This window comes from Cupressus sempervirens, chromosome 6 (assembly GCF_028749045.1).
Source record: "Cupressus sempervirens isolate cs-2001-9-10 chromosome 6, ASM2874904v1, whole genome shotgun sequence".
NCBI lineage: Eukaryota > Viridiplantae > Streptophyta > Pinopsida > Cupressales > Cupressaceae > Cupressus > Cupressus sempervirens.
This window is the reverse complement of record NC_143123.1, coordinates 509,791,108-509,935,286: the sequence shown is the minus strand read 5'-3', so window position 1 is coordinate 509,935,286 and position 144,179 is coordinate 509,791,108. Positions and strand designations below refer to the sequence as shown.

Genomic DNA, 144,179 nt, shown 5'->3' with positions numbered 1-144,179 from the left:
TTGCTTTAATATTAACTTAGCATCTCCTTTTTCTTTGAGTAGTTTTATATTCCTCCTCTTTACTTCTTCTATTCATAGCAACATATTCTCATGCTCAACCGTATTCTTTGTGTTTTCAAAAGCTAGTTTGAAAGAGGAAGGAAAAATTTGCCCTCAAGGAGAGATTAATACTCTACTAGCTCCTAACTTGCATGAACAACAATTTCCATCGAAATCAAAGACCCAAGGTGTATTAGTATCTTCTGGCTCGATCCATATTTCTTCAATTTCAGGCATAATCAAATAATTAGAAAAATTAGTTTCTTGATAGAAAATATGAGATATAGGGTCATCTGACGGGAAAAATATATATTTGGACTTGGCTTCAGGAAAAAGGGTTACTTTTTCCTTTCCTATGGGTATAATTGCTTGTGTCCAATCTATTTTGACCTCTCCCCCCAAATCCTAATAAAAAGTTCTACTAAGGAGCATGCCATAACTAGTGGGGGTGTCTGCTACCAGGATGGTGAGTTTTATTCTCTTCTTAGAGAAAGCTACTAAAGATATTTGAGAATCCTTAATTTGACCTACTAGATGTACCTATTTGGAACCCATTGGATGACACTTGCCAAATATTTTGGTTAGGGGTAGGTTAAGAGCCTTAGCTACTGCTGCTAACATTATATTGTCTGATGTCCCTGAATCTATGATAAAATTGCTTAGTTTGAAGCCATGTAGGAAAAGGGATACATAGAAAGGGTCAAGATTTTCTCTATAAGATATCTCTAGAGTCACTTTCTCAAGTTGAATTAAAACTATATGAGGATCTGGCTTTTTGGTTCTTTTTTCTTCACTAGAAGAAACTCTATTCGCTTGTTTGGTGGAAACATCTGATGAAGGCTGATGAACATAGTTAACTAATTTTTTGATTTAATTAGAGTTCATCCTCAAATATTTAGTAGGAGAAATTTGAATTTTAGATGTTTTATAAAACTCAACAATAACAAAAAGTGAGTTAGGATAAGACCTTTTTAGAATATGAGTTGAAGAAGATTGAGCTTGTGGTGTTTTATTCCTACCTTCTGCTCTGGCTTTGAAGTCTTGTGCTTGATTAGGTGGTGTAGTGCTTTGTATGGAGGATCAAATTTTTCTCCCCACTATGCTCTATTCAACACTAAACATGAAGGTTCTACTAAAGTTAAAAGAATGTCATTGCCTCTGTTTGAGTCAGACTCATACTCAAGGTAGTAATTTCTGAAGTTTCTAGGTCCTTTAGAAGAATCTTACTCTATTATTATGTTTACTATAGCTTCCTTTTCTGCTTCTTTTTGTTCATGCCTCACATTCTCAAGACACGTGGACCCTTCATGATCACTAGTAAGATTAAAAACATAAATGTTTCCCTTGCGCAGGGAAGGCTCAATTTGAAGTCTCTGTTGACTAGGAGGAAGGTTATATTGTTTCCCTTAATTAGGAGCATTTTGATTAGAATATTTTTGTGGGATGTCTTGGTAAGGGAAAGAAACTTTTGGGAGTCACTTCTTTATAACTATTAGGTCATTTTCCAAATTCTAGATTAGTGAATCATATGGGGAATAAGACATTGAGGCTTGAGAGTTTGGGACTTGCACATCTTTCTTCCATTTATCGAATATGATAAGATCATCTTTTAACTCTATAGAGAGCATTTGGGATGCTCCAAGTGTTGTAGTGTTTGCCCTTTTCAATTGAAAATCAATTGTCTAGAGGCATGGAATTCAAGAAGAAGCCCTTCTGGTTCTCATCATTAGGCCTGCTAGCATTAGGTATTTGATGTAAAGCTTTATTAAATCTAGCCACAAATTCATACATGGGCACACGTATCTCTTTTTTCATTAGGCTCAATTGCATAAGCAAGGAATTAGTATCATTGACTAACTTAAACTTGGATTAAAAGGTAGTCTTCATGGTATCCCAAGATGTGATGGATGCATTACGTAAGTGGTGAAACCAATTGGCTGTTAAGTCTTTTAAGGTTTGGATGAATAATCTTATGGTAACATCCTCTGTTGCTACTACCAACACACCATAGTCAACATTGGAAGCATTTAGGTGCTCTTTGGGTGACTTCTTTCCATCCCCATTAAATCTAGGGAGAACTTGTCAAGCTACTTTAGGAAATCTTCCCATATTACCCACTAGATGTAGAGGACCTACAATGACACCCCAAGGCTAATTTTGAGCTACTCTTGGTAACTTGATATTAAGAGGGAGGATATTAATAGTAGAAGAGATTAAGGCTCCAAGAATGATTAAGGATTGGAAAGAGGGTGATTGGCTGTCACCTTTAGGAGGGGAAGCTGGCCTACTAGTGGTTGTAGTTTTCTTTCTTCTCAAAGAGAGGTTAGGCTTGAAGTCAATTTTTGCTAGGTCTTCAAAATCTTCATCCACTAGACCTGAGAATCTATCCATCTGAGTACATCGCTTTTCTGCTAGCGTAGAAGGAAAGCACTACAACTTGATCAAATCAATTATTTACAAGGGAAACCCTTTCTACAACTACTTCTTCTTGAGCTTCTAGGATCCCTCTAATCCTCTTGATAGTTGTACTTGGAGATATTGTTGATTGTTGACTTGATTAGCCCAAGCACAAGCATTAAGATTAGAAATAATATCTTCTTGTGCATCTAGAAAGCCTAGATTTGGTTGCAGAACATGCAATTGATTGTAGTTGGGAAGAATCATTTTCCAAAATCATAGAATTCATTAAGTAATTTAGGGAATGAGAATATGCCTTTTCACTCCCTAGTAGAGTCACCAAACAAAGTTGGTTAACCAAATTTTACTTGATTTTAAATCATAAAGATAGACATTTTTAAAAAACTAACTGATTGAATTCCCACAAAGGCACAAGGAATTCTCTGCTTATTATTGCTTTGAAATACTGTTAGGTGCAACTACCATTTTGAAAAGATATTGGTTAATTCCACTTTTGAGGGAAAACCTTCCCAATGAGCATTTTTCTAGAAAATACTAAAAAAAAATTTAAATAATCAATTCATAAAAATGAAGAGAATGTGCAAGCTAAAAAACCATTCAAATTTAACAATAATAATCATCCACATGATTAATCATTGAAGATGAAATAAACTTAAGATTTATCCTTCTTCCCTCAAACTCTTACAATCTCAGAACAAGATTTCAAACTACAATAAGATGATATAGAGCTTTCACAAATGATCCATCTCCACAAGAGCATAAATCACTACAAAATAGACATTAGTATCTCTTCAAAAAAGACTTTAATATATAAAACTGCACAATTTTATATTACTTATCACAACAAAAAAGAATCCATTTAAAGTTCAAAGCACGTATACTTAATAAAAAATAATTCTAGTGTTGTATCTACCGAGAGTTGACCCTTTCTAGAAGTTAGTTATTACATATATTTTCTCCTCAGGGTTGGATAACTGAATTCAAAATTACTCTACTTGGAGTAGATAGTTATTTGGTTAACTAAAAATGCTAACTGATTAAATTAATCTAAAATAGAGAAATTAAAAGTTAGCTAACATCCAAGTAGAAGATTCTAGGTGTCACGAGGTTTTTTCCATGCCAGAGGAATTTTTTTGTGGCTTTCTAGCTTTCATATGCAACAACAAAGGATGAGATAACTGATTGGTGAGGTAAGCTGAAATAAAAAATCTTCTATTTCCAAACTTCCTTCTCATTCTTTAGCTCCATGATCTTTGTTTCATGCATCTCTAGGTTTTTTTGGTTGATTATCAACATGCCTTTAACATGTGCAATGTTGATTAAATCTTGTCTTACATGCATTTTTTCTCTTGTATTCCCACAAATTTCTTCTATATCTATCTGATGATATCTTTTATGGGTGTGATAGAGTCTCTTTCTTCTTCCACACATTGTTTATGAAACCAGTTCAGGTCTCCAAGGATTATGTCATCTATAACCTCAAGCCTTGACAATATTTCTTTGATTTTGGTTATCCCTTGTGTAATTGCTTCATTTATCTATTCAATACTTTCCTAGATTACATAGAAATTTTTATCATCTAGACCAACTACAGGGAACTCAGAGAGAAACTTCTATAGATCATACTCTTGTACTTCATCAATCCACAATACTTCCCTCACCCAATTACCTTTTTCTTTCTCATATCCTTCAATGTTTGATTCAACCTTCTTGAAAACAATAGAGGTCTCCTTTAAGGTATCACTCAAAAGGTTTACCTATTTTATTGTTTCATTATGCACAATTTGGACCCATTCCTCAAACATCTTGGCAGAAACCTTGCACTTTTTAAAGTTATCTAGAAATTTTTGATTGGATGGAGATTTAATGCCAATGATGGCAAACATCTCATTGATTGGCTTTGGTTCTAGGTGTAGGGTGACATTGATATACAAGGCCATCTTTCTCATAGCTTCTTTCATGTCTTGTTTGTCTTTGGCATCTTTCCACACCTAGTCAAAAATATTTTTGTTAGATGCCTTAAATATTTTCATATCCACTATTTTGCTACCTTTTCCCATATCTACTTTTGATATCTAATAATCTTGAGGTGTCAGCTCTTCTTGAAGCTTATCTTGAGGAGGTTTGGCAATTTCTACCAACCATTGCCCTATGTTTTTGTCAAAGTCAATTTGAGACTTTGTTTTTTCCTTCTTTTCTTTAGAAGAATTTCCAAGACATTTACTTACTAAGTCATTCATTAGCATGGAGATTGGTACCATACTTTTCTTCCTTTGTATAGAAGGTTCTAACCATTTATGTGTCACAGGTTCCCTTCCAAGTGTGGTAGTGGTACCAATTAGGGCTAGAGTATCCATTAGTACTTCATCCTTCAACCATTTTCTATTGGTCTCCTATTGTGTAAAACATATTAGGACTAACTATTTTCTTTGTTACCATCTCAACTTCTAGAGAATCCAACTCTATTGTGATTCTACTCCTTGCTCTACTTTGTGCGGCCTTTTTGCTCTTAATATTTGAGTGAGTAGTCCTCTTAGTGTTTACTGCCTGAAGTTGAACCTAAGGAATAGATGCTTCAACTTCAACTTACTTTTGACCTACAATAAAATAATCAATGATATAGTTAGAGGCAACAATTAGCTCTTTGGAAGGTTTCTTTTTCTAACTTTTGAGTTCTTTTTGGGGTTTTTTTGAATAGACACTTGATTCATCTTTACTTTCAACTAATTTTTTGTCCTCTTCAATACATCTATCATCTAAGAATATAAATCATCTTCCTATCTCTTGTTCCAATCTAATTTAGGGATAGGGAGACACTCAATTTGTTCAATATATAGGTGATCAACCACATCCTTATTATCATCTTCTTCTACCCCATTTGTGTCATGATTAATTTACAATGCTTGTGCTTAGCCTATGATCATTCTTGACCATAATTTTTTTATTACTTCAAACTCATTGGAGCAATTGGCCCAATAATCTTCTAAGTGAGGAACATTCTTGAGAGAGGATGCATGTTTGAGGTTTTCTTTGGCAAAAACCATGCAATCAAAGTTTTGTCTAGCAAAGTAGGGCTTAAGACACAGATTGAACATCGCTAACTTTGTCAAATAGCCTATTTGATATTGGTAAATTTGTAGTAGTCAATCTATATAGGAAAGAGGAAATTACAAGTCTTCTTAATATTATTGAATAAATCCATAACATTGATGAGCTACCTACATATTTCTGGCAAGATGACATTATCTAGGCAATAGTGAGGTAGCTTAAACTGTTCACTAGTAAAGCTCTTGATTCTGAGATAAGTGAATCTAGGAAATTGGATATAATAACAACCATAAATCTTAATATGCTAAATAGATTCTTCAGAGAGCCTACAACTCTTTTGAACTTAGAGTTGAAAACCTAGTTTCCCTAAAAATACTTCATTAATTCTCTAAAATTCTTTATAAGTTTCCCTAGCTTGTAGGTTTCTATAGTTCTTGTAAATAGTCATGTCATCTATCCAAGGCTCATGTGGGAGACCTTCCCATTGTTTAGACATATCTAGGATGTAAACCAAAAAGGAGGACATGAAGAATGGATTGAAGATATTCAAGCCCAAAGGCCTCTATGTAGCCCTTCAACTATCAAGTCTGTCTACTCAATGAATTTCTCTCTTTCAAATTTTTTTTGAATGAATGAATACATCCAATCATTCCAATGAAAGGAATGCTCATTCCTTTTTACTGTATTGAGCAGGAAAACTATGTTTGTGATCTCCTTGATAAAATATTCAATGGTCAGTGGTTTGGGTAATCTTGAGCCTCCTAGTGCTGGTCTTAAAAGCCAAGTTTGTGCCACAATAGAGCCATATTCCTTCTTGTTTTCTCCATACAAGCCCCTAACCTCTTCAAATGTCCATGGTTCATAAGGATCTTTATAGGGTATCCTTAAGGACAAGCTAACTGTAACCTATCAATTCTGGCCTAAAGTTCACTTGTGACTTTCTTGATACATCTAGTCTGGGGGTCATAATGGTTCACACATTTAATAATCAATTTAGGGCATCCTATGGTGGTTGGGAATGTTGTAGCTTCTACCAAACCACTATTGGTGAGTTTTTAGTATATGGGTCCACCTTGTGCTTTCTTAAAGTGTCCTTTATTTCAAATAAGGGGCTCAATAAGAAGGGTTTCTCAGGCTTAGGAAGCTTAGGCCAAAAAAGAGTCATGGTTTCTTTAGCAGAGGATTGCAAAAATAAATGCTGAAAAGAAACCTAACAAAAACTAGGAGAAAGAAAGAAAATATACATAGAAGGATGATTTATGCACTCACCAATTTTGTCAAAGCCAAGCAATCCAATTTTGTTCTTACCAGCTTGATGTTTTGGGCTTTGACAAGGTAAGATAAGCAATTAAACTAGAAAAGGGGAGAATTTAAGGAGTGAGATTTTGGGAAATCATTGACAAATATAGAGTGTGTGAAATCATTAATATCAACTTGTGTATTCACTTGACAAGACTTCTCAACCATTTTTAGTTAATTATCCCTATCAAATTAGCATGAAATTTTACTTGTAATAATGCTAGTCGATCATGACTTTTAGTTTACCAAAAATAAATTGTACTTTGAAACATGGCACTTAGCTATCACATTTATTACCTTTTACATCTCTGGCTCCTGACAAGAATGTGAGCCACCTTTTTAGAAAAATGTGTTTATTTACATAGAAAATCCATGCGAGAAGAAAAAAGGAAAATCATTAGAAAAAGGGGAATTGAAGTTGAAGTTGAAGTGACACTTTCTTGTTTCAACTTCAACTTCCTCTTTGCACAAGAAATGTTGGACTAATAGGTAAACTGAAAGAAGGACTTTATGCATTCACAAATAATATTGACTTGAACTTGAAGTTGAAGTAAAGGGGAGAAAGGTTCAAGTTCAACTTTGACTTGGTAAAATTTGGATATCAGTAGAAACACTAGTGAGACAAATATGAGGGTAACACCTATTAAGGCTTATAATTGATCACTTCTGATGATCTTCCCTATTAGGAGCAATAAGGACTATTAGGTCCATCTTGTGAAAGGATTTACAACATAAAATGAAGTATGCACTTTGTTAGGAGATTTTGCAAAAAACTGTTAAGTCCATCTTTTTAGAGGGTTTGATTGATGCACCTATATGGATGAATCAATGGTTGATCTCTGATCTGCAACTTAGTTTGCTGAATGAGATTCTTGTGAAATGTAATGATCACCTTGTTATGATAGATAAGTTACTTCTTTTCCCTATATTGCTTGTAGCCTTCCTCTAATTTGCATTCATGCTTCTTCTTTCTTATTCATTCACATTTTGATATGATAAGATGTATTACATATATACCAATCTAATTAATTACCTTATGTAGTCAGCTACAATACCAAATTCAATAATCTTCACTAAGTTAGCTACTACTATAACTTAGGCTTTGAAGACACTTTGAGTGATATTCTAAAACTCAAAAACACTTGTCAACTTGACAAATTGTAGCACTCGGTTGACACTAGTGATAGTTCACATTGATCACTCCAGAATAGTAGCAACTTGGTTAACACATGGTGACTTGGTGAACACTGAAGAACTCAGTAGATACTAAAATACTTGGTTGACACTACACGGCTTGATGAACACTACCTTCATTCACTTCTATTAACATTGCTAGCTTAGTAGACACTGAAAAGCTTGGTTAACACTAGAGAGCTCAGCTAACACTATTTCCTTCATGACTTGTACTAATGAGCTCGATAGACTTTGATAAGCTTAGTTTATAATGTAAACTTCCTAAGATGCTCAGTAGCAATTGTGAAGCATGACTTACACTACATTTTATCTCAGATGCTCAGTAGACACTATGGAGCATGGGGGACTCTTTTTTCTACATATAGAACTCAATAGAAATGTAAACAACTAACTACATGTTTAGTCATTAATTAACAAATGATTTGACCTTAATGTCAATGTAAACAGCTAACTACATGTTTAGTCACTAATTAATAAATTATTTGACCTTAATGTCAATAAACTAACACCGATGATGTTTATTTTGTTGATAGATTAAAGCATAACTTGTTGATTGTTGGATAGTTGGTGGACAAGGGATACCAGTTGCAATTCACTGAGAAGACTTGTATTATCAAAGATAGAGATGGTAAGTTGATTGGAATAGGTATAAGATCTAGAGGTAATGTATTTCAGTTAAATCCTTTTGAAATGACATGTTTGGTGGCTAAAGTGGACAACAATTGGTTGTGGCATAAAAGATTTTGTCACATAAATTTTGATAATATTGTGATAGTAGCACATTTTCTGTTAGAGACTTTCCTAAGATAACAAAGCCTTCTAATGTTATTTTCAAAGAATGTATTTTGGAAAAATATAAGAAAGTATCATTTCCTAGAAAGAAGTTTACAACCATAGAAAAGCTAGAGATCATTCACATAGATTTGAGTAGTCTCTCAAGAACAAGAGGATTCTATGATGAAAGGTATTTTACGATTTTTCTTAATGATTTCACTAGAATGATGTGGTTAGCATTTCTTAAAAAGAAGTAAGAAGCTTTTGAGAAGTTTAAGATATTTAAGAATAGAGTTGAAAATGAATCCTGTGTTAAGATAAAGTGTTTGAGATCGAATAGAGGAGGAGAGTTAACCTCTAGAGAGTTTATCATGTTTTCTGAAGAGAATGGAATCTAGAGAGAACTACCCTCACCTAGAACATCTAACTAGAATATAATTGTTTAAAGTAGAAATAGATTAGTAGAAGAGGCAACAATATCAATGTTGTTTTAGAATGATGTTTCTAAGACATTTTGGAGAGAAGAAGTCAATACAATAGTGTATACTTTGAACAAAGTATAGATCAGTAAAGGTATGAACAAGATACCTTATGAATTATGGTTTGGTCATTCACAGCCATCAGTTAGGTATTTTAGAATATTTGGAAGCAAATGGTATATTAAGAGGGATGACAACATTGCTAAGTTTGATCCAAGAAGTGATGAAGGAATTTTTCTTGGCTATTCATTAAAAAGCAAGGCATATAGATTTTTAAATAGTAGAAACAAGACAATAGTTGAATGTGCAAATGAAAATATTGATGAAAAGTTTAGAACTAAGGAAAATATGTTTGATTACAATTTAGATGAAGAAGAAGATAATTCTAGAATTGTTAATAAAAATTTTGAGATATTCTTTGAGACTAAAAATGTATTTGCAGAATGATGTTGAGCAAAAAGGAGAACAGAGTTCTGTGGCAAGAAATGAGGTAAGAGTTGAGATGACAACTCCTAACTCTATCACAAACATGACAAAGAATCACCCTCCTGAGAAAATAATTGGAAGCAAAGACAAAGGTGTGATGACAAGAAACAAAGTTAATTAGGAATAATGTCTAATTTCTTAAGTGGAACCTAAGAGTGTAGATGAGGCATGTAAATATGATAATTGGATTCAAGAAATGAAGGACTAATTAGATTAGATTGTGAAGAATGATAAATGGGAATTAGTTCCTAGAGTTAAGGACAATAATGTTATTGGAACTAAATGGGTATTCAGAAACAAGATGAATGAAAAAGGTGAAGTTTTTGAGGAAAAAATCTAGACTTGTATTCAAAGGATATTTGCAACAAGAAGGAATAGACTATGAGGAGACATTTTCTCTTGTAGCTTGAATGGAAGTAGTAAGAATGTTCTTAGCTTATGCAACTAACAAAAAATTCAAGGTATATCAGATGGATGTTAAATCAACCTTCTTGAATGGAGAACTTGAAGTAGAAGTCTACATTGAGTAGCTTGAAGGATTCCCTCTAATAGAAGAAAATGGTATGGTATGTAGACTAAAGAAAGCTCTATATGGTTTGAAGCAAGCACCTAGAGCCTAGTATGCAAGGTTCGATAAGCATTTGTTAAAACTTGGATTTGCTAAAGGTATGACATATAGTAACTTGCATTTGAAATAAATTGAGAATTATTTGTTGATAATAGTAATATTTGTTGATGACATCATATTTGGAGGTAATGATGAAGCAAGTGATAAGTTTGTTGAAGAAATGAAGAAATAGTTTGAAATGAGCATGATAGGATAAATGACTTTTTTCATAGGATTAAAGATTATATAGAATAGTGATGGCATTTTCATTTCACAAGCTAAGTACCTAAAAGATTTGTTAAAAAGGTTTGGATTGGAAAGTTGTAAACCTATTGGTACACCTATGATAACTCGTGACAAGCTATCTAGTAAGGATGAGACACCTATAGTTGAGAAAAACAAGTACATATCCATGATTGGGGGTTTGTAATATCTGACTCACACCAGACTAGATATAGAAAATGTAGTTGGGATTGTAGCTAGATTTCAAGATGATCATAAGGAGTATCACTATGAAGTAGTAAAGAGGATACTAAGATATTTGAAAGAAGCATTAGATTATGGGATATGGTATGATAGATCAAGTGATTTCATTCTATTTGATTATACTTATGTGAATTGGGCTGGCAATATGGATGATAGAAAGAGCACCAATGGTGAAGCATTCTTTCTTGGAGAAAGATCGGTTTCTTGGCTAAGCAAGAAATAAGATTGTATTTCTTAGAGTAAAACTAAGGTAGAGTATGTAGCAACAACAAATAATTGTAATCAAGTTATGTAGATGAAGTATATGTTGAAGGATATCAGGATTGAGTTTACAAAACCTATTATCATTTACTGTGATAAAACAAGTATAGTGAGTATGTCTAAGAATCCTATATTTCATTCTAAGACAAAGCTATCATATGTTGAGACAAAAAGTAATAGAAAAGGAGATCAAATTGGAGCTGGTTGAAGATTTAGAGTAGTAATTTGACATATTGAGGCCTTTGAAATTGATGTCAATGGGGGAGAATATGTATGAAAAACATTTCCTAAGTAATGGGGGAGAAGAACTCCTAAGTTAAATGGGATAGATATCTCTTTAGTGAGATTTAGAAATATTCATGTAAGGAAAGTAGGAATATCTCTAGGAGATATGCACCTAATGTATTGTGAGTTTTTTAGTGTATATGATTATTGTTGATCTTGAAGAAGAAGAAGAACAAAGAAATGTTCCAAAGTTTTTCAGATTTGATTGATGAAGAGGATCTAAGAAGATGAGAATAGTAGAAACAACAAAGTACAATTTGATATTCTTGAAACTTAGATTTTTTTCATCTATGTTTCCATTAATGCCAAAGTGGGAGATTGTTAGCATGAATGCTGATGATACTACTTTGGGGGAATATCCTAAGCATTGGAGAGTATTGACATGTTGCATTCATGACTGTGTTTTTCATTAATTTCAACATAATAGTAAGTTTGTGAAGATTTCCAAAGTAACAATAAGAGATCTATGTTGTATGGACAATGTTTTGATTGTCTGGTGATGTGTGGTCATGGACATGTTCTACACTATGTCCTTATAATGTGTATTAGTATGAAAAACCTAAATCAAAGATGTACGAAAGATATATTTGATTTACAAAGAGTAGTGTAGAAATAGAGTATCTATTAAGTGGTTTCTGATGTTTGTTCGCTATCTTTCACTTGAGATGTAATGAAGAGATGCACAATTAGATGATAATAGAGGACAGTCTGATGGTGATGTTAGCAAGTGCACAATCCCTAGTATCACATGTGTTAACTTTTGTATAGACTATAAGTTGACAGTGCTATTGTAATTAAGAATTAATTAATTATCTTATTATAATTAATTAGGAAAGTCTCAAGGCTGACTCAAGGAATTATTTTGAAGGTACGGTATAAAATAAAGATTTTTCCTTTTTTGTAGTGTGTGTGATCATTGTATGGATTGTAAAGTGAAAAAAGAAGTAGAGAGCTTGGTAAATGTGTGTAAGTAATCCAAGGGATTATTGGATGTAAGTTCTATGATATGGTTACAAGATCCGAAGGAGTAGAAGTCCAGTTGATAGGAAAAAGGAAGAGGAAGGAAGTATATTTCAATTCTATTATTCTACAAAGAATAATATAAAGATCGTTTATATAGTTGGTTCATTGGTCTTGCCTTGAAGCTGTTTGGATAGTGGGTCTTCTATCTTTCACAACTCCTAATAGGGTTGGCACAATTCCTAACAGGGACTCATATGTACTGAATGTATTCATAGACTCCTAATAGGGTCCATATTTTAATAACGAATATTTATATTAGTACATCATCTTGTGGGTACCATTCCCACTCGAGTTTTCCCTCTAATCAAGGGTTTCCCTAGTTAACATATCTAGTGTTATTATGTATGAGTATCTTGTTGAGGTTTTTGATTATATTACTTATATGGTTAAGTTTATTGAAGTTGATGAATGTGATAATAGTTGGATAACTGATTGAACACCCCCCCCAGTTATATTGGTGGACTATATGTTCTAACAGAGTGGGTATCAAAAATTGCTCCTATTTCAAAATTAGACAAGTCTATCAGAGTGTGCACCAATTTTGAGATCTAAACAAAGCTTGTCCTAAAGATGATTTTCCTCTACCAAACATTGATACTATTGTAGATCTTATAGTTGGACATGAAATGTTATCTTTAATGGATGAATTTTCTAGTTATAACCAAATCAAAATTGTACTAGAAGATCAAGAGAAAATACCTTCACATATATTTGGACTAATTATTGATGGAATGTCACACCTTTTCATCTAAAAAATGCAGGTGCTACATACTAGAGGGATATGACTATAATTTTTCATGATATGATGCATACCATAATGGAAAAATATGTTGATGATATCTTAGGCACATCAAAAAATAGGAAAGATCATTTACAGGTTTTGGACAAGATATTCACCAGACTAAAAAATATAATGTTAGATGAAATCCCAAGAAACACACTTTCGGCATTACATCTATAAAACTATTGTGATACATAGTTTCTGCAAAAGGAATAGAAGTGGACTTTGATAAAGTTAAGGCAATCATGGAAATGCCACCATTGAAAAGCATAAGTCAATTGAGATCATTACAAGGCAAATTGTAATCCATCAAAAGGTTCGTATCACAATTGACTAATAGAAGTCATCCTTTCATGCACTTGTTACATAAGAATGTTCTATTTCATTGGGATGCCATGTGTGAAGAAGTTGTTGACAAGATCAAAAAATACTTGACAAATTCACCAACCTTGATGTCACCGATTCATGGAAATCTTCTTTTTCTATAGATATCAGTGACTAAAAACTCTTTAGAAGCATTATTAGCCCAACAAGAAAATGAGGGAAAAGAAAAAGATATTTATTATATCAATCACACTCTATTGGACAATGAGCTTAATTATTCATCAATTTAAAGAGCATGCATGGTAGTAGTCTTTGCTTCACAAAAATTGTTACACTACATGTTGTCTCACAAAGTCAAGCTAACTGCAAAGATAGATCCTCTAAAGTATTTTCTTAGCAAATCAATATTAACAAGAAGAGTATAAAAGTGGGTTATGGTACTAAGTGAATTTTACATTGAGTATATGGATCACAAAGCCATAAAGGGACAAGTTATAGTAGATCAATTAGTAGATGTTCCACTATCAGATGAACATCTAATACATGTTGAGCTTCCAGATATTGAAATCATGCAAATATCAACACATCCTAGAAATTATATTTTGATGGTTCATTTACCCAAAATGGTTTGGGAGCCAAAGTATTCTTTGCTACACAAAAGAAGGATGCATAATACCTAAGTCTTACAAATTGTTAGTCTATTGTATGAATAATATAGCTGAATATGAAGCATTACTCATATGACTAAGAATGGTAGTACAATGAGAAATAACAAAAATTAATGTTTAGGGAGACTCACAAATCATAAATCAAGTTAATGATGAATACCAAACCAAATATGATAAGTTATTACCATATAAGTGTATGGAGTATGAATTCAAACAATATTTCATACTGATCACATTTGAATATATTCCCCAAAGAGACAACAAAGTTGTAGGTGCCATGACAATGGTTGCTTCTTTTTTCAATATGGAAAACACACAAGATCAGTTTGAGTTCTTAGTGAATCCATTATCTTATCCTTCTTATGATGATCTTGACTCTTTAATCATATGTTATATGGTGACTTAAGACTCCCTAATTTACGGAATAATCTATGCCTATTTAAAAAGATAATATCTTACCACCTGATTTATCTTGAAACCAAAAGAGAAACTTTGTTTTCCAAAAATCTCATTACACATTAATTGTTTATACCTTGTATCAATGAGGTCTTGAAGGAACTCTCTTACATTGTCTTGAACATGATGAGTTTTAAACTACTTTATAAGAAGTACAGAAGGGTATATGTGGGTCACACTCAAGTGGGCTTTCTTTAGCTAAGAAACTTATGCATATGAGTTATTATTGGCCTACTATGGAGTTAGATTCCTTTATAAATTCCAATAAATGAAAAAAATTCCAAATACATGAGAATCTAATTCATGCACCAGCTCAGGAGTTTCATCCTTTTACAATAATATGTCCATTCAGCCATTGGATACTCGATCTTGTTAGGGAAATTCGTCCATCTTCTTTCAATGGCTATAGACTCATCATTACATCAGTATAATATGTTACCAAAGGGCTGAATCCATTCCACTCATAACCACCACCGAAAAAAACTCTCCATGTTCATCCTTAACTATATCATCTATCGATATGGTATTCCAACATCAATAATCACATATCATAGTAAATAATTCCAAAATAAGGATATCAAATAACTAAATGAAAAATTTCACATCACCCATCATTATTACTCCACATATTTCCCACAAGGAAATGGTCAAGCTGGGGAATCTAATAAAACTATTTTAAAGATCCTTAAAAAGATTGTTAATGGCATTGGTCATGACTGACATGTTCAACTTAGTCCAATATTATGGGCTTATTGTACATCCATTTTCATACCTACTAGAGCCACTCTATATTTCCTTGTCTTGAGAAATAGAGGCATAATTCCCCTCAAGGTTAAGTTACCATCTCTCAGAGTGACATTAAGGGATCTTAATCTAGATGAAGACTACATATAATCACATTTTCAAGAGTTGGAATTACTAGATGAAAAGAGATTGAAAGCATTTGACCATTTGAAAGCTTATCAATAGAGAATGCCCCATCAGTTCAATAACCAAGTAAAAACTAGAGAATTTCAAGTGAGTGACCTAGTCCAAAGAGAAAATCAAAAGAATCAAGATGACAAAGAAAAGAAAGGAAAAGTTGAAGCAAATTGGCTAGGTCCTTTTGTAATCATGGTTGTATTTGGATTTGAGGCATATCAATTATCAACTTCTAAAGGTGAGTTGTTGGATGAACCTATCAAAAAAATACACCTTGAGAAATTCTATGTCTAAAATCCTAGTGCAAGGGATGAAAAATACAAAAAAATTGAAAATTTTCAAAAAAAAAAGAGCACCCAAAGAAAATGGTGCAAACTTGGGAAGAAGCGTCATTTGTGGAAATCTAGCTCTTCTATCTATTAGGATTCTTCTAATTTCTCCATTGCATAGTCTATATCCATCGTCCCATTCATCCACCCATCATATTTTCCATGTATATATCCACAATAGAGTTCCATCATAGCATGGTCTGGGTTTGATCTTCATCCATCTGTCCTTTTGTGTCTTTCTCCACCAATAAGTCAGTCCAATACCTTACTAGGTACATGTCCTCAACCTAGTTATGGAAGTAGATCTTTGGAAAACCATCTCCACAAGAGGATGAAAAAACCAAAAAAACAAAAAAGGATTATGTTTTAACAATCTTCAAACAAAAAACAACAAACAAGTGGTGCTAACTAGTGGATTCATATTGTTGACTCATAACTCATAATGCTCAATCAAATTGTTACCTACACCAAAATTTTAACTTATCCAAAAATCTAAACTATTGCATCAAACCATAACATGATTGTTGGTAAGATATTTATGCATCTAGTGATAGTTTTGATTGATTATTAGAGTACATCCATTCATCAATTTGATTTCATTGTTATAATGCTCTTATCTTATTCCAAGATGTCTCACTAGAAGTTAATCCCTCCCATTTGCCATTGTGACTAGAATAGCTAGGATGGAATAATATTTTTGTTTGTTTTTTATTTGTGGGATTTTTCCTATTGCACTCATTGAACTTTTATTTTGGGGTATCTGTGCCTAACAACCTTCATGCATCTAATGAGCATTCTAGGCTGAAAACTTTTTTTTGTCACACTACTGGTTCAATCATGAAAATTCACACATATCTTTACCTCAAATACTAGTCCATATGATGAATTGGAAAACATTTCTTTTCTGTTGTTCATGCAAAAACAACTCAGGTCATCTAGGTTCAACATATACTAAGATGCTTGTCAAGTTTTTAATATTAAAATCCATGTAAGGAATGCTTTGGTCATCTTGGTTTAATTATACTATGATTCTTGTGTTCTCTTACAACAATAAAGAGCCCAATGATGATAAAAATTCATGTTACCTTTAGGATCAAGATGTTACAAATAAATGGAGATAGGGAACTTTAGTGTTGTATTTTACCTACCCATATTCATTTTCCATGTTAATCCACATTCATTTCATATTGAGTGTGTGAAGTTCCTTTTATAGATTATGAGTAATTTATTCTAGGTCTTCTATTTTCTTTCATTATGTCTTTTAGGGTGAGACTTTGTCATTATCCAAATTGAAGCTACTAGAACATTAATTAAAACATGTTCATTTTATATAGATTTTCATCATTAGTGAGTTCTTCCACTTTTTACATTCATGTGTTTATCCATTTATCATTTTAGGATAACTCATTTTCATTCATTATTACTCATTTTACATTACTATTTTTCATTTTAGGCATCCATACATGGTAAAACAAAATGCATTCATAAACCACACTGCATCTATCATTAACCATTTAGAAACATTATATAACATAAATCCTATATACCACATTTCCATTTCATCAAAATAAAGTATCCAGAACATAAGAAGATCAAAATGCATCAAATCATAGGAGAACCATAAACTATGTATATAGCTACAAATAAAATCATGTCATATGATATCTGTATCAAAATTTCATTAGTATCCATTATAAATAAGCATCATAGGGAATCCAAAAAGTCCCAAAAATAATAAGTGTCCAATCTCCATAGTCCTATGTCTAGGCATGATCAAAAAATCAAATATAGTGTCCAATAGTTGATGATACACCATGATCATAACATACATGAATTGAAATGCATAGTCCATAAAAATACAAAATGTCTTTCCAAAGTATATAAAAACAATCTAACTGGCATTGCCACCAAACTTTGTATGTCAATCCCATTGTCCAAAAATAGGTCATGTACCCTCTGCTCCACCACCCTGTCTATCCGTCTCTATCTTTCCACTAGTCTCTAGCCTAGGAGGTTTCAATGCTACATCACCACTCTCCCTATGTGCCCAACCTAATTTCTAACCATAATATGAGATCTCTCCAAAGCTCCCCATCTGTTGATCCTCAAGGATAACCCTCTTGTAAGCCTTCCTCTAGTAAAAAATCACTCTGCCTGCTTATAGCATCAACCTCATGCTCTTGGTATTCAAACCTAGTGCCTGAGATCTCTCCATCCACTCCATAAAATCCTCTGATGTTCTTAATCTCTCTAAAGCCCTATCCCAATCTCTGAGTGTGACTACTAGATGACCCTCTGAAAACTCTATCCATTTCTCTAGTTGGGGAACCCTAACTACCCTGCTCTCCACCTCCATAAAATCCTCCACAAATCTCTCTAGCTCCTACTCCTGCTCACCACCACCCTACATATAAAAATCATCCTCCCCCATCTCTACACCCTGAGGTAGACCATACACAAAATCTTCCTATCTTGGTCTCTCTTCTTCTTTCCCTTGTCCTATTGCCCTCAACATTAGTATAAGAACATTTCTCAATGTTTTTGATTAAGGAACAAATCTCAAACCTATAGCGATACCACCCTTAGGCCGCACTCCCTTCTACTCTCTACCATCACCACCATTACCATTGCAATCATCACACCCCTCACCTCTACCTCTGCCACTTCTCCTACCTCATCTCATCCTCTATATTCTCTTGTCAAGCCCAATTTCTGGAGGTGGCTCATTAGGTGTCCATATCTACATGAATGGATAACTCTATAAATATCTCTCATACTATGCTATGCATCTAGGATCCACTATATCCCTCTATAACCTCCATGCTTGGAAAGGCATATGTCAAAACTTTTGTAGTGCAATCTCATATAACACCATTAGACCCCAATCTCTATGCTCTTTATGTGTGCATGCAAACTCTACAACACCCTGAGGCAACCCATGTAATTTCCTAAACTGTCTCATCACTTAACCCACTAACTGCCTCTCTAATATGTGTGATATCCTTCTTATCAACAATATGGTATCAAAGTAGTAGCCAAAGTCTCTCTCATCTTCCTATTCCTCAAAGTCCAAATAGGGTCTCCATATAACTAAATCCAATATATCTAACACATATCTCCAATAGTCCAATCGCCCTAACTTAGGTTGGGATAGAATAATTGAGTATAGATGGAAATAGGTTTTTCCAACACCCCTAAATCTCATGTGCACTGGTCATGATATAGCTATGTGCTCTAATGCCTACACATGCAATAGAGTCACACCTACTGATAATGATGAACCACTATGATACACCACCTAATGTAAATCATGATATAAGTGTGTTAACAAACACACTCCCCAAGAAAAATGAGTCTCATTCTCCATCATCCTCTATAGAGTTCATCCCCATCCCATGGGGAATCCCCTTGGTCTCCTATCCAAACATATGTACCCTGATATCATCCTTGCTAATACTATTAGCAATGGATCATATGCCTCAACCATGAAATCCAGCCAATTGATCTCATTGTCATCTAAGTCCTCATCCCTAAACACATCTTGACACTTCTCTAATCCATCATGCTAATCACATACTAAACCAACTCACCACTAATTAGAAGTCTTAGTATCTTTTAGACATCCTCTAGTGTCACACTCATCTCCCCCATTGAAAGATGGAAGGAACTTGTCTCCGAGTTTGATATCTTTGCTAGTGTTTCCAATAGACCAAGGTTGGCCTTGATCAAGGGCCAATACATAGCATGATGCAGTCCATATACGACAATCAAAATATGATTACTCTCAGTCAATAGTGATCTCAAAGACTATGTATCTAGGAATCTCTCCCTCAACATTAGTATATTTGATAAGTCCTCCTAAAAACATCAAACAAAACACACAATCAAATATCCTAAATAGTTATCATCTAGAATTTTGATCTATCTATTTTATCTTACAATTGAATTAATCACATATTCATCACATGTTTAATGATAAATCTATCATTTATTTAAGCCTAATGGGGTTTCTAGCTAATGTTTCTACAATGACACCTACATTTATCTTCTTAGTTATCCTCATCAAATAAACTCATCATCACTCTACCTTATCAAACATCTAATTGCATCACTTCCTATCATTATTTCCTCAAATGAACAAAAGAATAGTTCTATATCATAAATGTGCATGAACCTAACATGTTTGTGTAATTTAAACAATTGTGAAAATATAGGAAACCAAAGTAGGTTAGCTCCTAAAAAATGTGCACAATACCTAAACATCCCTAACTATATGTGCCTAAACATGCTAAAAATGCACAACATTAAAAAATATTAACTACTATTTCTCCAATATGTAAATATATCTGATAAATGGATGCAATTATCAAATATTGTGTAAACACATAGTATACTTATACATTTGTGCCCCGCAAATGTGCATTTATCCACACAAATCAAAAATTTTGAAATTTTCCTAAGCTAGCCTACCAACCTATCAAAAATATACCAAAACCTATCAACTATAAAATATTTTCATGCTACAACTATCAATTGGCTGAGAGGGGTCGATCGCTCACTGACTATCCATAGCCAGTTGGCCAATGGAACCTCTGGGCTCGCTCAATACAATGCTCTACTATCTAGAACAACATCATCACTATCCTAAGCTCTCCTCCAATCTCCTAATGCCATGTGTGCAAAGATGACTCATTCACCTTATTTTTTTCCTATGTATATCTGTGGGACCCTTTTCTTGGAAGTACTACCATACAAGAACACTTTTACTTATTTTCTATAACCTATAATATTTCTTCTCATTACTTATTGAAATATTTCTCGACTTGAAAAAAAAAATATCAATCTTCCAAGAGGAAAGGGGCAACAGGGTCAAATGCCAGTTATCTTTGAAACAATGTGTTGTCTGCACATTATTCCAAAGAGGGGCAAAATGTATACACTTAAAATTCTTCAAGTCAATTAATTAAATATTTTAATATTTAATTAATATTTTTCCTCTATTAACTTGAATAAATTATTTAATTTATTAAGTTAATTCATTTTCTATAAATTAATTAAATATTTTTATATTTAACTAATATTATTCCTCTATTAGTATTAATAATTTATTTAATTTATTAAACTAATTGACCTAATTTAGTTGCACTATCCTAAGTCTTCTAATAATTGTATTAAGTTATGTATTTAAAGTGCTTAATTATCCACTCACTCAAATGATAGAGTCTTCATGTAAACCTAGTTAGTCCATGTCATGTGCCACCTTATACTTGTACCAATAATTAATTTTAGTTAATTATAAAAAAATCCTATTTACCTCACCCATGTGTCCTATTTTATGGGGCAAGGAGATGATATGTGGCCTTGATTAACTCAACCTCTAAGACACATGTCTCTAGGTGACTAATTCCTCTTCCACTTTCTCTATTAACTTGGAGTTAGTCAATGGGACACTTGTCCATGGAGTCCTCCCTAAAGCTAAAGTTCTCTCAAGAGTGTTGGACATCTTCATGGGAAACAAGATACTGAGGGGGGGGGGGTGTGAATCTGGATCTATAATACTTTTTCTGATAAACTAATTCACACCTAATCCATCTGATATCTTAGATCTTATACCATATAAACATAAACATGTAGTGCTAAAATGAAATCTATCTAAGAATAAAATCCATGAAAATAATCAACACATAGCACAATGATTTTGGTTACCCAAAAACACTTCAATATGAAGGTAAAATTGGGGTGTGGATGAAACCCATAAATCTTCACTATTACAACAACAAAGTTAACCTATTAGGGTTACAATTTGATCATATCTGATGATCTACCCTGTAAGGGGTCTTCTCTATCAAAAGTATTTAAGACTATTAGGTCTTACCCTATTAAATTATTTTACACTTATAATTAAGTAAGGATTTTATTAGGAGATTTGAAATAGGTCTATTAGAACCACTTTGTTAAGAGATTTTCCTTGACTCAATCTATAAAATTTGATTTAGTACTTGACCCTTTGGTTTTCTTAGAAAGATTTTTATAGATCTCCTCTTTTCAAAATATCTATCTAATATGTTTGTTTTGTCCTTCACTTCTTTGGTTGCATTGTCTGAACTCCTTTTAGACTTAGCTTTCCTTTACTCTATACTTATTTGATTTGCTCCTTTACTTTGCTTCCATTCACATACATGCTTCTCATTCTATTTTACTTACACACTTCTCATTCTCTTTCACTTACACGCTTCTCATTCTCTTTCACTTAAATGCTTCTTATTCTCTTTCACTTACACACTGATCCTAGGGTAGGAACCCTTCTTAAATAGGTAATCCTTAAAAGTTCTAGATTAGGATAACCAATCCATATTTCATCTTTTTTCTATTTTCCATTATGATTTTTTGATTGGTTAATCTACTTGCCTAGGGATTAATACCATCTAATAAAATGCATAATTTTTTACTTAATTATTTCTTCAATCTATGAATGTTGTATAGAGGTTGACTAGAATGATTTACATAAGTGTTTGTGCAATTACAAACTCAAATGTCAATACTGGTTTACTCGGCACTTGAATATTTTGATGCTTGGTCATAACTAACATTCATGTTGTGACTCAACTTATACATTTTCTATACACTCAACAATAACTAACTTTCTACTTCCTTGGTCTCAACTAAATTACTTGCCTTATACACTTTCTTGGTCTCAACTGGGGTGCTCAACAACCTTTGACTTGGTTAGCATGTGTTAACAAATGAGCATATCCTATGTAGCTTGGTCTTCTCTAAATGGCTCGGTCATAGTGATGACCATCCAATGCTACCTTGGAATAAGTGTTAGACACTAATAGGTAACTTAGGCTTAGAGATCAACAATCCCCCCTTTGACATTAGTGGCAAAAATATTTTGTCATGACATGGTTTTTCATGCAAAAATAATACTCCCCTTGAGACTGTAACTCAGTTTATAAACATTTCATCTTTTCTATATGTACATTTCTAAAATCTCTCTAAAAATCTCTAATTTCTATCATCTTCCTATTTTTCCCTCTTTTATCTCGAGATATTTGATAATATGTTTTCCCCTTTTTTTTGTCACTTATGGCTTGGAGTTATCTTGTACTTATCAAAAAATGTTTGATGGGTAGCCTGAATTTCTTCAAGTCCTTTATTCCATATGTCTCTTGTGGATTCCATGACTTTAATATGAATCTCTATCTTGGTAGCTAGATCAATTAAGCTTGCAAAATTTGAAAGATGTGTGTCTTCTTCAATAGACTCTGAGCTATAAATAACTCGTTTTGAATAATATCCATATGTGGTAATAACATGAATTGAATAGAAATCAATTTGGTCCTAATACGACTATCTCTAGCTAGTAACTTAGCTAGCCTCTGTTGACCAAATGTCAATTTATTGTATGAAGGTGAGCTTGAACTTGCATCCTTGCCCAATGAATGTGAGCATGCCTTCATATCTACTTGAATTATTTCTATTGATCATTGTTTCTCAAATGTTAAGAACTCAACATCAAAAAGCTTCATATATAAAGATTAATTAGTCTACAAAATTTATTCAATCTGTTTTACTAAATTAGAAAGCCCTACTTGTCTATGTACAAATTCCCTAGAAATTTTTTCCAAAAATTTGTGCTTGAACTTTCTCCCAGACCATTGCATTAATTTATCACTAGTCTCAATATCATCCATTTGAAATTTGTCAACTATGTGCACCAATTGATCCAAAATTGGATGTTGACTATTAACATCTATTAACATCAGTGATTCCAAATGTATCAACAAAAATATCTTCAATATTATGTAATACCTACTTCTCTTTGTGCTCTCTTCTCAGTTGTTCTTTCTTTTCCTTATAGCTCAACAAAGTCTGTAACTTTTACATTTTCTCCAATGTCAAATCATTTAAGTCATACACAAGTAAAGTGATTACCTCATGTAGACTTATTTACTCCTTTTTCATCTCATATGATTGTACCACTAACTAAGATTGAGGGGTTGTATCACTAGATAGTAATAAATGTAATTGTTTACCCTTTTCAATCAATCTAGATACCGGTGTATGTTCATGTTGAGTAGACATAACCTGATGTTCAGGTGTAACAATTAGTATCTTAGCTAACTTGGCACTCAATAGTTGTATGAGAGATTGTGTAACCTCTTATTCTTTGGAGGTTTAAACCTCCTCTTTCATTTCTTTATTGATCTCATTTTGGTTTTGACAAATGAGTGACAACGCACTTAAATCATAATCTAGTAGAATCATAGTGTGACACTAGCACAATGAGCAAGCCGAGCATAAGTTGTTAGATAATGCATATTGAGCAATATACTTAGTGTCAAGCACTTGTATGTTCCAAGTATATGGTATGTGTTGAGTCACTCAAGTGCCGAGCAAGTTGATATATGCATCAACATTTTTAGGTGCTAAGTGAACAATTTTTGACATAGTTAATTGTAATGGTACAAAATTCTATGTAAACCATTTTTTGGTTGATAGAATAATTATTTTATGATTCTAGAAGATAAGTACAAATGTATGTTGATAATCCTTATGTAATACATGAAACCAATTGGATTAAGGGATGTTTTGAGTGGCAATATGGACCAACCACATCTGTTGATTCCTACCTAACCCTAGTTCACCTAAGTCTTCTTAAGGAGGGAAAACCCTAAAGATTTTTCATGCATGTATGCAAGGAGAAGGATGAATGATAAGTATAGAGAGAGTATTCATGGTGACTATGGAGGTTATGATAGTGATATAAATTGTAGAATCAGTTAGAGAGAATAGAGGAAAGAAAAGAGAGGATAGAGGAGACATCTGATCAGAAGGATCAAGGATTCATCAAGAAAGAGAAGATTTGATATCTATCATTAGAGTGCTAATCAAAGGATCATGGTTCTAAATTATTCTAACAGGTGATACAGAGAAAATTTGCTAACAAAGTAGCCTTAATAGGTTTTGAGTTCTAACAGACTTTTGTAAATCTCTTAACCAAGTGCTTACTTTATTGTGAGTTAAAGTCCTCTAACAAGGTACACTTCTAGGAGGGTATTAAAATCATTTAATAGGGTAAGACCTAATAGCCTTTGTAAGCCTTTAACATGGTAGACCTTTCATAGGATAGATTATAGATTATGATCAAATAATTGTAACCTTAATTGGGTACAATTTACAAATACAGTAGTGAAGATTTGTGGGTGTCATCCCCACCCTAGTTTTACCTTCTCATTGGAGGGTTTCTACGTAACTGAATATCTTGTGTCATATGTTATTTACTTCATATTATGTATGACATGCATGGATAGATATTTTAGTTTACACATTTGATTATAAGATGGATGTGTGATGAATATGTTTTGGTAAAAGTCTTGAAGTACTGATTCACCCCCCCTCTCAGAATTTAGTTTCCCATTGTTATTTCCAACAATTCATATCAAAGAATTGGTTATCTTAAAGGAAATTTTGATATCTTTGGAAGTAAGATCTTGAAGATGGAAGTCTACAAATTGGGAAAGGTTATTGATAACTAGAAGATTGAAATACAACTTATCCTACATCAGTTGAATGAAGTAAGAGATGAGTTGAAGAACTCATTTAAGAGAAGGAAAGATATTACTATTTAACAAGATGACATACAATACAAAGAGGTTGACACTACTAGACTATTTATAGAATGAAACTCTAGAGAATTTGATGAAGCCATTGCAGATCTGATGGAAAAGAATGGTGCCCTAACTAAAGAAGTCATAAATCTTAAAAGAGAGCAATAAGCACAATCAATACTATTGTGTGAGACAATTAAATTGAGAAAGAAAGATGAAGAAGACAAAGTCATGATTGAGGAGGAAAATAGTGTACTAGCTAATAGACTAGAAGAGAAGACATCAGACGTACAAAATCTTTCCAACATACAATTGGATACAATGAATCAATTGATGATTGTAAACCATGAATTGAATAGGAAATATATTGAGATTACAACCTTGGAGAAACAAAATGCCCTACTGTAGAATGAATTGAATACTATGAGAGAGAGAAGCTTAACAAACCAAGTGAAGCCATAAAGTATTTTGAGAAATTGATGGAATCACCAAGACCTAACAATGATACTATTGGATTGGAATATAGATCTATTGAAGAAGGACAATTATCTAGAAGTGGAGAAAAAAGGAGTAATAAATGTAAGAACATCAAACCCACTTGTCATAATTATGTTAAATTAGGTCATACAACTAACGTCTACAGGAGAAAAAACTATTAATCAAAGCCCTAAGAAGAAATTGCTATAGCTACAAAAAGCAAAGACATCAAGTACATGAATGTAGGACCAAGACCATGAACACACAAAGATTTGAAAGCTTTTGTTACAACTATTAGAAATATGGACACAAGGCATATGAACATAAATCCAATCCTAAGTGGTCATCCAACCAAAAAGCCAAGGGAAACCACAATGGATAGTCATATGATTGGAATTACAACACAAGGTATAGTTGTCACTATTGTCAAGAGTATGGTCATGTTCCTAAGAATTACATTAGACCACATTTCAGATGCAACTACAATAGATGGTTAAGTGTGACTACATGCTTTAGTTTTTTGAAGACTGGTCATATCAGCAAAAACTGTCCAACTAGGTCACCTATGTTGAGAAATGAATTCAAGAAGCGTAAAGAAAAGGATAATGTTGAAAAGGTAAAGTTGTAGATGAGAAAGACATGGAATAAAAACATAAAATTGCAACACATCAAAATACGATGAGGTCACTTCATCCAATGGATTAGGTGATCACATCACCCCCAACTAGGCAATTAAGAGGTACGTGTGGGACTAATATTTCAAAGTTATATTATAAATTAGTTCCAAGAATCTAAGATCTAAAACGATCATATATGCATAAATTAAGATGCAATGTATTGGTTAGTACCTTGAAGAAATCTATAGTTTTGTTGTTTTCCATGTTGTTACTATTGGACTAACTGCCAGTGTTCTTGTTCAGGATTTGTGACATGACTTAACTACCTCCTATGTTCTATAAGTCTAATGGTTGTATTGAGCATTAACAGGTTGACTATTTGGTGCAACGACAACTCTATCTTGTAACAAGTGGTATCAGAGGTTGTTCATAAGTTTGAATCTCCTCGAGTAACGCTAGGGGGTTTTTTTGGACTAATCACCAATGTTCCCCTTTGAGATTTGTGACAAGGATTAACCACCTCCTATGTTCTACAAGTCTAGTGGTTGTATCAAGCATCAATAGGTCAATAATTTGGTGCAACGAAAACTCTAGCTTGTAACACTTACTGAGCATGGGAAGTTTTACAGCTACTACTGATCGTGAATGGAATTTTAGTTGTTTCCAAGTGATGGAGTTGTGTTAGTATTGTCCAAGCTTGTTATGATTTTTGAGAATAGTGGAAATTATGTGTAAGCCAAGTGAATTGAAAGTCTTATGATAGCTGAGCTTACAATTGTGTAAGCATTAAGCATTGATTACCAAATATCAAGGGTTATATAGTCAATTTTCACTTCATTTGTATTTATCAGAGATCAAAGAGAGCACAAAGAGCATAGAGGCAAATTTAGAAAGAAGATTCAAGTGTTTGTGAACTAGATTCAGCTACTACTTATTATTATACATCAAATTCAAAAGGTATTTCACAAGTGCCAAGTTACGCTATTTGAATTTTTACAAACCCTAGTTATTTGAAATGGCATCTAACTCTTCTGTAAGTGTTAAGAAGGAAGGAAAAGAAGTTTTCAATGTTCAATTAATAAGTAATGATGTTAGACAACCACGCTTCTAAGCTATTCCTGAGATAACATAAAAAGGAGACTCGTCTAATGCATTATCAATGATACCACCAAAAGTTTTAATGATATAAGATATCATATGTTGTTATACTGGAAAGATTGGAGAAGTTGGAGACATTAAGATAAGAGATACATAAATAAATTGTGATAATGGAGTTTTGAGGGATGAGTATAAAATCATTGAATAGAAAGGGTTAAATTATGCCCTATATTTTCCTCAAGTTTTAAAGACAGAATGGATATGCATCATCCTGAGTCGCAAACATGACAATTACATTTGGTTGGAGAATGGACCTATTAAGATCACTAAAAGTATTATCAACTAAGTATTAGGGTATCCTACCCTTGATAGACCTAAGACCATGCAAAGTGATGCAAAGGAGCTAATTGAGAAGAATACAGGTGCAATTTGGAACAAAAGAGGGATGTCTATCGACACAATTTCAAATCCCTTAACTGCCTTTGTAGTGAGAGTGATTGCTCACAAATTCTTTCAATCTAGTAGACTAAACAATGTATCTTTTATGGTAGTGGATTTGGGATATAATATAATGAAGAAATATCACACCTATGACCTTGCTAAGTTACAACTTCAACAACTATAAGAAAACTTGTGAGCCATAAGGAAAATAAAGAGTGCATTATGCAAGTTTTGTTCTCTACTTTTTTTCATATTCTTCTATGTGTAAAATAGTTTTCCTACATTTGGGAAAGTAGTGTGGAACAAAAGAGTTTTGTTATACTTCAGATTGTAGAGCTTATAGAGAAGCTTGGAGATAATTTTTAAATAGTGATGACAAGCGATTTTGAGGATTTCAAGAAATCCATGAAAGAGAGACTAAGAATATGTGTGTCACTAGTGGAATACTACTAAAATGATTTTTTATTTCTAGTTGATGCAGATTTCACATATGTGCAAGTAGCCATACCTAAGGTCAGATGGCTAAAGCCCTTACCATATGAAGTTAATGTAGATGAGGCATCTACAACTATCATAGCTCTACCGATAAAGGAAATTGATAAAGTGCCACCTCATTTGGAAATTATGAGGAAGCTAAGTCAAGAATTACAATAGGCTTGAATAAAAATACTATTCTTAGGAAGAAGAAAAAATTAGTGAAGAAGTTCAAGGAGAGATTTGGCAAAGGGGGAAGAGAAGAAGAAAAAGAAGAAGAAGAAGAAGAAGAAGGTGATGATGAAGAAGAGGAAGAACAAGGCCAAGCCCCATTGGCACTCAAATAAGGACAAGGAGAAGATGAGGAAGAAAATGTAGAAGGTGTTGAGGAAGAAGAAACCAAGGAAGCACCTCAACCAACTGAGAAGAAGAAGAGAAAGGCAAAGGATCCTGAAGTGGAGAAACCCAAGAAGCTTGTGAAAATTTCACAAAAAAAGCCACAAATAGCTACTACTAGGTCTAGCACAAGGAAAGCCACCAAGAAAGTTAAGGAAGCTAAGAAACCAAAGAGAAAAATGACATTGGACACAACAGAGCCAAGTGTGCCTACTAAGAAGGCATATAAATGATTTAAGAAGAAGTTAGTTCCACAAGTTGAGTCAGATGAGGAGAAAACAAAGTAAAATGACATGAGCCAATTCAGAGTGGTAAGCCACAATCCCTCCTCTAACTTAGACACCTTGTGTGACAATATTAAGCAAAATGCAGATTTGTCTGGATTCACACCTATTGAATTTGATAAGCTAGGAAAGGTTGATATGAATAAGGTAGAAGGATCCATATATGAGATGATGGCCACATTTAAGAGAACACCTATTGAGATTTCCAACTCACTACCTAAGAGTCTATATGAATGAGTTGAGTAGAAATGGAAATTTAGTTTACAAATTGAAAGACAAATTAGGGAAACTAAACTAGCCCAAGTCATGCCTAAATTGCCTAAACAAATGATTGATGAGGCTATGGAATTGCACAAAGGAAAATTTACTACCAAATATAGAGCATTCAATATTTTGAAGAACATAGAGGATTTCGTAACCAAAATACTTTGAAAATCATTATATAAGTTGCCCACTCCTACAATAAAAGAGAAAGATGAGCAAGATATGAAAAACCCTAAGCAAGATGAACAATAGATAGCAAAGATTGTTCAAGAGGTATTAGTTAAGGATGGTAATGTGGGAGGTATTGAGGAAATAATAGAAGAAGAGGCCACAACTAAAGATGAGCACCATGATGAACATAATGTAGAAGTGCTAAGCAATAGGCCCCCACATATAGACCAGCCATGTCAACATGACTCAACAATAATCAAGGATGTTCTTGATAACTCTACTAAGAACATCAATCCTTTGATTGATAATGATTTAAAGGATTCCACCATGGCTACACAATTATATACTAATCCTATACTAGTAAGAATAGATGAAATTGAAAAGGTAGAAGTGCAATAGTAGGGGAGAAACAAATTGATACATCTAGTGTGCCCGCTCCATCTACAAAGGGAAAAGTTATAGAAGAAAATAGTGCAAGCATTGAATAGAAAAGTGTTGCTATTGTAACACAAGTTGCATTGTTAGTGCCACTCATTTCAATTAAGAAAGCCTTAGTTAGAGTTGAGAAGGATGGAACTAAAGTCAAACTAGGTCAGGAAGCAAGTCCTACACCTACATCATGAACAAAAGGTGAAGAATAGAAAGAGGAGAGTCAAGTTGACAAGCTTGAAGAGTTGGAGGTGACTACTGCCCAAGTGGAACAAGTTTCCATATAGGCTTTGGTTACCCTACCTATTTCTATTACTCCTCCTAGTAGTCAAGCTCTTTAGAGGCTGAGCACTCATGCCACACCATTGCAAATATAAAGGCCAAGTGTAGAAACATCCAAAAGATCAAATGAAATATCTTATGGAGATGTAAGTCTAGATGAGGTGATTGAATGTCATGTCCCCTAATTATGGTAATATAGTTGAATGAAATAAAATAATTTAATTATTTTAAATAAATAAATATATTAAATTATTAGAGTAAATGGCTACAAATAAACATATTATAATGATGAATAAATATAATTATAAAAATGTATTTAATAATATAATATATTATTAAAGAATAAATAATATATTATTAAAATAATATATGTTATAATATAATATATCTTATGATGTTAATTAATATAACTAAAATAAACATATAATTAATATGATTATATCATTATTAATATAATATAATATTATTATTATTATTATGAAAGGTCTTGACTCAAATACACATATTTATTTAGAATATCAAACAATGAAAAGGATATCATATTGAATATTATCAAAATTATAAAAATTACAAGATAAATAAATAATGTCATGAACCAGGATATTATAGTGGTAATAGAGCTGGTCTTCCTGCCAACCTATGATTATTTGAATTGATGTATATTTTAATAGCACTAACAACAATATTCTAAAATTGGTTGAACATGTTTTAGCCTCTTGGATGAATGTTAAGAGATTGGAATATGATTAGGCTCCTTGAATAGTGAATAAATGCAAACATATGTCTTGTACATCTACAATGCTCTATGCTCTACAAGACATGATCTACCATGACCTCTCAGAATGCTTTAAAAAGATAAACAATTGACATACTTCACTTCTAATATTGATAGTAAGGTGACAAAATCGACCTTTGTGGTATCATTATCTACTATATTACAGAAGTAAATGATTGAATAAGAAGAGAAATCACATTTTAAAAGGGAGAGTGCCTATCAAATGGTGATAATACATAGAAATATCGCTGGCAAAGAAAGGATAGTCTCAAAAAAATTTAGGGCACAAAATATAAAAGCATAGTGTTCAAATATAAGGAAAACCCAAAATTATAGATGATATAAAACATAAGGACAAGCCAAAATTATAGAGGATGCAACAAATATACAATAAAGTGATGAAAAGATTTGAAAGGAGACCCATATCCTTATTTAAAAAATATTGGACAAGTATGCGATTAACAGTCAAACTAATATATTAGTCTATCATTATTGCTGACACTTGTTTCATTAATAGAAAGTATAATATGGATGATAGTCATCACTCGGATCAAACAAATAACCATCGATTAAGATTAATAGACAACATGAATATAATATAACAAACAATACTAAATAAGAGGGCAACCTTCCTTGCTCAACCTGATAATGAACAAAATGGGGTTGATGTGGAAATAAGGGAGCAACAAACAAAGAGCAAAGCAAGAAAACATTAATAAAAATAGAGTCATTAATAACCATCACCAAAGTGCATATTAAACTATCCTTTAATATCACTTACGTGGAAGTAGACTGTTACAAATTATTAAAAACTATAATGCAAGGTAAGGGAAAATAATTTTAAAAATAAAATCAGAAGAATAAATGTAGGCAATTCAAATAAAGAGTGGCCACATCAAAGATTACACCTTTATCCAAATGACACAAGAATTATAAGAAAGTAATAAAGTGTTGTCCAAAATCTTTTTTTTTTTAAAATATATTAAAAGGAAGACTATGATTATTGCGTGGAGAAAAACTTTAATATAGATCCTATATACATGGAAAAAATAAAGACTAAGTTGAGGAAAGTTTAAAATAAAAAGAGAAGACCTTGAAAATGGATGGGGAAGGTCAAATAAAGCAACAAAAGTAACAAGGCTAGCATATTAAAAGGTATAGCTAAAATATGTTAATATTGGAAATAAACTTATTTAAAACCTAAAATATATTAATATTGGAAATAAACTTATCTAAACTTGAATTATATATATATAATTTTAAAACATAAAGGAATCAAAATAAAGAGAGGAAGATAAGGTAGAAAAACTAAAAAGAATTAAGGGGATACATGTTAAAGTATGTCAATCATCAATTTTAAGAATATTGAACAAAGGAACTTTAAAATAAAATAAATAGACTATTAAAAAATTATTTTATGGGGAGGTGGTATATGAAGAAAAATGAACTAAACAATATATAGAGGATAAGGATTTATGTCAATCAATTTTTGTTCAATATTTGGTGATAATTTTTTCCAAATAAGTCTTTATAATTGCATTATCAAAATTTAAGTCAGAAAGGGACATTACAAGGAAAGTAAATGTGATATAGGATAAAATACAATGAAATATAGAGTGTAAATGGTAATGATAAGAGGTAGTAATATAATGAAATTATTTCTTTAATGATTAATTATCAAAAGAAAATTATTCAAAACAAATTGGAAATGCATGTTAATGAGGAAAGGACTAGGTAGGTAAGAGTGTAGGGCTGATCCCTAAGGCAAGAGAGGGATATATTCCACTCTTGGGTTTAGGCTTATCAAGCTACGGGACTCCACTACAATACCTGAGTACTCTAGTAAGGCAATCATTAACAAGCAATTATTCTAAAATGATCCCAAGATTATGTTAATCAGTAAGAAACTAGGTGGGTAAGAGGGTAGGGCTAATTCCTAGGGCAAGAGGGGTATATACCGACTCTTGGGTTTAGGTTTATCAAGCTATGGAAGCCCTCCATGATGTTTCAAGGACTATGGTATGGTATAGCATATAGGCATGGTGAGGGATGAAAGGTATCCATTTGAAAGGTGAGGACCAAGGTCTTGTCAAGCCTTTAACGTGATTTCCTTGTCCAATCCCTGGGTGACCTAGCCTATACATACAATGTAATCGATAGGATATGAATATATACATATATTAAGAATTATTTTGATTAAATAATGCAATGATTGACTCCTTGAAAAAATAGGACAATATTATAAGCCCTTACAAGTAGGGACATTACAATGGAGCTATTTTTCCTAATTAAAACTATTAGCTTCTTTGAAAGTATATTCATGTATAATAACTTGTATTCTTTTGGTGCAAGATTTTGGATAAAAGTACAATGAAAAATCATATTTTTCTTAGAATAATCTTATTAGATTATAAGATGATATTCTCAATATGTGTATACATCATGTATGCTTCATGTCTTCATACATTAATGTTTCTTCTTCGTCTATGCTTGGTGTCTACAAGTATCCATATAGTTACTTCATGCATTATGGCATTAACTGCATGCATATCTTATGTATTCTTTCATCCTAGTGTATAACTTGTATATTGACTTCACAAGAAAGGTTTAGTGTAACTGGTCATTGCTTGAGGACAAGCAATTTGAGGAAGGGTAGACTGTCATGTTCCCTAATTATGGTAATATAGGTGAATGAAATAAAAAATTAATTAATTATTTTAAATAAATAAATATATTAAATTATTAGAGTAAATGGCTATACATAAAAATATTATAATGATGGATAAATATAATTATAAAAATATATTTAATGATATAATATATTATTAAAGAATAAAATAATATATTATTAAAATATATGTTATAATATAATTATTAATATAATATATCTTATGATATTAATTAATATAACTAAAATAAACATATTATTAATATAATTATATTATAATTAATATAATAATAGTATTATTATTATGAAGGGTTGTGACTCTTTCAAATACACATATTTATTTAGAATATCAAATAATGAAAAAGATATCATATTGAATATTATCAAACTTATAAAAATTATAAGATAAATAAATAATGTCATGAACTAGAATATTACATTGAACTATCCAAGTTTGATCTTAACACAATCACCATTGAGAAAATGAGCATTCTATAGGAAGTTCTACAAAGGAAGAAACAATAAGAATTGCTAAGAAGGGAGCATAAGAAAAAGCAAGTTTTTCATGATATTAAAGACATATTTCTTGATGCTTTTAACCTCCCAGCCCCTAATGAAGACAAGCCAATGATTGAGCAACTGGTAAATGTTGTTGACAAGATAAGTGATGAAGACCTAGACTCAAACGCCAAACTCTTAGAATGGTTTGAAAGAATATTTCACACTAAAGTACTTGATAAGATATCTAGTGCTATTGCACTATGATAGGTTGATCTAGAAACCAAAATGGAGAGTGTGAAGAAGGCATTAGAAAACATATTCTCTCTTTACACCAAATTATTCGATGTGAATCTTTTCACACAAGAAGTTTAGAGGGCTATTGAACAAATGAAAGGAGATTTACAAACAATGGGTAATACTCTTAAGTTATCTCTTGTTCAAAGCCAAACTCATTTTTAGAGGTTACTATCTACTCAAGGTTAGCTAGCTGAGTTACATTCACAAGATGCAAACATAAGATCTACCTTGATCATTATCCAATCCATGTTGACCCCACACATGGAGGTTTTGCATAAGGAACTAATCCATGCTGAGACTTTGATGAAGAAATATTCTCATATTTCTACTCACAATGGCTTAGTGGACCTTGTTTCCCAACTAGATGTCCAGTACCGATCTCTAGAGGTAGCATTCAACACTAAAGATCATAATGGAGATCCATAAAACATTCTTGGATAAACACACTATTTCTGTACCACCCTAGACATAAGCGTCAAAAAAGGGGGATAGTATGGATAGTAATGTAAAGGGGATAGAAAGGAAATACACGTGCAATAGTTTTGTTAGAAATAGGGGACAATAATAGAACAACAAATTTACTTGGCAGGAGTATAAAGGAGTATAAAATTTAGATGCAGAAAGGAATACTTACTAAGGGGGAGTAATGTAATAATGGAGAACTAAGGTATGACTGATAAGTCTTCCATTTTGCAAAATTTTAAAATTTTTTATGGGAATTGAGTGATATATATAGATTTTCTGAGTTATGCTCATATTGAGGATGTATATGCATGATCAAGTATTTTTTCCACTCATGTCAAAGGGGGAGATTGTTGATCTCATTTTGGTTTTGACAAATGAGTGAACACACTTAAATCATAATCTAGTAGAATCATAGTGTGAGACAAGTGCAAACAACAAGCCAAGCATAAGTTGTTAGATAATGTGTGTCGAGCAATATACACAGTTAGTGCCGAGCACTAGTATGTGTCAAGCAGATGGTATCTGTCAAGTCACTCAAGTACCGAGAAAGTCAATATATGCATCAAATTTTTTAGGTGTCAAGTCAAAAAAAATTTAGATAGTTGTTTGTAATGGCACAAACTTCTATGTAAACCATTTTTGGGCCAACTTAACAATTTTTTTATGATTCTAGTAGATAAGTACAAATGTATATTAAGAATCCCTATGCAGTACATGAAGCCAATCACATAAAGGGATGTTTTAAGTGGTAATATGGATCAACCACAACCGTTGATTCCTATCTAACCCTAGTCCACTTAAGTCTTCTTAAAGAGGGAAAACCCTAAAGAATTTACATGTATGTATGTGAGGAGAAGGATAAATGCCAAGTTTAGAGAGAGCATTCATGGTGACTATGGAGGTTATGATAGTGATATAAATCTTAGAATTAGTTAGAGAGAACAAAGGAAAGTAGAGAGAGGACAAAGGAGACATATTTGATTAGAAGGATCAAGGATTCATCAGGAAAGAGAAGGTTTGATATCTAGCATCAGAGTACTAACCAAAGGATCATGGTGTTGAATCATTCTATTAGGTGATACAGACAAAAGATCGTAACATAATATCCTAAATAGGTTTTGAGTTATAGTAGACTCTTGTAAATCTCTTAACTAAGTGCTTACTTTATTGTAAGTTAAAGTCCTCTAACAAGGCACACTTTTAGGAGGGTGTTAAAATTCTTTAACAGGGTTAGACCTAATAGTCTTTGTAAGCCTTTTACAAGGTAGACCTTTCATAGGGTAGATCATGGATTATGATCAAAAAATTGTAACCTTAATTGGATACACATTACAAATGAAGTAGTGAAGATTTTTGGGTGTCATCCCCACCCTAGTTTTTCCTTCTCATTGGAGGGCTTCTAGGTAACCAAATATCTTGTGTCATGTGTTATTTATTTTATTTTATGTATGACATGCATGGATAGATAATTTAGTTTACATATTTGATTATGAGATAGATGTGTGGTGAATATATTTTGGTAAAAATTTTGAAGTATTGATTCACCTCCCCTCTCAAATTTTAGTTTCCCATTGTTATTTCCAACATTCTTTTTCCATCTCTTCTTCAACCTTCTCAACTTAATGTCTTATTGGGATACAAGTAAATTGTGGAAACAAAATTATAGCCTTTCCTTGTTTCTTGGAACTTGTATCAATAGTAACTAATGTAAAAAAAAATTTATCAATTTTGGCACTTTCAATCCTTAGACAATCCTTGATTTGTAGTAGTACTAGATTGGTTCTTGGTAGAGATGTGTTAGATTCAACATCTTTCAAGTCTTCTTCAATCAATATATTCTAATGTTGTAGAGATGAATCAAAAATGTCCTCAATTGTGACAACTTCTTGTTGTTCAAACCCTTCTACCAATTTCCTAATTTCCTCTGTAAGTTTTGCAACTTTTCCTGCATCGTCATCTTCTTTAACTTCTTCACCTCTTCACCTCTTTCCTATTCTTCCTCATCTTCTTTATTAGTCAATTAAATAAGCAACTCAAATGCTCCATTCTATATATTTATGCTCTCTTTCTTAACTTCATGAGCTTTATTCATCAAAATTTTATAAGCCCTCTCCTTAGGCATAAATTTATTCACAAAACATTTCAAGACTATAGTCATAGGTGTCTTCCTTAAATCTAGCATTTTTTGTGCTAATATGGTCTCCCTGATCTGTCTGTCAATGGATAATGCCCACTTCCACTTAGCATCAACTTTAATATACAAATTTTCTGGAATGCCTTGTCCTAACTTTGTGTAGATTTGAATTGTATCATCATATATATTAAAGATTTTTCAAGATTTTCTTGATCTTCTTTACTTAAAGAATTGAAATATATGTCTTTGAATCTTGACAAACTTGCTAATTTAGTAATCTCTTGATATACCTTGTCTATCATCATAGGAGGTAGTCTTGGCACAATTTAAAATTTGATAAGGTCCTTAGACTCTATTTCTTCATCATTTTGTTCCTCTTGTGGTACAACTAGTTTCCTCTTTGGCTCTTAGGTAGATTCTACTTTGGTGAATTGGTTTCTTTCCTCTTTGTTGGACTTTCTTTTGGTTTAGCAACTGAGGACTGAGTTATCTTAGATCTTGTTAGTATTCTACTTTTTGGTTCTTGGTGTGTGACAACCTTCTACACACCTTTCTTGAGATCTTTAACCTTTGGATGAACAATTATTATTTTCTTGTGCTTTTTTTCCTTGGACTCGACAACAACTAGCTCTTTTCCTTTTGATTCTTTGACTTGAACTGTATGTTAAATTTTTTTCCCTTCATCATCTTTTGCCTCAAGATCTTTGATTGCCTTTTTTCTTTTCATATCTTTCTTGGGTTCACTTATCTCTATATTCATCTAATACTTTATTGCATCATATGTGCTGAATGGATTGACATTTACATCATCATCCTTTGACAAAAGTGCACTTAATGTTATTGTGACTTTATCAACATTTACCTCATAAGGCATTGACCTTAACCATGAAACTCTAGGTAGTACAACCTAAGCATAAACAAAATTTGTGTCTACCATGAAACATATATCATCAAAATAGTTATCTACAATGGATTTAGGAATCCTCATGCAATTTCTCATTTTATTCTTGAATTTCTCAAAATAGTTATCCATAATTGCCTCAAAATTTTCTCCTAGATGACTTATCAAATCATTTATTTTCTCCATAATTGGCCTACTTCTATCCCATGCTAAGGGTAGGAAATAAATTTTTTACATAGAAAAATATAAAAACTAATAGAGAGCCAAACTTACACAATTTATTCTTCACTTTCCTTATGGCTCCAATATTTTTTGTCAATTGCTATAGTTGCAACTCAGCAAGATCATAACTATGATCCTCTTTAACATTTTTTTAGCCTGGGTCCACTACAATGCATGGCACACTATTCAGTCAACTTGATTGATAATGCTTATGTGCAATCGCTTGTACCACAAATTCAACAATAGGGTCTTCAATCCCATCAATTGGCATGCCTTGACCATTCCATCTAGCTTTTGTCACTTTCTCTACTTTATTTCTTGTTGCAAATCTTATTGAATTTGGTCTATCTAGAGTAGGTTATCCTATTACTCTACATATGATATCCTTGTTGATCTTAATTGGCCCGCCTTCTAACCATACCTTCATGTTATGAATACAACTCAATATAATCTTTATCCATTCCACTTTGAAAAATTACCAAAAACCTAGGGCATGAGTAAGCCCTTTCTCAGCAACAACCTTATACTCATCCTTTAATACTCCATTATCACACATCTTCTCATAAACTACTCTTATCTCAAAATCTTTGACTTCTCTAATTTTGTACATATAACAAGTTTGTACATCTTGAATTGAACCTTTGGTAGAATTGACAACAGAGTGCCTATTTTGTGTTTTGTTGCTTCAAAATCTAAATGATTCCTAAAATTAGATTGGGAACACTGATAATTCCTCATAATTTCTGTGTTTCACCCCTTCAACATTTTTCTTGCAATTTTAAATGATGTCATTTAAAACTAGGGTTTTTTAACAAAATTCCTTTGACAACCTCAAAAAATAACTAGCTTGAAAATAAAGTGCCACACACTGATTTGCTTGCTTTGTTGCTGAATTTTCCTTTATCACCTCTGAATCACTTATGCACTTGAATTTAGTTGGTAAAGTAGAAATGAATGCCCAAATTTGATATATACCTTCAATTCTTCTAATTATGTCTGCAAGAAATACATTTGTACTCTAGTAAGTGCACAACAACTATCTTAGCATTTCATGCCTCTTTTAAAATACTCAATCACTATCACCTTGCTTGGTTAATACTGATTTTCTCGACCAATACATTACCTTGGTCAACTTAAGATATCAATCTATATTGTAATGTTTAGTGAATATAGACTAAATTACTGATGCTTGACACTTGATAGTAAAACATATTTCATTGTCCAATACTTCTTTTAGCTTTATCCTAATCTATCTTGATTCATGCTGATATGGACTTTTAACCATTCTACTTGTTAGGATCTTATGTATAAAACCCCTTTCGTACCTTCTTTTTCTCAGTTAGATGAGGTGCGATCACCTGATCCATTGGATATGGTGATCTCAACTTATCTTTCTCCACTGCTTCTAGCTTTCATTATACTTTCCATTTTCCTTTATTGTTTCCATTATTTGGTACTGGTGCTTGGGTTCTATAGTTCTTACTAACATGTCCAACTTTGAGAAAATTGAAACAAACTAAGTTTCTAATTGACAATTTCTTATAGTTATCTTTTAAATGTGTCTTTATGCAATCATCTAGAATGTGCCCATACTCTCCACACTAATGAAAATTATACCATGTATTGTAATCCTAATTGTTAGAGTTACCTTGTGTAGGTGCATGTGTTTTCTTTTCAAATGTCTAGTTAAATTTTGCCTTGGATCTGCATTCATGAGCTTTATGTCCATATTTCTGACAATTATAACAATGCCCTTCAAATCTAGGTGTAGTGGGTGCATCACTTTTTTTTTATTTGCACTCATGTAATTATTAATCTCAAATTAGTTTTTACATATGAGTGATATTATACTTAAGTTATTTACTTAGTTCAGGCCAAACAAGTAATACATGCCAAGCATAAGTTGTTAGATAGTATATGCCGAGCGAGAGATATTTAGTATGTGTTGAGTAACTAGTAAGTGCCAAGTCACTCAAGTGCTGAGCAGATTGTAAGTGCCAAGTCATTTAGGGGCTGAGTTACAACATTGAAGTTGTCGTTGATGCTAAGCATTAAGAACTTCAAGTACTGAGTAATACAATTTTGACATAATTTTTTTTAATGGCACAAACTACTATGTAAACTATTTTGGAGTGACTTGAGGATTGTTTTACAATCTTAGATGATAAGGATGAATTTTTATTGAGAATCCCTATTTAATATATGTAGCCAATCAGAAAAAGGGAAGGATTAAGCGACAATATGGGTGAATCACAATCATTGATTTATACCTAATCCTAAGTCACCTAGATCTTCTTAAGGAGGACAAAACCCTAATATTTTATGTGTGGAAGGAGAAAAGAGAGAAGTTTGCATGCACAAATAGAGCATTCATGGTGACTAAGGTATTATGAATTGAAATACATTGTAGAATCAATTAGAGGAGAACAAAAGAAAGGAATTAGAAGATAACAGAGATACATCTGATCAATGAGGATCAAGTACACATAAGGAAAGAGGTGATCTATTATCTAGCAGCTGAGTGCTAACCAAAGGATTATTATTGAGACATTCTAATAGGTGAATCAGTTAAATCTCTTGACTAAGTAGTCTTAGCAAGTTGTTGTAAATCCTTTAACAAGGTGCTTGCTTCATTGTAAGTTAAAGTCCTTTTACCAAGAACACTTTTAACAGGGTGTTGAAATCCTTTAACATGGTAAGATCTAAAAATCTTGTAAGTCCTTAATAGGGAAAACCTTTCACAAGGTATATCATGTTTCATGATCAAACATTGTAACCTTCATTGGATACACTTTATTACTACAGTAGTAAAGATTTTTGGGTGTCACCCCCACCCCAGTTTTACCTTCTACTTGGAGGGCTTCTGGGTAACCAAATATCTTGTGTCATACATGTGTTGAATGTTATTTACTTTCAAGTTATGGATGTATGTGCTTAATTTGGTATTTCAAGTTACATGCATAGATTGTGAGATGGATGTGTGGTGAACAAGTTTAAGGTTGAAGTTTTAAAGTACTAATTCACCCCCCCTCTTAGAGTTTAATTTTCCCATTGTATTTCCAACAATTGGTATTAGAGTTGGGTTCTCTAGAAAGTAAAGCCTTGTAGCTTTGAGGAAAGATCTTGGAAATGGAAGCCTACAAGTTGGGAAAGACTATTGAGAACTAGGAGATTGAAATACAACTTGCCCTGCATCAGCTAAATGAAGCAAGAGATGAGTTAAAGTGATTATTGAAGAGAAGAAAAGAGATAGATATTAAATAAAATGACACACATTACCAAGAAATTGACACTACTGGATTATTTGAAAATGGTAACACAAGTGAATTTGATGCGGCAGTTGTAGATCTGATGGAAAAGAATGGAGTCCTAATTGAAGAGGTCAGAAATCTCAAGATAAAACAAAAATTCCAATCAATATTGCTATGCAAAGTGACTAAGAAGAAAAAGAAAGTTGAAGAAGATAAAGTCATGATTGAAGATGACAAAAGGATACTAACCAATAAACTGGAGGAGAAAACACTAGAGGTGAATAGGATTGCTCACATGCAATTGGAAACATTGAAGCAAATAATGATTGCAAATCATGAATTAAATGGAAAAGATATTGAGATCACAACACTGAAGTTGCAGAATGAACAACTAAGAAATGACTAAAAAGAGAAAAAGAGTTTGTTGATAGTTTCAACAAACCTAGTGAAGTCATTCAATATTTTGAGCAACTAATGAGATCTCCTAGATCCAAGAGTGATACTACTAGATTAGGTTACACTAGTACTGAAGAAGGAGAATCATCTTAAAGTGGTGAAAAAAGGAATGCCAATGGTAAGAACTCCAAACCTATTTTTTATAATTGTGGTAAGATAGGTCATACTACCAATGTTTATAGGAGCAAGACTGCTAATCAAAATCCTAAGTATAAGGTTTTTAGTGATTTTAAACTAAAAGTAATAAAATACCTAATACTAGGATGGTGAAGGTGAAAATAACCTTAGGATTACCTATTTCCTATGCTCAGTTAAATGGTCTTCAAATTTGAACCCAACTTCAACAAAATCATAAAGATTTTCTACTCTTTTGGCTCTGCAAAACCAAGGTGGATGCACCTGAGGAATAAAATGATTCAAACTTAATATTATCTTCACAATTCATTCATTCAATGAAATTATATTACACTATTCATCCCCTACAGTAGATTGGTCATAATTATTATTAGATCTACAAGTAATTCTAGGTAACAATAGCTAACAAAAAACATAGAGATTAAATGCAACCAAGAATTGACCAGCTTTTATACTCTTGATACATTCAAAGTAAAATTAATTTTGATTTTAAGATTTTGCTTGATGCTTGTCCATGATTTCTTCATATGCAAACTGACTAATTGATCAGTGCCTCATCCATTGAGATTCAAAGTCTATCCAACTATTGCAACCTAATTGATTGCATTACAATGAATATTATCAACAATCTTCTCCAAAAATCATTCTTATGCATATCCTTCTATATAGAATTGATAGCCAAGGTGTCATCTTGAATCCCCAAAAGTTCATTAGTTTCCTTCTTTCACATGCATGAACAATTGCGAAGAATGTGAAAGAAAATGGATGTTAACCTAAGCAGAATTGAATTGTTGGATTATCATTTTCTTAGAAGGAATTGCCTTCACAGTCATGGAGGCTAAGGCTGGGACCACTTTCCTCAATCCCCTAGCTACAAACATAGAAAAAATTCTCAATACACACAAATAAGAGACTGAAAATTAGAACTCGAATCAAATTTTGTTATGGCTAGTTTATCAGCCCCCTTTTCATTTTACTCTTCCCTGACATAACCTTATTCAAGAACTGATACATCTGTTTGAATGCAATGCTTTGAAGGTAGTTTCTACCTGATTCTAGGCTGGGAAAGGGTTTGCATCTTGGTCAAACTCAAGATAGATAGGCAATTTTAAGCATTTCAATGAGCGAATCCCTAGCCAAGTGTCCATATTCACAATCCAAACATTTAAACTGTGCATCCTCATAATCAAGGTTTTGTTCCCACAATATGTTCTCCAGTTGACCATTCATCATGGTAGGGAGTGGGTTGTTGAAACCCAGTTCAACTCAGATCCAAATCTCAAAGCAGTCAGCATATTAGTTTCCTGATTTCCACCAGTTCTAGAGGGCCTATAAGCAAATGAGAGGGGAATTCCCTTAGTGGGTTAACCGTACACCTCAGACACAAGGATTTCATACATAATTAGCCAGACAAAAACCTTGTTCAAGGGCCTTGACTCTATCAACTATTTTTTTGTGACGACACAAGAGTTAAGTTATTTGTTGGCGATAATATCTAGACCTTCCTCTACTGGTCATATTTTTCTTGTCCATTTCCCCAGAAATTATCCCATCCACCAAAATTTGAATATAATGCACACTTTTGCATATATTGGTTTTTCTTGAATGAGTCTTCTATTCATGCCTCACTATCTTACACATCATAGAGCTACACTATATTCTTCAGCCTATCACCACCATATACGTTCTTCTCTCACAAATTTAAAGCCCACTCTAAGGAACAAACACAAAACTTGAATAAGATTATTGACATATCCCAATGCTCAGTCCAAAAGAAAATCTTTAAATAGGACATACTATAAATTAGTATCTTGACTTCATTGTAGAGCTTTTTCTCCTGTGGTCATAGTCTTGTGGTATGAGGAATCTTTAAATCGACGGATTAAAAGGAAGCATATGCCCCATACTGTGTGTGTGAATCTGAGACCAATTATTGACAAGGATCAAACAGTGGGGCTATCAGTAATTGTTTTATCCTTAGCAACTGAACTCTGGATGGAAGAAGTTGCCAACAATTTTGCTTATGGTCATTATACTGTGACACTTATTGCTTTAATCATAGTACCTTGAACCCTAAACCCTATCGCAACCTCTTCTACTGCATCCTGAGGACCTAAGGATGGATACTTGGATAAAATTCCCAAGGTCTTGTACCATATACCTTGCCTCCCCACTAGAATCAAAATATTCTTGTACAATGCCATCTCCATTCAAATCAAACACAAACACATAATCCACTAAAATTTTACCTATTACAATGGTCCCCTACAGAATGTCGTGGTAAAGAAAACCTATTATCATATATGCCACAAAAAATTTACATGTTACAATGGTCCCTACATAATGTCGTGGTAAAGAAAACCTATTATCATATATGCCACTAAAATTCTACCTGTTACAATGGTTCCTACAGAATGTTGTGGTAAAGAAAGCCTATTATCATATATGCCACTAAACTTTTACCTATTACAATGGTTCCTACACAATGTCGAGTCCTCTCTTCTTAAACCCCCCTTGAAAATCTATGCCCTCATGTGAGCGAAATGCTGGAAGTGAAGGAGTTGAAGTGCCCTTGGATTGATGCAGGTAGAACCATATCAAATCTCCGGAATACCATTAACTCGCACTTCTCACAAATACTCTAGAACCACCAAATGAAATGTGATATATTTTTGCCCCCCTTTTTTTTCTTTTTTTTTTGTGCTATGGTGTGCATCGCAATTGCGACCAACACAGGCATGTTATAAAAAAAAAAATTAATTGCTTTATAAATCGACCAACCAACCCATTTAAAATACTTAGTCGAAATTTTTGGTTGAAATTTAGGGTAAAATGCACTAGTGCCTGTTGTTGGTCATTCTTCATGACACCTTTGGTTATGTAGATTGTAAAAGATGACAGAATAAACATGGTCAACACATGGCTTTCAAATGCCACACCACTCTACACCAGTATTGGGAAAGGAGAATTGTTCTACTATATCTAACCTTAGATCCAATTGCCCCAGCACACTTGATTACAATGCATCTTCACCTTATTTGGAAAGTCTTAAGTTGTGGGGCGTCTCCTTGAAACTACTACCAGCTTGGAATCCCTTTTAAAAAATTCATACATTGGAAGTGGTTGGTGTTCGTGCACAAGACACCGCTCTTTATAATATGCTTCTTACATGTTTGATGCTGAAGAACCTAGCTCTACTTGGTTGTGATGGTGCTAAGGTAGTTGACATTGATTTGAAGCCTTTAGAACAGTGCAAGCTTGATTTTTATGGCATAGGAGATTGCTTTCTCAACATAACTACTCCTAAACTTCAAGTTTTTGAGGTTCAAGGGGCTTCTTGGATACAATTAAGGGGGAATCATTGCTTACGACAATTGTCAATAGCGAATAATGCTAATCAAAGTGGGGAAATGTGATTGACTATTTTGATCTATTTTATCAAATTCCTACATAGAGTGTGCCATGGAAATCATCAAAGTTCACAGGGAAGTCAAGAGTGAGTTATCAGTATACAGTTAAGGCATAAAAGAATTATGTACGGATATGACCATATAAAGTGAGATGTTAAAATTGAGAACAAAAGATCATGCTAAATTTGATTCTTCTTTAGACTTCCAAGATCAAAAGGAGAAGATCTGATGGCTGCCATCAAGTACAACCATTCAACGTTCTTTTCAAAATGTTTATCTCTAGAATCACTCTGGTTAATTTTTAGTGAGGTTAATTAACCTCTCCAAAATTACGTATTTTGGAGGTAGTTAATAACCACGAAGGGGTAGTTCTTAACCTCTATGTTTATATAAGGAGTCATTTTTGACTTTGTAAAGGACTGTTTGGACTTTAGAAAAAGGAAACACTATGCTAAAATTTTGATCAGAAGATGATATTTGGAAAATGTGTACAAATTTTATCTTTGTAATCAAAAATTCCTCACGTTCTTGGTGCAAGAAAATAAAGGAACGTGCAATTTGAGTTCTCTTCTTCCGAATCTAAATTGTTAGAAATGTTGATTCTTTTTGCAGTGAGCATTCTCACAGTATTGTGCAAATGTTTATGAATTCTTTGATCAGCATAGTGCTAATAATAGTTCTCAAGCATAGATCTTGATTCTTGTTATTAGCGATTTTAAGTTAGTCCAGGAAAGATTTGAAGTCGTGTGGTGCATTCGTCATCAATGGCTTTCTATTTATCTTTTAAAGTTTGACTTCATTTTTATTTGAAAAATTCAAAATTATATCATACGAGGGAGTTGCCCCTCTAAATGTAGAGGATGGTTGCATATCAAGGGCCTATCCAACTGTTGCGAACAATTTGCCACATACACTCTGTTAGACCATTTTTACAGTGACAAATCTATTTACCAACAAATATTAAATTAATAGTTAAGTGAAAGTTTGAAGTGTTAGTTATCTTAATTATAATTTGAATTTATTACTTGTTATATAAGAACGTACATAACATTTTTCTTTTAATCTCACTAAAAAATAAAGTGAATGATAAATTACTTTTTCTTTTTTTTTTAAATAAAAGTTAAACTTAACGAATGCTACTTACAAAATATATTTGACAAAATTACAGGGTAAAAGTATGATGGAACATAGATTCCCATTTTGGCTTAGTCAAAGTTATATGACCACTAAAAATAAACTATTTTGCTTGTAAAAGAGCCTATTAGTACTCTCGACAAAAGAAAATACTATTGTATATTTATTATTTATACATTTTCACAATAATTTCTCTAACTTCAAACTTTACCTCAGAATGTGAAGTAACTTTAAATACCAATATTTAACTTTTACACTAACCATATTTCTAATTATGCATTTATTTAATAGTAAAAAAATATTATTGACATATGCAATATAATGAATATTTTTATAATGATAAATTATATAGTACGATAAAATAATTTTCTTGATTTTCTAATTAATTTATGTTCAATTATTTTAAATCATCTCAATTTAAATAATATAAAAATATAATTGTACATAATTATATGCCTATCTAATTATATTAATAATATATAATTTTATACAATGTGTTAATATTATTAAATAATAAATATAAATATTGATATTTTTAAAATGCAATTACCATATAATTTAAAAATATAGTCCAAAATATTAAGCATCACTAATCTTAACAAATTACAACTAATATATAATAAAAAAAATAGTGATGTCTAAATTATTTGAATAAGAAAAATAAAATAATTTAGTTCACAAAATATAATATAATAGAATGTTCAAAGATTAAATCTTTTATATTAATTTAAAATATATATTTCAATTCTACAAATAACTATTATGTTTACTCTAATCTAATCATTTTTTTTTAAATCACTTTTTAATATCAAATATCTCATAGACTATCATTAATTTTTTAAAATTTGTCACCATTTTAATTAAATATCCCTAATAAATATTTTTAACCTCTTCTCCTTTTTATTCTCCTTCCCCTTCTCTTTCTTCTCCTTGATTTTGCTTCCCATTTCCTTCCTCCTCATCCTCATTTTTTATCTCATCTTTCTTTCTATTAATTTTTTTTCTCCATATATTCTTTTTTCAACTACTACTTATCACGAAAGATCAAATTTATATACTTGGCTGGTTTTAAAAATTACAAATATAATAATTTTCTTTAAATGATGGATGGGGAGTATCATCCAAAATTACTATTATTAAACCCATGCAAAATATTAATTGCTATTTTAAATAAATCAGTAATTTAATGCAAATATTAAATTTCAAACTTAATTACTATTTTTGATAAATTAAGTATTTCAAAGTTGAGTGTCCAATTTTATAAGATTTGTTGTTAAGGTTAGGATTTGATTAAAATTAAAGTTTTATTTAAGTTGTAATTAGAGATCGTTGATTAAATTTAGCCAATAGACTATTATAAGTGGGAAGTTCCTTATATGTCTACAGGTTATACCAAGTTGATAACAAATTTCTAAATTTTCCCTTAAAAATTAATATTTCCAAATCAAATATTTCCAAATCACTGTGGCATTGCATATGATTTTTTTAGATATCCTTTTTGTTTAGAATGGATTTAGCTATATGGGTTTTCTCCTGGTTCGTTCTTTATTTTAAAAACCATCGTTATAATTTTTTGGTAAATGTATCTTCCATACATAACTCACTGGATATTCATTGAATAGTCTAGCTAGTATTAGATCCAAATACAGGCTATAACGCATTACAGATTCATTTAATACATCCATTGAGCCAAATAATCTCCTTGGGGAAAAGCCGCTTGGCTGAAAACATCAAAAGCATCCGGATCTTCAAACATACCGAATTGCTCCTAGACTACCATATCCTCCTCAAAATGCCAATGATCAATGAAACCCTTATTAAGCTCTGTATTTTCCGTCAAATCCAGGGGACGTCCGAAGACCTAAATCCTCCTTAAAAGAAGAAAGGGCTTCCTTCTCCAGATTAGCCATGGAAACACTTCCGTGAAGAATCTTGTGAAGCTTCATCTTTACGGCCTTGTTTCTTCAGAAGATCAGACGACATCATTAAATAGCACAAACAGATTCACAATAGAAATCTCGAGCACTTCATAAATTTATGATCTAAATACAGAAATTTCAAATACTTCAAATCATTTATAAAAGATTGCACATATTATTAATACTATCGATACATAAATTTGAAATATAGGCAAGCAAAACCGTAAAAGACAGGATTTTAGGGTACAGGCTAATCTTCTAAAAAAAAAAAAAAAGTACCAAGGACAAAAGAAAGTCAAAAAAAAATTCTTCAGATTCATGAAAACATAGTGATTTTTTTCCAAATTTTTTATTATTTTCGACTACAAACTATGCAGATTATGAAGATCAAACGCTGAAATTTTTTATTTTTTTAGTACAAAAGAGCAATTAAAGATCTGTTCTAAAGTGGACCGTAGTTGTCATTATCTAAAATATGAAAGTCCTTATAGTCCTATGGATGTGGCTATCAAAATGCACCGTTGACCAAATTTTAATAAATTGAAAACACGGTGAATTTTTTTGAAATTTTCATCATTTGATCTTCATGATCTGCATATTTTGTGATTGTAAACAACACAAACATTAAAAAAAATTCAGCGTGTTTTCGTGCCTAGTCCTACCGCTTAGAAAAAGAGACATTTTCCCTACCACAGTATAGTATTTTCGCACCCATTTTTCAGCTCAATTATTATGTTAGGGTGACTTACAATGGAAACCACAAATCTTCCCATCTTGTATATATATATCCAGTTTTAGTTGTCATTGTAAGTCAATTAGCATTATATATATGAAGGTAATTGATAAATAACTATTCATATGGTAACTTTTTTTTCGGTTGGGGAAAATGAAAGAATAATTATGTGAATATATTTCTCACCAAAATATTGGAAATTCTTTGAATTTTGTGATGGGAATATTAGGCCCATGCTCACTAGGGTGAGAGTAAAAGATAAATGTTATAAAATAATATATTTAATTCGTAGAATCTAATGTTTGATTAATAACCCTAAACCCTAAATAAAAATGTATCCTTTTATTTATATCTTTTCACTTCTTTTGACATTATAATTGCTGCAAACTTTTATTTTATTTAGGGATTGATTTACATATATTTTTTTTATAAACATCCTTTCTACCTTTAATCATTGTAGTGCTTATAAATGTTTCCATTTAAGCATAATGTATCCATCATTTCAAACCTTATAATCATGGCTATTATTGTTAACTAGATAGTTGTGGCTAATGATTGTAAATATTGATTTTGATGGATGGTTTGCTGGGCATAGATGTTCTTGTAATGAAAAAAATTGAAATCAATTTTATTTTAGTATTTTAATTCTTACAGTATAAATTTACCAACTTTAAGTATTGTATATCAAAGCTATGTGTCCTTAAATTTGTGAAGGATTCTAGAATAGATAATATTAAAATTGATACCTTGAATTATACAAACAAGTTTAGGCATAGAGTGTTATTCTTTATTAAAATACGCATAACAATTGCGCCTCTATTACTATCTTCATGCAATATAAACAAGTTATAATCTTGAAAGAAGAAATATCCAAAAAACTAAAATTTTATTCAATATGTCACAATATGTAATACATATTACTTTTTATGCTTCGAAAAAAGATATGAAATAGTGGAATAAATAGGTCTTTGGGGCTATGAAATTACACCATGTAACATTACTCATAGATCTGTGGAAAAATCTATCCATCACACTCAGATATCAAATACCTTTGGGAGCAATTCACGATAGTTATTATATTGACAACCATATTTCGCTAACAATGTAATACTCAAACTCAATTTGACTTTTGTCAAATGTTGCTAAACATGCACAAAGAATCAACTAAACAAGATTGGGCATTACTAATGCAGCACACGAACAAAACACTATGTGCTTCTAAACAAAATGCATTTGACTAATCAGTGCACCTTTACAAACAATCTAGAGAGCCACCAAATGGAAAATTTATCATTTTACTCATTCTTCCCATTGCACTTAAGATTGCAGTGAAAACACACATACAACCAACCATTAATAGTGATGTTGATCAACTTCCAAAATAAAGCTTTCTTTGTAGAGGCCAACGAACAATGTTAACAAAAATGTAAATGGATATCTTGGGGAGGTGGTAGATATTATGTACACACCTAGCTGTAAACCCCTATAACTACCTGTATTTGTGTTTGTTTGATTTGATAACTACAATAGCCTAGCTTGGAACCAAGATAACCCAATAAGTTTACTTATAACACCTATATCCTTGGGTAATCATACACAAATACCACTAGTCATGTTATGGGCACTCACCATACATAAATCTCAAGGATTGATGCTTTTGAAAACAACAATTGGTATTGGTAAAATAGAACGACGAGCTTTGACTTATATAGCTATATCAAGAATTAAATCAATAGAAAACCTTCGTATAGAACCACCATTTTCCTTTGATCGATATTTATGAATGAAAAATAATCCATATACAATTATCAACGGAAAAGAAGAGTCTCAATATCAAAAACTCACTAGAGTATGGAAAGGTACAAAATCTCACTTATTTGGCTACATTTATTTTTTCTAGCTAATAGACCATTTTAAAAAATTATTTGGCACGCTTTGGTACCATTTTTTATTGTATACCATATGCCTCAATATATGTATCTCTGTGTGTTTCATTTATCACTTTTTTATTAGCTACGTTTATGCAATTCCATATCCTCTTTCCCTATTACAGGTATGGTGAGAAGACATCCCTTATAACGATGCAAATCATGTTTTTTTGAAAAAGAGTTATATCAGCAATGTTTAATTAGGACAATATCAAATCAATGGTCATTTCATCCAAACCGTTGCTACTTGAAATTAGTTATTGACCACTTTTTTGGTTTTGTGGAAAAAATCACATCTTTTTTGCAACTGTGTGCTATTGAAATTCATCTCTTCTTGTTCCAAAAAAAGATTATCCATCACCTTGTACTACATACATTCTACTAAACTTACGAACGAAAATGTATTTGTTTGCCTCTATTATTTTGCTTCAAAAATAGTTTACTTGTGAGCAAAACACATGCCAATTTAATTATCTTTGTTTTTTTGTTTTTTGTTTCTACATTTCTTTTTGCTTTATAATAAATGCATATGAATTTAACTATTTCATTTTCTTAATGTTTATTTTATTTTTTTCTTGTACACATCCTTTAATATGATATTAAATGTTTGACAAAAAATATGTGGCCAACCTTCTCACCTCAACTTGCACCTTTTATCACTATCGACATATCCCTTGCTCCTTCAAGTGCAAGCACTAGTCTAAGATAATTTTAGTATTTGGGCATCTTGTTTTTAAATTTAAATTAAATACTTATAATTTAAATATAAATAACTAATTTTTAGGTTTTTAAACCATTTCTATAAATTAAAAAGTTATACTAACATGGAGATTAAGTTTTTTTAATTTGATAATTAAAATATTATATAAGGTAAGTCGAGTTTTTGATTCTCTCGACTTTATTAAAAAACATTGCCAATAGAGGAGAGGAATCAATATTTGAACACCTTAACTTTGCGCTTATCAAAACTTTACGTAAAAATTTCAAATCGCTCTCAATTTTTGTACAACTTACTTGGCAAGTCTTCTACTTATAATTAAAGTTTCGAGTCCACCTCACCCATTATGATCCCACATCAGCATACTTTTTGTCAAATTGTCCAAAACAGCCCCAAAAAAAAGTGAGACCAATGGTCGTGCATAAAGGGTACACATAGTTGAACAGCTTATGTGGCATCACATCATTGCTTAATTTTTATAACTAAGGGTACATTTTATTCAATTTTAGGTAGTTAGCATTGCACTAACAACTTTAAAGTCACAAGTATTGGTACGATGTTGTCAAAAAAATTGGACATTAGGTCAAATAAGTGAGTATCAAGTGAACAACTCCTATCACAACTATTGGAACATGTTCAAGTTTCAGGTCCTCTCCCCTATGTTTCATATTTCAGCGTAAATTTTCGATAACAATTTATTTACTTAGATTCCAAATTATATTAGAATATATGTGATTTTGAATTAGATTTATCTTGAATTTATTTAATTAATTTTTTCCATTATATAAAATGTGTTAATCAATTCAAAATACAACATTGCTATGTCTTTTGTTGCAAGCGAGGGCTCGTTGGTAGACAGCTGGGGTTAGCGCCATCTGTAGTTAATGTCCTCTTAACTGGAACTGTGGAGAAGATAATTGGCCTGGTGTTCATATTTTCTCTGGTTTTGCCCACAGCGTGAGCTCTATATTTTTTAGATGAAAATTTGAGGGTTTCCTACGGTTCATGCGCTACCGTTTTCTGTGTTTTCGTAATTGGGGTTTTTTTATATTAAAAAAAATAATTTAAATAACAAAATGCCTACGTATGTCTGTTGCCTCTTATATGTCTGCAATGGTGTTCCATTTCTATTCTATGCCAAGCTCTGGTAAGCCGTCTGCTCTACTATGCCAATCTCTGTCACATTAATCGCCTTTTTTAACACTGGTTTGCCAGATTGATTGCCATTTTCTAACACCAATTCGCCGCGGTCTTCTAACATTGGTCACTGTTTTCCTAGCCGCCTGAAAGTTAAAGCCCAATCAAAACACCATGTCTCGCGCTTTTGGGTGGACATCTGCAGTTGCTGCAACAAAGGTTTGCATTCGAATTCAGGAAAAGTTGTCTAATTTTATTTACAAATTCCTATTGCTTGATCGTCTGCCTTAAAACCGCCTTGTCGTCTGGATATGCATTCTTCCAATGTCATACTGCCATTTCAATCCTAGCTGCCAGCCTACCGCTGCCTCCCTGCAACAGATTGTACCCCTTGCCAACAGTCCACCAAGAAGACATCAACATAGCCCGCGGAAATCTCCCCTAAAATAGCCTATCGGCCAATTAACAGAATTCTAAAAACATTATCTGGAATTTTTATCTTGCGAAACTCTTGCACCCTTCAGGCTAGAGTAATCATTTACAAATTATTTCTTCTGTATCATATTTGATTTAATAAAAGCTATTCTTCTTTCCCGAAGTCCAGTTTCCAGATCAATATATCTTATATACAAAAAAATGAAAATAAAACAGACATGCAGCAACTTAAAAATAATTGGCAATCCCAGACTACCGTTTTTAGCCATTGTACGTATTAAGGCTTTTAAATCTACAGAAGAAGGGATGCTCTCTCTATTTTAAGTGATGTTGAAAAACAATTGCTGAAAGCCCAATTCAGACGCCTATCTACCTAGAGGCTATGACCAAATGTGCAGGTACCCATTCTTATCGGCAGAAACCAGTGGCTTTCCAGCATTATTCCATGTGCATGCCAGAACAGAAGTATTGTGCCCTTTAAGTGTACTCATAATAGCAGCTGAAGGCCTGGACCAAACATATACAGTGCCATCAGTTGAACCCGCTGCCACATAATTGTCATCAGCACTGATGCACGAACGGCTCCAATTAGTAGCCACTCTGTGACCCTGTGCTCTGAAAGTAGCACAAACTTCCAATGACCGAACATCAAAAAGATTGTGCAAGTTGTCTCGGCCACTTGTGAGAACAAACTGACCATTGCGTGACAATGTAACTGATGTTATTCCAGAAACATGAGCGGCAACTTCATTGACTAGCTTTCCAGTCCGTGTATCCCAGAAACGAAGATGACCATCCACATGTCCTGAATATATATGTTGCCCATCTGCAGTTAGGGACACAGAATTGCAGTTGCTGTGGCAAATGATGGTATTTGCCACGTACCCTTTGTGAAGGTCCCAAACCTTTATTGTCCGATCATAAGCAGCACTCACAGCTTTCCTATTTGATAATTTGCTGACGTCTGTAGCACAAACCTTATCCAAATGACCCGTTAAAGTATGAGCAATACGACCAGACTGCGCATCCCATAGATACAATTTGTGATCACTGCTAGCTCCAAGGATAAATTTATTATCACCAGAGACACCAAGATCCAAAACAGCACCAAGGCAACCATGTAATGTACTTATCAAAGAACCTGAATTTATATCCCAAAGTTTAACTAGCATATCTTGGCCACCAGTGATTAGCCGATCACTATTGTTTTCAAAAAGCAAAGAATGGCAGCCACCTTCATGGGCATGGACAGTATGTCTTGTAGAAGACGGTATACTTGTCTCTACATAATCATCAAGTCCCAACTCGCTTTGCCGCACAATTCCATCCACTTGCTGCCGTGCTGATTCTTCTATGCTGCTAGCTTTAAAACGATTCTTCATATCTTCATACATCGCATTGGCCTGGAAACAACATAACTAATCAAAATTCTAAACAAAAACAACAATATTGGTGAATAAGTTCCAACAACAATAACTTCATCTTCTTAGTTTTTAGAGAATACTAGTTTCTTTGACAGTGTCTGATTCAAAAAAAGCTTGGTAACAGTTCTCATTCAATCTTACAAACTCGAATCTACCATGGAAAGTATTTCATAATAATGCATATAAACATTAATTTCAATTGAGCCCTGCAAACAGTGCAAGCATGATTTTTTAAATAGACAAGTGCAATTATGTGCATTCTGGGTGGACATTTTGTCCACAAGAAATCCAAAGACTACTTACCCATTGCAGGAATTATAACGTACCAACTTCACTTATTCTTGTTACTAACACTAATAAATACTAATGTCTGGGGGAGTATCTCTCAAGCTTGAGAGAGATCGGAAAGATATTGAAATCAATGATTTTGATTTAGCACTACGCACCAAATTCTATTTTAATAAATACCTCTCATGTTCTTGTAATCTATGTGGTGAATGGTTACAAATACAACAATTGTGACAAGTCAGTCCAACCAAAATATCAGCTCTATCAGATGATAAATCGAAGCCTTGATTTAGCAGCATGCACCAGATTCTATTTGACATGTGCCTTCAAAATACCAGTTCTATCAGATGACAGATCGAAACGTTGAATTAACAGCATGCACCAAATTTGATTTAAAATATGCCTTCCTATTCTTGTAATCTGTATGATGCAAAATTTAAATAGTTGTCGCAAGTCAATCCAAGCAAAATATCACTACAATAAGATCCAACTAGTGGCTACACTTAACTAAATCACAAATATGCAACCAAATCAGGCACCGGCATGCTCCATGTTAAATAAGATGCTTATAAATCTAATTACAATACTGTCACATTCTTGACCATCACATAGACTGAAGTATATTTACATAGTATACATGTAACAAGTACACAATTTTGAAAAAAATATATATATATCAATATTGAACATAGATTCTTCCCAAATGTGTATGTTTCAAGCGTACAGGCCCCAGACCAAGACAGAAATTTGGCAATAGTTGCTTGTTTTTATTGAAAAACTTTTTTCCTGTATCATATAAGAAGCAAAAGTTTAACATTATCTTCCTCTGACAGACACTGTAGACATACCAGACTGAAGACTCAGAAAGATTAAAAGCAAATGCAAACCATTTAACAACTAGGCAAAAACAAATTCCTCTCTCTTTCTTCATACTCTAGGGTTTCATGCACCTGATAGTCTATGAACTTGAGCAAACCTAACACCAAAGCAAAATATGACTTAAAAAAGGGTACTAAGCAACGCACAATAGTACAATATGAATGGTAAACAACAAACATAAAAAAGAATACAAGGAGATGGCTAACAGAAAATTGAGAGGGCATAGCCAGTCTATAAAGTACATTGTTCTTCTTATGGCTTTGGTTTGATCTTTATATATTTAATTTATAAAATTAAACCCTCACCTCATTAAGACGCTCTGATTCTTGCATCTTCTGTAACATCCACCTTTCAATCAGCATATGATTTTCTGCCTCTGCACTACTTAGTCTAGATGTCAGGTCAGCCACTTGCTTACGGAGTTCACGATTTTCAGTTGCAATGAGATCAAAAGCACTAGATTTTTCATCCAAACATCCTTGTAAATCCTCAACCTTCTTCCTGCAACCATATCATGTTAAAGAACTTCAAACTAGATGCAGGTTGTCTTGCAGAAAACTTTTGCTAGACAAAATAATGATAAGAATTACTGAAAAAGAAAAAAAGACGAAAAACTTGCATGATTAGGACCTAGCTGAAAGAAGTTGGCTTCGATGCTCATTGATCAGATTATTGTTTTCTTGATTTTGTGCCTTCAAATTTCGGCACTCGGAGACTTCCTCCACAAGTTGTTCCGAAAGCTTTGCTTGTGCTTTGTAGCATTCTCGTAGCTCAAGCTCTAGTTTCTCTGACTTTTCTTTCCACACCTCTCCCTACATTTTTTTTAACGAGTGTCTGAAATCAATGTTTTTGCATATATTTTCTTGAATAATATCTATACACATTTTACATAGAACCTAACAAAACAATCCTACTTTGCATAGAATGTTAAAAGCGTTAAGTCAAATTCCATATCGTAGCTATGTGCCTTGTCGTATCTGTGAATAAGAAAACATTCACTGGGAAGTAGAAACCAACAGGTGTTAAAATTTAATACAGAAAATTGACATCAACAACTTCAAAAATCTATTCCATGAATTAATTCACAGAAATCTTCGAAAAATATGTTCTTTAATGTTATCGATTCTAAAAACTAAAATGTCTGAATGCCCGTGTAGTTTTTAGTTAAGGAACTATTTTATGCTCCTACACAACAGCTATTTATTATTGTATCTGTTTGTGGGTGTTTAGAAAATAGATCTTAGACTTGTCACTATTGATAGATTGACCCGCTCTTTCATACATGCCTTTGCCTCTCTAATCTGATCTGCTCCAAGAAGAGCAACGTTATCAATAAATTGAAGATGAACCCAATTGTCCACATTTAGGGAAGCCTGAAAATCCTTGATGTTGCACTCTGCTCTCATTCTTGGGAATGCCTTACCCTATTCGGCCATTAATAAATTATAATAAACTAATGGGGAGGAAGAACCCAGTTCAAATTTCATGAACTATTAAAGAAGCTAACTTGACTCCAATAACTAATATGGACAAAAGAACACTCATTGCCAAGTTCATTACCCATTCAAAGTACATCATGGAGAAGAACCAAAAGCAAGCAGAGTATTCATTGAAGAAATGCCAATTGATTCATTCATAAGCCTTCACAATATCAACTTTCAGATATTAACCGCTTAATTTGCCGTTTTTTATTGAATGTAGAGTACGACATGAAATTATTATTCTTTCCAAGATCTGTTAAACTTTAATGAGGCTTCCGTGCTTCAAGAAACTATTTCCGGTGGGATTTTCTTCGGCCCCCTGCAGTGGCAATATATAGATTTTATAAATTATGTTAAACAGATATTGGTTTGAAATTGGGAAGGGTATTGACACTTGTTTTTGCCAAATCTGTTTCTATGGGATTAGAGTCAAGAATGTTTATCATCTTTTAGCTACGTGCCTTGTCATATCTGTGAATAAGAAAACACACTGGGAAGTAGAAACCAACAGGTGTTAACACTAAATACAGAAAATTGACATCAACAACTTCAAAAATCTATTCCATGAATTAATTCACAGAATTCTTCTAAACATATGTTCTTTAATGGTATTGATTGCAAAAACTAAAACTTCTGAATGCCCGTGTAGTTTTTAGTTAAGGAACTATTTTGAGCTCCTAAACAACAGCTATTTATTATTGTATCTGTTTGTGGGTGTTTAGAAAATAGATCTTAGACTTGTCACTATTGATAGATTGACCCGCTCTTTCATACATGCCTTTGCCTCTCTAATATCATCTGCTCCAAGAAGAGCAACACTGTCAATAAATTGAAGATGAATCCAATTATACACATTTCGGGAAGCCTGAAAATCCTTGATGTTGCACTCTGCTCTCATTCTTGGGAATGTCTTACCCAATTCGGCCATAATAAATTATAATAAACTAATGGGGAGGAAGAACCTAGTTCAAATTTCATAAACTATTAAAGAAGCCAACTTGACAACAAAACTAATATGGACAAAAGAACACTCATCGCCAAGTTCATTACCATTCAAAGTACATCATCGAGAGGAACCAAAAGCAAGCAGAGTATCCTTCGAAGAAATGCCAATCAATTCATTCATAAGCCTTCGCAATATCAACTTTCAGATATATACCTCTTAGTTTGCCAGTTTTTAGAATATAGAGTACAACATGAAATTATTATTCTTTCCAAGATCTGTTAAACTTTAATGAGGCTTCCTTGCTTCAAGAAACTATTTCCGGTGGGATTTTCTTCGGTTCCTCTGCAGTGGCATATGTATATTTTATAAATTATGTTAAACAGATATTGGTTTGAAATTGAGAAGGCTATTGATACTTGTTTTTGCCAAATTTGTTTTAATGGTATTAGAGTCAAGAATGTTTAGCATCTTCCATGACCTTGTGGATTCAGTAGAACATGCAGTGATATCATCTCCCATCAAATCCAAGAAAGTTCTAAACTAGGTGGCTGGAAACTTGTCCAGGTCAGGTGCTTTGGCTGCATGATTTCTTCATTAATGAAAGACATAATCATTTACACCTTTTGCATTTTGTGGTGTCAAATATCCGATTCATGTCACGGGGGAAATCTTTGTCATTGTTCTTCAGCACATCTGCTAAGTAGGCCTTCACTGCTTCTTTGATCTGTATTGACTGTGTTAGAGGGATGTTGTTTCTTTCTATTAATTTGGTGATATTAATCACCTGTCACCTGCCTACAGTGGATTGATGGATAGTTTTGCTTTTCTGTATCTGTCTCATCCATTTTTCTCTAGATTTCTGATGCCATAAGATTTCTTCTTTGGTATAGAACTGCTCTAGCTTGGTCAGCAAGTCTGTTTCTTCTAAACATATATTCAATCATTCCTAGATACTGGTTATCTTTATTCAATTGTTCCAGCTCTTCTTCCAAAATTACGAAGATATTTCCTTGGTTCCACGAGGACACGACCCCTTAGAAAAAACAGACATCTCCGAGACAGCAACATCCCCGATACACAGAGATGCCAAGTGAGTACCGCCCCCCCCATCCCTCCACCGTCAGCACACAACCATCCATGTCTCTGAAATGTTTCCTCTATTGAGGGATGTTTTCAGACATCTATTTGCCATGAAACGACAGAAGTGTACACTAGCGTGTCCCCGAGACGCCCAGATATCTCTCGACACTCCAGGAAATGCAGCTAAGTTTCCCACAGCATCAATGACAAATTGTGAGTTTTTTTTTTTTTTTTAAAGAATGTCACTTCTACTTCTCCAACCCAAACCCTATCTTGACCCCAACCCCCAAAGTCTCTCCAAAAAGCTATACAATAAACATTTTTTCTCATTCTCAATCATCACTTTACACAAAATCAATTGCTGCGATCTAAAAATTAAAAGTGAAGACTGAAGAGGATGTGTGACAGAGAGAATGATTTGGAAGGAGACTTAAGAGAAGGAGCAGACGAAAAGGAGATTCTTCATTCTTGCAAGAGGAAGAAGGCAGTAAGATTAAAGGTAGGTATTCTGATTCAAAATGCAGCTGTTATGATTCATGAATCATGAAATTCATTTAAATGTATAAATAAATGAATGATTGAAATCCTGAGAGTGAATTTTGAAACAATGAAAAAGTAAAACCCAGCAATAATGCACTCAAATTCATTCAAAAACCTGAAATATAGGTCTAAAATATTGAAATCATTGCATTGTAATAAAGATAAGTACTTGCATCTGCTACTTTGCCACATAGGAGTAGGGGGGATCAGATTTCTATAGTTTCTACTTCTACTTTGCAGCGTATAAGGCCACTGAATCCATTCAATTCATGGGCAGAAAAGCCTACGAGGAAACGTAAGATGACTAGTTCATCTTCACAAGCAGGGATGAGGCAGAGGATGCAATTGGTAAATTCTTCTTTGTCAATGGCATTCAATTCCATGTGGCTCACTCTCCTCATTATAAGGAAGCTGTGTCAAAGATAATAAGGGAGTGACCAACCATATATGCCACCAGGGGAACTAAATTGACGAAAACAATCTTGGATCAGAACTATTCTAAGATCAATATTTTTATGGGGAAGATGAAGAGAACTTTGGTCAGAAGTGGATGCAGCATTGTCATGAATGGATAGACAGACATTACACACATCCACTCTTCAATATTATTGTTACACAAAATGCGCTTATTTCCTTAGGGCTATTGATTAATCAAGGCATCCCAAGGATGCTCATTTTCAGTTCCAGGTCCTAAAAGATGCTATAGAGTTTGGGCTCCAAAATGGGGTGCAAGCAGCGACAGATGCAACCCATGCGTACAAAGTTGCAAGGAAATTGACTGAGGCAGCTTATAGACATATTTGGTGAACTCCTTGTGTGCATGCCACAAATAATGCACTCAAAGACATGTAAAACCAGCCAGATCAAAACAATTGTAAGTGATGCTAGAGATGTGCAAGTGATCATCTGCAACCATAACACTTAGCATGCACTCTTCAGGTTCCCCTCCTAAAAGATTTTCTAAAAACCTATGCAGACTCGGCATGCATCATACTTTACTTTCATGGAGAGGATGCTTGAGTTGCAATAGGCATTGCAACTAGTGGTTACGACAGCGAAATGGAATTGGTGGCATTTTCACATAGAAAATGGGGATCCCCTAGTTTTGAAATCCCTTCCAAGGCTTCTAGTCCAAAGCCACGGTCATTTTGGATCCTCCCTTGGGTTTGGGTCAAACCTCAGTCATTTTGAATCAAAATTGCAAAAAGAAATGTTCATCTCTGAATGAGTGCACACATGTGCACCTTTAAGAGGTGTGCATGTGTGCACCCTCCAGAGTCTATATAAGACTGGGCCCCCTCTCCTTTACTCATTCTGCTCTCCGCCCTCCTCTAACATTGCACCTTCGCAAATCTACACTCCCCGAAGCTCTGCAACTCTGGATTAAGTATAAAACAAAGAAAACTATAAAACTTTAAAAACTTAACCTAAAAAGACCAAGGAGCTCCCAAGCAAAAACTCAACAAAAAATGATAGAGGTTGCCCTCCATTGCAGCACACATTTCACATGTGCGCACCTGGCTAAGGTGTGCATGTGCACAGGTGCGCAACTACACAAAATAGCCATTTCAGGGCTATTAAAGTGCACTAGCGCACTTGTAAGGGTGCGCTAGGTGCGCTAAGTTGCACTGTGGGGAGAGAATCTGCATTTTGACTTGTTTTGACTAGTTTTTTGCTTTATTTTGATGATACTCGGAGTCCTTTAGTCTCATTTTTGCCTTCTCATAACATAAGATTAATGTTTACTTTGTTTATGCAAATTCAATGGCATCCTCATCATCTTTCATAGCGGAGAAAATGGTACCAAAACCTATTGCATTCAAATATCAAGGAGCCCCAAAGAAGTCACAATTCCTGGAATGGCATGCCGAAATCCGAGACACAAAACTAGGCCACATCGACTAAAACACCTTCCTTACAATCTACAACAAGCCCAAGGAAAGGTTTGCTATGGTATCTGCATTGATTCGCTCTGGGTTAGTCAACATAGCATCACACCCCACATCAGTTCAATCTTCAGAACTGATAATAACGCTAGCAGAGCACTGTGACCGGAGAAAAGGTTGTAAAGAGCATCACAAGAGAGATAGTCTTGGATCTCCGACCCTAAAACATTGAGAATGTGTTTCACCTTCCAAGGGCGGATCAATACCTCTAGATTTTATATGATGCAGCAGAAAAGATGGTATAAAGATAATGAGAAAGAGGCTAAAGAGCTAGTTCAGTCCTCATTCCTAATCGACAGGACACCTTTGGGCCACAAGGTAGGCAAGGTGGATAAGACTCGAGGCTACATGAAAGACGACATCAATTACTCAACTGTACTCCTAAGCAGAGTCATGTTTCTTCATGTAGCAGATCACCTTCAAACGTAGATGGTTCATTTCATTGAAACCATAAGGACCGCGAAGATGCCCATTGATTGGGCCATCATCCTAAGTGATAACATAGATGAGCATTTAGTTACCGTCAAAGCAGACCCTTGCTTCTACATGACATCATATATGGTGTACTTGCTAGCAGCCTAAACCACAGACTATCCAAGCCTATATAGAAAGGGAAGCATGCAGGATCCGAATGCTTGGCCCTATGTTGTATACCCACAACTGGTGAAAAAGAAGCTCCCACTACAGAGTGTGGAATATAGAGTGGTCAATGATGGGTTCATCTTTGCCATCATCCAATTTATTGAAGGTGATTACACAAAGAGAATGTCAGTAGAGGTAGCAGCCAAAATCACAGAAATTGGCGCTATTATATTCGATTCAAAACCTTCACGTATCTTTGGGTAGTTGGTACTTTGCTATGCCCTAAAAAGCTTCTGAGATAGCCTTCAGACAAGCTCATACTCTTGGAGATAGCCTACAAACTCACTTTTGCTTATGACAGAGTGAGGAAACAACATAAGAAGACATGGGTCTGGCCCATTACAATTGGCGCATTCAATGTGAAGCAGAAACAAGACATTGCCACCTTTGACTCTGAATGGGACCAGTATCCCTTGGAAGAATACAACTCCCCTCACCTGTTCTTTGATAACATTGGGATGGTCCAACATCTGGCAGGGAAACAATTTGTACATATTGATGCCCTAGAAGATCATTGGATGAACGCAATAGATGACTATTGTAGGATGAGTCTATACCTAGCGGAAAATGCACCAAAGATGAAGATTCCTCATAAGGCCGTGGAAAAGCATCTACCAAAAGTTATGGATCCTTTATATAATAGAGACAAAATCTATGATAGGCCTATCATGAATATTGAGATAGGGAGAGATAAAAACAATGGCATAAATCATCGAGCCAGACATGTGGTCAAGCTGACAAGGGAATGGATCTGGAAGCCATTTCAGATGAATCCAGTTCCTCAAGTACCTCTACAAGCCATAGCTAGGCCTAACAAAGGTAAAGGTGCAAAGGTCACCATGCCAAACTACCCCGCTCAATCCCCAGTTAGGCCAATACCGATACATCAATACAAGCGGGAGGTTGAGTACTCCAAGGTTGATAAGGGCAAGAAAAGGAAGAGGGCACCCCCTAGGGAAAAGAAACAAGTAACTGAGGCCCAAATAGTACCAACTCAACAGGAGCAAGCTGAACCTCAAGCTAAGCCTCAAGCTGAGCCAACACAAGAACCTCCAGAGCAGGCACAGCGAGAATAGCCAGAGGAGAAACAAGCAGAGGAACAAAGGGTCCCACCACTAAGAACTTCAAAGGAAGAAGCCTCCCCCTCAGCTCCAAAGAGAGCAAGGACCGAAACAACAGTGGTGGGCACATGGAGGAGAAGATTGAAGAAAAAGAATACTCCATCCCCAAAAGTTCCAAAGAACATCCTAGAAACCAAGGATGAAGAAGGGGAACAAAAAGAGTTTGTCCCCTTAAGCTAGAGAACCCGCTTGGCTAAAGCCGCAAAGGAAGAGAGGAGAAGAAGTTGTACACAAACACCTTCATCCACTCTAAGAGAGCCTATCCAGGTATCAACTTCAGAAGATGAATGCCAGAAGTGGATATTAGAGTTGGAGAGTGAAGGAACTGATGTCTTTGACCTCTCAAACTTTGACTTTATGCCAATAGGTACTAAGATGGTGGGAGAAAAGATTAGAGACTCCCACGAGTGAGCCATTAGGATAGGATTGGAATCATTTACCTCCTCTACCTCAAGGACCTCTGGGCATTCCGCCACCACCATGACAGGATATGACTTTTCTGGACAAAGGGTCAATGACTCTGTTTCCTCCACTCATTCAGACAAAAACAAAAGAACAAGGAACAGAGGAGAGTGAATACCAACAACTTCATGCTGATGAAGTATTTGAAGATGGACAAGTACAGGAGACTCAACAAACTCCCCCAGATATAGAGGCTAGGTCCTTAGCCCAATAGAGTACAGAGACTCCTTTTGAAGATCTTTCTCAACATGAGAAGACTCCAAAAGGAAGTGATAAAAGAAAGGAGCCTGTTGTACAACCAACCTTTTTAGCTAAGTATATGTCACGCATGGCACCACACCAGCATTGCTGAAGAAGCAGGTTATGTTTCGACAGATGAAGCAATTGGAGCTGACAATAGAGGAAGGAATGAAGGAATTGATTAAAGTGGTGAAGAGACCTGAGCCACCTAAGGGTGATGCAAGAACACTGGCCTTCATAATGAAGAATCAAGACCGGGACCTGCTCGCACATATTGCCATTCCTCCTCATGTCGACACCGAAGAATTGACTCCAAAAGATTACCAAATCAAGGAGGTCATGTTGGGGAAGCCCACAGTGGACACAGCCAAAATGATGATGACCACAGGCATGAAGGAGGTGTTTTGACACATGGATTAGGATGAATCAGAACTGATAACACTGCGTAAGCAAAATGAGCTATACTCAAAGGCTGCTTGAATGAAGTAGTGGGCGCTATTGACCTGGAGAATCTAGTCTTCGCTCTTGGAGTGGCACTAGGAAGAAAAGGAGTAGGAACACAGTTGGACCCATTTTTGGAGGCATGTCAGCAATGGCGTGACAGTTTTGAAGGGAAAGGAGTGCAAATAATATAGGGAAATTTGACCCTATTGCACAACATCCAATCAAATGTCGACATGTTGGTTTCCATAGTGAGCCAAGATTTTGGGCTGATGGATGAAGTATGCACCTGGGCCAATGATTTAAAGGCATTAAGATCAATAATGGTCAAAGATACAAGATGTTAATAAAAGTATATGTTGTAGACGAGCTTGATAAGCTCGATGATTGGATCGAAAAGATATTGGCAGGAAATAAGGTAATGGAGGGATTGCATGAGGAGATCCGAAGGATTAAAGACAAGGCTCGTGAGCAATTTTTGGAAGCGGAGAGGTACTAAAACGCTGCTTGCCTTGATATTTTTGAAGATAAATCTAAAACCAAGCTTTTTGCGGTGCAATCAATAGTCCAACAATTCAGAGGGACATTTGAAGAAAGCTTCGTCAAAAGATGACATCAAAAAAGCATTCAAAACTGAAGAAGCACTATTGGAACTAGACACCAAGCTTGAAGATTTTGCAGATACAAGGATAGAAGTTAATAATTACCGACAAGTAGTGAAGAATAAGTATGAGGCTTTAGATTTACCAGAAGCTAGCCAAGTATCAAAGATGATTGAGAAATTCAAGAATAAACATATAGACACCGTTGTGGTCTAAAGGGGAAGAAAACCTAGATGATGGAAATTCAGTTTTAACACTTAGAAGATTTTTAGATTTTTTGAACTTGTTACCAAGGTGCGTAGTGAGCTTACCGACAGTTTTGAAGAAAAAGCAGTGTGCCGACAGTTAACTGCCACTTGCTAATTTAGAGCATTCCATGAATCGGAAACGCATTTTGATGGCAGTTTGACTCCCACAAACGCTTAGAGAAGGTCAAGCTTCCATTTTTAGAGCTTCTCGATCATTTTACAACTTCCTTCTTCTTATATTCTTATGCTTTCATTCTTTTATGTCATGTAAAGGCCCATGCACCCATTAATAGATATGAACAAGGGTGGAGACCTACTTAACACTATTTAGAGAGTCAGTTTGTATATAATTAGATTTGTTTTATTAGTTTTAAACATGAGTTTGCATTTTAAGAGCGCTCACGCCTAACACAAAAGGAGGAGATGATTTCATATAAATACATGGATGTAATATGTACTCTAGGTTGTTATTTTGATGCAATAATATTTGCTTCTGGTACCCTGATTCTAAGTGTAGTAAATTTTGACGGAGTGTGTTATTTTTGTGAATGCATGTTCATGAATAATAATAAAGACAGTGGTTTTATTGTGTTGTTATGATTGTGCGACCTTTTAGTTCTGGTGTGTGCCTTGTGTTAACGAATTCTGTTGTGATGAATTGAACAAAGGATCATCTTTGTTCTTGCATAGTGTCTTGTCTCGCATGAGCACACTTTCTGTGGCCTTGCGATTTGATGAAACGTGAAACATCTTCCGGTTTATACTGAGTTCCCATCAATGATTGCATTAGTGGAGTTGAGGAAGGGCTACACCTAATTTCATTGGTTTCCTACCCTATCTTTTTGATAATTTAATTCGCAGATGTGTTGTTACCTTGGTTTATATCTGTAGTGCCTGCCCCTAGATCGCATTTCTGTTATCATTGTCAAATTCTTTTAGGTTGATTTTATGCATTGATTAGTTTAGAGATATTGGATTTACAATATTATGATATTATTTCATGTTTTGGATTACATATATACTTGTTGATTTCATTTCACATGACGTTAATGATGTCTTAATGATTCCTAATTAGTAAATGTGGTTTCTTTCATAAAAATGTTAACATGATGTCTTTAATGATGATTATGTTGTATTGATAGAGATGCATTATTATATGTACGCATTTGATGTTAGACTTCTGATTTTTACGATACTTACCTCATACTTGCATGTGTATGGTGTGCATGTTTATTTTATCTTTCTGTCTGACGTGTTTGATGTGGTTAAGGGAGGGAGTCGTAGTCACCTGCTAGTCGGGATCTACACAATGAACCACTCCCTGCCATTGTCTGTTTAGTTTAGATATATTATATACATGTACATGCTCGTCTTTTATGCAAGTTGCAGGTACCGGGCATCGACTTCCCTGAATTGCCAGGATGAGCGTGCCCTATTACATATACTCAAATGGTGAGAATGGGAAGATAATGATCAAGTCCAATCCTAGCCATAGCCTATAATACTTGTCCTGCAAGGAGGACTCGTAACAGACTATCTACCCTTTTTAAACCCGTGAGTATTTTGTGCGTATGTTGTTTTGTGAGTCTTCGATGAATTTCTATTAATTAAGTCTAATTAAAAGATTAAATTAATGATTTAATTTAATGAAGATTATTATGACATTTTAATATTTAATTTTATTTAATTAATTGAGAAATTAATTAAATATAAAGAATTGAATTGGAAGATAAAAGCTATAAGATTAAATTTAGAACGTGATAATATTTATTTAATTTAATAATAATATATTTAGAGTTCATTTTTAAATAAATGCTAAATATTATTGTTATTTAAGTTAATAAATATTTATCAAATTAAACGTTCAAAAATAAATTAAGAAATAAAAAGATATTAAATTATGAATATGTTTTAAGTTCGCATGAATGAGTTTTAAATATAAGAAATTAATTAAAAGATAAAATATGTGCACTTGATTAAGATATTTTAATAAAGTGCGCATGAGATTAAAGTTATAAATTTATTAAAGTAAAGTCAAGTGGAAAGTTAAATAAAGTAATTTAATGATTCACTTAACATGCATGAAAGGAATAATAAAATAATATTTTAATTAAAAAGGAAATTAATTGTGCATGAAAGAATTAATTAAATAAAATAATTATAATTTTAGAGTTGTGGAGATAGAAACCCTAAAAGGTAATGAGATTCTATATTAGAGGGTTTCGGGTCATTATTACACACACAGGTTTTGGGGAGCAACTCGGAGGGTTTGGAAAAGAAAGGAATTTTTCGTGGCTTGAAGGATTTTGCTTAAGAATTTTCATCCAGCTGTCAGAGTTTAGCATCAATACGAGGTAGGATTTGAAATCCCGTGAATGCATTTCAATTGGAAAATATCTGTTTGCTCCGTGTTTGTTTGGGTGGTTGAAATTTTGTTTGTCATCTTGATTGTTTTTCCAAATCTAATTGATTGGAATTAGTCTCTCATCATATTTATATTTACAGAACAAAATCATAGAGAAAATTAATTTAAATCACGTAAGATTTGAAAGAAAAGAAAATTCTAATATAGAAAAATTCGATCATTGCCCATATTCGTCCTTTCAAGTTAAGATGACAATTGTTCATTTAATATAAAAATAAATAAATAAATAAATTTAAATAAAATAAAAATTATTCATTTATTAAAAATATTATAAAACATTGTATTAGTTATTTTTATTAAGTATGGAATTAATATAAAATAAATTAATATTAAAAAGAAAAGAAAAACGTTTTATGCAAAATGTAATAATAAAAAAAACAAAATTTATTAAAAAAGAAAGAAAAGAAAAGATAATATTAAATATTGGGGAGTACCCCAACTTACCTCATACCCCACGTACTTGTCAGCGACTGCACTGCATTAATCGCAGTGTACAGCAATGAGATGGCCGCCCTTTCTTTTATTAAGAGTTGGCGCTGCCAATAAAGTACAGTGCCTGCGATCTTATTTTTACAAATGTCCTTCTTATGTATATGTTAAAATTGGAATGTTAAAAAAGTTTAATTCTAATGTTAAATCCCAATCGCCCCCTCCAAATTCGTAGGCATGTCACGTAATCTTTTAACAGAAAAACATGCTTTATTTATACTCCTTTATCTTATACTTTTCTTTTAGTATTACTCTAGCCTATACTAAGTAATCAGTGAGTTCCTGAAGATAGCCTTTTTCCTTCATTTATAAGCATTTAGAATAACTTTAGGAAAAAGGTATATAAAACATTTTATATTTAGTTTTATTAAGATGTTTTTATTGGGTCTTTATATTATTTTTTAATTTGTTTTAAGTGAATGTTATTATTTAAATGAATTTTATTAATATTTATTATTTTAATAAATAATTAATAAATTAATAAGATTATTTTAATTCAATATTATTAATTAGTTTAATTAAATGGAATTTAATTAATATTAATTAATATAAGAGAATACTTAGTGGAATTTAGATTTATTTTAATATTAATGATATTGACTTTAATGAAATCGAAATTATTTTTATTGGAAGAACAATCGTTATTATTTTACTAATTATTTGTTATAATATAGATGGGGGTAATTTTATAGTTTATCCAAATATAATGAATGAGTTGACTTGTAGAATAAACTGAGAATCTTATAACTTGAAATGTACATTAAAATGTAAACTGAAAACTTTACTTGTAACCCAATTGTGTATTTTCAAATCAAATGCAAACTATGAAACTGTATTGTTTGCTTGTACTATCTATGCTTTTGGATTTTGGGGTTGTTTAGATCTTGACCAGTCTAGGATGTACACCAGAGGCTTTGTGAGATTTCTTTTATACCATTTATGTGACAGGATGTCATGATGTTTTCTGTGATTCAAATTGAAATTATATTTATGAGATTGACTTTGTGGAGCATTTATATTTACTTGGGTTGGGAGTACCAGCTTATTATCAGGTTGCCTATTAAGGAACCGAGTTTGATCTTTATGAGTGTTGTAGTATGGGACACAACTGTGGATTTATGTGCTTAGGAGAGGTTGTCTAGGTACATTACTTCGGGAGTGGCTTGCATAGGGGTCCGGGACCCAAAGTGGTCAGTGCCAGGGTAACCTAATGCAAGTTATGTAGTAAGTGATAATCTAGTAAGTAAAATTTATGGGGGGAACACACTAAAAAGATAAGTTAGAGATATTTGATCCACCCATGCCTTGAGTGCTTGTATAGACTAAGGATGGAATGGGATGAGTGCCTCGTCTTCTTGAGAGGACTTTCTAGTTTCCACATGTGTGATGTTGAGGGTCCGAGGTTCAGAGTAACCAGTCCAGGGTAACTCAACACTTGAGGGTCCGAGGTCTATTAAGAGATCAGTCCAGGGTAACTCAAGTAGCCATGTGATGACACTCTCTAGTATGCAGCCTGAGTCTCCTCTGTAGATTATGTGTACCTTTGGTGGTGTATTTATTGTTGGATGTGTTTATTGTGGTTATTACTTTCATTGAGGATGATTGGTGATTCATGGATGATGTACTCTTGATATGTGGTTTTTGACTTGAGGTGATTATCTTTCATTGACTTTATCTTATGACCTTGGTATTTGGTTTATACTTGGTTCATGTATGATGTTTGATTATGTGGTGTCGATATTGGAGTGAGTGTTCTTACTTTTGGATTATTTTATCTTCTTGAGTAGCATATGTTACCTTTGAGGTAGTTTTGGCTATTAGGGGTACCTTGCCTAGGAATGTTTTATGTTTGATTTGTCATATGAGGATCATTCATTATCTTCCTTGCACGGTGGGAGTGGAAGCCTGACTAGGTAACCACGTGGTCGGGAGGTAGTGTTTTCTTACCATTTGGGTCCCCCTCACATTGCCAGCTATTGGATGTTCATTGCAGAAGATGTACCTTTATCATTCTTATTTCTTATCTTAGAGACTTCTTTTCAGATGATGTATATATGTTATCATGTATTCTATTGTACAGTATCTATTTTCACATACCCTGCGACATGTGCAGTGGATGTTATTTAGTGGATGTACTTTCATTGTATTAGATATACTTATGCATTGCTTATGCGATTATGTATCTATTATTTCTTTATGATCTTAAGACATTGTACTTGGAACTTAAACTAATTAATTTAAATTATTAAATGTGACTCAACGTAAAGGAACCCTTGAGGAATTGAAACTATATCTGTAATTGATTATGTGTATTTGATGTGTATGTTCTTATTGCTTCCGCATTAATGTTATCTTGATGTTGTTTAAACCTTTTTTTTTTTTAAATTTGTTCAGTAAACATTGTAACATGTTAGGTTTATTCTCTTGGGTTCCCGAGCGGGGCGTTACAATATCCATTAGGAATTTCCCTTTCAAGTTATTTGCTTTAATCTCTTGTTACTCTATTTTGTTATTTGTTTTCTTGACACTTGGTTAAAGTAGGTATTCATATAGTTGCATTGATAAATTGCATTCATTATAAAATAGAAAATACAAAAATATATCTCTTTTGTGGTTACACTTTCAAGAAGCAACAAATTGTCTAACATTGATTCGAACCAGCAAAAGGCCTCCTCATGAACATACACATTTATCTTCAATCGAGCAAACTCAGTAGGGTTGTAAAACCTACCCAAAACCTTGGAGTTGGTCCTTGATCGACTTTTCAAGAGAGGGTTTCGAAAGGATTCCAAAATGACAGCTTGACAGTGACCTATGTCGAAGATAGAAAAAGGGTTAAGGGTGAAGGCCTCCTCGTGAACATACACATTTATCTTCCATTAAGTGAACTCAGTAGGGTCATAAAACCCACCCAAAACCTTGGAGTTGGTCCTTGATCGACTTTTCAAGAGAGGGATTCGAAAGGATTCCAAAACGACAGCTCAACAGTGGCCTATGTCGAAGACAAAAGGGTTGAGGGTGAAAGAGGTGATGAAGAATGATACCAAATATATTGTCTTCGTCATTACTACAGCCTTCAAATTTATTAGATAGAATAATGCACCTTCCCTTGGAGAGGTGCATTAATGCATTGAGTCTATGCTTGATTAAATGAAGGTTGTTGCTCAAGAGATCCCCAAATTGCAATTCTACACTGAGCATATCCAATTGATCATTCAGTGTAGGTAGAAGAAGCTCAACACTCCCTTAAACATGGTTGTCTATGCATCAAACCTGAAGAGGTACAAAGGTCTATCAAAATTACACTCATTGAAGATGTTGAGGTGAAAAAGGGATTCATTAAGGCCATTGAAAAATGTATGATCCTATATAGGTCAGCTTTATTCATGTTGAGTGGCCAAAATTTGTCTGTTTGTGATATTGAGAGGTAGCCAAGATAGATCTGAAGACTATGTCACAAATGACCCCAAGTCGTGGTAGATTGTGGATTGTTTGTTGTCCCAGGTTTCCAATTCTTTACCTGCAAAGAGGAACCAATCAACTTATAGCTTTGTTGTTTCCACTAAAAGGAACAACTTTACTTCTTGGAGAGCATAGAAGCCTATGGTTGTACACAATGACTTGTGTCTCATTGACTGCAACACACTTCATCCAAGGAGAGTCCAATAACAAAATGGGATAGAGCTAACAGAGCCAGCACTGATTGATGATTATGCTACACATACACGGTTGATATTAATGTAGATGAGCTTGAGCATGTGGGGTCCAACAATTCCAATGATGGAGAATTTTAAGAGAAGCTTGGGAATGAATAGAGGCATCAGCCATTGACTCATGAGTAATTAGTATTGATATCTAGTGTTTATTATTTTGTTTCCAAAGATTTAACTTTGAACATTGTTAACTGTAATCATGAATCATCATTATGAAATTTTGAAAATTCTCATTTCAATGTTGATATTTTGATTTTCACTATTAAAAACTACAGTACACAGTCAGATGGATTGTTTTAACAAGCTTCACAGAGAGCAAGTATGAAGCTACAAATTGGACAAATGATAGTTTTGACATCATTGAAGAGATATCTAAGGCTGCTAAACTTTATATTATATTTTGATTGGATTTTCTAAGGACAATTTTGACATCGCATAAACAGGACAGTTGGCAGAGTATTGACAAATTGCTCAAGGAATTCATTTGACTTGTCAAATCAAGAACTTGACAAGGTAGGGACATAATGAAGGGTGCTCCCCTTAATTCCGCAACAAACAACAAAAACAAAGAACAACACAAATTGAGAGAGCAAAGTATGGGCTTCTTATTATTGCCGCAAATGCAGACTTACAATATGCAAACCCACATGGGTGTCTTCATTACAACAATATGCAAGACAGAGTTGCGACTATCACCCAGAATTGCCTGAAAGAAACTACGGGCCTTCCTTATACAGGCACTTTACCGCCTGAGAAGGTTCTAGACACTAAACCTTAACCCTTGAGGCCGACCAACCAAATCAACTCAAAACAATTTACAAATTACATTTTTGGATAGGTCCACTTTTGAAGACCATAACTAGCAAATAATTGACCCGATGGCCATTTCTAAATCCTCAGCTAGCGATCTACAACGGCTAATCGCACAAGCGTCCATCAACCGAGGTTTCTCCTTGTTTCAGAGCCATTTAGGCCTTCATCGCTAGTCCTGAAGTTTGGATAGCCAAAATTCATACCAAAAATCTGCAATAACTACACCATTACATATGATATGACAAAAAAACTCATCCAGCAAGCTAATATGTCAAAGATGAACCTCCATATATGAGATTAGAACAAACTAAGGACATAATACCAACTTACTAAAATTAGCAAGCTCCCACAAATAACAACTCTATATGGGAATAACAGTTGGAGTTGATGAAAGCCAACTCCGAAAACGCCCAAGATCACCTGCATGCGAAAATCTGTCAAAAAGAAACCAAGGAGAGGAAGAGCATGGAGCAAGGGAAAAACCCTAAACGGACATCAGAGACCACAAGATATTGAAACACAATGAAAATGTATTTACAATATGCACAATGCCTTATTGTGATAATACAAAGAGAGAGCCCGCTTATAAAGAGCTCAAGGAAGCTTGTAGAACAAGCTGGAAGGTGGTAGAAGATAAGGATGACAACTCAGCACATATCCACAAAAGGTGGAACATGCTAGAAGGGAACAAACTCCCGTGTTGTCAACAACTAACCACTGCATGCATTAAATACAAAATATTAAATAAATGCATTTACCTAAGTAAGCTTAAGTAATAGAATAAATAATTAGTAAATTAATTATTTACTCTAACACCCCCCCTTAAGTGCAACTTAGGGAAATGCCTTAAGCTCACAAAACTAAGATGAATGCAGAATGGGTCCCGGCAACGAGGCCATGTTAGGTACCCAAGTACAATGCAAGAAAATGCAACCTCTGTAAAACGGGGAAAGAGAGAAAACCACGTGGGAAAAACTCTCCTCCAAAAAGAGGTAACAACCTAGTGAAGAACTGAAGAAGCCTCCAACTAGGGAAATGTCCCCTAAAACAGGAACAGGGAGTGATCATGAAGAAGCATCACTGAAGCATGAAGAAGCCGCAAATTTGCCAAACTGCTAATCTGAAGAACCTCCATGGAAGAAGGCACGAACCAAGCATGTCTATATGGTAGATGATCCATCTCACCGAAATGCATAGGTAGTCAGCCACTGTAATCGCCTTGTATATAGGAGCAACCACTGAATACATAGTTCACACTATCGAACCATCGAACCACGGATGTATTAGAACAACAGCATAACCCCCCCTTAATGCAGACAGGGTGTGATGACAGGCAACTGAGAAGGTGGGCCAAAATCTCCTGTAGACGAACCAAGAATGACGAGAGAGGGAAAGAGGTACAGACACCTATAAAGACACGATCAAACTGACTCTACATGGGGCTAATGTCGTGGAAGGGACACTCACTTGACAAAGGGAGAATGCATAAAACAACAAACAACTATTCCCCCCATGGTGCTTTATGAAAATAGTGCAAGTAAAACTGACTCAAAAACAACGTTCATGACCCCTGGAATGCAAAAGTGGCACTTTATCTCAATGCGATACAAAAAAGTGCTTCAAAATGATAGCTACAATGATCAAAACTGAAAACAAGCTGCAACAAAACAAAGTACAGCCTAAAACAAAGAAAATCATGTTGGGAAAACGATCCTCGAGCCTAAAACACTCAAGATATCCACCATATAGCAAAAACGCCAAAACTATGATAGAAAGAGCATGGGCAAAAAACACAAGAAAAGGACCACATTTCTGAAAAGGTGACAGAACCAGCTTTCCAAAAATATAAAGTTTTCAAAAAACAGGCATGGGATGCAAAAGATATGCTTGCCAGAGTCAAAAACAGGACTTCGGACTTCAACTAAAAAAACGGGCAATAAAAATGCATCAAAACCTAAAAATACCTGCACTAATGTCTCCGTCTCGGAACCAGCTTTCCGACGCTTCTTTCAGATCGGAAAAATACCTCTGTACGCTCAAGTTATGGCCAAAAAACCGCAAGTAGCTCCAAAACAGAACCTGAAGGAGAGGTGCAAGAAGGATGCTGATGTAGGATGACGTCATGCTGACGTCAGCAAACTGCTGGAAAAAAATTGACGGCCACGTCAGCCGTCAGCGCAAAAAAAGAGGCCACGTGGCGGGCGGCTGACGTGGCAGGAGCCACGTGGCAAAGTGCCACGTGGCGCCCATGCCACGTGTCACGCACAGATTGGCGCTGACACAGCAAAAAAGCTGACTGTACACCTACTAATGTGGCAGTTGCACAAGTGCTAACTGAGCAGTTGTGCCACATGGGCAAGAGGGAACCACCGGAGTAGAGTTGAAAACAGGCGGCGCCGGGGTTGCAAAATCTGGCAGGGCGGCGGACGAAGATTGAGCCGCCAACGGAGCTCTATGGCTAAGGATCTCCGTTGGCGACGCTGCCGAAAGAGCTAAACGGAGCGCGGGGCGGCCATGATAGGGGGCGAAGAAGATAGGCAGCGGGGCGGCCGAGACCAGGAGGCGTGGCGGGTTGCGAGCGGCCCCGCGGTGGTGAACGAGCGCTGCTGCGGTGGCGCGGCCCAAAAATCTTTTCTTTTAATTTTTTTGATAAAATCGTCCGTACAGTCCGTACAAAAGGGCTGAAACCAAAAAAATTTTGCCTCCTGGAGCTCTGTCTCCAAAATCGAAAAGTTTTATATGAATCCTGACTGCAAATGGCCTTCCGGATCCAATGGTGATGTCCGTTTGGCCCCAATATGCTCCGAAAATTCGCTAATCCCCTGATTTGAAGAAAAAATGCACAAACAAACTAGGGTTTGTGACTTCAAATCACGGCTTCAAAAAATCCTTCAACCAAGCAGCAGCAGAAAGGCTCTGATACCATGTTGGAGTTGATGAAAGCCAACTCCAAAGACACCCAAGATCACCTGCATGCCAAACCCTATCAAAGAGAAGCCAAGGAGAGGAAGAGCATGGAGCAAGGGAAAAACCCTAAACAAACACGAGAGACCACAAGATATTGAAACACAATGAAAATGTATTTACAATATGCACAATGCCTTATTGTGATAATACAAAGAGGGAGCCCGCTTATAAAGAGCTCATGGAAGCTTGTAGAACAAGCTGGAAGGTGGTAGAAGATAAGGATGACAACTCAGCACATATCCACAAAAGGTGGAACATGCTAGAAAGGAACAAACTCCCGTGTTGTCAACAACTAACCACTACATGCATTAAATACAAAATATTAAATAAATGCATTTACCTAAGTAAGCTTAAGTAATAGAATAAATAATTAGTAAATTAATTATTTACTCTAACAATAACCCTTATTAAAAACACAAAAACTGGAAAACAAGAAATAGAAAATTTAGGTGATAGAAGATTGCCCTTACATCCAAGACGCTCCTTGCATTAGGATGACATCCTAGATGTTAACCCTCATCTAGCAGATTATAAATTTTGGGTTTTGGTAACATGTCATCAAGTACAAGGCCGACAGATTAAAAGAAATCAGTATAAAGGAAAGGAATTTTGTTTAACGAACATGCCAATTTTATTGTAATGATATGATTGACATATGCACACTTTATCGGTATTGTATGGATGTGAGTTTGATGGTTATAGAAGAGCAAGCAGTAGTTTGTGTGATTTGATGCAAGGAACTACAAAGGACTGATCAGATATTGAAGATATCAACACCGTCAAGGTTTTGGTACGATTAGTATGTGAGTTTGATGGTTATAGAAGAGCAAGCAGTAGTTTGTGTGATTTGATGCAAGGAACTACAAAGGACTGATCAGATATTGAAGATATCAACACCGTCAAGGTTTTGGTACGATTAGTATATGATTGTTAAAGCAGTAAGCTCATCCATTTTTGTAAATACAACTCCTAACAAGTTTGAGGCTTCTAAGAAGGCCTAGTCCACTAACAAGGATAGGTACACTATATATATGAGATAGACTACTAACAAGGTCAACACCTTTCACAAGGTACCTTTGTGGGTACCATCCCCACCAGGGAAGGTTTTCCTAGTTAACAAAATATGGTGTTATGAATTTCTTTATGGTATGTCTGTTATTACTTTTCAGTTCACTCATTTATGCAAGTTTAAGGTTAGTGATTGATATCCATGGTGGGGCAAAAAGTTAGTGGAGTATTGATTCACATCCGCCTCCTCTCTCAGTATTCCCTAGTTCTAACGATTAGTAGCAGAGCAAAACTACTCAAAGGGAGGCTAACAGCTTGTGCAATGTCGCTATGGATTCAATACATTTGCAGAAGAACCTTGAAGCAATTCTTGAGGAATTGGATCAGGCTAATGATGAAAGGAACAGACTGAAGAACAAGCCTAGAGATGCACCAGACTTTGTTCAAAGGTTGAAAGATGAAATTGAGAGTCAAGATTAATGAAAAAAGATTTACTTGAGCAGAGATCAAGGATTGTGAATCAACTACCAAGCTTAAGAGAGAGAATGAGGTTCTAAGGCATGGCATGAACTTGAAATTGCAGCACTTAAGATGATGCAGGAGCATCCTGGGTTGCCTTGTAATCTTGCACCTTTTGTTCATTTTGCTAGTTGGTGCCGAGCATTTAGTGGATGTTGAGTTCTTGATTGTTGTCGAGTGATTCCTTTGGTTGCCGAGTTCTCTGTGGTTGTCGAGTGTTGAAGGATGTCAAGTTCATAGTTGTTGCCGAGCGATTCTTTGGATGCCGAGCTTGTGTGGATGCTGAGTGCCAACTTTGAAAAGCTTTCATTTGCCAAGTAGTCTATGTTTGGTTCTAATTTGGGCTAACCTTGCTCGTATTTATTCCAGTATAGGTAGTTAATATCTGATGTGAGCCGACTTGTGGCTTGATTATGCATTTAAATGTAAGGGTTTATTAGTTGGTATTTTGCAATAGGCCGACTTGTGGCCTTTCTATGTTTTAGAATCTTCTGTAAGTCGTTTTGGCAAGTATTTAAGGAGGTCTATGATTGAGTTCTAGAAAAAGGGAGTATGGGGGATAAGAATTATGTGTTTTGAGTGTGAAATTGAAGTTAGTTTGTGAATCTAAAAGTTGTAATTTATTTGACCATAACCCAAAAGGCCTTACAACTGGGTACGTATGTTGAATATTTGAAGAATCAATGAAAGTACTTGCTCTTCCACCTTTGGTTGTTGATTCTATGTGTTAGATTTCCGCTGTGTTAGCTCTTGCAGGGTGGTTTGGATAGCGAGGTGTACCTTTGGCCCTAGTTATTTCGTTCCTCCCTGCATCAGGTGGTATCAGAGCTCGAGGTTTGTCCAATCACTGTGTAGAACCCTAAGTGAATTTGGTTGTGGGGTAGCAGATCTGCGGATTTGACCTATAGCTTGCAGAGGGTTACGATCTTGTAGAACCTGATTTGTAAAGATGGTTCAAGGTAGAGGAAATGTTGATAATGCAAATATTGGATACATTGAGACAAACTACAGCTAGATTAGATGTTGTGGAGACAGCCCAAAGGAGAGGAGCACATCTTGATGATGTAATTGATGATGAAGCAGTAGCTCCAAACCCTAATCCAGAACCTGAAGAAGATCAAGACGAAGCAAGGTTGTTGAGAGTATTATCTAGGGAAAATTCAAAGCCTATTGTAGAAGTTGTTTCTTATGATGGAAAATTGGACACCAATGTTGTGTTGGATTGGATCTCTAAAATGGAGAAGTTCTTTGAGTATGAAAACACCTGATAATAGGAAAGTGAACATTGCAGTTACTAGGTTGAAAGGTCATGCCTCACTCTGGTGGGAGCATTTGCAAACTGATAGAGAGAGGAGAGAAAAGGAAAAGATCAAAACTTGGGTGAAGATGGTGAGCAAGGTAAAGAACAAATTCCTCCCTGCTGATTACCAAGTTAGCCTGTTGAGAAAGATGCAAAATTTGAGGCAAAGAGATATGAATGTAAAGGAATACTCTGAGGAATCCTATAGATTGGACATCAGACCTGGACATGTGGATGATGATGAGAAAATTGCAAGGTACATAAATGGGTTAAGATCTGGAATTCAAGATGAAATAAGCTTTGTGAAATTGGACAATGTGGAGGAAGCATATCAATATGCCTTAAGACTGAGGAGATCTTGCCAAAGAAGCATGAACAAAGACAAAGAGGTAGAAGTGGTAGATTCCAGAGAGGTAGAGGTGAATCTTATGGAGAAGGGGCAGATCTGACAATTTTGAGAAAGATAAAGGCAAATTTGAATGGAAGAATGATGACAAAGGCAAGACTGAGTGGAAAGGTGGTGATTCTTACCGAGCAGGTACTAAATCTTACCGAGGAAGAGGTAATTCATATTCTAAAGGTAGTTTTCATGGTAATTGTTTCAGATGTGGTAAAGAAGGGCATAGATCTTTTGAACGTAGATCCTCTGAAAGTAGGCAAGGTAACAAAAACGTTGTGATTCAAGGAGAAGATGAGGGTTCACCAAGTGGACCTGAGGCTAGTGAAAATTTGATGGTGAGAAAAACCTTATATAATAAGGGAAGTGATGAAGAACCTGTTTTAAGAAGAAATCTTTTCAAGACCAGATGTAAGATGGCTGGAAAATGTTGCAAGGTAATCATTGACAATGGAAGTTCTACAAATTTGGCATCAGAAGAGTTGGTTACAAAGTTGTAGTTGCAGAGGTTGAAACATCCTAAAGCGCTATTATGCTTCATGGACCAAAGATGAACATAAGATATTGGTAAGTGAGCAATGCCTTGTGAAGTTCAAGATTGGACATTACTTTGATAAAGTTCTGTGTGATATTATGCCTATGGATTGTTGTCATATTTTGTTAGGTAGACCTTAGCAACATGATAGATATGTTATACATGATAGAAGATTGAATCAATATACTCTTTCGGTGAATGCGAAGAAGCAAATATTACTACCTTTGATTGAAAGTCCAGATGAGGTTAGTTGTACCGCAATAAAAGTTTGCATGGCTAATGGGAAACGATTTGAAAAGGAAGTAAAGAAGAATCAAGTTTGTTTTGCTATAGTTCCTAGAGGATCGAGTATTGGTAGTAATGATCAAGTAATAGCAAACACTAGTAACAAAGTGACAGTAGAAACTGGTAGCAACCGAGTACCAAAAGAAATTACAGAATTGTTGAATGAGTATAAAGAGATTGTTGCTAAGTTTATTTCTGATGGTTTACCACTGGTAAGAAGTATAAGTCATTGTATGGATCTAATTCCTGGAGCTAGTTTGTCGAATAAAGCACCATATAGATTGACACTTACAAAGAGTGAACAACTTAACAGACAAGTGTATGAGTTATTGGAGAAAGGTCTGATCAGAGAAAGTTTGAGTCCATGTGTTGTACCTGTTGTATTGGCAGCTAAGAAGAATGAAGAATGGAGGATGTGTACTAATTCCAGAGCTATTAACAAGATCACAGTGAAATATAAGTTTCCTATGCCGAGGATGGATGACATAATAGATTGTTTGAGTGGAGCAAAAATATTTTACCAAGATTGATTTAAACAGTGGCTATCATCATATCAAAATCAGAGAAGGTGATGAATGGAAGACTGCTTTCAAAACAAAAGATTGTTTGTATGAATGGTTGGTTATGCCTTTTGGTTTGACTGATGCACCTAGTACTTTCATGAGGTTGATGAATGAAGTTCTGAAAAGATTCTTGGGTAAGTTTGTGATTGTTTATTTGGATGATATTCTGATCTTCAGCAAGACTAAGGAAGAACATTTTGTGCGTGTTAGACAAGTATTGCAGAGGTTGAAAGAGGAGAAGTTAATTAATCTGAAAAAGTGTTCTTTTATGCAAGAGGAGATTGTCTATTTGGGATTTGTTATTTCAGCTGATGGTTTGAGAATGGATCCAGAGAAGGTTAAAGCTATTTTGGAATGGCCTACACCTGAGAATGCGGGTGAGGTAAGATCATTTCATGGTTTGGCTAGTTTCTATAAGATGTTTATAAGGAATTTCAGTGTTGTTTGTAATGCTATGATTGAGACAATGAGAAGAGATAAAAAAGAATTCAAATGGACACATGGAGCTGATAAGAGTTTTGAGACTTTAAAACAAAAGGTTGTTGAGTTACCTGTATTGGCTTTGTCTGATTTCAATAAGGTATGTGATGCAAGTGGCAGTGCAATAGGAGTTGTATTAAGTCAAGAAGGTAAACCTGTTGCTTTCTTTAGTGAGAGGTTGAATGATGCTAAAAGGAAATATTATGTGTACGATCAACAGTTTTATGCTATTGTTCAAACATAGAAGAAGTGGAGACATTATTTGATTCCTGAAGAGTTTGTGTCATATATTGATCATAAAGCTTTACTGTACTTGAAAAGTCAACATAAATTGAATCAGAGACATATAAAGTGGGTTGAGTATTTGCAAAGTTTTACATTTGTCATTAAACATAAGAGTGGAGTTATTAACAGAGTTGTTGATGTATTGAGCAGAAGATGTTCTTTATTAACTGAAATGAAGATTGAAGTTCTTGGTTTTGATGAAATGAAAGAGTTATATGATACTGACCCTGATTTTTCTGAGGTGTGGAGAGAGTGTAGAGCACCAACTCTAACAGATCACATAAGTAAGTTTGATGAACATTTTATTCAAGAAGGTATGTTGTTCAAAGGTATTCAATTGTGTATCCCTAGAGGTTCTATGAGGTTGAATTTGATAAAAGAAAAGCATAGTGCTGGATTGGCTGGACATTTTGGAATTGATAAGACATTGAGTTTGCTGAAGGATAAGTATTATTGGTCACAGATGTATAAGGATGTTCAGAAAATTATAAAAAATTGTGAAGTTTGTCAAGTTGCAAAAGGAGTGAGTCAAAATATTGGTTTGTATACACCTATTAATATTCCTAAGAAACCTTGGAGGCAAAAGGAGTGAGTCAAAATACTGGTTTGTATACACCTATTAATATTCCTAAGAAACCTTGGAGTGACATCAGTATGGATTTTGTTCTTGGATTACCTAAGACAGTAAAGGGGTATGATTCTACATTTGTTGTGGTTGATAGATTTTCTAAGATGGCTCATTTCATACCATGTAAGAAAACATCAGATGCTGAGCATGTTGCTGAACTTTTCTTTAAAAGAGATTGTGAGATTGCATAGATTACCAAGAAGCATTATTTCTCACAAAGATAGTAAGTTTGTTGGTTACTTTTGGAAGACTTTATGGAAAAAGATGAGTACTGAATTGAAGTTTAGTTTCACATTCCATCCACAGATAGAGGTTGTGAATAGAAGCTTGGGTAATTTGTTAAGATGTTTAGTTGGAGACAAGCCAAGTAATTGGGAGATGGTACTGGCACAAGCTGAGCTTGCATATAACAATTCTATGAATAGGAGTACAGGGAAGACACCTTTGAGATTGTTTCAAGAATGCAGCCTAGAGGAGTATCAGATTTGAGAGACATTGTTGGTAAAGAAAAGAGAAGTGTTGCAGGAGAGGAGTCTTTGCATAAGCAAGTGAAGTTGGGGTGGAACAAAGTAATCAGAAGTGCAAGGAGAATGCTAGTAAGTCTAGAAAACATCATGTTTTTGAACTTGGTGATGAGGTTATGGTTCATTTGAAGAAAGGAAAATTTCCTGTTGGAACATACAGTAAGCTGAAGATGAAGAAGTTTGGACCTTGTAGAATCTTGAAGAAATTTGACAATGGAAATGTTTATGAAGCTGAGTCACCTAATGGCATGGATATATCTCCTATATTCAATTTGCTGATTTATATAAGCATCATGAGTCAGATGATGCAATCATTGTATCAGAAGATTATCCTAAGAAGCAGATTGAAGAAGTTGAACAGATATTGAATCAAAGAGTTAGTAAAAGCACAAGAGGAAAAGATTACTATGAATATTTAGTAAAGTGGAAGAATAGACCAATTGAAGATGCTATATGGATTTCTCAATTTGAGTTGGATTCAGTTCAAGTTATGACACTTGCATGATTCAGGAGAATCATTTCTCCAACCTTGGTTGTCTAATGCAGGAGCATCATGGGTTGCCTTGTAATCTTACACCTTTTGTTCATTCTGCTAGTTGGTGCCGAGCATTTAGTGGATGTCAAGCTCTTAATTGCTGCCGAGTGATTCCTTTGGTCGCCAAGTTCTCTGTGGTTGCCGAGTGTTGGAGGATGTCGAGTTCATTGTTGCTATCGAGCAATTCTTTGGATGTCGATCTTGTGTGGATGTCGAGTGCCAGTTTTGAAAAACTTTCATTTACCGAGTAGTCTATGTCCGATTCTAATTTGGGCCAACTTTGCTCGTATTTATTCCAATATAAGTAGTTAATATGTGATGTGAGCCGACTTTTGGCTTGATTATGCATTTAAATGTAAGGGTTTATTAGTTGATATTTTGCAACAAGCCAACTTGTGGCCTTTCTATGTTCTAGAATCTTCTATAAGCCATTTTGGCAAATATTTAAGGAGGTCTAGGATTGAGTTCTAGAAAAAGGGAGTGTAGGGGATAAAAATTATGCATTTGGAGTGCGAAATTGAAGTTGGTTTGTGAATCTGAAAGTTGTAACTTATTTGACCATAACCCAGAAGGCTTTACAGTTGGGCATGTATGTTGAATATTTGAAAAATCAATGGAAGTACTTGCTCTTCCTCCTTTGGTTGTTGATTCTATGTTAGATTTCCACTGTGTTAACTCTTGCAGGGTGGTCTGGATAGTTGGGTGTGCCTTTGGCCCTAGTTATTTCGTTACTCCCTGTGTCATAAGATGAGTTTGATGTCAGAGGAGCAGAAAATAGAGATAGATCTAACTATCTAAGGACTGAAAATACAGATCGAAAATCACAGCATACCAAGGTAACATTTATGCTTGAGGATACTAAATTGAAGTTTTTTGAACCTAAGAAATATAATTGCATAGTAAAAGGAGAACTTGTACAAACCAAGCAACATCTTAAGAAGTTATATACAAGTACAAAGAACTTGATGAGCAGATCATGACACAAACGCTTGTAAGAGATATAACAGGAATTGTTTATATTGAAGGAGAATAATCAAAGGAATCTGAGATTACAGAAGAACATGAAATACAACAAGAACCTAATCAATCATCAAATTAGATTAATCAGACACCTAATTATTATGAGCAACCTAGAGATCAAAGAAGACAATTTAATGGCACATGCTTTGCATGTAACAAATTTGGACACATGAAGAAAGATTCTAGAGGTAACCTTAATGCTAAATCTTGTACTGGTTATTGCTACAATTTCTTTGCTTATGGACATAGATCAAATAAATGCAAGAAGCCTAATCAAATATCAAATATAAGGATGAATGAAAGGACTAACATGACAGCTAGTAGACCTTTGGGAATTAATTACATTGTCGCCAATGGAGTAATGTGTTACAAATACAACAATTTTGGACATATTGCTACAGATTGTAGATTACAAATTGGACCAAGGTATGGAAATGGAGTCATGTCATGTCACATTTGCAACAACTTAAGACACACAACTAGATTTTGTAGATTCAATGGTTTCAACAACATGAGGACCCCTAATGTAAAAAGAAACATGCATAATAGAGGAAGAAATCAGAATATGAACAAAACACAGGTAGAAAGCATTAATAAGATATTTGTGAAGAAAGGAACTTGAGTGAGCACAAAGATATGAAAGGAAAAGTCAAAGGAATCCTCAGCGAACAAGGTGGAAACAGTACCAAGTACCAAACCTTCTACATCTTCATAAGTTATCACTTTATAGCTTAAAACAGGGGATATTAGACCCCTAAATGATAGAATTGATTTCTGCACAGTAAGATATAGCATGGTTGGACATACAAGAAGCTAAATCTAAGAGCGCAAAACATAATATGAAGGTACGAAAGACCAATGAAGGATTAAAGAGTTATGGAAGATTGATCAGCTTTTTGTCAATTTTCCTGAATGTAATTAATGTAGATTCGATTTCGTAAAGAATTAAGGGTTGGAATGCAAGACATTACTTACTATTCGAGCATTGAGCAAGAGGAAGGAGTTAGCAAAGAGATTTCAAGGTGAATTTGAGTGTTTGGAGCTTTGTCAGCAGATGCCCTAAACGTGATCACAAAGGTATTTATCGATTTCGTGAGGTTATAATTATTGAACTCAATCTAATTGAAGATATTTGAGATAATGGCAGCCCCTATTGTATGTAATGTGAGAGAGAGACCCCAATATCAATTCAAGAAGCAGCTTTTTATATCTATGGGACATTGTAATGTCCCCTTCTCCACGCTAGGCCTTATTGGCGCCTTGTTGGTCTATCTCCCATCCAGATAGACTAACGGCATTAATCTTGAGGATGTCAGCCAGTCACAAGAGTTTATTTGGGTATGTTAGGGAAATATTTAAGTGGAGTTTTTCTATAGTTAAGTCACTTTATTTTATAAAGTGCATTTATAAAGTTACTTTATGACTTAAAATCATTTTATAATTAAAGTAACTTAAGTGACTAGAAGACAAAAATGGCTTTTAGCCCACATTGCCTAGTTGTGTGTGCTTCCCCTCGTATTGAGGTTATAAAAGCAATAAGTTTCCTTGGGATTGACACCATGAAACATATCAATATTTTGAAAGTTGATCTCGGTTGCTTAAATGTGATTGGTTTTCTTTAGGACGAAATCCCTTAAGAAGTATCCAGAGACTGGACGTAGCCCCAATATCTCACTTTACCATAGTCAGGCCCGAAATTAGTGGCAGCATGTTGAGGTAGCATAAATCGGTTTGAAGACACAGCAGATAGAGAGGAAAGCGCAGTTGAGCAAAAGGAACTGCTGATATGAAGTTCGACGGTATTGAATATAGGGACAAGTTGACTGGGTGGCGAATTTAGGACATTAACTTGGAAGAGCAGATTGATCGGACAACAGATGGAATAGAGGTAATATATTGACTTCGTCCAACGTCTAAAGATTTGCGTTAACTATAGGTGTGTAAGAATAGAGGGTCGGCCCCCCGACTGGACTCCAGCTAGCGCTCACATTGAGGATAGTAACTGCAATTGTGGCCCTTACTTAGTGATAGGGAACTCCACCATAGTCCCAGAATTGATGCAGCGACAGGACAAGGAAAGAATGAGTGATATGCTTAGTTGGTGATAGTTTGCGGGCTTCTAGACTAGAAAGGGAAGCAATCTTGGAACTGCAAGGCAAACTATGGAGAGCGAACAAGAGCAAACGTGGACTCTCCCTTGTCGTGGCACACTCCCATCATTGAAACAGGATCTGATGCACCAATTACTAGGTCTTCTCTATCACGTCCTTCCTTGTACGTAAAACATCTTCCTAGGGAAGTAGGAATTACTTCATTTTAATTCGGGTGCTCAATGAATAACACCTTTCCAATCTATTGCTTCTTCATTTCAATTAGAAATTTATGTACTAGTTGTAATAGAATTTTAATACCAAATGCAAGGATAATAATCATCTTGGGTTGTTATTGGTTGTCATGTCCCCATTTTGGAGGCAATTTGATTTAATTAATTTAATTAATTAGGTTGTCCAAAATAATGAATATTTTATGAGGATGACTAATTAATTATTTTAATTAAATAAATAAGTGGTATTAAGTTAATTATTTATAAAGTTATCAAATAAATAAATATTTAAAAAGTAACTTTATATTTAATTAATTTAATAAAGTGACTTGAATTATAAAATATTTTTTATAAAGTCACTTAATAGATAAAATAAAATAATGTTCTAGAAGTTTCTGGAGAAAGTGGAGAAAAAGAATAAATAGGCACCTCGGGCTTCATTCTAATCATCCAGTTGTTTATTTTTCTCTTAACATCAAATTGTGATTCAGTCACATAGTCTATTCTGGAGCCAAGTGGTTTCAGATAGTCAATTGATCTTTGGGAACGAAAACTCCCTTGGATTAGCATAACTGAGGAAGTGAAATATCTTCTGAAGGGTTGCACATTTGGAGGTGATACTTCAGTCACTTCAACTAAGGCATCATTGGGCCTAAGGCCATTTTCAACATTTCAGGAGGCAATTTTAGCAGAGCCGAAATTATTGGAGGTCATTTCTAGCAGGTCTGAAATTATAGGAAGCCATAAAAAAGCAATTCGAAAAAGCAAAACGAAAAAAGAAAATCCGGAAAAAGCAAGTGGAAAAAGCAGATCGGGAAAAAGCAAAGCAGAAGGGGCAGCATTGAAGTAATTTATTGCAGCCATCTACAATCAGGGGCGGCAGCTAGAGAGGCACGACTTGGGCACTTGAGGAGGTTATTTTCTATTCTGTGGTATTGCAATACATCTATTCTCTAAGGCGACTTCATATGCCAGGTCTAATGTGTATTTTCATAGTTGCCTTTCACTATAGAGTGTTGTTGCAACTGTCATTTCATATCAGACCTATCATTCATTAATAGATACATCATTCATTTTTACATTTCTCACAATGGTATCAGCAATCCATGGCTTTAGTTGTATTTAATCATGCATGTGAATAGCGTACTGCTGTAGGGGAGTATTGAAGTTAGATATTTATTATTGCACTAGTTTTCATTGGCAGCTATAGGTGCATATTATTTTACCAGCAATCATCATATTTTGATATCATTGTAAATGCCAAGAGTCTTGGCTAACTTAGTATGAATATTGTATTGGATACTCATTCTCAATCAAGGAGATACAATTGCTGGTCATTAATAGTTGTCTTTGAGCATTAATATATCATTTTTTATCAGCCAGTTAGCTTGCATACCAACTATTTGTTAAAATACCAGTTGGCTGTAGGTGATCATTTTCATAATTAGAGCTCATATATACATTCACTATTGCCAAAATTAGTTGCATATTTATGTTAGGTCATTGTTTAGACAATTTGAAGTCTTTTGTAAACATTCTCTTTGAGGCAAATCCAAATAAGAATCACTGCAGCAATCTGAAAAGTTATATCAGTCAGATGACCCTTGCTTGCAAAGTGTTTGACGAAATGTCAAACAACTGAAGTATAAAGATTTTTGGTGTTTGAAGAAGTTATAACCTATTGAGGTTATTACAGTGGTATCAGAGCTATTGACCTGCCATCCTGTTGGGTAGATTGGACATTGAATCAGTTAGTTAATCATGTTTACTTCAAGTACCCAGAAGCAAGGGGACAAGGATATGAAGAAGCTTAAACAAAATTTGAAAAGGTTGGATGAAAGTCAGAAAAGGATGAATGAATTGATGGTTTCCATGTTTAAGAGGACTATGTCACAGAACAAAGAGAAAGAGGAACAAGAGGTCTCTACAAGTGAGGTATCTAGAAACCTCTACAAGGAGTTTGCAGCAGTTGGTGACCAGCATATAGCCGAATCTAGGGAGGACAAAAATCAGACTAGCTTGGAGGAAGATGTTGGGCACACAATACTTCAGGAGGTAGTGGGAATGGATATTACGCAGATTGATAGTAACAATCAACTTGATACTCAAGTTGAGACAATTGTATACAGGTCGTTAGAGGGTGATGTCACAGGTACTCGGGATGGTTTAGTTCCAACAGGCAGTGACTACAACATAGTGGGTTCAGATGATGATTATGAGGATGTTGTTGTGCATGATGATGAGATACCTGGTAAAGACGAGCAGACATTGAGCATTCATGACTTGGCTAAGAGAGAGTACCAGGATGCTTCATCACATGAGGTTGAGGCTGGTAGTACTTCACATGATGTGTCTAGCCAGCTGAAGGTGAGCGCAGATAGTATTGTGACTTCATTATCTCATCATGACAAGATGCGGGATATGATAGAGGATCACATTCGGATGATTCAGTTACAGGGTAGACACAAGGGAGTTCAGGCAAAGTCTTCTTGTGTTGACTTACAGGCGATTAGGGAAGGAATGGGAACGATGAAGTTGAGTTATTTAAATCTTCTATCAGATCGTGACCATCTTCTTAGCCTTGTCGGAGACTATTCAGATGCCTTGAGGAGGAAGGAGGAGGAAGTTGACAAGCTTTCTCGCGAGCTTGAGGACACTCAAGCTTCTTTGGTAAATACTCCATTGGCATTACAGGATTGGGAGAGACATGGGAATAAGCATGGCATGAAGTTGAGTTTAGTTTCATCTTGCACTCCTGATACTCAGCTTTCTGCAGCAGGCGGATCATATGTGGTCGCTGATAATGTTGCGAGTTCATCTTGCATTCACATCCAAGATACAGAGACAATGTCATACAGGTATGTGGAGTTAGTTGGTATTGGTCATATTACTCAGGTGAGGAGTTTGCTTGAGTTACCAACTGATTCTAGTTTACGGATATGGACTCGAGATTGTTATATTGGCGTTTGGGATTCAATTGACTGGAGATCTTTAACACTTTTTGGTAGCAGTGATTGTTTGGGTGCTATCGTGGATTTGATTAGCAGATTACACAGTGTTGTCTTTTCTTGTGCCAGCAGCTCATCCGATGTTGGTATTAGTTTTTATACACCGGTGTTGGGCTTTGTTCATATATCCAGTAGACCATTCTTGCTGGAATGTGATGATCTTTTATATTTGGCAATGTGTACAGATGAGTCCCAGGATCATATTGGCATTGATGACATCCAGGAGGATGCAGTGGGCAGTTTTGAAGACTTAGTTTCCTTGGCAGTTTCTTTTGGTACAGAGGAGTTGGATAGCGGTGCTACAGTTTTTGATACTCTGTATGTTGATATGAGCTTTGGAGTTGATTCGCACGATATGGATGGTAATACTCTAGAGACCAGTAACTTTAAGGATACTCCTTTAGACAGTGCGTCAGAGGAGGTTGGTAGGAGACAGTCTAGCCAGTGTCATCATGTGTCTAGTCAGTTGAGAGTTAGTGAACGAGACATTGCCATAGCTTGCCAGCATTTCGATGCTGCTCGTCAGTTGTTAGCAGTTTATGGATGGGGTTCTCCTACTAGTGATGAGCAAGGAGGTAGTTATCTTTCCTTGACAGAGTTCCACTCTTTATGGGAGGCTATCCGGATTCTAAGACTGAATTATATGCAGTTGGTAGCCGACAGAGATTATCTTATGGAGTGGGGGAGTACAGCATACGATGCATTATTGGCCAAGGAAGATGAGGTGAGTGAGCTTACTCAGCAGCTCGAGGTGACTTCAGAGATTCTTGAGAGTACACAGTTGGCTTTCGAGGAGTCACAATTTCATCCAGATTTTGTACAGTCACAAGCTGTGATGTCTGGTGATCCGAGGATGTCCATGTTCAAGATTGTCAAAGACAGTGGAGATGGGGATGCATCCATCCTTGATACTAACATTGGCATATCGGGTTCGTTCCCACCAGAGTCAGGTTCAGTTGAGTTGGATGTTGTAGCAGATTGTTGTGGTATGCCTGACATAGTGGTGGCCTCTAGTACTGATGGCACAGAGACTAGAGATGTTGTATCAAAGATCATGTGTGATGTTGGTGAGCCGGCAGTTGGCATGGTTCCTGCTAGTAATACTACTCCCTTGGTGATATCTTCGAAGGTAGTAGTCAGTTCCAACATGGTTAATGATCGATTGCAATTAGTTTCATCTAGATTGCAATCTGAGCCACTGACTGAGATTGGAGCATTCTATCAGCATTACACTGTGAGGTATGCTCATCAATTTACCTTTGATGACCATGTTGATGAGATGATGATACGGAGATGTACTTTGGTTCCTAGTGCTTGTCATCAGTTATGAGACGGTTTGACGCCTCGAGATGAGAGTTGTGATGGGCATGACATGGCAATAGGTTCTGCGGTTGATAGCTTGATAATACATGACTTAGAGCAAGAGTTTGGGAGTGATGCTTCAGCGGTTGTTGTTATTGATTCCACTCCTTTGGCTATGACATCTCCTAACTTAGCTGGTGATCAGTCACAGTGGGTTGTATCACTTGTTCATGGTGAGCTGTTGACTGAGGTTGGTTCTTTTTATCAACATTATACTGCAGGGTATGTACATCAGTTAGCATTCGATCCTTGTGTTGAGGAGTTGATGGTAGGCAAATTTTCGGTTTGGCTTCCATTTCTTGTTGTTTATCTTGTGATGTCTTTTCACCATCAGTCGTGCATGGGAGTTATAGTTATGAGACAGTGGCCGGTGATCTGCAGAGTTGTGTTGACTGCAGGAGTTGTACAGTGTGTGGATTCTCTATACTTGGTACAGTTTCATTCGAGAGCGTTCACCATTGTTGTAGAGTTGGATTGTACATTCTGTATAGGCCAATGGGATGCGTTGATGGAATTTACTGTGTTGGCAATTTGATTTGTCCACTTTACTTGGGTTCTGATGTTCTAGGAGTTTGTGTCTCGTGGGTTTCTGACTGTGGCAGTTGTGATTTTGGAGTTTGGTTGAGCTGTAATTTTCAGTTTGATTATGGATTCCTCTTGGTTATATTGCAGAGGATATTGCAGGAGCCTGTGTTGATTGACAGCAGTATAGTTCATGACTACATTTGGGATCCAGGCGGCGGATTGATTGGTTTATTGTTCAGCCATTGCTTGGGGACAAGCAATTTCAGGAAGGGTGGACTGTCATGTCCCCATTTTGGAGGCAATTTGATTTAATTAATTTAATTAATTAGGTTGTCCAAAATAATGAATATTTTATGAGGATGACTAATTAATTATTTTAATTAAATAAATAAGTGGTATTAAGTTAATTATTTATAAAGTTATCAAATAAATAAATATTAAAAAGGTAACTTTATATTTAATTAATTTAATAAAGTGACTTGAATTATAAAATATTTTTTATAAAGTCACTTAATGGATAAAATAAAATAATGTTCTAAAAGTTTCTGGAGAAAGTGTAGAAAAAGAATAAATAGGCACCCCGGGCTTCATTCTAATCATCCAGTTGTTTATTTTTCTCTTAACATCAAATTGTGATTCAGTCACATAGTCTATTCTGGAGCCAAGTGGTTTCAGATAGTCAATTGATCTTTGGGAACGAAAACTCCCTTGGATTAGCATAACTGAGGAAGTGAAATATCTTCTGAAAGGTTGCACATTTGGAGGTGATACTTTAGTCACTTCAACTAGGGCATCATTGGGCCGAAGGCCATTTTCAGCATTTCAGGAGGCAATTTTAGCAGGGCCGAAATTATTGGAGGTCATTTCTAGCAGGTTTGAAATTATAGGAAGCCATAAAAAAGCAAAACGAAAAAAGCAAATCCGGAAAAAGCAAGTGGAAAAAGCAGATCGGGAAAAAGCAAAGCAGAAGGGGCAGCATTGAAGTAATTTATTGCAGCCATCTACAATCAGGGGCGGCAGCTAGAGAGGCACGACTTGGGCACTTGAGGAGGTTATTTTCTGTTCTGTGGTATTGCAATACATCTATTCTCTAAGGCGACTTCATATGCCAGGTCTGATGTGTATTTTCATAGTTGCCTTTCACTATAGAGTGCTGTTGTAACTGTCATTTCATATCAAACCTATCATTCATTAATAGATACATCATTCATTTTTACATTTCTCACAATGGTATCAACAATCCATGGCTTTAGTTGTATTTAATCATGCATGTGAATAGCGTACTGCTGTAAGGGAGTATTGAAGTTAGATATTTAGTATTGCATTAGTTTTCATTGGCAGCTGTAGGTGCATATTACTTTACCAGCAATCATCATATTTTGATATCTTTGTAAATGCCAAGAGTCTTGGCTAACTTAGTATGAATATTGTATTGGATACTCATTCTCAATCAAGGAGATACAATTGCTGGTCATTAATAGTTGTCTTTGAGCATTAATATATCATTTTTTATCAGCCAGTTAGCTTGCATACCAACTGTTTGTTAAAATACCAGTTGGCTGTAGGTGATCATTTTCCTAATTAGAACTCATATATACATTCACTATTGCCAAAATTAGTTGCATATTTATGTTAAGTCATTGTTTAGACAATTTGAAGTCTTTTGTAAGCATTCTCTTTGAGGCAAATCCAAACAAGAATCACTGCAGCAATCTGAAAAGTTATATCAGTCAGATGACCCTTGCTTGCAAAGTGTTTGACGAAATGTCAAACAACTGAAGTATAAAAATTTTTGGTGTTTGAAGAAGTTATAACCTATTGGGGTTATTACATTGGTGAAAAATGTTCCTTTGGAGACAATGATTCATTTTACTTGAGCAGTCACATATCAGAATTTTACACATAGAAGAAATGAGAGCATATATCCATTGCCAGTTTGAATCAATAGGAGACAGTGATATTTTACGAACACAAACAAAGTTTGTCATCAAGACAAGTCACTTCATCTTGGATATGAGCACCTAGCAAACCTAAACATTTTGGAGTTTAAGAGCTATGAAGAATTTGACAAGAGTGAATGGATCAGAATTATACTTAGTAGAGTGCATGACAATATGTTCTGAATTGGAGATCAACCAGTCATGATTACTAATGACCTAATTCATAAAGTAACTAGACTTAGCAACACCAGGATAGTTCCCATTGCAGAAAAACTAGTTAAGAAGGAAGTAGAGAAGAATACAGGAAGCAAGTGGGATAGAAGAGGGATGAGCTTGAGTGATTAGGATAGTACCCATTGCAGAAAAGCTAGTTAAGAAGGAAGTAGAGAAGAATACAGGAGCCAAGTGGGATAGAAGAGGGATGAGCTTGAGTGATTATTAGACAGACTGATGTAAAGGTAATTAGTAAGATTATGGGATACAAGATGAATTATAGTTCAAGGCAAAATTCAGTGGTGGCAGGAGGAATCCACACAACTTATAGGATGTTTGTAGATAAAGAACAAATAAATGTTTGTGAGATCCTTAGACAACAGCTATTAGAAAACATCAGAAAGATCAGGCATGATAAGTACCAACCATTCAGATTTGGATCAGTCACTATGTACCTATTCTTCCAAGTTCTTCACAGATTTCCTAACATGCCACAATCATCATGGATAACAGATAGATGCACAATGGAACTAATAACAGATTAATACCACAGGCAGGCTAAGCGCGTGATTAAGGCAGCCATCTATGGTATGGTTAAAGGTTTTCAAATAGAGATGAATCAAAGATTAAGGATACCAAGATCTATTGTTGAGAAATATGAGGACACCATATGCTTCATGGTAGAAACAGATTATACCTGTATGGAGGCAGTGGAACATAGGGAGATTTTCATTTGCCGTATGGGTTATGAGGTCGGTAAAGAGATGCTTGAGGGATATGCTAGGAAAATGTTAGAATCTAAGAGGGACACCAATTGCCCTAGAAGAGGAACTTCTTCTGAAAAAACCAGTGAAGTGAGAGAACAATTGTACAATGGTACAAGGAAAAGAAAAGTAGCAAAAATGATGGAGGGAATGGCCAAGGAGCAGGGTATGACTAAAGAAGAAGGCCAGTGAGCTTCACTTAAAGGCCAAGCTTAAGGCATCTAGCAGCAAGCAAATGGATGAAATACCTATTACTCAGGCAGCAGCAAAGGCTGTTAAGGATGAAGAAGTTGAGATTACCAAAGTGCAGGCTATTTCTAGAAGATCTACAAGAACTTCCCCTGCAGTGAAGGAGAGTGGGCCTAAGATAGTGAAAACAGAGGAAAGGGTAGAACAGAAGAAACAGGAAACATCAAAAGGACTGGAAGACCTAAGGCAAAGGCACATGGACCTAGTTTCATAAGGCACAAGATTACAATAAAGAGAAAAGGTAAGAAGAGTTAGAAAGAAAAAGAAGAGGAACCACTAGAAGAAGCTACAGAACCACATGAGAGCAACAAGTTGAAGATCAGCCTACTATGGACATTGCAGCTGAGAGAAAGAAATGGAAACCAGAACTAAGCAGAATTAGTGAAAGGATAGAGCAAGAAGATAACTAAGATCAGTTGCAAAATTGTTACTGGAGGTATAGTGAAAATCTCAAAGGCAACTAGAAAATGCAGTTACAAAATACTTTTTAAAATATAAGAAACTTCTAGTTGAGTTACAAGGAAGCATTCCTGAACATCTTTATGCGAAGTTGGAAGAGAGGAAGTTGAGAGCAACAGAAGAGGACAAGAAAATGAGAGAGGACACAGTTGCAAAACTCCGTACTCTAATCAGCTATGAGCATGTGAAAAATGTCCTAGAGAAGCTGAAACCTTTGCTAAGCAAGAAAATGAGGACTATTAAGTTAATGGCAGGCCACTGTGAGGAGATTCGAGAAGAGACTGAAAATGTTATTCTTCAAGTATTACAAGACCCAACGGTGATAAAGAAAATGAAGAAATCAGTAGGAATTGAAATCAATGAGCCCAAACTTTTGGGAAGTGAAGACAAGGAAGCTGAGCCATTTGTCAGTACTGTGAAGCAACCTGATGTATACATACGAGTGTCAATCACTCTTAATACAACTTCTGAAGAAAACCCACTCCAAGATCAAGTTTAACATTGATGATGTTGGCAACTTGGATCAAACTGGAAAAATTATGTCTGAGGTAGTCGCCATGGCTGAAGACATAAAGATGAGAGTAATGTAAAGGAAAAAGATGCAGGTAATGGTGAAGTTAGAGAATAAAAAACAGTGCAGACAATTGAAGATCAGACTGAGCAAGTTAATCAAATGACAGCACAGACAGAGAATCAAGGTGTAAGTATGCAATCTGACATTCTGCGAAGTGAGGACATAAGTAAGGACTCAATGTCATCTATGGAAAATGAAGAAAGATCTTCATTGCCCACAAGATCTGACACAATAGAGAAGGATATGCCAGAACAGAGGCTAGAGACAGTGACAGAACAGAGGTTTGAGGAGGAACAGAGGAAAGAGGAGGTAGTTGATCTAGACTCAATGACCACTACATTAGTTCAGACTCCTATAAGAGTAGATAAAGGTAAAGACATTGCTAGTACTCTGCCAGCTACATTGCAACCTTTATTAGCAAGTCCCAGCATAGCAGGTGATATTACTAAGTTGATGAAAGAGGACATGGAAAAAAAGAGCTTCATGCAGTTATCAGCATTTGCGTTCAATAAGGCAATAGAACAATCAGAGAAGAAGACAGCTAGTACTCAAAAGGTATTGGAACTTGTACTTGAAAGATTACAATAGACTTTGCCTTTGCCTATACAGCTTGAAGGTCATAACATGGAGAATAACCTAGAAAAAGTGATTGAAGAATTTGATGTGTTGGTGTTTTGAAATGTCACAGTTTCAAATTACCCCGATGAGAACATAATACATCTACAAGCAGCTACTTCCCATCCTCAACATACCCTTTTTGACACCAAGCCAAGTATAACACTAGACCCTTCTTCTACTTCAAGCTCTGCAAAACCTAGGCGGGTGGACCTATTAGATTCTTCATATGGTACCAATGTTCCAAAAAGCATACAACTGAATCTAAAACAAAGCAGATTAGAACCCTTATTATTTTTGTACTTATGCAAAGATCATAGACATGAGATAGCTAATAATGTGACCTAAGAAATTGATAAGCTAAGTGAGGGAATCACATTTCAGTTCCTTCAACATGAAAGGGAAAAGATATTTGATTGATGATGTTGATTATCAGAAAACCCATGATATGAACAACATAACACTTTGATCCTGTAGCTTATCATGGCCTTATCTATTGGGCAATCCCATAAACCCGTAAAACAAATCCCTGAAAGCCATTGACATATCCCATGCATCAGGACCTTCTTGATCTATCCATTCACCTTGTGAATTAGACATCTGCATCTTTCTGAACCTCATACTCGATCTATCCCTTCATGAGATCTGCAATCCTATGATGATAAACCAAGCATTTACATGAGTGCTTAAGTCATAAGCAAAATAAATCAACATATAAAACCTAGAGCAGATTGCAACTGAGTTTCATACTCTTTGTTTACAAAACACAAAAGATCGCAAACAACATGAATGGGAGACAAGATATTAAAATAAAGATTAACTTGCTGCTGCATTTTTATTCATTTCTTTGATACAAATACAATAAGATGCATGAAATTGAAACATAGAAATGCCTAACAGATACAATACAATACAATAGGAATTTAAGAGTGCTAATTCGACAAGCTAAGTGGCCATAAGAAAAGAAAAAAAACTTAAATACATAGTTGTGACAAGATCTTAATGGCAAGAGGTTGGAGGTACATGTAACTTTCCCCATGTAAGTACCACCATCCAATGGCATCCAATCTACTTTGGTCATTGATTGCATCAGGTTTTGCATTTTTGCCTGAGACAAAATCAACAAACTCTCTCCTAACATTTCATGCCACATCAGGATCACTAAAGAGCCTGTTAAGTGCCCTCTTATACCCAGCAGAAACTTCAAGATCTCTATATGGTACCACTCTACCATAAATAGCAAGTATCTCGCTGCTATAATATCTAGGAGAAAGTGCATATGCCAGGAGGTGTAAAGGTATAGTCATCTTGTTCCAACGATGTAGAACAATTTTCTCCACCTTAGTGTACAAGGTATCAGGATCCTACTCTGTCCTCTGAATGACCTGGGATGTCAAATGATGTACATGTAAGTTATCTTGATGTAGTGTTAATAACTTAATTAAAATCAAAAATCAAAATCTCTCAATAAACAAGGATAAAGTATTGTATAAAAATTTAAACTTATTGATTTCATTCTTTTTAGCATGGAGTCCATGGCATCATATATGTTCCCCAAACAAGGCTCATCCGTGTCAGCATACCGAAGCATAGACATGATGGGCTCGGTGAGTTCTAATGCATATTCCACCCTATTCCAAAAATCATCACTCAAGATCAAATCCTTTACAGCTTTGGCCTTTTTTGTATCAGCTTGCTTCCATCCACCCCATTTGTTGCTAATAACCATTTGACCCAATGCCTCTTTCACCCTCACAAGTCATCTAAGGACGATTGTGTGTGAAGCAAACCTTGTTTCAGTAACCTATTACCATGTTAATTCAAATTGTAAGTTAACATGATAAGTTGATAACACAAAAATTTAAGAATATGTATTAAATTTTGTAAAGTATGACACAAAAATTAAAATGATAAATGAAGCTAAATAAAGTTTAAAATTTACCTTCAATAATTCCAAGCGGGAGAAAGTTCTGAAAATTGCTTGTGACATATGGTGGTTTGTCACAAACATTTGGATCTACTCACCCTCCTCATACACATTTTTCATCCATTCAATTTGGCTGCCCATTGTTTTCATCACCAAGTTCAAGGTGTGGACAGTGCATGGTGTCCAAAAGGTATGCTCATATCGTGCTTCTACCAAAGCACCTGCAGCCTTACAAACTTTAGCATTGTCCGTTATTACTTGGACAACATTGTCAGCGCTCACGGACTCTATGGATTCAATGAGAAGTTGGGCAATAAAATTTGCATCCTTTACTTGCCCTTCACAATCAACCACCTTCAAAAACATTGCCCCCTTGGGGCAAATAGCAATCACATTTATTAATGGACGGTTTTTGCAATCTTTCCATCCATCAGAGATAATGCTCATCCTCGTTTGGATCCAAGAATCTCTTATTGGTTTGAGGAGGTTTTCTACATTATTTCTCTCCTTATGCAATATGGTGGTTCTCAACTTTTCATATCCAGGGGATCAGTAACCATGAGGTGCATCATTTATTGCTTTCACCATCTCTCTCCAATAAGGGGATCTCACTAGATTGAATGAAACACCATTTGTAATGAAGCAACGCCAATCTTTATGTCAGCAATTTCTCTCGTCATTTTTAAATGCTGTATCTAATGGGCCTCTCTTGCAGGATGTGGGTGTTTCTATTTCATCTTCATCCACAGATGACGTAGGTAGGAAGGGATATGGTCTACTGATTGTTTGAGAGGGTGGTGTTGGTGGTTTTTTCTTTGACTTATCTTTTTTTGCCTTTGACACTAACCTATCAGCCTCTTGTTCTTTTAACATGCCTGCTATTTGAGGAGCCAGCAACCCTTTTTTACCTCCCTCTAGGGGCCCCTCACACATGGAAATCCCTTGACCTGGTGGACCTATCAAATGATGTTTAACCTGATAATAGGAGCTTCTATATTGGTTTTGGCAAAAATTGCATTTCCATATATACCCTCCCCCACTAGCACATTGCTCAATTCTTGTTGTATACTTCTACAAAGGAGAGCCTTTATCAATTTTAAATCTTTGGGATCCCACCCCACCCACTGAACCCTGACTATTCATTCTTGGATTCTTGCAATCTATAAAAACAAATTTTAAAAAATATTTCAAAACTTACACAAAACTTGATAAAAATTTAGAACCATAAATATAAAAAAAAAACTAAAAACAAACTATGAAAGAAACAAAAGGAAGGATCAAATGCATACATGGAACACCTAGCGCTGATTATTGAAGGATTTGAGACTCCACAAACAATCTCTACAACCTTCTCTTCAAACTTGCAAAATGGCCACACCAAAATGAGAGAGCAAAATGACAAAGCAAATGAGAGATTAGATGAATGAAATGCATCTAATAGGCCTTACTTTATGGTTTGGCAAAAAAAATAATAAAATAAACATATTTTTAATGCTTTTTTGGGCCACTTTTTGGCCCCACCTACCACGGGTCCACCTAGATTCACCCGGGTCCGCAACGGGTCTGGGCAAGGTCCGTGTTTTGGGCCCCGGGTCATGGACCCTGCTCGGACCCGTCATGGACCCGAGCTCCAGGGTCCAAATCTGGCAACTTAGCTTCTAAATGATGAAAACCCTTGTTTTGCCAAAATATCTAAGATGCATCTAAAATACTAATAATACCTTCATCAAACTGACTTGGAAGTGAGAAAAAAAGACCACCCCTAACTGCATTCTTACTGCCTCTGGCACACATTCAATCCATCATCTTGCTAGAAATCAAATCTAAACTTCAATACCTGAATGTGGTTGAAAACTGAGTACCTGAGACAAAACCTTGTATAACTTGAACAAACAGCTTCCTATGCAAAAACAAACTCTAGAAGTGGAAAATTCGTTCTCTCCTGTTTTCGACGATATATAATAGTACTATATTGGCGCATCGGAGATGCCCAAAATCTCAAAATGAATTTCAGGTCCCTAGCATGGCTCTGACACTGCATTTTTAGCAAATATTTAATATTACCCTAAAGTCAAAACTTTAGAGTATATACCATTTTGATTTAAAACTGGATCTACACTCAAAATCAGAGAAGACTAAAAAAATAATATTTTTTGTACTTTGAAATTTCCCTCCAATTACCAATTCGGGTCAAACTGGGTTTGACCAACTTGACACGTGTCAGCACACCATTGGTTAGTTCTACACCATCATCCACTACCTGAGCGCCACATGGCACCACCGGATTGGTTCTCATTCTGCCACTTGTGACTGTGCCCTCTGCCACGTGGTGGCCTCTTATTAGATCGCCATGTTGCTATCCTAGTCAGCATGGTTGCCATGTCATCGTGACATAACGACGTCGTGACACGTGGCACCTCTGTACATGTCATCGCCTTGTCATCTACCTCGTAACATGTGCCACATCACCAGCTCCGCCACATGGCAGCCTACCACTATGTCACTATGTCATCTCAGCACCGCCACGTCACTAGCAACATAGCAACATCGTGCCACGTGTCGCTCCTTGCCACATGGCAACCTTGTTTTGCATGTCAATTTCGAAAGCCTCCGCCACGTGTCACTTTCTAGATGGTCCTTGATTGCCATGTCAACATCTAGTCATCGGGTGTGTTTTGGTCAAAATTACCTCCTTCCCCGACTAGCCAAGTCCCACCACAAGCATGCTTTGGCGCAATGTCCTTTAGACACTATGATAGAGTGGGTTCACGTATTTAAACAAATGAAAAACCTTCTCACTACAAATGTGGGACATTTGCTTTTTTTTTGTTTTTCACATTTCCATTCTCTGCATGGTCTCATCCTATGACTGGCCTCTCCATTTTGCCATTGCCATGGGAGCTTTGCATCTGGTTGTCTCCCCTTATGTCTTTACTGACAGGTTTTAGCACATTTCTCCCTATTTGACAGTCAAAATCGCTCCTCCTCCTTGCCCAAGCGCAACTCCACAACAGACATTATATATATTTTCCATATCACATCAAACTCTACTTCTTGCACAGCAAAGGGTTGAAACACATCACCCTCCACTCACAACTCATGCGGGTCTTTGCGTGGATCTGCTCCACACTTCGGAATGGCAATCTTTGGTGCTTTCACTCTCCATCTTCCTGCACAAAAGATCATACAATTTCCGCAGGTCTTCATTCACCCCTCATTAGTTTAGAACGGTTTAAAAAAACATAGCCAGCCTTAAGTTGTAGCTCCCCTGTTTAATCAATTATCAAAACCATAACTTCCAACTTGGAAGCTGCCCATGTTGGCGCTATTTTAAGAAGGGAGAATGACATGATTTTTTAAGCTCTCAACGAGACAAGCGATGGCAATCCAGAGATACAAATGTTGGATGGAAACCGCACCAACTATTGTTGCCTACCCCTTTTTCTTGCTCAAAGACTTTAGTACCAATTTTCGCAGATGACAATGTAGAGAGAAACGGATGAGATAAGTTGAACCTTTGGAGGATTCTTTATTCCTTTATAAAAATACATCCTCGTTGGCTTCTTCCAATCAGCTACTAACTACTAATCTCCAGGCTTCGTCCTCCATTTAGGTTTGAAGAGATTATAATTCATTCACTATTTCCTTCACATGTTGCTTGCTTCTAATTCCAATGAGCCAGAATCACTTCCTGCACTATCCAGTTCATCTTGAGAAGGAGAATTTACAAACTAGTACGCCTTCCCCATTGTAGGTCAATTGGTAGACAAAACATGATAGGGCCTCATCTTCACCACTTCATCACAAAAGTATTTCAATTTGGCCCCAAATGTTTTGATTTTCCTTAATTTCAAATTTCAACTGAGTGATCCCTTGGCCGTCATCATTGTTCAATATCATCTTGATTTCGTCTTTTGTTGCTCACTATGTGCAACTTCAAATTATTTTTCTTCAAGATGACATACACTTTCATGCCCTTCAATGATCTCTGTCATTATAACTTTTTTTTGCACTTCAATTCAAATGCCTTGTTGATCCGCTAAAATTTGTCGGGCCCCAAAGTGGGTCCCGCTAAAAAAACTTTCACACCGAAACACCTAACCTCTAGAATTGATCCACTGAGCCTGCTCTACTGCTTAAAACCTAAATCGATCACTGATTGATCATTTAGCACTCAATTTTTACCTCTCCTGCAAACTGAAAATTCCCACCAAGAAGGCCTATAAGCCGACTCTAAAAACTGATCAAAACACCTGACTGGTCTGAGTAATCTGACATGTTGACTCTTTACCCCAAATTCTCTTACCCTGTCAAATCTCATCTCATGACGACTTCGGGGTCAAAAGATATTGACCGTCAAATTTGCCTTCTCAAGATTGCCTGCAAGCAAATATGTTAGAAAACCATAAAATGTATTTGGTTTTGGCTTTGGAAACAGGTCAAATTGACACTTGGGGCAACGAAAACTGGGGCATTGGTTCACTGTCACGAGGAGAGTATAAATCTATGCTTTGCGCTCATGACGAATAACAGAGCGCATTTGGCAAGCGGTCAAAGTGAGCTACTTGGATTTGCACAACTAGGAAAGTGTGCAAACAGATTCATCAAAACTTGCAAACTAGCACACTTAAAGAATTTTCAGAGTAGAACGCGACAGTACAATCCATTTGATCTCACCTATCACGGATTCTAAATTATGACATCCTGAACAGGGGTACCGACCAATCTACATTTTGACACCAATAAAACTTTATAAATTGCTTATAAAATCACATTCAAAAACTAATCAAACGGATTCGTCATAAGCTCAAATCAGAAACATAACAAGTCTCTGACCTCTAGAATGCAATGCAAAAGGAATTTTCTCATTTCGGTCAACTGGGTCAAAGTTATAACAGGTCAAAAAGGGCCTCCCAAAACTCTTAACAATTTACATCAGCATGACAATAGTAAACTACCGACTTTGAGGGATTCAAAACCTAGTCAAAACATGTTGAAATGACTTGAAATCTGAAACATACATTGTCTGATATGAATATTAAACACTCCCAAAGCGATGAGTCATGAAACATTACTAGGTGCGCGATATACAAATGCAAACTAGGCCTCCTGTCGCTATTTAACACTTTGGCAAAAATGCAGATTTGAACACTGCTCAAAACAGAACTTCACAAAATGACTCAGAATGGTAATTTATCTTCCGGAGATGCATAGACATACTAAATGCAAAGTGTTAGAAACATTAAACACCTCTTAGGCCTCAAAAAGACGGCTGGATACACACGCATTAAATGCGCTTACAAGGCTCAAAAGCTTGGAATGGTACTCAAATCGAGAAGGCAATTTTGAGTACCAACATGATGCACACTTTTCTACACTTGAGGAATCACTGAGATCAAAACTCCAAACAGATCATGAGGCAAAATTATTTCATGAGGTATGCAATTATATCAAGAATGACACTCTAATTATTGATGCCTCTATAAAGGATATTAAGGGATGTATATCAGAAGGGACGTAAGTGCATGTGGAATGTGCAAAAGCACATAAGTACACTACAGATGTGACTGAGGCTATCAAGGAAAGTGAAGCAAAATTGGAAAAGATGGCAGAAGAAATAAGAGATAATGACTTAATCATTGTTGAGGAGGACAAGAAGATCAATCAAGCATATGATGGTTTACAGATTTTAAAGAATGACAGAATCATTGGAAGATTAAAATTATTTAGAGATCACTTGTCACCAAAGATTGATTTGCTACAAAAGCAGCTGGACAACCTACTTAGTGCAAAGAGATCTTATGAGAACTTTGTACGTATGGACCTCAATGGAGCAGAAGTAGCAGCTTGTGATATTTGCGCAGTGATACATGTTGGAGAATCAGTCAAAGCAACATGGGATATTGAATTTCAGACCTTAAAGAAGAATTTTGCAGATTGCATAAGACTTTTACCTTTAAGAACAATTTTTGAAATACAACTTTGACTAGTATATAGCATTTATGACTCACCTTTGTCATTGCTGTCAATGGGGGAACAGAAGTCAGTGAATAATAGTTGAAGGGCAGTAAATATGCAGGGTATGTATATAGACCAGCAGTTATAAACTAAGGGGGAGAATATATATAGAGTATAGTCAAAGGAAGAATACAGTACTATGTATAAATGATATGAAGCACAATATAGATGGTATGTATGGATCATCCATATTTTGGAATCTTGACTGGCCAGTTTTGAAATTTTGATGAAGTGTATCACTTAGCCAGTTTTTCACAATGTTGCCATCAATGCCAAAGGAGGAGATTATTGGCAATTTGGCTGAGGTAAGTTGATAAGAGTTGTCCTTAATTGCAACATTATGGTATACTAAGGCCAGTGAAACTAAGTATTAAGTTTGGTATTGATTAACCAAGAAAATAGTCCAAGTACTGTCATGTCCCCTTTATAGTGACATGTCATTTTTAGTGAATTTGCCTATCATGGACTCTCGTAGGCAGATGATTTTGGTGAGAGAGTCATTCTAATGATTATTTGGGGATTGGATGGTCTTATTTGCTCTTGGAGAGATGGGGTTTATCATATTTTTATTTTTATGTGTCATGCGGAGCCAAAATATTATAATTTTAAATTGAGTTGCACTTTTTATTTTATTAAGTTACTTTAATATAAAAGTGCATTATAAAGAGATTTCATAAAAAAATACTTTATGGATACTTCTAGAAGTTCTTAGAGGCTTCTTAGAAAAGTGCATAAATAGAGAGCTTGGCCTCTCATTTGGACATCCCAAAGTTTTGAGTTACACTACTTTCATTTTGAGCATTTGTGGCACCATCTTGGTCTGCAGATTGTCATTTGATCTTTGAGAATGGAGTCTCCTAAGGATTTGCATAACTGAGGAGGTGAAATATCCTTTGAAAGGTTGCACTTTGGAAGTGGTATTCAGCTACTTCAAGTTGAGCTTATTTGGGCATTTTCAGTAGAGTTCGACTTTCAGCCTGGACATACATTTTTGCTCATATCTCACTATTGGCTGGGAGTCTGATTTTTATTTTCTGGGAGAATTTTCCTTGGAGCCTAGTGATTATTTCTATATCATTTTCAGCACCTTTCAGCCTAGCATTTATTTTTGCCAGGAGTCGTATCAGTCCGTACATGTACGGCTGTACTTGCAAGCCGCACGGTCAACAAATTGGAGGGCAGTTTGGAGTTGCATTTTCATCATTTCGTCTTCAGCATTCAGTCTCCAGCATTTGCTCAAATCCAAGTTCTTTCATTTCAGTTTGTATTGCAAGAAATTCTCAGTTGTATTCAGCTAGTAAGGGTTTGTTTGTAATGTGCCATGTTGTAATGCCTTGAGTTGAAAAACACATAACATATGTAAAAGCATTTGGTTACCATTGAATAAATATATTGGCACTATTTTACATCAGTTATTTGAGTAGATTTGTTGCACAACAATTTCCTTTATTCAACATTTTACTTTCAGCAATGTATTTAGCTTGCATGCCAAGTGTTTGACGAAATGTCACAGTTTAGTATTAGTAGTTATTAGTGGCCTATTGGTAAGGGTCATTACAGTAGACCGTAGGCAGATTCACTGATAATGACATGTCACTAAAAAGGGGACATGACAAGTACCAAGTACGATTATAGTGCACAATCAGATAGATTGTTTCAGCAAGCTTCACAGAGAGCAAGTATGAGGCTACAAATTCGAAAGATGATAATTTTGACATCATAGAAGACATGTCTAAGGTTGCTAAACTTTATATTAGGTTCCGCATATGTTTTAATTGGATTTTCTAAGGACAACTTTGACATTGCAAAAACAAGACAATTGAGCATTGGCAAATAGGTCAAGAAATTGATTTGACTTGTCAAATCAAGAATTTGACAAGGTAGGGACGACATCCTAGATGTCAACCCTTAGCTCACACATTATAATTTTGGGTTTTGATGATCAAACAAGGCCCACAGATTAAAATAATTTTGTATAAAGGAAAGGAATTTTGTTTAGCAAAACATGTCAATTGTATTGTAATCTAAATCATAGGGTTCGCCGGATTTCAGCCATGAAATTTGAAATTTGGAGGACTTAAAAAATCTACTAAAAAATCGTAAAACTTCATCCCAAAATTTGTACGGAGGAAGGGCATAAATTATTTATATAGTCATTTACTAAGGGCCTTTTCATGTCAAGCAACGATGAAATGTCCATCGGCAAATATTTCTTAGATCAGGTTTCAATGTTGAAAGGCATGCATGAACGTATCCACCACCGACCAAAATAATTTTTTTGCAACCCATTTCCATGTCGAATGGCGCGAAAAAGATAATCTGCATAGGAGCTCATACTCCATCGACGAAAATATTCTCTTTCGATAGGCATAAACATCTTCGGCTCCTCATTTAAAGTTTTTAATTCAGCTCGACAGGTTAAATGATCGTTCGCTTCCCTTTGAACTTTAAATATCTAGATTAAATTCAAACATTTAGATTTAATTTAAATATTTAGTCTTAATTTTTAAAGTTTTGTTGTCTTTTAAAATTGTTTTAAAATAAATTAATCTACCTTTATTATGTTTTAGATTATTGAATTTTTATTTCACTTGTATTTTATTAAATACATTAAAGTTCAATACTTTAAATATTAAAGTTATAAAATATTTATATTAGTATAAAAAATCCAATATAATTGTTATTATAATTAGTAATATTTAATTTAAGTTTTGGCAAAAAAGCGGGTTTAAAGGTTCAAAAATGTTATCTTTTGTATCCAAACTAAAATCACTTAAAGTAAATATCCTTGAATGGAACAGAGCTCATTTCAAGAACATTTTTCAACAAAAATTAGATAATGAAGAACAACTTAAGAAATTAAATGAAGAAATGATAAAAAAGGGATGGGCAATGATAAATACACTAAAGAAAAAGGATTATTGGCTAAACAGGAAATGATACTCGACAAAGAGGAAATCTTCTTGGAAACAAAAATTCCAAGAGACATGGCTCTCAGAAGGAGATCGAAATAGGACGTTCTTTCACAATAGTACAATAATCGATAGAAGCCTAAATAGAATAACTAAAATTAAAATTTTGAAGGAAATCTGGAAGAAGAGCTAGCAAAAATAGTCGCAGAATTAGTAAATTACTACAATAACATACTTAACAACTTTGAAAGCTCAAACCTAGAAGCCCAAAATTTAATGTTGAACTCAACACCCAAGTTAATTATAGAAGACAATAAAACTTTAAATAAACCATTTACACAAGAAGAAATCAAAAAAGCTTTATTTAGTCTCAACCCAAACAAATCTTTGGGCCCATATGGATTCCAAGCATTCTTTTTTCAAAAATGTTGGGAAATCCTAGGGCATGACCTTTGGAAAGTTACAGAGGCATCAAGGAATGCAGGATCTCTCCTCGCAGAAATCAATAACACCTTCCTCACATTAATTCCTAAAAATTCAAATCATGAGGCGCCTGGAGACTTTCAACCAAGAGCACTCTGTAACATGATATATAAAATACTATCCAAAGCACTAGCAAACAGACTAACAACCGTCCTTCCGAAGTTAATCTCAGAAGAATAAATAGGTTTTGTGCCAGGTAGATCCATCTTTGATGGGATCATAATCATCCAAGAAACAATACACTCTACCCAGTACAATAAGGAAGCATGTATGCTAATGAAATTAGACATCCAGAAAGCATATGACAAGATAGACTGGAGAATCCTTTGTAAACCTCTACAAGCTTTCGAGTTCTCACGTCAATGGATTAACTTAATTTTTATTTGTATAGAAACTCCTAAAATATCATTACTCATAAATGGATCTCCAGACAGTTTTTTCAACATATCAAGAGGGATCAGACAAGGAGATCCAATTTCCTCCTCCGTTTTCATCATAAAGGCAGAAACATTTGGAAGAGCAATCAAAAAAGCACAAGAACAGAGCAAAATAAAAGGGATCACTATTGCCTCACTGGGGAAAGCACATTAGAGGAAACCCAAATCTATAAAAAATTAATACAGTCTTATATGGAAGCATCAGGAAAAATGGTGAACTCAAAAAAATCAGAAATCTTTTTCTAAACACAGATCCAGAAATGGAAAAAGACATTTGTAATATCATGGGATATAGTAAAGGTGCTTTCTCATGCAAGTACCTAGGCAATCAATTGGAAAAAGTGCTAAAGACTCTAAAACATGGGATCCTATCCTTGAAAGAATAGAAAAAAATATTGAAAATTGGAAAGGCAAATGGCTAACCCAAGCTGGACAGACTACAAAAAATAAAACAATACTTTCAGCTATCCCTACATATTAAATGTCTTATCTTCCCCTCCACAAAGGGATTAAAAAAAAAGATAGAAAACAAGCTCAAGAACTTATTTTGGAAAGGAGTGGAAGAGAAAAAGAAACTAGCAATGATCAAATGGGAGAACATCTGCAAACCAAAAGAGCAAGGAGGGCTAGGAATTAAAAATCTAAGCTAGCAGAATAAGGCTCTAGGAGCCAAATTAGTATGAAGAGCGTATATAGAGAAATAGTAAATGGGCAAAAATCCTTAATCACAAATACCTAGATAGCTCTGATCCTTTATCCATATTTAGAACAATATATCCCCCAAAGGGATCAAGAACTTGGAATTTTATGATCCAATGTTGACCAATAATAAGCAACAATCTAACATGGTACTCAGGTCAAGTTACTAATGCACTTTTTTGGGAAGATTCTTGGATGGCCTACCTGCCCCAAACAACTATAACCTCCCAGAAAACATAAAAAGAACACTCCAACATCTCTGGGGTAAGCAGGTAATCAATTACAAGCAAGTGACATCAAAAGAGGGAAAAGAAAAATGGATATGGAAATCAGTAGAGGAGACAAACTTATCACTTCAAGAAAAATTGACCTACGATAACTTAGTAATGCATAGATGTGTTAACCATAAAGATAGGAATGACAAGCTGATTTGGGGAGCATCTAAAAATGGCCTATACAGTGTTAAAAATGGATATGATCTAATTATCAACTCGCAAAGATGGGAAAAATTAAACCTACCCCTCAACTTATGTTGGGATTCAGCATGTTTACCTCAAGTAGGGATCTTCTTATGGGAAGCATCACAAAAGAGAAATTTAACAGCAGATAAATTTACCAAAATGGGATTTGAAGGACCATCTAGATGTCCTTTATGCAAAACCAATTCAGAAACAGCAGAACATCTACTATACCAATGTCCATTCACGAAAGAAAGCTAGCCGTGGTTGTGTAAAAAACTCAATTGGACATCAATATTCCCAGAAAACTTCGAAAACTTTCTAAATAGCTGGCCAAATAAGGGAAGGACCAATGTATACAACAAATTATGGAATATCTCCCCTTCAATTCTGATTTGGGAGATATGGAAAGAAAGAAACCGAAGAATATTCAAAAATACAGAAATGATGACTCAATCCTTCTTCAATAAGTGATGCAGTGCAAGGTAGGAGAGTCCCCAACGGAGATGTCCTAGCCCCCAACAAATAACCACATAGTGGAAACACAACACAAGATACACAATCGCATACCAAACTCAACTCTTTACTCATAAACCAACTGATTACATGCAATGTATCGGGTTGTAAGGCCTTTCTGGTTACGGCCAAATACAAAGCAAGTAATAGTTCTACAAGATCCTCAAGATCCAATCCCAAACCCTAGCTAGGTAGATCTATAACACAACTCTGATAGAAACCTCTAGTAAGATCTAAACTTGTGCTTGCAAGCCATCAAGCAATCTCCTTGTTTCCCAAGCCGCAGCTACTTGCTCTGCTACACTTCGCTCCCCTCAACTACTCCATGCTGAATTCCATTATGACTCAAAACTTCCCTAAAACCCTTACTTATACCTAACTAAGCCACAAGTTGGCCTAGCAAGTTACAAATCAAATAAACCCTTACATTAAATGCATAATTAAGCCACAAGTCGGCTTGCAATAGACATTAAATACGAAACAGTAACCCTTGTGTAAACCAGTGATAACCACACGACCAAGTGTCCGCAAATACGAGCAATCCAAGCACTATCGAACAAACATGTCTACCAAACTCCCCAAGCTTCGTCGAGCACCATAAGCTTTGCCGAGTTCCTCAAGCGTCGAACAACCACACATGCCTAGAATACAGTGAGTACCGAGCAACATAGTATATGTTGAGCTCCTTTAATGACCGAGCACCTCAGCCAACACTACAACCAAGAACTACCCAATAATGACCAAGCACCAGTCCTTCTATAATCAAGTTCTCGAACTCCAAGGTCCAACTACTTCACAATGCAGGAATGCCAACTACCCTAGGATGCTCATGCATCAATAAGGTAGAAGCTAGTATTTCAAAAGTTATGAGCAATTATTTAAGAAACGCTATTAAAGAATAAGGATCTTTTATAGATTGGGACGCCGAGATATGCATAGAAACTGGAATAATCTAATTAATCCCCCATTAATATGCCCAAAGAAAAGTAAACAAGAAAGAGTGGAATGCAAATGGGCACCTCCTCCAGTGGGATGTTCCAAACTAAACTTCGATGGAGCATCACGTGGTAATCTAGGAAAAGCAGGCCTTGGATTATTATAAATTCATAATTAGATGGGTGGCTGGTGAAGAGAACCAAACCCCTACAAGAAGTATCAAACAACAGAGCTAGAGGCCTGAACGGAGGATTAAATCAAAGCTTAAATCTGTTGTGAGGTTTTCACACCATTGCCCCAAAAAATTTTGGGGGCCCCCTTTTTTCGGTTGCCTTAGCAAGATTTGGAGTGGTCCAGAGGTTTTTTTTTAATTGACAATTTTACACCTTGGACACCTTCGGGGGAGGAAGGGATTTGGTTTGTTTTCACCTGGCACTAACTTGATTTTCTGAAACATGTAATTTTATCCGTAGGCCAAATAGAATTCAACGACAACATTTTTCGATGGTTAAAATGATATATGGTAGGATAAATTTGCAAATTTTGGACTTAGATGGATTTTTGAAAATTTGATATAATAGTGTAAGCAAGTTTGAGCATTTTCAAAATGAAATTTTTAGATTTAGTTGTTTTCAAAAATCTTGAATTTTTTTGGTGAAAAGGAATTTTTTGATAGTGAAATTGAAATTGGAGTTTGAATTTGGACTACCAAGAAAAGGATCTATTTTGTTAAAACAAAAAATGAAATGGTATTGCAAGATTAAAATTGGATTGAATTGCAAAATTACATTAATTTGATTGAAATTTTGCCTAGAAGATTATAAAAATGTTAAAGGAAATTGGTAATTTGGAATTGAAAATTGATTTTGACTTGCTCGATTTGATTTTAAGATATTATAATTGCCAAAACATTGTTAAATGAAAATTTTGACATCTCCTAGGCTTACCTTGTTTCTATTTTGCAATTTTTGATCAAAACTGGCAATTATTTGAGCCGATTTCACTATAAGGTCAAGTAATTTTAATGTTGCATTTAAATATGGGCTATTAATTAAGGGACTAACTTAATTTTGTTTTCCCTCCAGGTACGTCGACCAACTTGGAGAGGCAAAAGTTTGGTATAAGAGGGGCTTCCCCTCTCTTATTTCCTCATTCGTTTTTTCCTCCTCCTCCTTGGATGTGGGATTTTCTTCTAAAGGAGGTGAATTTCCAACATGGGCGATTTTTGGGACAGATTTTCCATTTCTTAGTGGTATTTTTCTCCTCCTTGCTTGGTCGATTTCTTCCCTAGGTTGTTTTTTTGGGGCAGATTCGATTTTTTCCAGCTTAGGCAATTTTTTTGAGGTTTGATTTCTCCATCCTTGGCAACAATTTCTCCTTCCAGAATTGGGCGATTTTTTTTTTTTTGAAGAGGGAATGTGATTTAAGGTCTCAATTTTGGCAAATTTTGGCAAATTTGGAGAACCGAAATTCTAATTTAGAGCAGATTTTTGCAAGCACTTCATTTGCTAGGGCATCATATTTTGGAAGAGGATTGAAATTTCCAAGATCTAATCTGAATGTAAAGAGATCCGGTTATTGGTAGAAGGCAAATTGAAGGTAAGATTCTCATTCATTTTTAAAGGTGAAGATTGATTTTAAAGGTGGATTCTATTCCTTATTTTTGCTTGGTTTGTTTCCCTTATTTTCTTCTTGCACTCATCATCCACCACTTCATCATTTCCATTGATAAACTGAAGTTGGGAGATATAAGTGTAGATTTCATTGTAGGACAGTTGGAGAGGCAGAAATAAGCTAGACCACACTAGGATTGAAGTCTGGAGATTGATAAGTGTAGTCAATCCTAAAGTAACAAAGAGGTAGAAATAAGTGGCAGTCCCATCCCTAGAAAAGAAAATTGGAGATTGACAAGTGTAGAGATAGGACTTGGAGAGGCAGAAATAAGCTAGATTCTATCGATAGAAAGAACGTTGGAGATTGATAAGTGTAGTCCATATCATTTAGAATGAAGGGGCAGAAATAAGTGTTTAGGATGGTAGATGTTAGTGCAAGCAAGAACCCAAAAGGAACAAATACCAAAAAAGACAAGGAAGACATGATGCCTAAGAGCACCTTCTTCTCAAAAGTGAGGCTAATAATTGACACCAATATCGGCAAAATGAACATGGTATAGTTGAAGGATAGATTGAAGGAAGGACAATACCCCATGGCGAAGAAGGAATTGTACACGCCATAGCTTTCCTTCCTACCTTGCCTTCTCTGGAATTGGTAATGAAATGTGCACCCCAATTTGATATTGTTACCAAGTCCATCATTTTTTATGACAGGAAAAGAATGTTGGCTAACATCGATGGACAAGTGGTCGAAGAAGTATTCAATATTTCCCAGAATAGAGGCATGACGGTGGTAACGAAGTATCAAACAACCAAGTTCTTTCAAGGTAACCAGGAGGCCTACTTCATTCATCTAAAGCAAAATTGGTTACACGAAGGCAAGAAGGAAGTCACCAAGTCATCAAAGCTCACCAAGTCAGATTTCAAGCCGGAGTATGATGACCTTATTGTGCTTCTCAACCGAATCATGGGCGTGGCTCAAGGTATGCAATTCAAGAACTAGATGTACTATTTTATTGATGAAATTGAAAATGGAAAGAGAAAGTTTGATTGGGCTAGAATTATAAGTGAAAATCTAGAGTTGCAACTTAGGACAGTGCAAAATCAAAAGCAATTCTATATGGGATCCTATCTATTCTATCTAATTGCGGGACTATATGAGAATCCTGGACTTAAGGCCTCAGGAGTGATTAGCAATGGGTCGGGGCAATGTTTGGTGCATGAGTGCTATCCACAGCTTCATTTGCACAACACCAAAGATTATAAGATGTTTTATGACGCCTTTGCCATGAAGGCGGTATGGATATTACAAGGTACATCTGTTGGGAGGCTCTCATTGGAAGCGGAAGTAAAAGTTAAGTAAAATGGGAGTTGGTTCATCCAATTTTCGCAATTCACAAATATCAAAGTAGCAGGAAGTACAGTTTGTCCCAAGAGACTTCCAAGGTACCCACTCAACAAGATAGTTTTGAAGTAAAATGGGAGTTGGTTCATCCAATTTTCGCAATTCACAAATATCAAAGTAGCAGGAAGTACAGTTTGTCCCAAGAGACTTCCAAGGTACCCACTCAACAAGATAATTTTGATGGAGTTGGTTAGGCAACTTGAGCATTATGACAAAATGATGAAACTTAAAGGTGAGATAGGGATTACCTTCTCATTTGGAATAGGTAATGATACTTGCCCCAATCCTGTCGCCTCTGCAATTGCGGAGGAGTTAGAGCAATATCATCTAGAATGGTATAGAGCAAGACAAGGATTCAATCCTAATGGTCTTATCAAGGCATTTCACGAAAACACATTCCAACATGTTCCTACTATAGAAGATTTTTGGGCCAATGCACAAGATGACTTTCATTTGAGAAAGCTAGCTTTCTCAAGATTGTCAATGAGCATGATGAGGGCAATCAGATGGAGAGGCCTTAATATTCCTGATCAACTGGAAGATGATGAAAATGTGCTAAGAGAAGATTATGATACAGTGGATGGAACAGAATTGGTCTAATGGATTGGTATGATCATCAGGATCCTTCCTTAGAGGCAGTTGCAAGGACAGTTGATCTACACACTGAGTCATAGTACAATGAGAAGTTAAGGCAATTACAAAGTAAGAAGGTACATCTTACTTATGAGATGATGAAACCGGAGAAAGAATGTCCAACGAAGTCAATCGGACAGAAAGATAGCGGCAGTAACCAACAACAAAGAGCAGTTAAGAGCAAGAAGAGAAATTTGGAGGTTGAGAAAAAGTAAAAAACATCAAGAGCCTCCAGCAAAGAGACAGAATGTGGCACCATCAAGGGGGAGCATAATTGAGGCTAGGAGCCAAGAGGTTAATACAAGTAGACAAAGGGTCTCAATAGAGCTGAGCTCTGACTCGGAATCCAAAGGTTACAGCGACAATACTGAATACTCTACTCTCTCAGAGAACCAACATGGAGATGATATGACAGTCACTAGTGAAGAAGAGGATAGGCGAATTGATATTGAGGAAATAAGCCAGGCACCCGAGGCCGTTGGTGATGCTTCGTTAGTCAAACCGAATCTAGATTTGGGGAGATGCACTGCACCACTATGGTTAAGGAAAATGCTTATGCCATGAGGCGAGGTGGTGATTGTCCGAACAGTTGAAGATATTCAAGGGTTAGTGGAAAAGGAAGATAGTGAGAAACAGAAACAAGTTGTAGAAATGGTGGCAAAGGTAATCAGGAGCAATGATGATGGTCGCAAAAAAGTTCAGATTGCTATACCAAAGGTTAGCAAAGCACTGGATGAGATTGTAGCTCAGGAGTATGAGATAGTAGAGCATAACTTGGGAGGAATCATGGATGACATGGAATGTGAGGAGATCCAGGAAGACATGGTTTCAATTAGAGAAAGGTTGAGGAAGGCAAACGAGAGGATTGTAAAGTTGGAGGCCGAAAACAAGTATTGGAGAGATTGCCAGCCTCTCTAACAATTGCATCAGGCAGCCCTTCCTCAAGACAGCAGGAGACATCGAAGAGATATCGGCTCAGTTGCGTGAAACCAAGGATTGGATCCATGATATAATTCAAGATAGGCGAAATTTCTTGCCTTCCTTTATCTCGACATTCAGGTCATTGGCGGCTATTAGAGACAAAATTCAAAGCATTTGAAGGGGAGTGGAAGGTTTTCCTTTCAGTCAAGGACTTAGCCATTCCTAGGCTACAGGCATTTATCAAGCTACTGGAGAAATATTTGGAGAGGGCCAAGTTGGTAGACAAAGGAGGAATGAGTATGATAGAGTCTTGGTTTGTTGCCTTGACTATCAGATTGAGGATACTTGAAGAAATACAAAATGAGATTGTACAGCATAGCCCGAGCATTGACACTTCTATTTCAACCATGTTGGACGATGTTGGGGTTGTATTTGATTTTGAAGATATCAAAGAGGAGAATGTCAATGAGACATAAATTGGATCAAGATTGGATGAGTTGGGGAAAGTTGCCATCAAGAAGCATTTGGGCACCCTTGCCTCTCTCAATGCCTTTATTGGATATGTTGAAAGAGTATGAGAAGGATCATGAGAAAACACTGCAAGCAGCAAGCAACATGATGAATTCAACTGAGCTCAAGATGAAGCACATGCCTTGCCCTCCCATGAAGGAAGTCAACGACAAACTAGCCAAGTTCACTGCTTTGGCTAAGAAGATGAAAGAAAAGGGTAGAATTATATTAAGGATCATTTGATGTAAGCCCAAGTGGCAAATTCTCCTTCTTCTTGGGTAGGATAGGTGTCTAATTTTCATTGGCTACCATTTTGGTGCCTTCTCATTGGTTGTCACTTTTACTTTTTTTTTCATTGGTCCATTGATGAGGTGGCATCTTCTCATTGGCCGATGAGGTGGCAACCCTAATTAGGGTTTCTAGGATTCGGTCTGAATCATTGATTTTGCCTCTTAATCTCTACTGTTGGTTGTAATTTTGGCCCCTATATAACGCCATTTGCTCGCATTTGTGAAGGATTGAAGAAAATTATTGCTTAAGATAATACCAAAATTGCTTCTCTTATCATTGTGGTGACTTGCATGGTGATTAAGAACACTTGGTGTTATTGCATGGTTTCTACTTCCAATCGAGAGTTAAATTTCATTGAAGTTGTTAAAGTAGATTTGTTTTTAAGAAAGTTGTTAAGTCAGAGTAAGAGTAGATGGATAGTTGCATGGTGATATTAGTGGATGTTTGATAGGGATTCATAAACTAGGCCACTAGAATCCTACTGGCTTGTTAGGAAGCCTTGCGTGATAATCTAGTCTTTTTTTTCTTAAATCGTTGCATCTATAGAGGTAGCGTCGTTGGTAAGCTTCCATCAAATTTGATCCCCATCCATTTGCTAATCTTTCCATTCATAGGAGTAGAAGTAAAGTGGCAAGTAGTTTAGTAGTTGGAATTCATTCTTGGAGCAATTTAGAAAATCAAAGCATTATTGGTGGACATTCCCTCCTCCATCATCACCATCAACATCATTTGGCACTAGTATACATTGCAAAGCTAGATTCATCACCATCACAGCAAAAGTCCAAGTTATCTTCGAATGAATAACGTAAGCCCACCTACATGTTTAACCAGCAAATCACATTAATATAACTGAGTTAGTATCCATAGGTGTAAGGAACATTGGAGTTTCTCTCGTGTCTTCATGAGTATTTACTTTTCAAGAGAGGGTTAAGTGTTTGGTATTCTGTATCAAGTATTCAATTCCTATATGTTATGCAATGGTACAAAATTGACATCAACTAAACCTAGGGATTAAAAAGTTAATTATAGAGGGGGATTCACAAATAATCCTAAACACAATCAAGAAATGTGAAACTCCTAATTGGAAAATCAATTCTAAATTAGAATATGCATTATTTCTTTTCGACAAATTTGAAGAAACAAGAATCCAACAATTTATAGAGAGGGCAACAAAAAAGTAGGTAACCTTGCAAATAAAGGAGCAAATGAGGAGGATATCCCAACTTTGAAAGGGATATAACTTACTTTTCTCATCTCAATTCAACTAAGGAAAAATTTTACTCGAAGACCCTATCATACAACCCTAATCTAACCAATATAAATCTTTGAATTTGGAACTAAACAATCCGACTATATCAAATCATAATATTACTTCTATAAGGGCCCGTTTGTATGCGGAAATAGGAATAGGAAATGTATTCTTTGTTTGGTACCCCAAATCGAAACAGGGAATAGGCAAACATATTCCAATTTTGCCCTTAAAATGAGCATATGTCTGTTCCAAAAAATAATTGCTATTGTTATGGGCCATTCCTATTCCCAATCTGATTTTTTTATAAAAAAAAATTAAAATTAAAATTTTTTTATAATTTTTTTAACATTTTATTTTTTAAGAACCTTTTTTTTATAACATTTTTTTTATTATATCTATTTGTTTAAAAATAATTATATTTCTTCAATGAGTAAAATAAAATGAAAATAAATTAACCTTTTTACCATTATTGAAAAATTAACCAAAAAACAATAAATTAAAACAAAAAAATTTAAGAGAAATTTTTTTTTAAATACAAAAGTTAACCTTACTCCTATTTAATTTTTGTAGAACCAAACAAGGGAGTAACATATTCCCAATCAAATACTAGGTTAACCAAACAAGAATGGGATTGTTCTTTTCCATTCCCATTCCACATTTCCATTCCTATTCTAATTTTCTATTCCTATGCTGACAAACAAACGGACCCTCAATAAGCACATTCAACCCAAGAGATGGAATAATAATCATGTGGTAGAAGAACAATCATACGGGCTGACAAAAAGGAAAAACGTCTGAAATCTAGAAACCTATTGGGATTTTAGACACGAGAGATAGCAATAGCTAGCAAGGCAATTTTAATGAAACATCTAGCCAGGGTAAACTTGTGAATTGCACAGCATAACAGAAAAAGATAAAGTTGTTAGTTTGCAAATAGAATACACATAAGCTTGAATATTAACAACGGATTCTACACCCCATTATGAAAGATCATCCCCAAAAGATGGCAGCTTCCACACTTGTAAATGGCTAAATGGCTGGTAGTCATATGTTCTATGCTTTAATGCTGTCCCAAACAATTACTATCTACTTGTTTTATTTGATAAACATAATATCACCTGACATCTGCCACAACTATCACATTGTTGACTAAATGACACACTATCACTTTTACTTCCAATTTTTTGCTCTCTTGTATTTAAATTTTGAGTTGCATCCTGGTTCATAATTGAATAAAAACGGCTCTGCATTATCACTGAGAACAGAAGAACATTCAAAGACTTTATTCCTTACCTCAGACTCTCCTCCCCCTTCCTTAGGTTTCTATGAAATCCTGAATTTTCTATTTGAAAGCCTCAAATTACTCTATTCAATGGTACAGATGATATCAAACGATTTAGATAATCACTAATATCTCAATCATTGAAGATCAAAGATCCAAATAAGAATATTATTTTAGGACAGAGAATGGTTTATAATTTTATGCCAATTTTCTCTACTAACGGTTTTAATAAGTTTGAAAGTTATAGCAGAATGCAGTGATCATGAAGGTAGCAACAATTTCCTTTAGAATGAGGGACTCAGGATGGAATGAGACAGCAAAACAAGCAGAGACATAACCAGACATCAAAGCTCCTTAAACATAATTCGAAGGATAATATTGAAAGGAATGCCTTACCAATCGTAGATGTATCCGAGGCAATTGAACAAACATGTATTTAAATAAATTGACCTAAGGAAATGATACTTCCTCAATACTGTAAACTGGGGTATGCCCCTTTCATTATTGTAAGAGTGCATAGGATGTATGTCCCAAGCAAGACTGGAGGTTTTCTTATCCGTTCTTTCATACTAGTGCCCATTTGAACAGAGACTAAGTTTAATTTTATTAATATAATTGCATGGCTTCGGCCTTTTACTGATCAAAAAAAATTTAAATAATGAGAATGTTTTAAAATTATTTATATTATATTAAAATTTAAAAATACTTTTTATGTTTTAGTTTTAATATTTATATTTTATTTCTTTAAAATTTATATTACAATTTTTTTTCAATTTTTGTTGGCCTCGCCGAACTTTATTGGAATTTTGTTGTTGTCAAACTCAAATTCGAACTCGAACCTTGTAACATAGATTGTAATGATATGATTGACATATGCACACTTTATTGGTATTGATGCAAATTTGATGGTTATAGCAAAGCAGGCAGTTTTATGTGTGATTTGATGCAAGGAACTACAAAAGACTGATCTATTAATAAAGATATCAACGCAATCAAAATTTTGGTATTATTCTATACTACTTGTAAAGTTGTATATGATTATAAGAACAATAAGCTAACCCATTTTTGTAAATAGACCTCCTAATAGGGTTGAGGCTTCTAACAAGGCGTAGTCCTCTAATAAGAACAAATGCACTATATGTATATAATACAATCCTAACAGGGTCAACACCTTTCACAAGGAACTTTTGATTAATAGACCATTTTGTGGGTACCGTCTGCACTGGGGTTTTCCCTTGGTCGGGGTTTCTTTATGGTATGTTTGTTATTACTTTTCAATTCACTCATTTATGCAAGTTTAAGGTTGGTAATTAATATCTATAGTTGGGCTAAAAGTTGTGGAATACTGATTCACATTGACATATTAAAGAATTAAGTATTAAGGAAAGGAATTTTGTTTAGCAAACATACCAATTGTATTGTAATGATATGATTGACATATGCACACTTTATTGGTATTGATGCAAACTTGATGGTTATAGCAGAGCAGGCAGTTGTATGTGTGATTTGATGCAAGGAACTACAAAGGACTGATCAGATACTAAAGATATCAGCACAGTCAAGGTTTCGGTATTATTCAATACTACTTGTAAAGTTGTATATGATTGTAAGAGCAGTAAACTCACCCATTTTTGTAAATGCAACTCCTAATAGGGTTTAGTCCTCTAACAAGGACAAATGCACTATATGTATATAATAGACCCCTAACAGGGTCGACATCTTTCACAAGGAACTTTTGATTGATGGACCATTTTGTGGGTACCATCCCAACCGGGGTTCCCTTAGTTGGGGTTTCCCTAGTTAACAAACTATGTTGTTATGAGTTTCTTTATGGTACGCTTGTTATTACTTTTCAGTTCACTCATTTATGAAAAATTTAAGATTGGTAATTGATATCTATAGCTGGGCAAAAAGTTGTTGTGGAATATTGATTCACTCCCTGCCTCCCTTTCCACCCCCACCTCCACCTCCACCTCTCGGTATTCCATAATTATAACAACCATAAGATCTCTGAAAATTAGAAAAACTATTTACTAACAAAGAACAACATTGATATGTCACTAGAAGATGCTATATTGTATCATTTTTAAGTTTCACTTAGTAATTACAAATTATGTATATAAATGCATATAACATGCATCTAAATCTGCATCTGTGTACAAGTATATGTATACATATTTACAGTTCTGTTCAACTTTTTAAAGTCAACTCCTCTGACTAGAAAATATGGAACTCTCAATTTGCCATAGTTTGAACCTGGTTTTCTTCAGCTCTGACAATCTATTTCTATCAAGCAACCCACTCCAGCAGCCTAAAAAAACAAATTTATCATTCCTTTGTTTAGCTAACCAAACAAAAGTAAATTTAACATATTCACTATTTAAAATAATTATGTTATTTTTAAATAAGTGTGTTTGTGTCAAAAGAAATTGTATTAGACAATGAATGTTGACTCTGTTTCAACTCTACAAATATATTGTTATCTAGTTTCCTTTACATCCTTCGCCATACAGACTTCAATCACAGAATTGCTCATTATTTGTTCACAAAAATGTTTCTGATTAAAAAATTATTCTGATTTAAACAAGAGGTAAAGTAAGAAAAATACATGGGAATCGTAGGCTCTATAAAGTAATGAAATGGCAGGGGCATGAGCGCCTTCTTCGAGAGCATGGCGCCTCCTCAATGCCTTCATTGCCTTGTCAATTGCCATTCTCTGTCTTTCCTCCAATGTATTCGCCATTGCTGTAACAACAACAATCTCCAATTGTAACATGTGCAGGGTAATTACATTTTCTGTATTAAAATTGAAATTTCAATTATCGAATATGTATGTTATTTACAGTGTGGGTTTCTCTATTTAGCAGAGAACACATATGTTTTCTGAATTGAAATTTGAAATTTCATTTGTCAAATATGTAAGTTGTTTATAGTGTGCTGTTCTCTTTTCTAATGATACACTATTTATTTAGAGGACTCCAATTAGTACATCATATTAAATTGAATGGAGGATGCTAGAGCTGTGTGTTGCCTATCTGCATGTCTTATATCCAGAAGTAGTACTGATTTTTCGTCCTATTATCTGGGAAGAATGTGGATGTGAACCATGATCAGTCATGGCAACAAAAAAGAATTATGAGGCCTACAAACTTCATGGAACAAAAAGGTTGTATGTCGGTTTGCACTTTGCACTGATCCAAGCAAAGAGAGAAATGTCCCACAACAGCAGTCCAAAATTAAGCATTAAGTTGAGCCACATTAAGTTGAGCCTTGCAGTTTTGGTAGAAACTGTTTTACCCATTTAAAATAAAACACGACAAAAGTCTAAAATCAAACAATTGCCAGATTTTATTCTCAGTGCATGGAAGTTAAGAATAACTGAAGATTTCAACAAACATGTTGCATCCTTAGTCCCACAGATAGTCACTACTAAAGGAAAAATATCAGTTGGAATAATTCAAACCAACACTTATTGTTTGGAGGATTAACGGGCACTCTTCTTTCTGCAAATGACATACAGGATTTTAGGTTCTGTTCCTTAGTATGTCCTGATATGTTTAGCTGAAAGCATCTTATGATTTTCCTGAATATGACTGATACATCTGTATTGAGATGTTGTAAATACTGATCACAACACTTTCCCATTTATGTTGGTTTCTTCAATTGTTTAAAAGATTATGAAATAACAAGCAATGGAAATGCTCATATACAATAGAAGCAAAACACCTCAACTGTCCCCGGATAAGTATCAAATCTAAAATTGAGATAATAATAGAAGAAAGAAATGAATGAAATAAATCTGTTGGTGATTCCAATAGAATTTTTGAGGTACCTTATAAAAAGGACAGAGTCACCTGGAAAAAATTCTTTGCGCTACAAATACACTCCAACCCATCATTAGAAGATAGCTCTTTGGCTGACCTGTAATAGCAAATGTGTTAGAACTTATCAAAAAAAAACGTCAAATCAGCAAACATTCAGTATATGTAGTGAATTATGTTGCAGTGGAATCCTCATAACTACCATTGTGTAAACTGTAAATCGTATCCAGATTTTCCGTTCCACACATCATTCTTAATCTGAAACTAAAACCTAAAAGTTCATCACTTCAAGGATTGGCCTACGTATTAATAAATTTCTAAATTCATACGTCTTTAATCCCGTGGTTTTATAACAATTTTGCATACTGTCTTTGACTAAGCAATTTCTATAAGGTTGACTGAATACTTCAAAGAATCCAACGCTATATAAGGTTGACTGAATACTAAAAGCTTGAAGAACAATATTTGGCTGGTTCTGCTTCACTGACATATGCCTTGTCCCTAATTTCCTCCACAATAATTGTTTTTAAGAAAATATCTTAACATCATGAAAACTGCACACATAATTTTACACGCATTGGTAAGGGGCATAGTTTCCGATGCTTTAGGCTTATCTGCGTAAATTTCTTAAAATTGAGGTGGTATTATCTTGAACCATTAAAAGCAACAGCTATAATTAAACCCCAAAACACAGCTATCAAAGAACTGCATGAAAAATGATATCTCGGAAGTAAACCTAGCCCTAACCCTACTAAGATATTTACACAAGAAACTCAGCAGGAAATCGGTATTGAGAAAGGTATGATAGATCATGTGCATCAAGAGGACCGTGCCAATCGATATGCAAAGGCATGCCAGCAACGATCAAACAAAAGAAATAATGGGAAGATCTTGCAACAGCAATTACAATCGCCATGGTTAGCATGAGGACAGCAGTACCAACAAAGCCACATTTGAAAAAAAATAAACTCACTTTGCCAAACAAAAACTACTTTGCTAAAGAAAAAACGCCTCATTCAATTAACTCACTATATGTATTGTTAATTTCATCTCGCCGCTTCCCTCTGCAGCCAATGCCGTGGCCACAAAACCATCAACACGCCAAAGTAACAAATTGGAGAGAAGGGTTTGGAGCTCATTAACTGAAACTTTGGTTTCGAAAGGAATTTTGTAGCCAAAAAGCATGGAAAGGAATGTGAAGCTCTTCTAACGGAGAATTTTGTCGCAAAAATCAGGGAATAGAATTTGAAATTCTTAGGAAATCTTTGACATTTTACATTAACTATAAATTTAAATATTTCAGAAAGGAAAGAATGTAACGGAACATGAATATCGAAATATTTATGATCAAATTATACGGTGATTTCTTTTTAATTGGTAAATATATGAGTTTTTAATTAAGTTTTGCGGAGAAATAATTTCCCCCCCTCCATAATAAATCAGCTCTCTTTTCTCATATTTTTCTTTTAACACTAGAAAATATTAATTTATTTTATTTTATTTTATTTTGAGCTTTTGGAATGAATTGGAAAATGTTGAATGTATTTATAATTTTGGTGTTCTATTAATTATTTACTTAGCTTTACATATTTTTGTTGGGAAAAAATTAGTTTGTTTCTATTAGTATTTGGGTAGGCTATATTATTGTTATCCATAGTGTTGTGCTTAAGTAGTTATTAAATTTTCTCATTTTAACTAATTAAAATTACAAGAAAGTATTTTTTATATTTAAACTCATTCTTAAAATTTATTAAATATAAACGTGAAATATTTAACTTAAAAAATAGGTCAAATATAGGCAAGAGACTACAACACAATGGTAAATTGTGAGCTTCTTATCTTAGAGGACAAATAATAAAATGATAAATAATCTAGGCTTTCGCCTATTACCTATAAAAAAAAAAAACTAATCATATTGTTAGGCAATATTAGATTGCATTATGACAAAACTTATTGTTTTTTCTTCAAATTTTTATACCTACTATTAGAAAAGAATAACACGCACACACGCGCGCGCGCGCACACACACACACACACACACACACACACACACACACACATATAGGAGGAAGGGTTTGTTCTTCATTCATGGGGATTTATCTACCTTCTCTATTTCATTTATATCTGAAGTTAAACCAGTTTTGGGATCAAACCACTTCCCTGTTGAGCTTCAAATTATCAAGGATAACAGACCAAGTAACTGCTCTTTTAAGTTGGAACAAATGTGGCTTAAGGATTATAACTATCTTAATTTGATTAAGCAATGGCAGGATGCTACCAAAATATCTAGCTCCAAACTTTTTCAGATGCTTAGTAAGTTGAAGATTATTAAATGAAAACTGAAAGAATGGAACTCAGACTTCTTTGGCAATATCTTTGAGGACAAACTCACCCTAGAGGATAAATTGGAATCTCTCAACAAAGAGGTTTTGGAACATGGGATGGGTTTGCCCCAATTCCTTGAATAGAAGAAGCTCATGCAACAATATGAAGATGTCCTAGCAAGGGGGGAACTCTTCTAGAGACAAAAGTCTAGAGAAAAGTGGTTAGAGGCAAAGAACAAGAACATAGAGTTCTTTCACAATAGTACCAAAAAAAGGAGAATGATTAATTGTATAACATCTATTAGAGATGTTGAAGGTCAAATTAAGGATTCTCCAAAAGATATTAGCTTGATGACCATCTCATAATTTGATCACATCTATAACAAAATGGAAAGCTCCAGCCCAGAAGGATATTTTAGCCTCTATTCCCAAGCTTATCTCTAAGGAGCAAAACAAAAAGCTAGTGCAAAAGTTCACTAAGCAAGAAATTGAGACAGCTCAAAATCTTATGAACCAAGATAAATCATCAAGGCCTGATGGCTTCCCAACAATCTTCTTTCAGATTTGTTGGGATTTTTTAGGTGATGACATAACAGGTGCTCTAGAAGGAGTTAGGAACTCAGGTTGACTTCTAAAAGAAGTAAATAATACCTTTATTGTTGTTATCCCTAAAAAAGAGAAACTAGAGTCTTTTGATGACTTTCCACCTATGACACTCTATAATACTATTTACAAATTTCTTACCAACACTTTGACTAACCGACTTTAGTTGCTCTTACCTAACCTTAGTAGTGAGGATCAAACTAGTTTTGTCCTTGGTCAATCAATTTATGATGGAATTATTATAGCACATGAAGCGATACACTCTGTCCAAGTTAACAAAAACCCAAGTATGTTGATCAAATTGGACAATAAAAAGGCATATGATGGAGTAGACTGGAGATTCCTATGTAAATGTCTAGAAGCTTATGGTTTCTCCAAGCAATGGATAAACTTGATCTTTCAATACATCTTAACACCAAAATTATCTATCTTGATTAATAGCTCTCCAGGAGGCTTCTTTAGTATTTTAAGAGGTTTAAGGAAGGGGAGTCCAATCTCCCCCTTTTTGTTTATCCTTGTGGCTGATGCTTTTGGTAGATCTTTGTCTAATGTTAGATCTTCAAGCCAAATTAGAGGCATTTCTATTACTAGTGATTTGGAGCCAACTGCAAATCAACATTTTTGTGGATGATACCATGATTTATAGTGAGATTATGATTGAGGAGGCTACTGCTTTAAATAGAATCTTAACATAACACTCTTTGGGCTCTAGTCAAGAGATCAACAAAGATAAATCAAACATCTTTTTCTTTAACACCCAACCAAGTGTGGAAGATCAGATTTGTGATATTTTTTACTTCGAGAAGGGATCCCTTCCATACAAATACTTAGGGATACCTTTAAATTATGGTACTTGATCAACCAAATTATGGGATCCTATTCTAGAGAAGCTTCAAAAAAGAGTTGCGGGATGGATAGGAAAATGGCTCTCATCTACAAGAAGAGTTGCTTTAGTTCAATCAATATTATCAAACCTACCTATCTATCAACTTTCTTGTATACAGCTGCTAGGTAGTGAACTAAAAGAAATTAATAGGCTTCTTAGAACTTTTTTCTAGTGCAAGTTGAACACAAAGAAAAATTTCCCCCTTGTATCTTGGGATCAAGTTTGTAAACCAAGAGAGAAAGTTGGGGCTAGTATCAAGAATATCAAATTACGCGGGCAAAATTTGGGAGCCAAACTAGCATGGAGAATCCTAAAGCTCCCAAACCTAAAATGGGTTAGGATCCTTTGTCACAAATACCTTGTCTGTCTAGTTCTCTCTAATCTATTTAGAGAAGTCAATCCCCTAAAGGCTCAAGAATTTAGAATTTCTTTCTTAAATATATATCTTTCATTCAAAATCAGTTAACTTGGGATTTGGGGAATGAAGGGGATACACTTTTTTGGCATGACTCTTGGGATGGTTACAAAGCCTTAGACAAATTTCCTTCTCTCCTACATTCAATGGGTCATTTAGAGTCCAAGTGGGGTTCTAGAGTTAAGGATTATGTGGTTTTTGAACAAGGAAGTCTTAAATGGCATTAGAAAGTCTTGGATGAGGAGGACATTCCTTTAAGTGAGAAGGACTTTCTGAAGAATATGTTGTCCTCTAGGAAAAAATCATTTTGGGGATGTAAAGATTCCCTTATTTGGGATGGATTCAAGAGCGGTGTTTATAGTTCTAAGATGAGTTGTAAGCTTATAAAATTTTCTCTAGGGTTCTCTAAGAGTCCTCTTCCTACTAATCTTTGTTGGGATAAATTTTGCCTCCCTAAGATAGGATTTTTCACCTAGATTGTTCTCCACAATAGAGCCCTAACAACAGATAGGTTTAGGAGAACGGGCTACCAGGGTCCTAGTAGATTCCCCTTTTGTGAATCTAAAGGAATTGATAGATCACCTTTTTCTTAATTGTCCTTTCATGAATCGTTGATGATGGTGGTTGTGTTCTAGGGTAGGTTGGAGTTCAGCCTTCCCTAACTCCATCATAAGTTTTCTTTCAGTTTGGTCATTGTTGAAACCTAATAGCACTTACAAGAACCTTTGGATCTCCTCTCCTTCCATAGTTATTTGAGAACTATGGAAGGAGAGAAATAGGAGAATATTTGAGGACAAGAAGATGGAGGTTTAATATCTTGTCAATAAAATTGAAGCCTCAATCATTGGATTAACAAACAATAGATCAATGTCTATGATCCCCAAAGGGGAAAACATCTCTCATTGGGATGATAAGATGTGTGGTAGGTGGATTGGATTGAAAAATCCTTCAAAGTAACATTTGCAAGCAAGAATGTGTTTGAAAGGCCCCTAAGAGAGGATTGTATAAGCTTAATTTTGATGGAGCATCTAGGGGGAACCTTGGTAAGGCTAGTATAGGTTGCAACATTCATAATGATGAAGGGATAGAGATTGCATGTATTTCCAAAGTAATTGGGGAAGCTACCAATGGGAAAACTTTCTTGCTTTAGTAGAGGGGTTGGATCTTTGTAAGGAATTGGGACTTAAGAAACTAGAAAAAGAAGGTGACTCATCCATTATAATCAATTCCCTCATGAAAGGCTCCCTCACTAACTAGAGATTAGATTCCCAATTACCCAAACCTAGTACTTTGTAATTATTTTGACAAACTTTTATTCAATCATACATATCATGAAGGGAATAAGATGGCAAACAAGTTAGCTAATCAGGGAATTGATCTTTCAATAAGCTAAGGTAGATAATATTTATATATTAATGAAGATAGGATATCATTAAAGGGATACATAAGATGACAAATATGGTATTAATGTGAGAGAGATCTTGCTAAAAAGATAATTTATTTTGGTAGTGACTTGAGATACCTCAACAGTAGAGGATAAAGTGATCTCAAAGAAGGAAGAACCTCAATCCCCTTTTTTTATGCCTATCGATTGACTTTTTATTTGGGCTATGTACTTTGAATTTAGTTTTTAAATAAACAATGCTTCTTATGTTCATATGTATTTTTTGTACCTCTTCTTCATTTTGTTAATGATAGTTCTTAGTCCTCTTATCTCCTATTAAGCTATATGGTTTAAAATATGACAAATTCCAGATTTGTGGTTTTATTATATTACAAACTAATAGATTAACAAAGCAGACTAGAATTTGTCTACCTTAGACCAGAAGTTGTAGGTGAGTTGGTTTGTGACTTGAGGTTTACTTCCTTAAGGTCACAGGTTCGACTTGCCTTCATAGTGGAGAAGGGTTGTAAACCAGTTTCCCTTACGGGACTTTCATGCCAAGTACCTACTTCGTTGGCCTGGGGTATAAGACTAGATTTTTCCCCCAAAGTTTTAGTTTCCTTACCTTTGAGTTCTCTTGCATGGAAGATCTCATGAGGATCCTCTACATAGAATCTTGGTCTTTCAGTTGATGCACCCTTGCTTTGCAAAAATGGACGTCCCAACTAGATCTTAATGACTCTTTCTTTGTTCAAGCTCTTGTTTGGGTTTGTCTTCCTGAACTTCCAATCGAGTTTTGGTATGAGGATGTTTTGGATGACATAGCAAAGTCTTTTGGGGAGCTGTTATCCACTGATTTGATTATGGTATCAAGAAGTCGGTTAACTTATGCAAGGATCTACATTGGGGTCAGGGAGGGGAGAGATATCTCAAAGGTTATGTATCTTCACTCCAAATTGGGTACACATATTCAAAAATTGAATTTCAAATGCATCCCTTTTGCCTTCTTTCAGTATAAGAAAGCAGGCCATGTGGCTAAGTTATGCCCTAGATTTATGGAGGAGATAGCCATGAGATGAGTGCAGAATAGGAATAAGGCCAAGGATACAATCAAAGATAAAATTAAGTGCTCCAATGAGGGAGAAAAGGTACGACAACAAGGAAATGGTGAATCGGGAAGGAGGGCCCAAGTGACAATAGTCAGACTAGGCGGGTGCCTTGCCTTTAGCCATTGTTAAGGTCCAAAGGGTAGAATCTACAGGAACCTACATTAAGGAAGTTGAAACATTGTAACCTTTTGCAACTAATCAGTGGGCTACTTATAAGGTTAGCACCAAGGTAACCCCCCTGGTAAGTGATTCTAAGGTTCTTTCTATCCTCTGAATGTGATGGAAGTTACTTATATGGGGGATCTTCTATCTGGGAGCAAGGGATTCTTGACATATCTTAGGTTCCAAATTCCAAGATTCTTGTTGGAGGTGTGGATACTGATCAACAATGTGGTCCCTCTCATAGGGAATCAAGTATTTGCCTCATCCTGGGGGTAGCTTCTCCAAGGAAAGTCTCAAGAGTGTTGGATCTGGTTAGAGATTCTTCGCTAGGATAATTAGCTAAAATGGAGGCTCTATTTGCGAGCTATGCAGATGAATGACAGGGGGAATCGACAATGGTGAGAAAGAAAAAGAAGAGTATAGACCCTTCCCTAGTTTCCCTAGCTGCCATCAAGAGTAGAAAGAAAGTTGATATGGGAGCAAAACTTAAACTCTTGGAAGAAATAGTCTCATCTAGAAAAGGCTAGAGGAAACTATAAGGAATTTAGGGGATGGGAATCAAAATTCTTGGAATATATGTGAGCTAAATGGAGCCCACAAACAAGTGGTTATAAGAAATATGATTAGGGGTCATAGACCTGATTTTTTGCTCATTCAAGAAACCAAAATGAAAAAGGAGAGTGTGTAGTGAATCTATTTTAGTAGCAACATGGAGAGGTTTGCTATGAACTCTGATGGGGCTTCAGGGGGTCTGCTTACTCTCTGCAACTCCAACATTTCTAAGTCTCAAGTCCTACATGGTGAAGGTAATATTCTACTCATTCAAGTTCTTGATATCAAAAATAATGAGCATTGGTATCTTTTGAATGTCTATGCTCCTAATTCTAGGAATGGTAGGAGGAACTATTGGGTTAAGATTAGAAATATTTTATCTAGATTCCAGGTGGGCAACTGTATCATTATGGGGGACTTTAACACCCCCTTAAGGGTTGATGGGAAACAGGGGGCTTGGCTTTAGATTTGGAGAGTAGGCAGGATGTCTCTAACTTCATCAATGATATGGTGTTGATGGATGTAGAACTTCAAGGAGGCTTCTTCACCTAGTCTAATAGAAGAGCAGGAAGGGAGTACATCTAAGTGCGACTAGACAGGGCTCTTATATCTTTAGATTGGATGAATACCTACCATTGTAATTTATCTCTTTTGGCTCAGACTGGTTCAGATCACTCTTTTATTTCACTCACTTTGGATCCCATTTCTATCAAACACAATTTCCCCTTTAGATTCAAAAGAATGTGGACTTCCCATCCAGATATCTCACTTCATATTTCGGAGTGGTGGAACATTCGCATAGAGGGCACTGCCATGTTCATGTTGGAAATGATTGAAAAGATCATGAATGAAGGATAATGGAACTGGTAAAAAATGTTTTCAATCATTATTTTGTCATTGATGTCAAACTTGCTACTTGCAGGAATGACAATTTTTTTAGTGATCCAAAGACTATTAATTGATTGATTGACAAGGAGGTGGCAATCAATAAGATGTAACTAGAGTACCTAAAGAAAGGTTGAAGTTATGATGATGTAATGAAGTATAAGGATCAACTAAGCCATTGATGAAATAGTGTATTGATGACATCTTCTAAGACACAGAGGATGAACACACTGAAATACATCAAAGATGTAAGGATTAACTAAGTTCATTAGAAAGAGCCGGGCAACCTAGTTAGAGCTGAACAGATTCTCAGTTGAAACCGAGCAAGTTCAACTTCAGTATAAGTCGAGTGATTACTCGGATGCCGAGTAACACATAATCCTTTAGGTGCTGAGTAGCAGAAAAAGATAATGGATGTCGAGTAAGTTTTCAAGTGCTGAGCAAAGCCAAAATGCTTTAGGTGGTGAGTGCTAGTAAATAACATTAAGAAGCCGAGGAACACAAAAGGTGTCGAGCATCAGTAAACCAATAATGTCGAGTTGCTGCATTATTTGTTAAGACAAGATTCACCAGATCAACAGCGATAAGGTTGTTTCATCAAATTTTGTGAAGTAGTTGGAAGTTATGAATGATGAGTAGATGTCACAGAATTCTATGTAATCCATGCAAACCAATCCAAGGTGAATGCTAATGGATTCATCATGAAGTTTCCAGAAGAAACAATTTGGAGGGAAAACAATACCATTTTCTCAAGAGCAAATTAAGATTTGAGCGAGAAATCAAGAACAGAACTTCTTTATAAGGAGTTACAGGTCAGAGATCAAGAGTGCATGCAAGAGAAGGAATTGGTCATAAGTGTGATCATGCAAAGAAGCCAAGAGGAGTAAGAATAAAGCATCAAGACTCTGAGTTGATCAAGTGACCAAAGAGATTGCATTGGCATAACGAGTGGAAGAACTCAAGGAGACAGATCTTGAAGGGTGAACAAGCTATCAGCACTGCAAGGGAGGAAAGCCAAGCAAAGAAAGGAATTGAAGAGTGATCTGAAATCTACACAGTTAAGGTTGCAATCGGTATCAGGTCAAAACCCTTCTAATACTTTCTTACCATTGTATTAGATACTAAAACCCTACATTTCTAGGTTAGCTTAACAGCTAGGTGGATAAGCCTCAAGAAAAGAATAGAAGATTTCCAAGAGAAGGATAAAGAGATCCTCAGAAGAAGGATAAAGAGATCCTTAGGAGAAGGATAAGAGATCCTTAGGAGGAGGATAGGAGATCCTTAGAGAGGGATGAAAGATTCTTTTGAGAAGGTGACTGAAAATCCCATGAACTTGGGTGAGCCTAACAGCTCTATGTAAATCCTTTAACAGGGTGACATTCCAAGTTGAATGTTCTTAAATCCTTTAACAAGGTCACATTTAACAATGTGCTGAAGCCTTTAACAAGGCAGGCCTTTAACATGGCAAACCATTAGAAGTGGTTCAAATCAATTACGCAGTTATTTTGTGGGTATCATCCCCACTCCAGTTTTACCTTCTTATTCTTGGAGGGTTTCTGGGTTATCAAATCCTTAGTGTTATGGTGTGATGCATGTTTACTTTTCATGGTTGTTTAATGTTCAATTGCATACATGATAATTTCAATTATGTGCCATTAAGGATTTGTAGAAAAAGTTTAATTGGACGTCATTGGACCTTGGATAACTGATTCACCCCCCCTCTCAGTTATTCCAAATAATTCTAATAGTTCAGGGTGGCCAAGAAGCTGAAAAATTTCAAACTCAATATCAAGAAGTGGAATAAGTCAAATAACATATTCCATTCAATAGCCAAGATTTTAGAGGACCTCAGTATTATTGAGGGTACCATTCAGAAGGAGGGTTATAATGAGGAGAAGTTGGAGGAGGAAAAAATCATTCTAACTGATCTACACAATATTATTGGGCAAGAGGAGGCTTTCTGGAGACAGATATCAAGAGCTATCTAGCTTAGAGAGGGGGACTAGAACACTAGATTATTCCATATCCCCACTTTGAAGCACATAGCTCATAACATAATTAGTAGCATCAAAAAGGGGCAAGTAGTTTTGGAGGATGAGAAAGATATTGCTGCAGAGGCCATCTCTTTCTTCTCCAATTTGCTGACTAGAGACCTTAATCTTGAGGATGGGGACCAACAAGATATTTTAGCCAACATTCCAATTTTGATCTAGCTTGAACATAACTCCATGATAGAGGCTATTCCTTCCCCTTTACAAATTGAACATGTTGTTTTTTCTCTCCTTGTCGACAAGTCTTCAGGCCCTGATGGGTTCCCTACTTACATCTTTCATTTGTTCTAGGAAGTGGTCTATCAGGATGTTATCAAAGCAGTTCAAGACTTTTTTGGAGCTAAAAGTTTTCTCAAGGAGGTGAATGCTACCTTTTTAGTGCTAATCCCTAAAATGTTAGGGGTGGACTCTATGGATCACTTCAAACCCATCAGCCTTTGCAATTCTTTCTATAAGAGTATTTCTAAAGTCCTGGCTAATAGGATTATCAATATCCTTCCTTTGATAATTTCTCCTCACCAGTCTAGTTTCGTTCCAGGGAGATAAATCTTGGACTCTATTATGAATGTCCATGAAGTCATCCACTCCTCGGAAGAAGGCAAGAGAGAAGGCTTTCTCCTAAAGCTTGACTTGTCCAAGGCGTACGATCGAGTGGACTAACCTCTTTTCTCTTTAAGGTCCTCAGAGCCTTTGGGTTTGATTCTAAAGTTTGCAAGCTTAGTAACTAGTTGATCTCGACTTCCTCTTTGGTTTTTTTGGTCAATGGTTCTCCTTCTGCATTCTTCAAACCCACAAGGGGATTAAGACAAGGAGACCCCCTTTTGTCCATTCTCTTCACTATTTTGGCTAAGTGCTTGGGAAGGATGATCTCTGCCAACATGATATTTTGGGGCTTTGAAAGGCATTAAACCTTCTTTAGGCCCCCTGGTGTTCTCTCACCAATAATTTGTGGATGACATTATTTTTTTTGGGGGGGGGAAGCATCAGTTGGGGAAGCTAGGGTGGTCAAATAGATATTGAGCTCGTACACCAGGGGTTTGGGATAGCTTATCAATTGGAATAAGAGCTCTATCTTCTTCATCAATACTCTGGCTAGGAGATAGAAAAAGATAATTGATATTCTGGGATGTGGGGTAGGGAGCATTCCCTCAACCTATTTGGGTCTCCCTTTAGGTGTTAAACCCCTGATTCTTTTTGGACCAGTCTTATTGATAGGTTTAATAAAAAATTGGTTGGCTAGAAGGGTATTACCCTTAGCCAAGCTAGAAAATTCAGTTGGTTAAATCTACCCTTCAAAATCTTCCAACTTATGCGATGAGTCTATTTGGGATTCTCTATAAATATGCTGACTTATTAGAGAAGATCTAGAGGAATTTTCTTTGGTCTGGTTTAAAGGATCACAAGAGATTTCCTCTCATTTCCTAGGGCAATGTGTGCCTCCCCAAACACTTAGGGGGCTTGGGAATCAAAAGACTGAGACCTTTCTATAAATCCCTTCAAGCCAAACAGATTTGGAGAATCTTTTCTAGCAAGGGGGTTTAGAGTGATATCATGGAAGACAAATACCTTAGGAGTCCTTCCATTAGACAATTGTTCAATAAAGACACTAATCCTAAGGGCTCTTACATTTGGAATGGTATGCTCAAAGCTAGAGAAATGACCAAAAATAAGGTGAAATGAAGAGTGGACAAGGGTACAAAGATAATGTTCTAGCAGGACAACTAGCTTATCCAAGGGCCTCTCCTCAATCTTCTAGCTTTTGATAGATGGGCTAATACTTGCATTTAGAGGTTTGGCCACAAAGTCAAAAACTAAACATTGAGCTTAGAATAGAGAGACATATCCTTAATCTCTAAAGAGCTCAAACTTTTGATGACTATCCTTCACACTGTGATCTTGAATAAGGATCAGGACTAGTTAGTGTGGGAGAACACTTCTTCTAGCTTTTACTCGGCGGCCTTGGGTTACCAAGCTTAGTTGAATCAGAATTCTAAACCAATATGGACTAAGGCTTGGTACCCTAGCCTTACTCCTAAAATGAATATTTTCTTTTGGCTTCTCCTCCAGAACAGGGTGCTTACTATCAACAATCTCATCAAGAGGGGTCTTTACATTCCTAATAGATGTGTCCTTGCAAAAATCAAGCTAATTATTTGGATCATATGTTTATTCATTGCTCTTTCACAAGAGAGTTTTAGTCTTTTTTCAGCCAGGTTTTTGGGTTGGATTGGTGTGCCCCTATTATGATTACTAAATTCCTTAGGCAATGGGACAATTCATGGAAAGGCTTTAGTCTTCAAGCCATTAGCAAATGGGCTCTGCCTCACTTTGGTTGGGGAATATGGAAATAACACAAAAATTGAATATTTAGGGAAAATAGCCTCCCCACCAAGATTGTGTTAGGTAAAATTCTTAATGCTTTTTTGGAGAACTACATTTTTTTGCAAAGGAACTAATAATGCCATACAAAAAAGAAGAGAGGAATGTCAATGGACATTACCCCTTGTGGGATGCACAAAGCAAATTTTGATGGGGAAGCTAAAGGAAACCTGGGGCAAGTAGGTAGTGGTGGTGTGATTCATAATTGCTATGGTTATGACAGTTACCTTCCCTCTAGGGCACTAAGGCATGTGCTACCCTTCAAACCACTATGATGGCTATGGATATTGGTGTTAAATTTCTTTGGCTTGAGGGGGATTCAAACAACATCATTTAATGCCTTAAAGGTGAGCATCCTCTGCCCTGGTCAATCAAGAATTTGGTAGAAGCTACTAAAAAAATCTTTCTCACCTTTAACAGGGTCCACATGTCACATGAATACAAAGAGGCTAACTTGGTTGCTGACTAGATGGCCAACAAAGTGGGCAAAAGGGAAACATCATATGGGTGGATCAACAGTGATGGGATTCTAGAGGAAACAAAACACCTAATAGAGATTGAGAGAATCCAGGGGAGGATGTGAAATATTAAGAGTAATAATGAAAGGTAATAGTATCATAATCACATTAATTTTACTGAGAGCTAAGTACGGACCTAACACAAGTTATCTTAATTGGGAGGCTTTTGGGCACGCTTTATGGGTGTTTGATAAGCTTAATTTCTATTACATTCCTGAGAACAAAGGAAAGCTTTATTTCAGTGAGTTTTATAAGCAATTAGCTCTTTGTTATCAAAGGTTGCAAAAAAATTATACTCTTTGCAACAAGATGGTGGGCGAAAGGCATTGCAAAGAGTTGGAGGACGAGGCAGTGAAATGGAAAAGGTGGTCGAAGGTATGGGAGAAACTGAGGGATGGGGGTACCTCCAAGTTCATTAAGAAATTGCATGGTTGTAACCCTAAGATAATTGATCTTGTGGTCTCATCCTGGAAGGATGGGAGAGTTAAGATTGACGGGTTGATTTTCGAGTAAATGAAGGCATCATAGTGGAGGTCACTGGTTCCTCTTCTAAGGGAATAAAATTCTTCAGGGACAAGAAAGTTTCCCTTAATGTGGTGAAATATTTTGCTAAAGATGCCAATGAGATGAAAGAATTAGCGAAGATAGGAGTGTACTATGAACCAAATTCAATTAAAAAACTCTAGAGGTTCATCCCAAGGGTGATTATTTCTTACAGTATGCTAGATACAAGGTATGACAGAATTTGTACCCATCACTTTGTCATCCTTTATCACTTTAGGTATGGTATGAAAATCTCCATATCCTTCTACCTCTTCTCCTCAGTAAATAAGAATATAATGGGTTACAAGAAGACGTTGTATGCTAACCCTACTTTCCATGAGGGATTGTTGTTACTAATCTACGAGTACTGTAAGGCTTAAACCTGGGGTAGACCCATTGCTCACAAAGTGGAGTCCTCGCATGAAATGGAAAGCTCATTTCTCCCTTTAGATACTGAGGATAGTGTGGGGCTCCACTTGAATGAGGAGGAGGAGGTGGCCAAGATAATTAAGGATTTGAGCAAGCAAAAGAAGAAAAAGTTTGGGAAAGGCTCAACGAATAAAAGTTCCAAGTTTGAAGTTAATACAATAGAGGATTACAATGAAGAGGATGAGGGGATGGATATGGAAGAGGAGACTGATGTGAAAGAAGAGGGGACTAGCAAGGTTCAAACTTGCAGGAAGGTGGAAAGCCCGACTAAGAGGAGAAGGGGAATTGAAAGTGCAGCTGATCAGGATTCTGGCAAGGGTCAGGAGAAAAATCCCATTGCCCAGGAGATTAGGAAGGAGAATTATGGCAAGGAGAAAACCATTATTTCTTTTGGCTCCAAGGGTAGGAAAATGGTATGGAGGAAATTTGAGTCTTAGACTATGAAGATGGGCATTGTTAGAGAGACTATTCAACCCAAGGTCTTAGAGGGTGATGATGGTAAAATCCATCTGGAGAAATTGATTGATCCGACAATGGTGGTTCTCAGTGACAATGCTAGGGAAGTGAGGATGAATCTCATTAATAGTGCCCGTAACAACATGTTGGATAACTTCTGGTCAATCAAGTGGATTTTCCATGAAATTGAAGAGATAAAGGATAGCATCATGGGGTTGGAAGGGAAAGGAAGGAAGCTGATGATGGGTCTGACAGAATTAACACTCTAGAAACTAGGGTCACTAAGATGGGTAAGAGATTGGACAAGATGGAGTGCACACTTCACAGTTCGACTAACCAAAGCCTTAATATTATCAAAGGTTTAAATGATAATATTAAAAAAAGTAAGAGATGATGGAGGTGGGTACAAACAAGAATTTTGACATGGTCAATGAGGAAAATAGGGCTCCTAAAGCAATACCAACCCCCTAGATGACAACTTGAACTATAAAGCGAGATCAAACAAGAGGAAGAGGGACAGGGAGGATACCTCAAAAGATAATTAGCTGATGACTGAAGCTGTAGAGAGCATGGAGAAGCTGGAGCTCAAAATTGTCGAGCTGGTCAAAGAGGTGGTGTCATGATCTATTCTCCCAGCTTTTCTATTTTTCCCTAGTTTTTATTGGTTAGTTGGGTTTGCCTACTCCTTTAGAGGCTTTTTGGTCTTAGGAATAGTTTGCTGCCTTCCCTGGCCTATTGTTTATTATTGTTCTGCTCAATGTTTTGAACTATATTTCAATTTTATTTTGTTTACTGTGGGGTTTCAGGCACCTATTAAAACCTATTTTACTTAATAAAAAATAAAGTAGACCAGAAGTTGTTTGATGGCTTCGTTGTGTTATTTTAAGACTAAACTAGATGAAGGGATTTTGAATGGGCACTAGAGTGTGGGAAGAAAATTTTGATTCACATATTGCATCTCTCTTTTCTATCTTTTAAATGATAGATAAAACTAAAGGACTTCCACCTAATTCCATTCTCTTAGTGCCTCTCGAATTGGGTTGTAATTTTGTACTATTTTAATCAATGACTTTAGCCTCTTGTCAAAAAAATAAAATAAAAATCTAAAAATGGATATTCATTTCAATCAAGTTTCAAGATAAATTTATAATTATTATTTAATTTATAAATTTAATAAATTTTAAATTTTAAATTTTAAATTTTAATCATTTTATATTGCATATTATAGTTATAGAATTCTATATATTTTTAATAATAATTAAATTAATACCTTTAAAAAAAATCATGTTCTAATATAGTTCATTAAATTAGATGGATATTATGGTTAGGGTCTCATGGGGGTTCCTAGCTTCTATTTTAAAGGAATGAGAGGTCCTATGAACAAAAAATAGAATTGTTATAGGATAAAATAGAATCTTGCCTAAAAAACAGAAGCCCTTACATTTTAGGGCTACATATTTGAGCAAAAATAAAGGTGGAGATAGAATTAGCTCCACCATCTTAGGAAAGTACTTCCAAAATTTACATTCCTTGCCCCAAAAAATTTAGAAGGAAAATCATTTTTTTTAATAGGTAATTGACCAAAGTGTAGGTTATTTATTATTATTATTAAGATTAATTATTATTATGTGTTAATCTTGAGTAGATTTGAACCCAAGACCTCTGTGATGAGAGGCTCACAATTTACTATTGCATTGTAGGCTCTCGCTTAGAAGGAAAATCATATTTGACTATTTCTCCTTAGTACAAAAAAATATTTTAAATATATTTCTTTATTTAAAAGTATTAGAAAAATAAAATACATAACTCTCAACTTCATTCAATTTTGGACCTTAAAATTTTAAGCTTCGTTTGAAATTCATGGCACTAGGTTTAAAATACTCTTAAAAAATCTTTATAGCACACACTTAAATAAAATAGGGAGCCCCCTCCATGGGACCCCACCCTATATGTGAAGATGCAGTTCCCTTCCAATGTTTTTGGAGAGGGATATTTTGTGTGAATATATAGTTTATTTCCAGTATTTTTGGAGAGGGATATTATGTGTGAATATGAAGTTTATAGTTATTTAGTGACTAAATTTTGTAGTTTACTTTAAATCTTCTTCTCAAAATTTTCTAATTATGTTAGGATTTAGTTTGGGCTTGTATTTTTTGTTTCTTTTAACCAATCATGAGCCAAATCAAATTATATTATCTCTCTATGCTTTTGAAAAAACTTTAGTTCATTTTTATTTAAAGTCGACAGAAAAGTCTTTCAATTGTCTAGACAAATCAAAACTCTAGTTTTCTTTAGTTTATGATTGCACAAGATATTATTTCTCACTATAATTTTCAAAGAAACTGTCATCTTTTTAATGTCTTATTTGAATAAATGGAGGAATCCATTGCTTTATTTTGTAGTGCTAACAATCATGTCTTTAAAGAGATATCAATTTACATTACTTTGAAATTTGAAATAGATTAAATTATTTTGGGTGGAATGCTTAAATCAGTGTTAGGTCAATGAATGATTGGTTGAATTGTGGTGGGGTGATTCTAAAATATAGGTGAAAGAAACAGGAAATTTCCATACATGATAGTAAATATAGGCCTTGTTAGCTTGTATGTTGCAGTTTATGTTTTGACTAAGGTCAGAAGTAAGCATGCGAGTCAATTGAATATTGTGAGAAGTAAATATTTATTCTTCCTTTGTTTGTTGGCTCTTCCTTTAACTTGTCACATAATGTTTCAAGCTTTTTGCATTTTCAAAAAGCTTACATGTTGATATTTAAGGGTTGAATTTTTTTAATGTATTCTTTGAATTGTATGAGTAACTATGAATACAAAATCATTATATTTATTCAAGGTAAGAAAAGAAAGAAATATGGAAATCATTAAACAAAATTGCATACTCAAAATTTTATTTAATACAAAGAAATGATCTATATAAATGTGTATCAATTCTTTCTATTTTGCAATAGGTTTTTTGGTTTTAAAAATAAAGTAAGAGCTCTATGAGAGCTCGAGTCCCTTCCTTGTGAAAGGGTTATAAGGTAGATTAGACAAGTGGCAATTTTGTTATGTAGTATATATTGAAAGGTATTAACAATTCGATTCACAATAACTTTAGCAAGCTATCAAGAATTCATATGCAAAAATGAAGACCGGTGCACTAAAATCCTTATGTGAATGCAAACATGACAAATCAAGAGTGCAAGGACAATGATATATAATATTAAATTGAGTTGTTCAATAGTTGTATGAAAGAACTCTTGACTATTGTGGATTTTTTTTCCGCTTTTGTGATATTATTCTTTCATAAGCCTAGGAAACCAACAAGTTGAAACAAGTTTTTAGTCATAATAGACAAATAAATTGTACTATAATAAATTTGATTAATATGTATTTGAAAATGAGTGGTATAGAATGATGGTTTAGTATGTTGTTATTTTTGTTGTATGATAGCCTTTACTAGATTAGCTTGTGTAAAATAGATAAAAATGAATGAAAAATCATGTTGAAGTTACTCATCTCTTTGTCAAGCCCTTACTACCTCATTTATTTTTATAAAATAGAGCATTAGCTTCCTACGTAAAGAGAAAGCTAAATCCATCAAATAATGTACTATAACATGTTATGCGACCAAAAAACTAAAGGAGTGAGGACAAAATAGTCCACATAGAAATGCAACCATTTGACATAGAGATGGAAGAAAAATAACAAAATAGAAGACAAAATGAAGACAAAAGAATAATATCTATAAAATCCATACATATTTTAGTGAGTTAGGATCATCCATTGCATTATTTTCCCCATCTTTGGAAAATTTTGACCCTTCTACTTGAAATTCTCTATACTCTCGGATACATCTTGGGAAAATTTCTATTTGAGACAATGTAACGATGATAGCTAAAATAATCTTATCTCTTACAACAACTAGAAAATAAGGTGGAAAATTGTTTGCTTTTGTGAGACTATTGTTTCAAGAACTTGGGTAACCAACAAAGTTGAAACAAGTTATTAGTCATAAGAAAAAATTGGACTCTCTTTCCATCCATACGAGACATAGCTACTTGAACATATTCACATGCCCCATCCAAGCCACTGGTTTTTGTCTCTCTTGCAAAAAGTCTTATTCTCCATATATGTATCTTTGTCATGTATCTTATGCAAGTCATATAGCACTATTGTGTATAATTCATGTTAAAAAGAGAGTAGAGCTATAGGGTAGTTATTTCATAGACAATGCAAGAAATAGTCAACAAGTCCATTGCATGATTGACTAGGTGTATATCTACAATGAACTAGGACATGGACCATTTCAAATAAGCACTCACTAACTATGTACTTAAATGATTCAATTCAAGAGTAACGTGCATTTTCCAAAGCATAGTTTGTAGATTCATACTCAAAGAGCCCAAAATTCTCAACTAGGTAGAAAATTTGATGAAAACTTGGCAAAAACTCAACAACTTAGAAAGAAAAAAAAAGAAAAAAAATCTCCCAAAGAAGCATATTTTTTGGTAAAATTCAATCACAAAAACCATTAAATTAAAAATTGACATTTGGAAAGAGAAAATGCATGGTTTATAGAAAAAATAGCATGTGAAAACTATTAGTTAAATATGTCGTTTGATATGTCTCCATTCTCAACTTTAAAATCTAAGATATCATCCACTATTTAGGAACCTAACTCCAATTATGTAATCAATATGTCACTCAAAACATTGTTTTCTATGATGATTTTCTTCAACTTGGTCTTTGCATCAATTTTAATCTAATTATTTATTCCTTTCCAAGGTAGCCACAACTCTATGAAATTAGAAGAGAACCAACCCCTTAAACATTTAGTCCATTCCATACTCAAAATCATTAAATTGCAAAGGTTATTCCCCCACAATTTTGGGAGGTTAATTTGAAACATTATTTCTCCTGTATCTATTTGCATTTCATCTCGTACTTGAAATACCTTGAAAAAATTTATCAACAGACTCAAAAGAATTGGAATTGTCAATGGGTTCACTAGCATTATTATGTCGGGTATTCTGAGTATGATTAGGCCTAGGTTGTCCATACTAGTTATCTCAAGGATTTCCATCATATCCATTATTTTTATTGTTGTAGGAGTTATAATTTGTTTTTTTAATTTGGGAATAACTATTATGTACTACAAGTTGTCTTAGGTAATTGCCTTGATTAGAAGAGGAATTCAACTTAATTCTAATGAGTTTGTTGGATAAATGAGATATCATCTTATTCATGGTTTCAAACTCACTAGCCATATTAATGTTTGGCTTAGTTGGAGTGGTGGTTTGTTGCTTAAAGAATGCAATTTTATGTGGTTCTTAACCGGAGTATGTAATGGTCCATGATGGAGAAATAATTTTTGGAATTGTTATAAATCTAGTTGCAATCACCCAAAAAAGGTATAGTAAACTATAAGCTCCCTCTTTAGCATTTTTTATCTCTGTACTAGACTACATCTTATGCTTAATAAGATTTGCAACCATAACATTTGATCAAATATTTCTTTAGTCATTTATTCAATCATAAGCTATGGCTTGACCACATTATCCTAAGTCTTTATTATTATTTTTATTTTTTAATCGGTAAACAACCAAGGCCATATTATCCTAAGTCTTTATTTAATTAGAAGAACACAATCCATTTTAATTAAGTAAAATCCAATATGTGCAAAAAAAAAAAAAATTCCTAATTTAAAAATAAAAGAAAAAGAATTTTTGTCTACACACTGAATGCATACTTTCCAAGGAAAGTGGAATCTATTTTGCCTCTTAATCCCTTCCCAACATCTTTTGCCTCTTAAACATATCCATTGATTTTTCTTCTTAAGAATATTGTGCACCAGATTCAATATGAGAATTATTCTGCACCATAGATTTTGTCTCTTAATCTCTAACCATCCATTGCTCTTTAAAAGGAGGTTATCTCCTCACTCTCTTCATCTTTGGAGTTCATTTTATTGTTATGTTGTTGCACTTTCATTTGGGCACTTGAGCACTTGCACTTCCATCTAAATTACTTGCATTTTCAATTTATCTTTCCTTTATTGCATTTTAGCTTAGATCACATAGTCTAATTGGGTGGATGTAATTTTGATCTTGTTATATTAGCTTTGCATCACATCATATATTATCTCTTGCATTCTCATTCTAGTTTAGTCTCTCATTTGCATTTTCATATTCACTTGAAGCTCTTTATATATTAGAATTCTCGCTCTTATTCCATTGAATCTTCCAACTTGTAGTGCACCTTGCAAGGGTCACTCTTCTTGGTTCATTTGAGAGCCACAATCATTGTATTTCACTCATTTCCCTTGCATATTACAAGTAATAAACTATATCCATTCAAGGCTCCTTGTCAATGGGATCCCTTGGTTATAATGATTTATAGAAGTTTGTGTTGGAAATGAAGAGATTAACTGAGAGGGGAGGGGTAAATCAGTTACCATAAAAACAATTTCTTGTCCCTAGATGTCAAGTCAAACCTTTCACTGATAATGCAATATTGTCTAGCTTGGTTATAACTTTAGTTCTTATTGTCACTCAGTTAACAAAGTAATTTTATGAATATTAATCTATTTTAACCTTTAGCAACTTAGTTGCAGAAACATAAAGTATAAAGAAAATAACATGAACACATATGACACCAAGATTTAACGTGGAAACTTAATTTGGGAATACCACCATGCAACTAGTTACAATATTTTTCAATCTTCTGGAGTGAGCCCTGTTAGGAGTTAGCTATGTTAAAGGTTACAAAATATATTGTTAAGTATGACCTTGTCAAAGGATTTAGATCACCTTGTTAGGAGTGGCCTGGTTAGAGGTCTTCAAACACTTCAATCTTGAAATATCACCTTGTT

At 35.0% G+C, this 144,179-nt stretch overlaps 1 protein-coding gene across 2 annotated transcripts; it reads right to left on the bottom strand.

Moving 5' to 3' along the window:
- Nucleotides 1-53,746: 53,746 nt before the first annotated feature.
- On the bottom strand, nucleotides 53,747-124,052 carry LOC149553259 (Transducin/WD40 repeat-like superfamily protein). 2 transcript variants are annotated; one of them, XM_089788730.1, is made up of 6 exons: nucleotides 123,646-124,052; nucleotides 122,628-122,716; nucleotides 121,404-121,540; nucleotides 56,866-57,047; nucleotides 56,541-56,736; nucleotides 53,747-55,047 (listed from the first exon to the last, which is right to left on the bottom strand). In XM_089788730.1, exons 3-6 carry the CDS (start codon nucleotides 121,536-121,538, stop codon nucleotides 54,025-54,027), a joined length of 1,536 nt encoding a protein of 511 aa, XP_089644856.1. In that variant the 5' UTR covers nucleotides 121,539-121,540; nucleotides 122,628-122,716; nucleotides 123,646-124,052; the 3' UTR covers nucleotides 53,747-54,024. The 2 variants fall into 2 exon arrangements, with proteins under 2 accessions (XP_089644856.1, XP_089644857.1); XM_089788731.1 differs by having other exon boundaries at nucleotides 122,650-122,716; nucleotides 123,646-123,924.
- Nucleotides 124,053-144,179: the final 20,127 nt, after the last annotated feature.

Bases quoted from the DNA above. Each gene is read 5' to 3' on its own strand.
- LOC149553259 (XM_089788730.1), bottom strand. From the start codon at position 121,538: ATGGCGAATACATTGGAGGAAAGACAGAGAATGGCAATTGACAAGGCA. The intron at 57,048-121,403 runs GTATTTTTCTTA...AAAAAAATGTAG, and splicing joins ATAGAGCCTACGATTCCCAT to GGAGAGGTGTGGAAAGAAAA. The intron at 56,737-56,865 runs GTCCTAATCATG...ATATGGTTGCAG, and splicing joins AGCCAACTTCTTTCAGCTAG to GAAGAAGGTTGAGGATTTAC.